Raw genomic sequence first — 143,470 nt, forward strand, 5'->3', positions numbered from 1 at the left:
AAGAAGAATCGATGTTGGGATTATAGCTCAATGGTAGAGGGCCTGTGTTAGATTATAGCTCAGTGGTTTAAGGTTCTGGGTGAGATTGCCAATATTGCTATAATAACTTAGAAACATAGTGTTCAAAATATGTACTTGCTCAATAGTCGCTTTGAGAAATTGGCAACACACATACAGAAAGTATGACAAGATCCTGTCCTCAAGAAGTTCTCAGCATTGGACTGAGGAGCTGATTCAGAAGGTTAAGAGCATCGACTACTACTCTTCCAGAGGATCCAGATTTGATTCCCAGCACCCACTTGGTGGCTCAAAACTGTATGTAACTCCAGTTCCAGGGGATCCAACACCTTCTGGCCTCCAGAGACACAGACACACACTTGCTACAGAAACACACAAGCCGGGGAAATCCATATACATAAAATAACTTAAAAAATTAAAAAAAGAAGTTCCTAGCATAAAAATAGAGGCAGATTAACTTTAGTACAACTAAACAAATATATATATATACATATATATGTGTATATATATATATTAAAAGTGGGCATGCAAGTCCTGAGTCCACAGGGGGCATGTTTGATAGTGAATATAGGAGGGTCAGTCCTTCAAGGATTTGAAGGTTTTAAAGCATGGATGGAGAATTCTCCACAAAAGGATTAGCATGTGTTGAATTTCATTACGGAAATAATTTCATTATTAAGGAAACAAATCAAATCAGGAAAATGAAAGTGAGGTAAACTCAAGACTTTGGTGTATTTGCTCTCGGAGTTGAGCTAATGAGAGCGAACATTATCTAGTGCCTACAATGTCTCGAATTATGTTAGGTACTCTGTACCTCATCTCATTTAATACTCCTTTAAAGCTCATTTTACAACTGAGATTAAATGTCGGCCAGGAGCCAGGTGATGGTCAAGGTTAGGATTCTGAATCAGGGTTACTTGCTTTCTCCAAAGCTGTCCATAATTTGCCATTTTCCTCAAATAACGAAGCATACCATTTCCTTCAGAGCTCTAAAAATGTATGGATTCTAAAGCCTCTTAATTGTGGCTCCCTTGTATTTCCAGTTGAGCAATAGTTAGCTATCCTTTGTTTTAAATGTATAATCTTTCCCAAGCTTGCTGCTGGACTTGGGAATTTGGGAGCATCCTAAAATGCATATTACTGAGCTTTGTCTCTGTAGATTGGAGATTGGATGGGCAAGTATAAAAAAGCATTTGATTCGTGAAAGTTGACCTGAGGGAACACTGGGCGAATGCCCTGGCCTGACTGATCTGATTTCTAGTCTCATCTTCCAACTCAATAAGCATCTCGGTTCCCATTTACCGACAATTCTTTTAAGATAAGAAGATGCTTGTAACATTTCAGTTTTACTTGCTGAGAGTAAGCATCATTCTACTGTTTATCCAGCGTTTATTCACTTACAGTTCATGCCAGTTCTACCCCCGCCTGGGAAACAAACTACAGTCCGTGGGAACACAGAAATACTAACGGAGTCATCAGGCGCTGAAGGCAGATACCATTATTCTCTCTCAGTATGAAAATACGGAGACTAAAAGAGACGCAGCTGCGATGGCGTGTAAACGTGGGCACCTCTCAGTTCACCACGGAAGCACTGGCTCCACGCACTCCAGGCCGCGGAGCTGCAGCAGCCCGGGAACAGAACAGCGAATTCCTAGAAGTGCCCAGAGCATCTAAGCAGGGTAGAGCAGCTAACCTCCGCGCCAATACGGCTGCGCAACATTACGTGGCCCAAGGGGAGGAGCCCAAATGCCGCCCTAAAGAAGCCACGGGTCACGTGGTCCACAGTGGGCGGGGCAGCGAGGGGACGAGAGGGCGTGGCTTCACCTCCCCATCCGCCCAGGCAGAGCCTGCTCGCGGGCCACGCCCCTTGAGCCCCGAGGGACTCGCGTGCGTTTAGCGAGGCGGAGTCTTCTTCGTGACCTTTCACCCCAGCATGGCTGCGCCCTTGGGACCAGTGAAGTTCTGGAAACCCGGTAAGGCACGGAAGGAAACCGGGGTAGATTCGGCGATGTGACTTTGGGCCTGGGGACCCGCCGTGGGCCTGACCGGGGAAGGGCTGGGCACCACCCCTCCGCGGGCGTGGATGCTGCAGCCCACGGTGGTCCCGAGGAAGCCAAGGCCTCCCCAACCTGGGCGGAAACTCCGGGTGACCTTGTTCGAGTCTCTCCGCTTCCTTGGCACTTCCTGATTCGGAGTCGCGAAGCGCCCACGCGTGTCTTGCTGCTGCCCTGGGGCTGCATTGGGGATCGACAGGCGGTGCAGCTCAAGGCCTTAGAAGCTTGGGTTGAGGAGTCAGTGTCCAGGTTCAAGTCTGCCGCTTTGCCTTGCAGCAGTAGATGGAGGACCTTGAGCGAAGCGTTCAGCTCCTCACCTGTGAAGTGGGCGGATACAAACACCTGTCCTGTGGGCGTGGAGTCAGGAGTACATGGTCAGACTTAATAGCTCATAAGAGGGAAAATGTGTTCCAGTGTTTTAGCTGAGGGCTTGTCTACTCTGAACGTTTACCATAAAGTGCACATCCTCTTTCCTAGTGGCTCTCACCTTTTTTTGTTTTGCAGGCTAATAAGTTACCTTCACAGGCTCCTTTGTTTTTTCATTTTCTCATGGACCAAGTTTTTATTGAGTTATATACATACCAGACCATGCTCATGTAGGGTACTTCCTTTTGTCCATGCCTCTTATAAAAACAAACAAAAAAACCCCACTTTCTTAATCGGTATCAGACCCTGCCCTTACTTTTTATTATATATTTTTCTTTTTCTCCTCCACATGCACCACAAAAGGTCTGAATGTATACATTATATTGTGACAAGAATGATATGAGACAGAAAAGGCACAGCAAACAGCTTTTAAAGGATGTCTTAGGTGGTCTCCAGAATTCTGACCATGTGCCAGAGTGTTAGAGAAATAAATCCAAGCAATTGACACACTTAATTCTTAAAACAAACAAAAAACAAAACAAAAACAAACAAAAAACAAAAACCACCTGAACTGGTCATAGTGGTCTATGACTAATTTAAGCACTTGGGAGGTAGAGGCTGGAGGATCTCTGAGTTTGAGGCCAGTCTGGTATACATTTCAGGACAGCTAGGGCTACAAAGAGAGACCTTGTCTCAACAAAACAACAACAAAACCCCCCTAAAACCCAAAAAAACCAGCCAACCAAATATCTATATATCTATATCTTGGTGACACTCAGATTTAGCATTTCTAGGCATCAGCTGATTGTCCATCCCATTAAGTAATGAGTTACCATTTACTTGTTCAAGAGTTTATCATGTGGTACCAGGGTACCATTTTGGTTAAAGAGCCTGGAATTACTCTTAAGAGTCTGTCCTGTTGTTTAGTTCATTGAGAGTACATTCCTGTAGTCAGGAGGTCAAGTACACGTGCCTGTGGCCCGGCTCTCAAGATGTAGTCTCACAATTGACTCTGAAGTTACATGTCCTTTGGAAGAGGTTCTAGGGAAGGCAGAAGAGGTGGTGAGGAAGAAGATGGGCTCCAGTGCTGGGTGGCAGTGTCTTCCCTGCCTGCCACTTACTGAGTCCCTTATCTGTCATTTGTCATACGAGTATTGCTGTGGGGATTAAATGAGAACGATGCACAAGAAAACCTCTTGGCACTAGATGCAAAGCTATTATAATTGTATAGAAGAATAGGAGAGGGAGGGAATGCTGAGCGTGAAGAATTGACCGCGTCATGGAGAGGGTGATGTTTTTGGAGTGAACTCTGAAGGGTGAAGAAGTTTGTTATGGTTTGTTTATGGTGAGGTAGAGAATGGCTCTCCGGGCCATTGGAAGTAGGATTTGTATCTTAAGGATGTCTCCAAGCCCCCATTAATGGAGTACTGTGATGGTATTAACAGGAGATGATGCTGGAAAGGTAGGAAGGTACCTCATCTTGAAATGCCTTTGGCAAGTTAAAGAATTTGGGCTTCTTGGCCAGTGAGATGGCTCAGCAGGCTTAATACCTATAACTCATTCAAGGGTGGATGGAGAGAATTGACTCTAAAGAGTTGTCCTTTGACCTCCATGCATGTACCCTGGCATACATGCCCATACATGTGTGTAGACACACGCACACACACTCATACACTCACACTAAATAGCAAATAAACAAATAAATAAATATTAGGCTCCTTGCTTTTAAGCAGGGAATTACCCAGATTTCCTTTGGAAAGTTTAACCTGGCAGTGATATAGTGAACATGACCACTCTTAAGAGAGGTTGCTGTTGAAATCCAGGATGGATGTTGAACCTTAATTCTAGCCTGGGAGCTGACAGGAGGGGCCATTAGTCACTTTAGAGGTAAAGAGAAGAGAAGGTGAAGACAGTAATAACCTCCTTGCGTTGTGACTGGGGTGGTGGCCTAGGGTAAGTGGGTCTGGGTGGGGTGACTGCCTAGGTAAGTGGGTCTCAAGTTTTGCTGTATAGTTGAATCACTTGGAAAACTAAAAAACAAAATAAAAAAACCCTGAAAACCAGAACCCTCTGGTGTCCTTTTACTGTTGTCAAGAAATCAGGAACCGGGCAGGAGTATGTTTTAAACATTTGGGGAGCTTCTAGCATGCATCAAAGTTGGGGACCCACTGGCTCAGGTAGACTGTTTTCATTCATAGAGATTTGAGTAGCTCGGTGGGTTCTGAGCCCTGGGCCAGTCACTTTCATTTACAACATCTTATCAACTAGTAACAACATCTCTCTGATGAGTTGATATTCTCACAGATGAACAAACTCAGGTTCAAGATACAAACTGGATTGTGGGAAAGGCAGGTCAGGGAGGTGGTTGGAGCTGAGTATAAGGCTAAATTGTGGAATCATGAGCATGTCCTGTATGCCCAAAGTCACAGGCTCAGGTAACTACAGGAGCTTTTTAGACAAACTGCGTAAGGAGAAGTGTGCAATGGAATAAGATGTGATGGGATCGACGGGTTTTGAATGTACAGTGGAGATGTGCCATGGAACTTGCATATGTGATATCATACTCCACCTGGTTGTTATCATATGGGCTCAGAGTTGCCAGATTTTTTTTTTTTTTTTTTTAAAAAAACAGGGTCTTCCTCAGTTGCCTAGGCTAACGTTGAATTTTCTCTTAGCCTGTGATTCTTGTGCTGTGCCTTCTGAGTAGGTGGGATTACAGACTCATGCCTAAATTTGGCTCCCAAATAGGAAAATAAAGGTTGATGTTTTATTTGTATTTTGTTACTTGTTTTTTCGAGACAGGGTTTCTCTGTGTAGCTTTGGAGCCTGTCCTGGGAACTCACTCTGTAGACCAGGCTGGCCTCGAACTCACAGAGATCTACCTGCCTCTGCCTCCCGAGTGCTGGGATTAAAGGTGTGCGCCACCACCGCCCGGCTTAAGGTCGATGTTTTAAATGAAATATTTTCTGCATGTAGTAGTACATGCCTGTAATTCCAACACTTGGGAGGCTGAGGCATGAGGATTGAGCACTCAAGGCTAGCCTGGGCTACATAGTGAGTTTCAGGCTATCCTGAGCTACACAGCAAGACTCCCATCTCATAAAACCAAACTGACAAGAAACATCTCTCAGATCAACAGTGACCATTTAAAACATTTCCTGGTGGTGTGGATGGAGACCTTAAACTACTATTTTTTGATCTCTAACTATCCTTGTGTGACCTGCCTGAGTTTTTTCCAGAAAAAAATGTTCACTTTATTTGCTGGCACACATGGATGGGTCGGAAGGACCCTTCCATTTTTGTTTATCTCTCAACAAGTACTTAATGGTGTCTGACCTTGTGCCTTGCAAAAGCTTTATTGAGCTGCTTGGAGGGTTTTCTTTTTCTTTTTTCTTTTTTTTTTTTTGACTTGATTCATGGTAAGAATTGTGGTGTAGGGCAGGAGAAGTGGCTGAGTGGTTCAGAGAGCATTTGCTGTTCTCACAGGGTACCCAAGTTTAGTTCCCAGCACCCATGCTGTGTGGCTCACAACTGCCTATGACTTTAGCTCCAGGGGAGCCAGCACCTTCTTCTGGCTTCCTAGGTTGAAGGGATTCCGAACTGGGTGCTGTTGTCAGCCTTGTTTTACAGATGGGGAAATGCAAGCGTTAATGGTTTGCAAAAATTGCAAAAAGGCTACTCCCTGAAGCATGGCACACACTCCCAATTGAAAAACAGCCATAAACAGAGTGGGCTGTGGGGTGTGTATAGATGGAAAGCAGCCTTGGGGTTCTTGTTTGCCTGAATGAAGCCTTTTATAAGAAGAAGAAAAGGCCCTACGATTGACAGCAGCTGTTCCTGTAAAAGTTCCTAACAGCTGTAGGTTAGAGGCGGAGGGACCAAGGCCTGGGGGCTGTGAGCCAGCGTGTGGGAGAGTGAACAGTGTTCAGATACTCCGGACATCATGGCGTGGTTTAAATGTTTCAAGAAGGGGGGTATTCTGAACAAAAACAGGGCGGAAGAGGGTACTCTAGTCTCTGCCGTAGTTTTCTTGTTTAAGAGTTCAGAAGTCGGGGCGTAGCAGTGGTAAGATGAGGACCAGAAACCTGCCTCTCCAGCCCAGGCTTTGGTCCAGGCCCCTCCACCCCCCTCTGTCTTTTTCCCCCGTTGAAAGGAAGGTCAGCCTTTTGGCAGAAGCAGGCATCGGTGCCCCATTTACCTGCTCTTTGGCAGCTGTGTTCCTGGAAGAACTGGGAACAGGGCTGGAGATGAAGCTGCTGGAGCTCTGAAGTTGGTTCTAGGAGTCTGCAGACCCAGGAGCTTCTGTTCCGATGGATTCTATTCTTACATGTTTTCTTCAGAAGGAGAGTTCATACCCTTCATCCGACTGTCAAGGAGATCTGGAGCCCTTCACAAATGTAAAGTTGAGCTGGGTGTGGTAGCACATGCCTGTTAATCCTAAAACTTGGTGCTGATGTAGGATTGGAAGTTCGAGGCCAGCCTGGGATATGTAAGGAGACCCTGTCTCAAAAAACCAAAATGTAAACATAACTCAGATGGAGTCGCTGGGCTTACCCTTACCGCAAAGCTCCCATCTTTCAGTGGCTCTGCAGGTTCTGAGATCAGCAGGCTCGAAAGTCGCTGGATCGGGTGGTTGTCTCCGAGATGCCCCCAGGAGGGGCTGTGCAGGCGGCCGAACTCGGGGTTTTCCTAATTCACAAGGCAGCACATTCTGTAGCTGAACAGCTCTGACATTTAGAACTGCTTTCCTTATGTTGAGCTGAATTTTGAACTCTGTCATTTAATTCATATCTTACTTACTTTAAAAAGATTTATTTTTATTTTATGTTTGAGTGTTTGCCCGTGTGTATTATGTGCACTATGCATGTGCCTAGTTCTCATGGAGCCAGAAGAGGGCGTTAGAGCTTCTGGAACTGGAGTTAATGGACAGTTGGTTGTGAGTCACCTTGTGTGTGCTGGGAACTGAACCCAGGTCCCTTGCAAGAGGAGCAGCTGCTTTTAACCACTGAGCCATTTCTCCAGCCCCTTCCTGTTGTTTTATTTAGTTTGTAGATTAGTTTTATTCTTGTGTGTGTGAGTTTTGACTGTATGTATCTGTGTACCATGTGCATGCCTGGTGTCAGATCCTGTGGAACTGGAGTTATGGATGGTCATGAGCCACTACGGGTGCTGGGAACTGAACCTGGATCCTCTGCAAGAGCAGCCAGTGCTCTTAACTGCTGAGCATCTCTCCAGCCTCACTTGTATCTTAACCTAGTTCTGTCCTTGGCTCACCCAGACAAGCTGGCATGAAAAGCAACAGAAGCTGACCGTATGGAACCCACACTTGTCCTGGGATCTGCCGTCTCGATTTGTCATTCTTCAGAGCTAGATGCTATGGCTGTCTCCTTTTCCGTCTGCCCTGCAGTGTTTCTGGGACGGTCATTTCCCATGTAACTGCCCTAGTTATGGTTCACATGCAGCTGCTATCACTGTACCCCTTTCTGTCAGCTCTGATAGTTGCATCATGTTAGGCCTTGCACCAAAGGGAAGCGAGTCCCCATGGTCTAGTATAAAGAACTCCCCTCGCTACCATGTACATCATACACCTGGCACTGGAAGTCCCTTTCATTTCACTCCATGGCACTTCCCTGCCATTCTTGTACCCAGTTACAGTTACATTCTACTGGGAGGCAGCATGTGAGGCATTGAATCCATCAGGGTCAGCCTGCACCCGTGTTGTCCAGGACTGGATTCTAGTGCTTAGAGCAGTGCCCACCAGGAAGCATTTGCACCGTCTGTCTTGTTCTTGGGTGCCTGGATAACTGCTGGTCAGCTGTGGGCTGAGCTCTGGGCCATCAGCAGCCTGTGGAGAAACCACCCCATGGCTGGAAGGTTCTGACCTTGTCAAGAGGTGCAGAGGTGAGGTGTGTGTGTGTGGGGGGAAGCCGTGGCAACCTGAGCCCCTGGTTCCTGGTGTCTCTGAGTTTTGCTGTCGGTCAGTACCAGGCCTTGGCCTTGGCAGAGTCCCACTGGGTTTCTTTCACTTCTGTTTAGAATTCTGGATAGCCCAGCAGGACTGCCGTCTTCCTTGATCTAGACTCTGCACTGAAGCTTTCGGGATGAGTTTTGAGTTCTGACAGTTCTTTTCTTTTTTTAAAACTCTGAACCGCCAAAGTTTAATACTTTTTAGTAGTTTGAAACCAAAAGCATTGTTTCTTTTGTTTATCTGTCTTTTATACACCCTTTTTGTTTACTACATCAGAATCTGAAAAAAGCGTTTCTGCCACAGGTACAGAAGGGCCTGGTGTCAGCATCTCCGAAGAGAGACAGAGTGTCACTGAGAACTCGGGGACAACCATCATTTACAACCCGTATGCTGCCCTTTCCATAGAGCAGCAGCGACAGAAGCTGCCTGTGTTCAAGGTACGGTGTGTCTGTGGCCACATCATGAGCTTGTCGCTGAAGGAAGGGGACTGCCATAGGATGGTTCTATAAGTCATAGGGAGCCGGAGGAGCCTCAGCCCATTCTAGTGTGTGTGTGGGCACGTGTGTGCATGTGTGCAGGTGTGTGTGTTTACGTTTGGGGGAGGGAGAGGGGGAGAGGACATTCACCCTTTAAGACTGGGAAGTCCGAGGCGGTGGTGGCGCACACCTTTAATCCCAGCACTCGGGAGGCAGAGGCAGGCGGATCTCCGTGAGTTTGAGGCCAGCCTGGTCTACAGATCGAATTCTAGGAAAGGCACAAAGCTACACAGAGAAACGCTGTCTCGAAAAACCACACACACACACACACACACACACACACACACACACACACACAAAAAAAAAAAAAAAATAGCTTGTCCCACCAGCCCTACTAAGACAGTGAGTTCTTAGACTTGGAGCTTCCTTTCACTTAGATACTGCTGGTAATTCCTTCCACTAATGCGTTCTTTCTCTACATAGACATAAAACAGAAGCCTTCTTAATCTAGCTAAGATTTGCTTTGGTTGCCATTTTAGGTGACCTTAACCATTTTAGTCTTTCTGATAGTGTCTGAGCTTTTTCCTCAGGTGACTGGCATTATCCATTGCATGTGACAGAGATATGGGTGGGACCCTCAGGACATGAGATGATAGGCTTACCATTGCTTCCTCGACACTGAAGGGCACCATTTTTGAGCCACGATGAAGTGTCCGGATCCTGGAGTAGACTTCAGGGTCCCACCCAGTTTCACCATGTGCTGGGTGACCTTGCTTCATTCACTATTGTAAGCTTCCATTTCCTTATCTGTGCTATGGGGTAATAGTACCTGCCTTGTAGGATTGCTATGAGGCCTGGACGAGGTCACTGGTGCAGTGTTTATAAGGTACCTGACACCAATACCCAAGAATAAGGAAGTGGCTGTTTACTGAGTATTTAAATGTTGACCTTTCTTGACTGCCCATCATTTTCTAACTGTCAAATAAATGAAATGAAACCTGAATAAAAACAAGTTGAGCCTACCGAGAGCTGAAGAGAAGAATGTGTTCCTGATAAAAGGTGAAGCAGAGCCCAAGTGCTGCTGCACTCCTGTGAGATGGTAGAGATAGGTCTAGAAGGTGAGAAGGACAGTGTTCCCTTTCACCTTTTCTCCCGTTCAGATCAAAGGAAAGGTGGCTTTATGAAGTGTGGTGGAGCCAGGCCGAGCGTGGTGAGATTCTGGCCTTGATCCCAGCATTGCCCCAGCCACGGTGAACAGTTGACCGGAGCAGCCACAGTCACTCTCCAGGCCATTTCCAAGGCCTCCCCCACTTGACTTCCCTCTGTAGCCATAGTTCTTTGAGGTGGGCACTGCTGTGAAAGACTGTCTTTTGTCTGCCAGCTCCCTTGTCCTCACTGGCGTTCCCAGTGTCGCTCAGCCTGGTGACAGTACTTCCCTGTCCCTTCCTGTCTCCACACTAGCCATCTTCTTGTCCTGTCTGTCCATGTTGGGCTAAAGCACAGGAAGCTGGAGTTACTGCCTTCGGTTCCTTCCTGTCCAGGACAGCCCTGTGCTGTGTCTGATCTTCTCCAAATGCAGCACCCTCCTTGCCTCCTAGGCCGTGTCCAGTCTCTAGCTTTATATCCAAGGCCACTCACACTGAAGAGCTAACTGTTCATCTTTGAACTCAATGCTTGGCCTCCCTCCCAAGTGTTGGGATTACACCTGGAAGCATGGGCTCTTCATAGGTCCTCTCCAGTAGAGTTCGTCCGTCCGTCCGTCCGTCCTCCCTCCCTCCCTCCCTCCCTCCCTCCCTCCCTCCCTCCCTCCCTCCCTCCTTCCTTTTGATTTTTTTCTTTTGAGATGTGGTTTCTCTGTAGCCTTGACTGTCGGTAGACCTGGCTGGTCTTGAACTCAGAAATCCACCAGCATCTGCTGCCTCCCTAGTGCTGGGATTAAAGGTGTGTGCCACCACATGAAGCTTTCTTTTCTTCCTTCCTTCCTTGCTTCCTTCCTTCCTTCCTTCCTTCCTTCCTTCCTTCCTTCCTTCCTTCCTTCCTTCCTTCTTTTTTTTTTTTTTTTTTGAGACAGGGTTTCTCTGTGTAGCTTTGGTGCCTGTCCTGGATCTTGCTCTGTAGACCAGGCTGGCCTTGAACTCACAGATCTGCCTGGCTCTGCCTCTCAAGTGCTGGGATTAAAGGCATGTGCTACTGCCACCCAGCTTTTTTTTTTTTTTTTTTTAAATCATTGCATTTTATTTATTTATTTATTTGTGTGTGGACATGCAGGTTCTTGGGTTCTACCTGGCTCTACTGTTTAGAAACCTGAATGGTAGAGCTAGGAATCTTCAGTTTTTTTTTTTTTTTTTTTTATGGTTTTTCGAGACAGGGTTTCTCTGTGTAGCTTTGCACCTTTCCTTGGTAGCCCAGGCTGGCCTCGAACTCACAGAGATCCGCCTGCCTCTGCCTCCCGAGTGCTGGGACTAAAGGCATGCGCCACCAACGCCCAGCTGAATCTTCAGTTTTAACAAATGTTCCGAAAAGACTTTCCCATTAAGGCCCAAGGACTGCATATGTATATGCAGGCATAACAAATTCAGAAGCCCCAAATAACCAGGACCTTGTTTGCTAGATGGAATCTGTCAGCATCTCACTTCTTAGCCCCACAAAACGCCTCAGTAGTGTGGCAACAGATGAGTTGAAGCCTGATCAGAGAGCGAGCCCCAGGCAGGTTTCCTTCCAAATGAGGCATGATGAAACCCCTGTAATCAGCCATGAGCTTTAAGATGCCTTCTGAAGCTCAGCAAATGGGACACTAGGGTTTCTGGGGCTTTTTTAGTGGTCAAGCCTGCTCCCACTGAGTGGTCACAGGAGGCTCAGTTACCTGTAGATGTTTTTTTGTGAACTTTGTTTTGATATATTCCCATGCTAATAAATAAAACCTAATTTTTAATTAGGTCATGCATAAGTGTTGTATGAAACCCAAAGTTCTTCACATCCCTTTCCTCACCATTTTACCCCCCTTGGATGTAGCACTGTTACCTCCTTTAAAGTACAAGTATGCAGTCCTGGGAGATGCTCAGTGGGAAAAAGCTCTTGCTGAGCAAGCATGAGGACTTGAGTTCAGATCCCAGCATCCACAGAACAAGTGTGCACAGCATTGCCTATGCTCAAGTGTCATGGGGGAGGGATAGAGACAGAGGGATGGCTGCCTTGTTATAGGATCAGTGAGAGACGCTGTCTCAAGGGAATAAGGTACAGAGTGATGGAGCAGGACACCTGCAGGACACCATTTGTTCTGCAAACCCCCCACATGTGCATACACTGTGCACACACATGCATGCCATTCATACTAGTCTGTTCCTTGCTTTCTTTTCTTAGTGTATCTTGTAGACATTTGTTCTTCTAAACAACCATTATTGAGTATTTCATAACTGATTTAACCACACACCTGTTGTGATGAACATTTAGGTTGTTGGAAGTTTTGGCTATAATAGACAATTCTGGAACAAATGTGGTTTATATACTTTTTTGTTGTGTTTTTGAGTCAGGGTCTCATGACATCTAGTTTGGCCTTGAACTTGTGATGTAGCTGTAAATGACCTTGAACTCCTGATCCTCTTATCTTGACTTTCTAAGTCCTGAGATTACAGGCGTGTACCACCATGGTTTTTTAATACATTTTCTTGTGTGTATGTGTGCGCGCGAATGTATTAATATGCCTACAGTATTACTTTTTTTTAAAAAAAATATGTAACAATGCTTTAATCCAATATTTCCAAAAGTATCAGTTACCATGTAATCAACATGTAAAAGGAATATTGAACTATCTTAATACTCTCTTCATGCTAGGATTCTGGAATCCAATGTTTATTTAATTTTTTTTTTAATTTTAGAACATCGCTGTCTTTAATTTCATACACACATATAATGTATAGTGATTACATTCCACCTTATTTTTTTAAATGAACATAATTGCAATTTTAACTATTTTTTAAGTTCACAATTCAGTGGCATGAATTACATTCAAGATATTAGTTATACTCATGATATTCATTAATTACACTCATGATATTAATTACATTTGTGGTATTCATAGGTTACATTCATGGTATTCATTCAATAACTATATTCATGATATGATTTATTATATTTATGATATTGTGTCCTGATACCATTGTCCATTTGTGGGACTTTTCCATCACACAAAACAGGAACTCTGTACTTAGGAAATCTTTGCTCCATATTCCTTTCTTCTCCACCTTGAGATAATGACTAATCTTTCTGTATCTGTGAATTTGTATATTCTATATATTTCATGTATATGCCTACAGTATTACTTCTTATATTTTGGTGTGTGTACATGTTGGTATGCCTGCAGCATTACTTCTTATAGGTGGTAGTCTTTAATTGGAGAGTTGAGAGTACTAACATACTCCACAATCGTTTTGTACACATATTGGCTCACGCTGACACCAGTAGCCCCTGAGAACTGGAGCCACATTTTATTTGTTCTTTTTAAAATTCACCTTCCTCTGGAAACAGTTTATTTCACAGAGTTTAAGTATGTTTGCTTGGGTTTTTTGAGACAAAGTACGGTTGCTTACAATGTCTTCTTAACTCCCAGCTTAGGAACCACATTTTGTACTTGGTAGAAAGCTATCAGACTGTGGTGATTGTTGGAGAAACTGGATGTGGGAAGAGCACCCAGATTCCACAGGTGAGTGCGCATTAATATACTTCCACGCAGATTTTAGTTGGAGGACTTTGTAACTTGGGAACACTCTTTCCTGTCATTCCACAGTCAGGGTCTCCTCTTAAGAAACACTTCCTGGGTATTTTTTGTTAAATTGAACTTAGGATTTTTTATTAATTGCAAAGTTAATAATTGTTTTCAATTTTTTATACTCCCCAAATTGTAAGAGCGGCCATTCTCTGAAAGAACAGTAGGGACTTATTCAGAGATGTGTACTACACAGCTCTGTCTCCGATGAACCACAGTTGAATGTTGCTAGAGCAGTAAGTAAAGTTGATTGTTACCACACATCACGGCGGATGGAACTTGTCTTATTGGAAGAAGGTCTGCTGTGACGCTCAGGTGGACAAGTGTGCTGTGAGGGCACAAAGGCCTTGCTTGACAGGTGAAGAATGACAGAAGAATGACAGTTAAGTGACCAGGATCAAGAGTCTGTGCAGGCTTTTCTTCCCCTGAAGTATAAAATGCACGCGGGAAAGTGTGTACATCCTGATAGTATATAGTGTACAGCATTTTTACAAGGGATACCATTTGTTACTAGCACTCAGTTGAAGACACACACAGCAGAACTCCAAGAGCCTTCTGTGGCCCCTGTAGTCTTCTTGCTGCTCACACACAGGCAGAGGTAACTCCATTCCAGCTTCTAACACCATTCATTAGTAATTGTGTTATTATAATGTATTTAGCATACTATATATATAGAACACATAAGTGAACACTATAAATATGTATATATTTTTGCTTTTTTGAGACAGGGTCTCTGTAGCCCTGGCTGTCCGGGAGCTTGCTATGTAGACTATGCTGGTCTTGTAGTCTATGTAGACTATGGTGGAACTCACAGAGATCCTTCCACCTCTGCCTCCATTGAAATCTAAATTTAAATTGCATGGTATATTGAGATGACTAGCTTCATGGACAGGTTATTTTCATGGAAACTTGTGTCATTCATGTAGCATGGCTGCTGAGAGACACCTTGTGTGTGTCTGTGTTTATTTGGATTGTAGAGTTTTAGACTGTGTTCAAGGCTTTGATTTGTTGGCCTTGAACTCCAGCTCTTGGGTTTTTGTCTGTTTGCTCAGACAAGTTCTGGACCTCTTTATTCCGTCATCTGAATGTTGTTGATGTTGCTGCTGTCTTCCTTGCAGATTAGTCACGTGGGAATGTGCTTAAGGCACTCAGTGGACTCTAGCTGTCTCCTTGTAATTCTGCCTGCATCTGTAGTTGGGGTGGTTGGCGGTGTTTGTGCTATGTGACCACTATAAGAGACACTACAGTTTTTATAGTGAAAAACTTACATTCTGTACAACACTTTGTTCCTCACTGTCACTTTTGGTTCTTAACTAGTTTTAGATTAGGAGTGAAGTCCTCAAAGCTAACGTAGTGCATTCTGCTCCCCATGTTACTCACAGCACGGTCACAGACCGCAGGCGTTAGCAGCGGGCAGTAGGTGCTAAACTGTAGGCTGTGTTTAAATCCCTACCAGGACCCCCAGTGGTTTCTTTTTCCGTCCCAGGTCCTACACTGCATTCTGTTGCTGTTCCTCTCTAGTCCTCTCAGCTAGTGGGAGGTCCTCACTTCCTTCACCTCTCGTGTCTGTCACACTGTCGTAGAGTATTTCTCATTTCTGTATTAGAATGACTTTCTTCTGTTAGAAGCATGTGTATTTTTATTTTTTATTTTTTATTTTTTTGCAAGAATGCAACAGAAATAGTGGAACACATCGTATCAAAGCTTCATGGTCCTATCTTGTCAGTGATGATTCCAACTTTGGTTAAGGTGCCAGCTGTCACCTGTAAAGCTATTTTCTGTCCCTTCTCAGTTGATAAATATCTTGGGAGGAGGAATATCAGGGTGCAATGCTTCTTCTGTTCAAACTTTGACCTTCTAATTTTAATGTCTCCTGTAGGCCCTGTCTGCAGCTGTGACATGTCCCTCTGTACCTCTACTAGAGGGAATCTTCTTTGAGAAGCACTGTTCATCTCTCTCCTATTTACATATTTGATTACTTACATGCAGTCTTATTATTCATGAATAGCTGTGTTTTCACGGTGCAATATGTTTATTTTCCTGCTTAAATTGTTCCATGTTTGTCTGTGAGAAGCTTTTTCTTTTGCTTCCACCCTCTATCTAAAAGTTTTCATCCATTTTTGACCAGTACTGAACCTCCTAGATCCACAAGACGTGTTTCATCTCCTGTGGTCTGTGTGAGCTTTGTTTCCTTGTATTAGAGGAGTCAGGATCCACTGCCTCGGTGCTTATTGCTGCTGAGGTGTCGTCACTGCATCTCAGCAGGATGCCTTTGGGTATGAACTCAGCAGGTATCACTCTGAGTCAAGATCAGTCACCATGGGCTTGTGTACGCGTTTGTTAGATTCCAGTCTCTACATAACAGTTGTAGAATTGCAGCTTCCTATTCCCATCTGGATTTTACCAACATTTACCCATGGGATCACAGCATTCCTGAGGGTAGTTTCTGTCTAGCCTTCTGGCATCAGTGAGGGTACCGCTTTGTAGTGTCACTCAGCTTGATCATTGAGGGTACCGCTCTCCATCATCACTCAGCCTGGTCATTGAGGGTACCACTCCATCATCACTTAGCCTGGTCATTGAGGGTACCACTCTCCACCTGTGTTTCTGGGTTTGCATTATCATCTGTGCAGAGAGTAATCTGTTAGTGTTTGTTTTTCTTTCTGTTTTCCCCCAGGTCTTGACTGGTTTAGGCTGTTGGGTTTTTGAAGAGTACATGGAACACAGTGGGTTCTGTGTCAGAGATGATCCACCCAGAGCTCTTGTACCCTCTTCATCTCTGTCTCCCCCTTTCAAGTGCTCTTCCCCATCCCTTTGCTACCTAACCCCTACAGACAGCCATTCTCTTTAATTTCTATTTTTTCTTTTAAACTTTTTGTTTTTCATTTCTTTTTTTTGAGACAGAGTTTCTCTGTGTAGCCCTGGCTGTCCTAGAACTTGCTCTATAGACCAGGCTGGCTTTGAGTCACAGATTTGCCTGCCTCTGGCTCCTGAGTGCTGGGATTAAAGGCATGCACCACCACACTGGCTATTATCTTTGTTTCTTTTGAACCAATGAATATTTATATGAAATTACAATTGTAATATTTTCTATTGTAGAAGTAATATATTCACTGTTTTATAAAAAGAAAATTAAGTCTGATAACCTGTTGTCCGTGTTGAGTTTTAATCGATTAAAATCAAATATATACACAGAAAACTTGTTTAATCAAGTTGTATCTACTAATATATTCTAATGGTATATATTTATGTATAGCTGTGAACAATTGTTATTATTTAACTTGACTAAGATGGTTTTTTATTTGTTTGTTTGTTTTGTTTTTTCAAGACAGGGTTTTTCTGTGTCGCTTTGCACCTTTCCTGGAACTCTGTAGCCCAGGCTGGCCTCAAACTCAGAGATCTGCCTGCCTCTGCCTCCCGAGTGCTGGGATTAAAGGCATGCGCCACCACCGCCCGGCACTTGACTAAGATGTGCTGAATGGTTGATTCTTCCTGTTTAGCCCTCTCTGTGTACTTTAGAATTCTCTGTTCTGTAGATTGAGTGCTGTTCTCATGACTGGATGGTTTCTTTTCCTTGGTGCAGGTATAACACATAGACATTTGTAGGACCGGGTCGTCCTCATGCTCAGTCTGCCTCTCGGTTCTTCCGTCAGCTTCGCTGTGAATGGGATTTCCTAACATTAACGAGCCTGAGCTCTGTCATCCATCACACTACAATGTGACCTTTCTTGGTGACTTAGCACAGTGCAGGGTCACCTGGAGGGAGGGTTGTCTGGGAGAGCGGTGTCAGATATGAATTCTTCTGTGGTTCTCCTTGCAGTACCTGGCAGAAGCTGGCTGGACAGCCGAAGGACGAGTGGTTGGAGTGACCCAGCCTCGAAGAGTGGCCGCTGTGACAGTGAGTTTCTCTTTTGTTTGTGACTTTGCCTGCCCCTTCTGTTTCCCTGATCACCTCCGTTCTTACTTCCTAAAAAATTTCAGATAATACTCCTTAAGAATTTAGCTTAAAGAGAGCTTTGATTGGAAATTTCTCAGAATTGATGCCTGTATGTTACAAACTGTTTAGTAATAAAGTATTTGGGAATAGAAAAAAAAAATATTTGTGTAAAGCACAAATCAGCCAGCAGAAGCCTTGTGAAAGCTTGTGAGTGTCACTCCATGCTTCTGTCCAAACTACGGAGTGGTTAGATAAGAACATTTCAGAGGGGGCGGGGGAAGGGTGTTGTGACCTTGTTTACGTGTATTTAATATAACAGAAGAGATAGTAAACGGGGCAGCTTCAAACTCTAGATAAACATTTTCTTATCACGAGAGAGTTTATTAAAGCTTGAAAACAGAAAACAAAAAACCGTTGTTTTCACAATCATTTTTCCCTCTTCTTTTGTTTTCTTTTTGAGATAGGGTCTCATGAAGCTGACGCTGGCCTCGAACTTTAAGCGATCCTTCTGCCTGAGCGTCCTGAGTACTAGTAGTGGTGGTGCACATCTTAAATCCCAGCACTCGGGAGGCAGAGGCAGGCAGATCTCTATGAGTTTGGGGCTAGCCTGGTCTACATTGCTAGTTCCAGACCAACTAAGGATACATAGTGACACCTTGTGTCAAATAAAACCAACCACCAACCAACCAGATGTGTGATGCTGTGCCTGGCCTGTTTTTCTAATGTATGTTATGGGAGAGTGCGGCGAGCTCCTCGGCCAGCGAGGAAGAACGACCACCATGCGAGGATCCTTCTCAGAACACACTTTATTGGAGCGCCTCTTGATTAAGGGAGAGCGGGAGGTGAGGGGCCCCAAGGACTAAACTGCAGCTGCTTATATAGGGAATCAGGCAAACGTGCCGTACTGTGATTGGGTCCCGCCAGAATGCAAGCACGGGGAGCCACGGGATAGGCTGAGGACATAAGGCCAATTACCATACTCGTGCATCATAGCCAAATATGGAGTTGTTTACAGCTAGGCTACCAGGAAGCCAGCGCCATCTTTGAATAGCGGCTCCCTACAGGAGAGGAGGAGAAGGACTCGCTCCCTCCCTTCCTTGATGCAGCACCGTGGTTTTCATTTTAAGAATCACACTTTAAAAATTCCTTTATTATCTTTTGTGTATGGGTGTTTTACATTTGAACCCAGGTCCTCTGGTTGAGTAGCCAGTCCTCTTGACCACCGAGCCATCTTTCCAGCCCCACATTTAGTAATTTTCTAATAAACAAGTATGAGAATATTTGAATGTGGTCTTAATATACAATTCTTTATTTTTTTCCTTACCTCCCCCCCCCCCCACGTTTCTGTGCTGGAGACAGAGCCCAGGACCTCCTAGGCAAAGCCCTCTACCATTAGCTACATGCCCAGTTCCAGCATTAAATTCTTGATTCATCTCTTGTTTGCTGGAAATTGCAGACTTTGCTCTTTCGTCTTTTGGTACTGAGGTCCAGTAGGGTGCCCCCACCTTCCTGGCTGCTTTGTCTACTGTAATGGGTTTCTTTTCAGAAACAATAGGGATTCTTTTCCCCCAGATGTGGATAAACTCTTAATCTCCAGGCTCAGCTCTCTGTGTTTTATTATGGTATACCGTTGTGTCCTAATTTTTCTATGTCTTTTCTGAACACACTTTCTAAGTGTGTCTTGGTCTGTCTGAGTATTGATCAGTGTCCCCAGAGTTGTGTGCTCTTCTCTTGGACTTCCTGTGACCCTGCACAGTGTTAGTAGTTTCTCTGGGTCTAGATCAGCTATGAAGTCTGGCTTCCGCCTGTGGACCTGAGACGCTTCTTCCTGACTTGCGTTTGGCTTTGTTCGACAGTAGCTCTCTGTGGCTGAGCATTGTGTCCCTGTCCTCTGGCCACCTTGCCGTTTAGACTTTATCTTCAGAGACAGGGTCTTTATGTAACTCAGGCTGGCCTTAGTGCTCTTGATCCTCTTGCTCATACTTCTGGAGTGCTGGGATTACAAGGTGGGGGAGAGAATGAGGATGGAGAGAGAGAATTTAAGAAAGAGAATATATTGTTTGGAATCTGCATTGAGTTAACTCTTTATGCCACTGAAAGAGGACTCAGCTAAAAATTGGAGCAATTTTCCCTGTGTGTGGTTTGAAATCCCAGCTCTTAACCAGTTTGCATTTTAGCTCTATGTTTGTAGCTATCTATCGGCAGCATCCTGTGCAACTGCAGGCTTTCTCTGGACAGAACAGAGAGTGATTAAATTAACCATGAGGGACAGTGAGCTGCCACGATTAAAATGGCACATTTCAGAGAGGTGCTGTGTGCACAGACTGAGCCGAGGACAGACTGCAGAAGTTGTGCTGGATCTCTGTGAGAGGCAGTTGGTAAGGAGGATCACTGGCCCTCCTCTACCTAGGATTGGAGCCATGGAACCCGTGTGTTTGCAGACATGAGAGAGAGTGCTGCTGTATCTTTCCTTCTTGCTGCATGAGAACTCAGGTCTAACTTGCCATGGAGCAGTCGTTCAGTGATTGGGATCTGTTGAATTGGATGGAGTTGTGGAGAACACAGTGTAAAAACAGTAGAGGTAAAAATCTGTTAAAAAGCCAATAGAGGGTCAGCAAGATTGCTTAGCAGTTTGGCGCTTGCTGCCAGGCCTGACGATCTGAGTTGGATTTCCACATGGTGGAAGGAGAGAACTGTTTCCCACAAGTTGTGGCACAGGCACCTACATATCTACACATACAATAAATAATAGATAAATAAGAAAACAAACAAACAAATAAAGCCAACAGACTGCAACCCTGTATAATTATAAATGGTGAAACAAGAGTTTGAGAATAAATCTCATGTACATAGCTAATATATCTATGTATTTATTTGAAGATGAGGACTTGTGCCCATAGCCCAGCCTGGCTGGAACTGGCAGATCTCCTGCTTCAGCCTCCTGGTTGTTGCTATTATAGATGTGTGCCATTATACTTAGTTAAAACATTACGAAAAAAATTAAAATTTTTATTGTGTGTATTTGTGTGTGTATATGTGTGGCTGCTGGTGCCCAAGAAGGTCAGAGGCCTTTGTCCCCTTGGAGCTAGAATTAGAGGCAGTTGTGAGTCACTGAACATGGGTGCTGGGAACTGACCTTTGATGTTCTGCAAGAACAGTACATGCTCTTAACCTCTGAGCCATCTCTCCAGCCCAAACGTCCAAACGTGTACACACACACACACACACACACACACACACACACACACACACACACTTTTAAAATGCGTACTTACACAAGTAGTGAACTAACAAGAACAGAAGAGTTTGGCTTTGCTTTATACCCACAAAATGAATGTTTTATAAAGAGCTTGGCTCATTTGTTCTCATTCTTCCAGCCTGTTTTCCCTGTAGGTTCCCAGCTTCTCTACACAGATTCTCTACACAGATTCTGTGTACCTTTTTCTGAGGTGTGATGTGGAGGATTAGCTCAGAACAACCATGATAACTAAGCCTCCTGGGAAATGCACCCTCCAGAGGCAGAGCCAAGCAGGGTGCATCTCTGGTTTCATAAGGTATTTTGAAAGACTTCGTGGTGTGGACTTACTGCTTGATGATTGATCTGAGTGGATCTTGTCAGATCTGTAATTTCAAGGCACTGGATGGAGCTACTTCTGATCTCTGTCTGCTTGTCAGTTTCTTTTGCACACTGATGGTGGGACGGCTGAATGCAGAGAGTCTGTGCTCCTGAGTCTGGGCTGCCTCAAGACCCTTCTTGGAGCAAGCGCTTTCCAAACTCACTAGTGACTATGGGGTCTGGGGCTGCCTGGCCTGGAAGGAGGGTGACACACCTGCTTTCTCGGACTGCCTGTGCGGAGCCGTGGAACCTCATGGCTTAGCTTTGTTCTTTTCAGTCAGGATGTTTAGTTAGCAGATGTGAAACTCTTTGAAAAAGCAACTAGTAAATGTACCTGCCCCTTTATGCTGGTTTTTTGAGGTGGTGGGAGAGACTTCTGAAGTTGTCCAGGCTGGCCTTGCCCTTGAATCCTCTCATCTCCGAGTAGCTGGTTTTACAGGCATGAGCCACTCCCTGGCTTTTAGTTCAGATATTTTCTATTAGTTAGTAAACTTTAAATGGTCTTTTTGAGATAGTTAGGGATCTGGCTAGATGGATTTTTAAAATTTTTTTTCCTATATTCGTGTGTGTGTGTGTGTTTGTGCGCGCGCGTGTGCGCGCGCGCGCACGCATTTGTGCACAGGTGTACATGTGGGTATAGAGGCTAGAAGACAACCCCAGGTGTCATTCCTCAGGTTCCATCTTGTCTTTTGGAGACAGGGTCTGTCCTTGGCCTGGAGCTCACTGGGAGGCCACTTGGCTGGCCACTGAGCCTTAGGAATCCACCCGCCTCCCATGCTGGGGTTATAATACTCTATTCCAGGCTCTGAATGTGGGTCCTTATGCTTGCAAGGAAAGCGCCAGGCCATCTCGTCAGCATCCCCCTTTTAGAGACAGAGTCTTGCTGTGTATCCCAGGCTGACTTTGAATTTTTTATTCCCCTGCCTCCGCTTCCCACGGACTGGGGTTACCAGCATATGCCGTAGTCCTTCCTGTACTGCCCCTCACTTTTTGGTGTGATAGGGTAGTCCTCTTACTGCAGCATTTTGTTTTCTCCTGTGCTTTGTTGTGGTCATGTGGATCCTTCATTAGTCTTTTCTGACACTGGCCTGTCTGTTTTCAAAGCCGAATTCTTGTTTTCATTGATTTCAGGAGTGTTGGAGCTGGAGTATGGTTGAAAATTGTGTTAGATGTCTGGCCTTTGGTACAGGCTTGCCTCCAAAGAGAAGATGAACTTGGCCCACTTCTGTGTTCAGTCATCCTGTCCCCCCCTCCCCCTGGGCCTTGTGCTACTGTGCCACCGCTGAGTGGTAGCTCTTTAGCTTTGAATCTGTGGTTTAGAATTTTACGTGTCGTTTCTTTGGTTTCCTTCTTTCTTTTCTTTTTTTTCCTTTGGTGCTGGTCGTTTAACTCAGGGGCCTTCCACACTGATAGGTAAATACTCTACCACTGAACTGCATACACAGCCCAGTTTCCTCAGTACCGATCTATAGAATCATTGTGTGATTTTTCTTTTATTTTGTATGCTTTCTGCTTTGTTTTGACTTTGAAACAGGGTCTCACTGTGTACCTCTAGCTGGCCTCAGACTGCTGTATGGATCGGGCTGGATTCAAACTCACAGAGATCCTCCTGCTTCCATCTCCCAGTGCTGGGATTCAAGACTTGCTCCACCATGCCCAGCCCTTGTATGCTGTTTTAAGTTGTCTCAAGACCATGAGAGAATGGAGAGCTCTATCAGTTGATCAGTCAGTATTCACTGCTCTCTAATGACCTGTCCTTTTCTTCTCATTGTTCACATGCTGTTTAATATGACCTATAAACTTTCTGTAGTGTGTGCTCTGTGCAGTAATTCCTGTGTCTCTATTTTCAGCATGATCTTTCTTCTCAAAGGTTGCAGGGAGAGTAGCTGATGAAAGGGGCGCAGTGCTGGGCCATGAGGTGGGCTACTGCATCCGCTTCGATGACTGCACCGACCCGCTGGCCACGAGAATTAAGGTAAAGTGCTTGTAGTGACTTCCAGTGTGAATGAGGGAGAGCATTGCTTGGAGAATTAAAGCATGTGCAGGCCAGGGCAGCAAGGTCCCTTGGGGACATTCATCTTCTGTGAAGACCAGAGCAGTTTGAAAGAGTCCTTGAATCTTTGCCCAGAAAAGAACACAGAAGTAAGATTTATCCCTGGTCTACAGCTGACAATGCTGAGGCTTGGGAGGTCAGCGGCTCATCCATTTTGTGTCCACTGGTGACAGTCTAAGGATGCAGAGTTCCCTTTCTTACACATGCTTGGCTTTTTCTACCGACTCCCATGCTGAGAAACAAAGCTGTACAGACAAACACGGGGTGAACTGGTGTGAACTGGTATAAACTGGTACAGTGTGGAATTCACAGTGGTTGGCTAGGTAGAACCATCTAATGTAATGGATTCTGTCTCAGTGGTAATTGACCTAGTGGCTAATAATAATTGGTGATGATCAGTTCAGCGGAGAACTGTTTCCCGCTGTGCTAGAACCAGTGTTGAACAGAGCTGTGAGCGAGGTGCTCTGATGAAAGGAAGCTAGGTCCTTAGACCAGGTGCTGCCTTGCAGATTGGAACACAGGAATTAAAACTGTTCAGATGAGCCAGGTGAACACTGTAGCCATTTGTAAGAAAATGGATCTTGATTAGTTAGGATTTCTATTGCCATAATAACATAACACCATGACCAGAAGCAACTTGGCGAGGAATGCATTTATTTATTTATAATACAATTTCAGTTTACAGCTTTTAGTCCATTATCCAGGGAAATCAGGGCAGTAGCTCAAGGCAGGAACTGAAGCAGGGGCCATGGAGGAGTGCTGCTTACTTGTAGTTGGAATTTTCTTTGGGCCTCCAACCAGCTCTCAAAGACACAGAGACTTACTACTAATTATGAATGCTCGGCTTTAGCTTAGCTTTGTCCCACCTGCTCTTACAACTTAATTTAACCTGTTTCTATTCATCTACTTTTTGCCTTCAGGCTTTTTACCTTTCTATCATTCTTTATGTCCTACTTTCCTGCCTCCTTCATGTCTGTCTTTCTGGCCCCTGATGTCTCCCTGTCTCTCTTTTTTTCTTTCCTGAACCTAAATTCCCCCTCCTACTTACTCTCCCTGCCAAGAAGTTCCACCTGTACCACGTCCCTCACTATTGGTCGTTTGGCTTATTAGACCATTCAGTTGCCTTAGGCAGGCAAGATAAAACCACAATACATTTTTATATAATTAAACAAATGCAACACATCTTTACATAAACAAATGTAGCACATCTTTGTGTAGTTAAACAAACATTCTGTAACACTTACTGGCTTACTCCTCCTGACTTGCTCAGCCTGCTTTCTTACCAGCCAGGACTACTGTCTAGGGGTGGCCATGCCCAAAGTGAGTTGGGCCTTCTTTATCAATCTTCAATCAAGAAAATACCCACAGACTTGCTCAGTGGCCAACCTGGTGAGGGAATTTTCTCAGTTGAGGTTCCTCTTCCTACATGACTCTAGCGTGTGCCAGGCTGACATAAAATTAGCCAACAGGCTTTGTTTTCCAAATTTTTGATACCCATGTTGTCAGGTAAAGAGAATATGTGTTTATGCCTTTAGTTATATGTAGACCAGTTAATGTTGGATGGGTGTTGTAGTCATGTGGCTGTTTTTGGGTCCATGAGAAGCTCTGTCTGCTGAGACTGTCATTGATAGAACTTTCCATTCTGTGGCGTGTGTGTGTGTGTGTGTGTGTGTGTGTGTGTGTGTGTGTAAAACAGCTGGAACCAAGGCCAAGCAATTTGTTAGAAACACATTCCACTCTTAAAGTCAAAGTGAGATAAGAGTGAAGGAGAGCTTGTTCATGCACCGGCTTGGTTTTGGGGTGAGAATAATGGCACCCACTTGCTGACTGCTAATTTCTGAAGCATTTTGTTAGTGTTCACTAATCCTACTTGGTTTGCACTGTAATTCATTGCAGTCGTTATATCATCTCATTTGACAAGTGAAGAATGAGGCTCAGAGATGGTAAGCTCTTGACCTGGGTATTTACAGCAGGTAAAAGTAGTGCTGGGCTCTGAACTCAAGCAGGGTGTCTCCGAAGCCCATGCTCTTAAAACTGTGGCTCTGTCAGTGGAGGCTGAGGTTGAGAACATGCTGAGGAGTCAGCCCTGACTCAATGCATTCACATAGTAAATAATGGTAAGTGGGAGATTCACTGTTGATTATACGCAGATTGCTGTTGATGCTAATTAACATTAGCAACTAGGCCAGGTAACACAGAGATGGAGTTGAAAGGTCTGCAGCCCTGTGTGGGATCTTCTTTCTTTTTTGCAAAGCGTTCTATTGCTGGATGAATAAAGCTGCTGGGGTGTTGTCCTTACTGTGCTGCCTGGGTTGTTCTTACACGGGAACAGAGATTATATTTGAACTTGAATCATCAATGTAAATAAATTTCTCTATCTTTGTATTTTTACTTTTTAGTTCCTTACAGATGGGATGCTGGTCAGAGAAATGATGGTTGATCCATTGTTAACAAAATATAGGTAAATGTGATTTCCTGTAGAACTTTCTAAGGTTTCCAAAGCTCACTTGTACACTGGGAAGCAGTTGGGTTAGCAGCTGAGATTTGGGTCTGCTCAGCTTCTCTCAACTGTCCTCTTTCCTGATGGTGGCTCTTTCTGCCCTTGGAAGTTTTTCAAGATTTTGATAGTGGTGCCTCTTACAGGCAGCAACAGTGAGTACATAAAGCAGACAAACAAAAACATGAACACAAGCGGGCCCATGGACATCTGTCACTAGTCTGCCTGCTGGCTTGTCTGTGTTTATCTTGCCTGTGAGATACTCCAGGAATTGGAGTAACTGCAGAACCACAACCCAGCCAGAGAAGTGACCAGCCAGGTGCTGGGGATGGGACTCGGGGCCTACACGTTAGGCGAGTGTTCGGCTTCTGCCCTCCGGCCAGTGTTCTGGTGAATGCAGTGTACAAAGTCCAGCTGAGGACTTATCTCTGTGTGTCTTTGGCCATCACTGGGAGCACTGGTGTTGCCCTGCAGCTTTGGTATTTGAGAGATGATGTCCCGTTTCACTCCCTGGCATATGTATTTCACAAATCTGTCATCCCTCTTTGGCTGTTCTCATGGCTTAACATCTTTGAGGTAGCTGGGTTTTGTTATTGAATGTGTTCTGTGGGGTTGGTTATAGGTCGTGCGTACCAGTTAGAACCAGCTATTCAATTCTTTTGGAATCCACGGTGGCTGGTGAAGGTCTTTGCAAATAGTGTGTTGTCATTCTCACAAAGGTTGTTGAAATCATGTTTCTAGAGATTAGGAATGACCTCATTGGCAAAGTATGACTTGGGTTTTCTCTTGATTCGGTATCATTACATGAGGGCTGAGTACCCAGAGGTTTCTTTGGTGGCTGGGGTGGGATTTTGTGGGGTGTTACTTCAATGCTCATTTAGAGTGTCTCTCTGATTCTTAGTGTCATCATGCTGGACGAAGCCCATGAGAGGACCTTATATACGGACATTGCCATTGGCTTGCTGAAGAAGGTATGACTCCACTGTCAGTATTTTGCTTTGTGTGTTTTCTTTTTATATTGTTGCCAGGTTAGGAAAGTAATTATAGCAATTTGGAAAATCCAAGAAATACAAAGGGAAAAAATTATCCATTGTCCTATCCATTCAGAGAAAAACATGAGGCAAATGTTGGTGTGTTTTCTTCTCTGTCTGTGTCTGCCTGCCTGTGTATATGTCCTGACACAGTGGGATTGGATAATGTGTGCAATTTTGTATCTTGCACGTGTTAGTATTACATCAAGATCATTTCTCTTTATTGTGAAATAGTTTTTGATGACATTATTATTGTTATTATTTTAAGTATTTTGTATTTATGTTATGAATATGTGTGTGCCTTTGTGTATGTCTGTGAACCACATGTGTGCAAGTGCCTGCAGAAGCCAGAAGAGGGAGTCAGATCCCCGAGAATGGAGTAACAGGTGGTTGTGAGCTGCCTGCTATGGGTGCTGGGAGCAGAATCTCTGTAAGAACAGCCAGGCTCTTAGCCACGAGCCACCTCCAAGCCCCCGAAGACAGTGTTTTCAGTGGCTACACAGTGGCTCCTGGTGTCTACCATATTCTTCCTGTGCTGTCAGGCATGTGTGTGTCTAAGTGTATGTCAGGCCTTGTGGCAGCGAGCACCCTGAAATTAGATGTATTGCATTTCTGTTTCTTTTCTCTTTTTAACACTTCAAAATATTTCAAACGTATGTCAGGATAGAGGTATTTATAATGATCTTTCTTGTTCATTGTTTAGTTTTAGCTGTTACCTCCACTCTCTGGTTCCTACCCTTATTATATTATTATAATATTATTGAATTTTTTTTTATTTGTTGTTTTCTCTATACAAATCCTCAGTGACAAGAGTTTAGAAAGAAGTGGTAGGTAGATTGGGATGACCAAGAACTCTGGCCTTGGGAAGACTGCCTGAGTGTAAATTTTGACTGCCAAACTTACCCATCTTTAAACCAGTATCTCTGTGTCTGTGTGGGTATGAGCCTATATTGTAACTATAACCATTATTAGCCACCTGTGGGTGTTTAGATTTGAATTATTGAAAGGGGAATACAATAACAATTTACTCTTTCCATCATGCTAGTGTATTTCAAAGGCTCTGCATAGCCACTTGTGGGTAGTGGCTGCTGCCTGGACAAGGGCAGACCAGGACCTGCGTCATGAGGAAGTCTGCTGGGCAGACTTGCAGGACGTCATAATTTGTTGTGAGGCTTAAATAAGGCGGCACAGATCTGAAGATGATGCTGTACGTTTACCTTTGTGCAGATGAGAAAAGGATGTTCTCTGGGACCGTGTCTGTCCACAGTGGGGTGAGGGAAGGTGGTTTAGGATCAGACACTCGCCACCCCCTCAGCCTTGTGTCTTTGTGTAGCCCTGAAGTGGCACATGACTGGGAATATCTAACTGCTTTTGTTGTTGTTGTTATTTTATCTGGGCTGATATGAATGAGGAATTTCCCACTAGGTTATCCCCACTTGGGACAGTGTGATCGAGGGCAGTTCTGTGCAGGCTTTGCCGGTGTTGAGGAGCCTCACACAGCCGCTCCTGAGTATGGCAGCTGAACTGTGCCCAGGGACCACATTTCTTTGAATAACCATTAATGCCCATATTGTTATCTTGGTGTCACAATTTGTCATTTCTTGATTTTAATGTACTTTTCATTCTTCTGACTTTGAATTTGTACATTTACACTACCCCAGAACTCACATGCGAGAGAAAGTGTTATTTTTAATAATTTCAAATTCAGTCCTTAAATTTAGGGTTAGAGTTAGACAGTGGGGTAGGGTTATGGTTGAAGTTTTAAATTCCCTTTACATTTTGTATAAACTTTTTATGAGGTCATAGTTTAGAAGATTTCGTATATTTTCCAAATCAGGAAGAGTGGTCTACTTCATAGTGATTTGGGACATCAGCAGCCAGTTGTTTGAGTGTTCTTGTCTCACTGATACGCCTCCTCTTTGTTTTGAGACAGGGTCTTGCTGTCTTAAACTTGTGAGTGACCCTCTTTCCCTGGTCTCCTGCTTGCTGGAATTTGCAGGCCTGAGTCACCGTGTCTGGCTAGGAATTGTACACAGTTCCACTGTCACCATGATTTCCTGATGCCTTCTTTTTCAGATTCAGAAAAAACGAGGGGATCTTCGCCTGATTGTGGCCTCCGCCACTCTGGATGCAGAGGTAAGGGCATCTCTCTTCTCCCTCTTCTGTGTAAACCGTGGAATTGTCAGACATCCTTAGGAACAAACCTCCAGCCAAAGCATGTCATTGGCAGAGTGACCTGCCTCATTTGGGGGCCGTCTGGTGCCCTGGATGCCACACGATGCTCCTTCTCACTGTGAGTAGAAATTAGCCTGTAATTAACTAAGAGAGCTGATGACTACCCACTTGTCTTGTCTCTGTCTCTGCTGTCCTCCTCCTGACACAGGCAGTTTTTTTTTTTAGTTACTTTTCAGTGTGAGGCTATATTTCTTGAATTTATTTATGAAAATTACACACTTGTTTTAATGTTTTTGGTGCAATTGAAGTTTTTCCTGTAATGTAGTAGTTTTCATGTTAAGTGGTTCTTTTTTCTTTTTTAATTAAAATTTTTTTTAAATTTTTTTGTATGTGTGGTGGGGGGCACACATGCCATGGTGGAGGTCGGAACAGCTTGGAGGAAACAGTTCTGACCTTCCACCATGTGGGTCCCAGGGATCGAGATTGTCAGGCTTGGCAGCAGGCATCTTTACCAACCAAGCCATCTCTCTGGTCCTGTGTTCTTATATGGCTGATTTACTCTCTTGACAACTAGTATTTTTTTTGAAAAACACAGTTCAATTCATCCCATTCTTTTGGCCACTTGCTGTTTATATAGTCTATATGCTAAGGCCCCTGCTAACTACTGGTGATCCATATCCCCCGAGTCCAGAGAAGGAGGCGCATAAATAGGTGTCAGTGTGTTAAGGTAACCTAGAAGGCTGCTTTTTAGTTTAGGAACTTGTCACTGAGGAGGTCACATTTTAGCAGGGTTTGAGATAACATGACACTTTTTTTCATGGGCAAAGGGGGAACAGGCTTCCCTGACCATGTGGGAGCCACAAGGAACTGTGAGTTCTGGAAGCTGCCAGAACTCAGCCTGCCAGCCCCCACAGGGGTGCCCCATTTCCAGGAGTACTCCATTCTCAGAGGTGCTCCATTTTTAGGGGTACTCTATCCTCAGGGGTGCTCCATCCTCAGGGTGTCCCATTCTCAGGGGTGCTCCATAATCAGGGGTGCCCCATCCTCAGGGGTGCTCCATTCTCAGGGGTGCTCCATTCTCAGGGGTGCCCCATTCTCAGGAGTGCTCCATTCTCAGGTGCTCCATTTTCAGGGGTACTCCATCCTCAGGTGTGCTCCATTCTCAGGTGCTCCATTTTCAGGGGTACTCCATCCTCAGGGTGCCCCATCCTCAGGGGTGCTCCATAATCAGGGGTGCTCCATTCTCAGGGGTGCTCCATTCTCAGGGGTGCCCCATTCTCACGGGTGCTCCATTCTCAGGTGTGCTCCATTCTCAGGTGCTCCATTTTCAGGGGTACTCCATCCTCAGGGTGCCCCATCCTCAGGGGTGCCCTATTCTCAAGGGTGCTCCATTTTCAGGGTACTCTATCCTCAGGCATGCTCCATTTTCAGGGTGACCCATCTGTGGGTACTCCATCCTCAGGGGTGCTCCATCCTCAGCTACTGTCCTGACTTCAACTCCTTTCTCCTCTGTCTAGTGTTCTTTGTGTACCAGCCGCACTGGCCCCTTCTGTTCTTCTGAGAGAACCAGGCTTCTCCTTGGGATGAGGGAGGGTTCTTCCAGTCAGTTTTTCTTCCAGACATCCCTATGGCTCCGCCAGTGTCTTACTCTGGTCCAGGAGAACCTCACCTCCTCAGAGAGGCTTTCCTCTGAGGCCCTGCCTCTGATGCTTCTGTCCTCTTGTACTGCTTTGTGTGTGTTACAGGTGCACTGATTTTAGATGCATGTTCAGGAATTGCTTGAATCCTTGAAGGGTGGGACTCTGTCTTACTCATGATTTTACCCTCTTGCCTTATAGTGTAGTAGGGTAGGATAGTGACTTGCTCATATTTGGGACTCAGGAAGATCATTCTTGTGTCGGGTAGAGACATAGGGAATAGTTATGGAAATGCCAGCCAGGAGCTCTGTATTACAGCTGAGATGTGAGGGGCTGGCCCCTAGCTTGTTCCTCTGTCTCCCTATGAGTGGAAGAATGCAGATTCACTTGGTGAAAGGTGTCTGCCTGTGTACACCTTGTTGACAAGCTGTTGGAGCTCTTGGCTGCCCGTGATCACCTCTGGGTTTGAACTGCTCCTTGTCATCTCTGTCACTGTGATGTCCGCTGGAATGTCCTCTGGAGGTGTTGCAATTGCATTTCTGATGCTGTGATAACATACCTTGACAAACAACAGCTAGGAATGAAAGTGTTTAATTTTAGTTCTCAGGGAGAAATAAATGCACACATGCTTACTTCAGCTCATCTTTTCCTTAGTCTTTTAAACACTTATTAATTAAAAAACATTTGCTTTTATGCGTATGGGTGTTTTGCCTGCATGTATGTCTGCATCATGTGTGTTCAGTGCCCATGGAAGCCAGGAGAGGGCATCGGATTCCTGGGAGTGGAGTAGCAGTTGGTTGTGAGCTGCCATATGGGTGCTGGGAATTGAACCCTGGTCCTCTTAACTCATGTAAGCCAGTGCTCTTAAGCTGTGAGCCATCTTGCTGGCCCTACCTTTTTCCCACTCATAGTACAGTTAGAATGGTGCTGCCCATGATGGGCTTGAGTCTTCTCATATCAATTAATATAACCAAGACATTCCCTCCCCTCGTGACAGACATGTCCACAGGCTGACCTGATCTAGACTGTCACTCATTGAGACTCTTTCTTCCCAGGTGACTGTAGACTGTGTCAGGGAACCATTACAGGAGGAGTCTGACCCTCCCTGGTTCTCTTCTTTGTGGGACACTTGCACAGATCTCTGTTATCTTTCCTTCCTTCTTTCTCTCTTAAAAATTATAAACTGAAAAATTGACCTAAACAGGCCTAGTTGTGGTGAAAAATATAATGTCCAAGTCATACTCCCCCACCCCCGTGGGCTCATTGCTAATTGGTAACTATGAACTACTTACTGCCACCTTGCATTATCTTTTTTCTTCTCTTTTTGATGCTATAATATACTTACACCATTTCCCCCTTCCCTTTTCTTTCTCTTAACCCTCCCATATATTCTCCTTGCTCTCTTCCAAATTCATGACCTTTGTTAATTGTTACATGCATCTGTGAATATGCACGTATATTTCTAAATATAACCTGCTTAGTCTGTATATTATTTCTTGTATGTATGTTTTCAGGACTGACCCTTCGGATTAGAAAATCAGTTGGTGTGCTTTTCCCTAGAGACTTATTTGTCCCTCTCGGTATTCTTCAGTTGCCTGTAGTTCATTGTGTAGAGTTGAGGTCTTTCCCTGTCCATGTTAGCATGTCTGCTGTTGTCCTTGTTAGGCATTCATGTTGGTGAGGCTGTAGGTGTAGCTTCTGTCTCGCAGAAAACTCCCTTATCCTCTCCCTCTTTCATAGTGTTCCCTGAGCCTTAGGTACAGATTGACTCTTAGTATGTCATAGAGACTGGAAAACATTGCCTCATTCAGTTCTGACTGTAGTAGGTGATGTAGATATAATTTCCTGAAATCTTTTTTTTCCCCCGACATAGCGTTTCTCTGTAGTTTTGGTGCCTGTCCTGGATCTCGCTCTGTAGACAAGGCTGGCCTTGAACTCACAGAGATCCGCCTGGCTCTGCCTCTTGAGTGCTGAGATTAAAAGTGTGTGCCACCACCACCCTCTCCTGAAATCTTTTGTGAGTTGGAAGGCGGAGCCTAGATTAGTCATTGCTTGGTGTGTTCTGATGTAGGGCATGGTGGAACTTAGCACTACTCACCTGGGCCCAGGGTCAGCTATAGGCTATTCATTCCTCTTTCTCTTCCTCCCCTGAACATCCCCAAGGGGAGCATTGAAGGGAGACAGCCAGGTATGGGGTCTCCTGGCTTAGGGTGTGGTGTGGGTAGATGTGGCCCCATGTGGGTGTGTATTCTTAAGTGAGAGGAAGAGGATGTTAGTGGGCTGAAGAGTCCTGGAGAGAGGACCACCTCGTGGAAGTGAGCAAGGGCAGGGTGTGGCTACCTAGCATTTGGATCTGGAGGCCCAAGGATGCCCTAGACTCATCTTCTGGCCCAAGTTGCTATGTCTGTAGGTGACAAACTTAATGTCAACTGCCTAGATGTGTAATACTGCTGACAGGCCACCTGCTGTGGTTTCGCTTGGGTGGGTGGCCCAGCCTGTAGATGGGACACCAATGTCTGCGGCAGGGAAGTGGTTGAGAGGCTGGAGGCTGATCGGATAGTTAGTTGCCTTGATTGGTTGAGCTGTCCTGTTTGTAGAAGCTTGATTAGGTGAGCAGTTACATACACAGCAGGTGTGACTGCAGAGTGTTCCTTTACCTTTGTATCGCATTCTGCTTGAATCTCTCTGCATGACAGACTCAAGACTTGCAGACATTTCCAGTTGTTTTGTCTTTGATGAGTCCTGGTGAAGGATCCTGAGTCCTCTGATGTCAGATTCCCACATTGGACTGGTTTGCACAGATCAGTCTTGTTGACTTGGGTGGGGACTAGGGAGGGCATGGACATGGCTGCTGGGAGCTCTCTGGTGTGGGCCAGGTGGGGGCAGCTCCCAGGACAGGAAGCTGGAGCGAGCTGGCCGATGGCCCAGCAGAGGTCCACATTATTTCCATTTTCTCTCATGGACTGTCCCCTTTCCTCTCCATCTTGTTCCATTTCTACTCTGTGCTCCTGTCATTGTGACCCCACCTCTTGAACTGTACTCAGATTTTTCCAGGTGAGGGGCTTGTGTGTGTGTGTGTGTGTGTGTGTGTGTGTGTGTGTGTGTGTGTGTGTGTGTGTGTGTGTATGCGTGTGTGTGTGTGTGTGTGTGTGTGTGTGTGTGTGTGTGTGTGTGTGTGTGTATAATCTGTGTACCCATGGAGGTTAGGAAAGGGCATCAAACTTCCTGTAACTGGAGTTTTAGATAGTTGGGGGCCACCATGTGGGTACTGGAAATTGAATCTGGTCCTCTGGAAGAAGTGCTCTTAACCACTGAGCCTTCTCTCTAGCCTGAGTTTTTGGGTTTTATCTGTACATTCCTTGTGAAGATACCTGATAAAACTCTTAAGGACATAGACTCTGTGTCTCTCAGTACGTGGGGAGTGTTCTTTAAAGAGTAGCTCTGGGTCAGCACTTCCAACATCTGGAGACCAGTCATCCACACCATCCAGTATGGCTGTCACGGCCTCACCTCTCTCACTGTTTTGCATGTCCTGATGGTATCTATGTCCAGCAAGCCCTTCTTAAAGTCCTCCTCCTGCAGCCCTGGGCCCTGCTGTCCCCGTTCTTCCTGCCTCCTCACTCACTTTGTGGGTGAGGGGTCTTGAATCTCTACTCTTTTTCCTCAAGGCTATCCAGTCCGTCCTTGGCCCCTGGCTCAGCTGACACTGGGTGTTGGTGACAGTCTTGACCGTGTTGCTTGTGTCCACCTTTGCTGTCTCTGAGCTGCCTGCAATGTTTAAACCTGGCCCTGGCTGGTTCTGTACAGTTCTGTCCCAGCCTCTTTCTCATAGTCATAGTGATTCAGGCCCAAGATCTCCACTGCGAGGAAGTTCCTTCATTGATTAAGAAGTGGTTCTGTTCTGTCCTGTCCTGTGTCAGCATTCATGTGCACACGATTGGAGAAGACACTGTTCATGCTCTCAGATGGCCTGACATTATAGTAAGATGGGAAGTTACAATAACTACATATCAGAGACACACCTGCCGTGCAATTTAGGAATTGACAACCTTGTGCCATCAGATGTGTGCTCTCCATATTAGAGCTGTCCACCAGCCTGGTTTAACCTGTACCAAACTGAGTCACACCTAATTGTCAGCTAAATAAAACATAGAGGGTGGCAGCTTAGAGTCATTGAATTTTAACCCTTAATTGTAATCAAACCTTTAGAATCTGTCATTGAAAATTTCCCTGCTTTGCTGTCCCCCATGGAAGAAGAGGATGAGGGGTGCGGGGAGCAGGAGGAGGGATGAGAGAGGGATCTGTGGTTGGTATGTAAAATGAATGAAATGTTTTTTTTTAAAATAAAAGAAATAATTAAAAGAAAAAAAAGAAAATTTCCCTGCAGTTTCAGTAAGAGAAAAGTAAATTTCACTGAATGTGCTGGCGCACGCCTGTAATCCCAGCATCCAGGAGGCAGAGGCAGGATGATCCTGAGTTTGAGTCTAGCCTGGGCTACATTTCAGGTCTGTCTGAGCTGAGTTTCAAGACCCTGTGTCAACAGAATGAAGCTGGTCCCTGGGGAGATGGCTTGGTGGATCTGTAAAAGAAAGAAAATTGTAAATTTAGAAAATCACTTTGTGTGGTGTGATAGCACATACATTATTCCAGCACTCAAGAAGTGGAGGCAGGAGGATCAGGAGTTCAAGGCCAGCCTCAGCTGTGTAGTGAGTTTGAGGTTAGTTAGGCTACACGGGATCCTGTCTCTAAAATAAAATAAGCTATTCCTCCGAGTGTAATCGTCATTGTATGTGTCTAATTCTACTGCCCCACATACCTCTGCCGGTTTTATATTTTCTTTCTGTGGGTTGCTATGAACCATCCTTCTTTTTTCTTTTCTTTTTTTTTTTTCAGATAAATGTGGATAATCTTTATGTATTTATTTATTTTCAGAAATTTCGAGATTTCTTTAACCAGAATGAAACTAGTGACCCAGCCAGGGATACCTGTGTGACCCTTACAGTGGAAGGGCGGACATTTCCAGTGGATATCTTTTACCTACAAAGGTTTGGTAATGCTTGATTCTTGATGGTGATGATATGGGACCTCGCCTATCATGCAGAATATTAGAGAATGCCATCTGCCTGCAGTGTGGAGAGGGGTATGGTGTAGCGCCTATTATCCATAGAATGTTCTGGAAGCTGGACCAGCATCACTGCTGAATTTAGTCTTGACTCGCCTGTGCAAATTTACATGCATCTGTGGCCATCAGCTCAGCTGGAGAGAGTAAAGTCATAGTAGGCTGATGGGAGGTAGTTTGGCAGTTTTCTGAACTGGGGGTTCCCAGGGTGCCGTCAGTAAGGAAGCACTGCTGAGTCCTGTCTTTTGTTGTCTACATCCTTAGCAAGAAGGCCTACACTTTTGGGAGATGTTCCTAGTAAGAAAGGGGCCAACCTAATTGCTGTACCTAGTTACTAGGCCTTGTCTGGTGCCTGATAAATCCAGAGAGTTGCAAACTTCATCTTTGAGTCCTTCAAGCTGGAGGGAGTGTTTGCCATTTCCATTCACTCAACCCATAGGTCCTGGCCAGGAGATGATGGCTTTGCTGTGCTGGCTGGTTTTTGTCAGTTTGACACAAGCTAGAGTTATTAGAGATGGGGGAGCCTCAGTAGAGACAATGCCTCCCTAAGCTCGGGCTGTACGGTGGTTTCTTAATTAGTGATTGATGGGAGGGGGCCCAGGCCATTGTGGGTGAGGCCACCCCTGGGCTGGTGGGCCTAGGTTCTGTAAGAAAATGGGCTGACAAGCCATGAGGAGAAGTTAGTGAGCAGCACTCCTCCATGGCCTCTGCATCAGCTCCTGCCTCCAGGTTCCTGCCCTGTTTTGAGTTCCTGTCCTGACCTCCTTCCATGATTCCTCCCCAACTTGCTTTTTGTCATGGTGTTTCATCACAGAATAGAATACCCTAACCAAGACAATGGAGTTCTGCAGGGGCTGAAGCCTGTGGCATCTTTGCAAGCTGAAGATAAATAATATGCATGTGCCTCCCACTAGCCTCTTACTGCGTTAATCTCTCCAGCTGAGCTGATGGCCACAGATGCATGTACATTTGTACAGGAGAGTCAAGACTGAATTCAGCAGTGATGCTTCCAGAACATTCTGTCTTCCAGAATAATCTTTATTTCTTAGCAAATAAAGCTGAAAACCATTGTTTACATGTAATTATGTACAGAAAGGCTACATTTAATGCCATTTTTTTTCTTTCTTGTGCTGGGAATTGAACCTAGGACCTTACAGATGTTAGACAAGTGCTGTACCATTGAGATACATCGTCAGTTCTTGATTACTGCATTTGAAAAAAAGGAGTGCACATTTATTTACTTATCCATATGCTAATTATGTTGGCTGCTAGGTTGGCCCAAACTAACTCTGATGAGGTTTCGCTGCCAGGTTATTAGTGTAATTGGATCTGTGATTAATGAACTTGTTCCAGTGATGATCTTTTTCCTCATGTATTTTTTCCAGTCCTGTTCCAGATTATATCAAGGCAACTGTGGATACTGTGGTGAAAATTCACCAGACAGAGGGAGATGGAGATATACTAGCCTTCCTTACTGGTCAGGTAACTCCACCCAGTCCCTCTGCATAGACATGTTAGAGCAATACCAGAATTAACATAGAGCTCTGTTCTTAGCCATTTGTTCTTTTCTTTTCTTCTCTTCTCTTCTCTTCTCTTTTCTTCTCTTCTCTTCTCTTCTCTCTTTTCTTTTCTTTTCTCTTTTCTTTTCTTCTCTTCTCTCTTTTCTTTTCCTTTCTTTTCTTTTCTTTTCTTTTCTTTTCTTTTCTTTTCTTTTCTTTTCTTTTCTTTCCTTCCTTCCTTCCTTCCTTCCTTCCTTCCTTCCTTCCTTCCTTCCTTCCTTCCTTCCTCTCTCTCTCTCTCTCTCTCTCTCTCTCTTTCTTTCTTTTTTTTCTTTTTTAAATGTGTGTGGCTGTTTTGCCTGCATGCTTGGTGCCTGAGGAGATCAGAAAACAGTGTCAGGTTGCCTGGAATTGGAGTTACAGTTGTTTGTGAGCTGCCACGTGGGTGCTGGGAATTAAGCGTAGGTCCTCTGGAAGAGCAGTCAGTGCTTTTAATTACTGAGCCATCTCTCCAGTCACTTGTGTCATGTTTAATTGTATTTTGAGGTTGCTAAATTGCATAAACAATGGTTGGTTTGATGTCATTGTCTACCATCTAGATTGTCAGAGGGTCATTAACTCCTCCCTATTCTGTCCATAGAGGGTTAGTGGCATTTTTTATTTTAATTTTACTTTTTGTGTATGTGTGTGAGCCTTTGTGTATCATCATGTGGGTGCATGTGCCCATGGAGGACACAGGAGGGTGTCAGATCGATTGGAACCGGAGTTACAGGTGGTTATGATCTGCCTGTGGTGGGAACTGAACCCAGATCCTGTAAAAGAACAGCGAGCACTCTTAACCTCTGAACCATCTCTTCTGTCCCCATATTTGAAATGTATTATAGTGATTTCAGAATAAATAAGGTTTTACATCAAGTGGGCTGTTTTGTTTGCCAGTGTTGGATGTTGTACTAGGTACATTGTGCTTTGTGCATGTTTCAATCTCAACCTGTGGCCAAAAAGTTGGGCACCCTTTCCTAAGTGGCCTGACGTTAGGAGTGGGTCCTTTAATTTGGATATCTTTCCAGCTCATTGTGCAGTGGCCAGTGGCCACATAGTGGAAAACATTTGAATGAGCCAGAATATTCTCTTATGGTTATAGCTCTTCTCAGAACTACCTCCAGCTGCAGCCTTTTTCACTGCCAAACTTTCCCATAGTTAGTAATCTTCTCTTAGGAAAGCTTACCATGATGTCATAGGCCGCAGCTTGTCCATATGCACAGAATGCTCAGCATGTCCGTCCACATGGAATTCTGTTTGCCTCGGTCCATAAAAGCTGTGTAAAAATAGTCATTTAAGAATTATGTGTTTGTGTAGATTTATGTGCAGTGAGTGCAGATGCCTGTGTGGAGGCCTGAAGAGGGTGTGGGATACCCTGGAGCTGGAGTCACAGGCAGAGTAAGCTGCCTGACGTGGGTGATGGGAACTGAACTCGGGTCCTCTGCAAGAGCAGTACATGCTTTACCACTGAGCCATCTCTCCAGTGAGTGATGGGAACTGAACTCGGGTCCTCCGCAAGAGCAGTACACGCTTTACCACTGAGCCATCTCTCCACTTCCTCATTGTTTGTTTATGGGAACTCGTCTCTTAACTCCAGAAGGTTTAGTTTTACTAATTAATTGTACAGTTACGGTTTCTTGCCTTTGATACTGTTATTCGGTAGCGTTTGATTGGCTGCCATCCTGAGTGGGACCCGGCAGCACTGCGGTTGCTGCAGTGACCAGAGTTAAAGCCCGTGTGCCAGCATTTGTTCTTGCAGTGTGAAGCCGTGACCAGCTTCTCTGGCTTCTGGTTCTGCGTTTAGGAAGAAGTGGAAATGGTTGTATCCATGCTGATCGAGCAGGCCCGGGCGCTGGCTCGCACGGGGATGAAGAAACACCTCCGGGTTCTCCCCATGTATGCAGGACTGCCTTCTTTTGAGCAGATGAAGGTGTTTGAAAGGGTGTCCCACAGCGTCAGAAAGGTGAGACTCCTGCTCATCAGTGGTGCTTGCAGCCATTTGTAATCACATTGGCTCCCCTTTGTCGTGTACCACAAAGGTGTTTTTGGTATGTGTTTGTATTAATGTGTGCTCTTGTATATGTGTGTGAGAGCATTCATGTGTGTAAGCGTGGGCATATGCCACAGTGCATATGTTGAGGTCAGAGGACAGCCTTGATGGAGACAGTCTCTGTTGCTTGCTGCTGTGTCTGCCAGGCTAGGTGGCCCACAGATGCTGGGTTGCTTCTCTCTCTGCCTCCTCTCACTGTATGAGTTCTGGGATTACAGACGCATGCTACCCTACCTGGCTTTGTGTGGGTTCTGGAGACTCAGGGCCCCACACTTGCCCAGCCAGCACTTTGCCCTCTGAACCGTCTCCCAGACCGTGTTTTATTTTTATAATGTATTTATTTTCACTTTATGTGCATTGGTGTTTTGCCTGCGTGTATGTCTGTGTGTGTGAGAGTGTCAGATTTTGGAGGTGCAGACAGTTGTGAGCTGCCACATGGGTGCTGGGAATTGAACCCAGGTCCTTTGGAAAAGTAGTTAGTTCTCTTAACTGCTGGGCCATCTCTCTAGCCCTCTACCTGTTTTATTTTTTTAATCAAAGTGAACTTTGCTAAGCAGGACTTTTCTTTCAAACCTGAGATCCGTGTTTCTATACAGCAGATCTAAAAATGCATAGTAGGTAGTGTGCTCTGAGGATTTCCAAACCTGCCCTGAGAAAGGCCCCTTTGACGGTAATTATCAGAGCAGCTTACTTCTTGTAGCTTTTCTGCCTGCCTAATGTTTTTCTCGACACGTTATTGCCTTAGCCTCAGAGACTGTCAGTGTGGATTGTGGTCAGTCAGAACTAGATAAAGTTACTAGCAGTGGTTCCTAATCCAGTTTGCTTGTAGAGTCAAGTTTAAGTCACTTAAATATCTAGCTTTGAAATTAGGTTGAGGATAGGTGTGGTGGCAAGAAGCATTGGATGGGAGGAATCAGGAGCTAGATTTCTGCCCCTCCTCCTCCTTTCTCCTTCCCAGATGTGGAGTATATGGCAGGTGAAGTAGGCGAGGGATGGTCTGGGTCTGAGGACCCACTCCCAGCTTCAGACCATTTGGCATGGAATAGTCTGAACCTGCCCAGTCACACACGAACTGTGGTCAGCCAATCTACAGGCCGGGTTTTAATCTTGAGTGGCTGCGTGCCTTGCCCTAAGTTACTTAGCTTCAGGTCTCAGAGTTCCTAGCTGTAGAACATGTAATTAAAATTTTTATTACATTTATTTATGTGGGGTGGGGCCAGGCATATATGTGCCATGGACATACGGAGGTCAGAGTGTACTTATGAGATGGGAGTCAGTTCTTTTCTTCCACCATGTGGGTCTCAGGGATTGAACTCAGGTTGTCAGGGTTGACAGCAGTCTCTGGCTACCATGCATCTGGATCCCTTACCCGCTGAGCCGTCTCACCTGCCTCAGCAACAGCTTTTAGATAGAAGGCTTTGTAGTAAGTGTAAAACTGTAACCCTCTATTATATCAAAGTAGGAAGATTTTCATAGAATGATTTTAAAACGGGAAGTGTTTGAAAAAACGTTGTGTGTGTTTTATATACCTGTCCCCATCTGCGTCAAACCTGGCAAAGGCAGCTGGCAGTATGCATGGTAGCCAGAGACTGCTGCACGCTAGCTTGGCCCCCTTTGTCCCCAAGCTCCTTGCACAGTGGCTGTGTTGGCAGTATCTCCTTCCTGTGGCTCTTCTCTCTGGTCTCTGTAGGGGTGGCCAGTTCCTGATGGTAGGCCTCAGCTCACATTCATGTTTCAGTGATGTTTTCTCTGGACAGCAATGTGAAGGGGAAACTTTATTATAATATATAATGTGTAACGTGTGCTATATAGCATATAGTGGCACAGCATATACTCTTACTGGGTTGTGCTTTCTCCCCGGTACCTGCTGCTCTCTGAAGTTATCAGCCTGTTAGAGGTGCTTCCACTGTAGACACACTAGTCTAGAACTTGAACTCTGGAGAGCAGGGCTTTCTCTCCTCCATTGAACATTCCTAGCACCTTCAACAGCGCTTGGTCAAATGCAGAGCCATAGAGATAGTGCGTAAATAGATGAACATGACTGTACGAGATGGCTGTTTGGTTGTGCAAAAGAGAAACTAGACATGAAGAACTCACCGTGTGCTCAGTGTTAGGTTCTGATCTCTTTATGTTTGGATCTTCTCCCCTCGACAACCCTCGGGAGACGGTGGTCACACTATGTAGATGAGGAAGGAGGGCTCAGGAGCTTGAGGGAGCTGTGTATGGTTATAGAACTGGAACATTTTCACCCGGTATCCTGGCTCTTTAACTCCTGCCTCACATCATGATGTTTGAAATACCAAAATATCGGTTGGATTTTTAAGCTTATTTAAAGTGGAAAGAACCAACTAGCTTTCTTTCTCTTCTTGGTAGGTGATTGTGGCCACCAATGTGGCAGAAACTTCCATCACAATCAGTGGCATTGTGTATGTGATTGACTGTGGCTTTATGAAGCTCCGAGCCTACAACCCCAGGACAGCTATTGAATGCTTGGTGGTGGTACCAGTGTCTCAGGCGTCAGCCAACCAGAGGGCAGGGCGTGGTGGGCGCAACCGCTCCGGAAAGTGTTACCGCCTTTATACAGGTATGTATGGTGTTTCTTAACAACTTTGCATTTTCTTATCGTAGCCTGGGCTTTGGATCACAGGGCATAAATTTGTCCCTTGTGGCAGAACTTACCATAAAATCCAGCTCTCCCTCCCAGGGTCCCCACCACTTCTTGTTTTCTTTGCTAGGAATCCCCATTGGCCAAGGCTAGCTCAGTGAACCACCGCCTGCCTGTCACATCTGTTTTAACCTGTGTTGGGCCCCATGTCAGACCCCCAGCTGACATCAAGTGCCGTCTTCCTCCCTCTGTTCTGTCTAATGTGCTGTGTTCTTTCCCTGAGACTCCGGAATCCAGTGGCCGCTCACATCACATCCCTGTTTGTCTTTTCTGAGTTGTTCTGAGACTCATTCAGAGACAACAGAGCACTCTGTATCCTGAGCCATGCTAGGTTCTGAGGGCACAGTCCTGGCCCTTACCGAGCTTTCCTCTCTCAGCCTGCTGATACTGGGAGGCACAGGTACTGTGATGCTCCAGAGCTGCTGTTTCTCTGTGTGTCTCTTTCACTGGGAGTGGTACTGAGACACTACCCCCCGCCCCTGCCTCTGCACACACCTTCCTGGTGTACAGATGGAATTTTCCAGTCATTAGTCCTTCCTCTGTCTAGTATCCACCTGCAGTTGCTTAAGAATCTGAGAGCTAAGCACTGCCAGGTATCTTTCTTTCGTTCCTGTTTCCATCATCCTTGTACAGTTATTGATGTATATCTCTGCCTGTCCTTCTCTCTCTTCCTCAGTGGGGTATGGAACTCAGAGCATCACTACACCTTGACCTTCACACCTAGCCCTCCTTTCCCCCCAGCATGTCATCAGGGCCTGGGCTCCTAGGGCTCAGTAAGCCATGTGCCGTGGCTACATTGTAGATGGTATGGTGGTAGAAGCAGATCCAGGAGAAGAGCAGCTTGCCCTGGTGTGATAAGTGGCTGTAGAGGAAAGGAGGCCATCGAAGCAGAGAGCGTGCATTTTCCCCTGCTGGGAGTTGCGGAGCAGGGAGTGCCTCACAGCCATGCAGTGTGTGAGCCTGTTCTTACTGCAGCCCGGGCTGTCCAAGTGCGGGGGTAGGGCACTGGAGACTGGTTTCAGAACAGTGGGGAGAGGGAATGGGATGACTGAGTAATCGTCCATTATGTACATGCATACAATCTGTCCATTCATCATTTTCACTGTTTCTCTTAGGCTCTAGGGGTTAGTGGTGCTGGGGATAAGTGTGTGTGTGGACTTGAGACATGCAGAAAAACCTTTATTCTATGAGGAACTGCAGAGTTGTGGATAAAGTAATTGTGTGTTTAACTTTTAAAGGAACTCAGGTTGTTTTATTTATTTATTTTTGAGGCAGAGTCTCTCTCTCTGTGTAGCCCAGGTTGGCCTCAGACTCAGAGATTTCCCTACCTTTCCCTCACAAGTGCTGGGATTTAAAGATGTGTGCCACCATTCCCAACAACTCAAGTTATTACTTTTAGTTTTGTGTAATTTTAGTTTGTGGGTTTTTTTTGCCTTAATGTATGTCTGTGCACCGTATGTATGCCTGGTACTTGAGGAGGTCAGAAGAGGGCGTTGCGTGTCCTAGACTTGGAATTACAGGTGATTCTGTCCCACCACATGGGTGCTAGGCAACTGAACCTGGGTCATCTGCAAATGCGGCCAGAGCTCTTAACCACTGAGCCATCTCTCCAATTCCAACTCATATTATTTTTAAAGTGGAAATGGGTACCAGCATCTCATGCGTCAAAGAAATCATGTGATAGGACATGGACCAAAGCTGGGCAGGTGCATTTGGGTGGAAGGTTACTGAGTCCTTAGCTGTAGCTGCTTTAGCAGGAGTGTGGTTGGGAAGGGCCAGGGGCCAGTGTGTTAGTGCCCAGCCTTCAGATCTTAGCTGAGTTTTCAGATGGTGCAGATCATTTCGTTTTCCAGAATCTTCGAGCTTTTCCTCAGCGCTTCTGTTCTCACTTATATTCTACTGGGTTCTCAGCTGTACTCTGTTCTTAGACACGCTCTCTGTTTCCCACTTCCTCCACTCCTGCCTTTGATGCCTCGTCTGTCTGGGCCCAGCAGATCCTCCTGATGCTCCCGGCAGCCCCTCTAGAGCCTTTCCCCCGTCTCTGCTGTCCTCTTTCCTGACCTCCAGGGGTTCATGGGAGGAGCATTTGCTCCTTGTAGGGCCTGTTTTCTGGTCTTGATCCAGGTCCTTCCTACCTCTGACACTCCCCGGGGCATTGCCTGTGCTCGGGGCCTTTGTAGCTTCTGAGTGCCATCACGTCTTCATCTCTGAGCATCAATACCTGCTTCCCTCAGCGTCTTCTCAGTAGGGCCAGCCTCTCAGCTAATGACTTGCTTCTGCCTTGGTCAGTGGTGTATTTGGGGAATGTGGTTACCCTGGTAACAGTATTGTATCCACAGTGTTCTTATAAATAAAGAGTTTCCTTTCCTTCTGTTGTCTGCCATCTAGAACCTTCCAGCTAGACCCGTGCATTTGGCAGTTTATGTTCACAGTCCGGAATATTGGCTGTCTTTTTTCTTAGAGACAACCTTTTGAAGTTCTGTTGATAGTAGTGTTTCTCCAGGAGACTCTGGTGTGCTTATTTCCTCTCTAGTTAGCTATAGCTTTCTGATCTAAATGGAGGCTGGGCGGGCGATGCTGGTGTTTAGGAAGGGTGTGCATCTGTAGAGTGTTGACTTAGATGGGAGGATTTGGCGTGTATAATCCATGGCTTTCTGATACACACAGAAATGATTTCATGCCCTCCTTCTACCCACCCTTTGGTCTGGTTTCATAAAGTCCTCCCCTGACTCCCTGTCCTCCCCCCTCCACCCCTACCTCTCTGCCTTGGGGTGCTTTCTCCTGTTTGAGGTTACCTTTTGTTCCTGTGGGACATGCAAGGACAGGATCCAGGGTGTGACGCTGCATTTGGCTCCTTGATTTAAAAGCTGTATTTGTACAATTTTTGCTCTTTGTAATTAGGTCCTTCGTCAGATTCTGGTGGCAGATTTAGTGATTTATTTTTACGTTGTTTTTTGCTTATTTGTGCTGTTCTTGCTTCCTTGATGTACCCTACCCTACACAGAGTTAACAGGAACTGGGCCTGATAGTGATGATGCAGATACCTGCTGCTTTGTATTTCACTGATGAAAAGACATTTGAAAAGTGTCATTCTGAAGTAAAGTAACATGTTTTTTATTGGGGTGTATTTTTATACATAAATATAAGTGTGTATTTATATATATATATGTGTGTGTATATATGTATGTATGTATGTATATATTCAAGTATATTTTTCAATATATTTTTTAAGTAGAATGTAAAAACAACTTTGTATCATAATGTTGTGTACCTGGTCCCAGAATCACAGAGCTCTGGCTCAAGGCAGACAAGGAAGACTCTGGCATATGGTGCATGTGAGTGTCCCATTTGATCCCTTTCTGATCCTATTCTTAGAGGAAGCCTTTGACCAGTTACCTCAGTCCACTGTCCCTGAGATGCAGCGCAGCAATTTGGCCCCCGTCATCCTGCAGCTGAAAGCCCTAGGGATCGACAATGTCCTCAGGTTCCACTTCATGTCTGTAAGTCTTGCTTCTGGCTGAGGAGCTTGTGGGGTTATGGTGTGAAGACATGCCATCTTCTTCTTTCCCCTCAGCTAAAACACCATATGCCACTTGGTCCTGTGCAGGGTGTGGGGCAAACTGGCGGCCCGGAGAGCCAGAGTTCTTCTTCCTCTGTAGCTTTGTTCTAGGGGAGAGATGAGTGCGTGAGTAGCCACAGGGCAGCTTGACCAGTGCTCAGAGAGACGAAGGAAGGGGCCTCCAGCCCGTTCGTTCCTCCTGTGGGAGCTATCATCAGGACCGAGAGGGTGTGAATGGGCCTAGCTGTAGAGTATTAAGGCTGAGGGAACTCAAGGCTTCGGGAGGGACCCTATGGCTCACGGTATCTATGATGATTTTCTAAGGTAGGTTATAGGACCTTAGACCTTCTGTAGACTCCTGATGCACGGCTGCCTGGCTCTGCTAGGGTCTCAGCGGCATGTGCAGCCTGGCCTGGATGCTCCCACTACACTCATCATTCTCTCTCGGGTGCACAGATGTAATGGTGGGCCAGTGGCAAAGATGTGATATCCATTCTTTTTGTTGTTTCTCATATGGTAGATTTTTTTAAAGTTTATCGGTCACTTTATATTTCATATAAATTTTTTTTTTTTTTTTTTTTTTTGGTTTCTCGAGACAGGGTTTCTCTGTGTAGCTTTGCGCCTTTCCTGGGACTCACTTGGTAGCCCAGGCTGGCCTCGAACTCACAGAGATCCTCCTGGCTCTGCCTCCCGAGTGCTGTGATTAAAGGCGTGCGCCACTACCGCCCGGCTTCATATAAATTTTTAAGCTTACTTATCTGTTAATGTCTGTTAGTAATTTCCGAGAGTATTTGTCATCTGCCGACTTATAGAAGAATTGACTTCTTTATAGAGTATGACACTAGTGGAGTATTGTGTAGTGATTTAAAGTAATTACCCTGGAGCTTCTGTGAGTGCAAAAGATGGAACAGGAGAACACAGACAGAACAAGACCGTGTGTGCCCACAGGAACCTGATGCACTAACATGGTGCTTGGCTGTTCTGTTACTTTCTCACAGTAGACCTCCAGATACATAAGCTCCCCGCTGAGCTGGTGTGTGCATTGCCTCTCTGAAGAAGGCAGTGATAGCTGAGGGAAGCTCGGTTCACAAGCCGCATGACTTTCACCCAGTGATTCCTTGGCTCTCCTGTGTGTAGCCAATCAGGTGTCAGTCCCACACTGTAAAGACTATTTAGTCAGTCACTAGATCTTTTAAAGGCTTGGCTTTGTTCTTTGCAAAACAACAACAAAAAGGCCTCAGTTTAGCTTCTGACCCTGCTGTCAAGGGCTGCAAGGCCTTGTTCAGATGACCTTTTCTTACCAGTACTTTCCTCATCTGTGAAATTGAGTTAAATTTCTCTGATGCTTAAAGTACATTTGTTGCTCTGTACATTCAGAGGAGAGGCAGAGCAGTCTGGAAAGGTACTGATCTTGTTAGCTGGTTTACTAGGAATTGAGTCCCTAGAAGGGACCACTGATGCCTGGCATGCAAAGATTCTCAGTGAGGATTTTAAGAGAGGGAAAGAGGTGTCAGAGCACCCATTGAAGGGCACAGTGTGAGCCTTGATGCACTTTGCAATATTAATGTTCTCTGTATTTTCAGCAATTTGAACATGTTACTAGCTTGTCTTTGGCAAGACCTGGGTAGTAGAAGTTAGTACTCTCCCTGTGCTGCAGGATTTGTAGCTCCCAGTACAGGAGACAGCTGAGGTGAGCTTAGGATAGTGAAGGGGTGGTTTAGAATAGGGGCTGTCTCCACTGATGGAGTGGGGGTGAGGGAGGGCGGCTTGAAAAGCAGTTAAGTCTTGGAGAAAGCACTGCCAAGGATGCTGCAGAGGTGGGAGGCGAAGTTTTAGGTACGAGCAGCGTGGAGACTGGGCACATAGGGCGTGATAGAGGGAGAGTGAGCCAGAGTGGTCACGTTTTCTCAGTTTCTTGTCAGAGAAACTAATCTAGGAGGACTTTTGTGTGTTTTTCAGCCCCCGCCAGCACAGTCGATGGTTCAAGCCTTGGAATTACTCTATGCTCTCGGAGGTATGCCCATTTTTCATGTGTTCTCTTGTATGATAATAGGTATGTTGTTGGTTCTTTTTACCCTTTTGGGGGCCCACCACCCAGCTCTTTAATAATACACGGAGGCTTATTCTTTCTTAGGAATGCCCGGCCTTAGCTTGGCTTGTTTCTAGCCAGCTTTTCTTAAATTATCCATCTACCTTTGCCTCTGGGGTTTAACTTTCTCTATTTCTGTATACCATTCTCCATGGCTTGCTCTGTAGCTGGGTGGCTGGCCCTTGGCGTCCTTCTGTCCTCCTCTTGTTTGCTCTTTCATCCTTTCTTACCAGATTTCTCCTCCTATTTATTCTCTCTGCCTGCCAGCCCCACCTATCCTTTGTCCCGCTTAGATATTGGCTGTTCAGCTCTTTACTAGACCATTCAGGTGTTTTAGACAGGCAAAGTAACACAGAGTTAAACAAATGTAACATAAAAGAATGCAGCACCTCTTTGCATCTTTAAATAAATGTTTCCAGCATAACCAAATACAACACATCTTCAACTAATAGTCCACAACATAGGTAGCTGGATTCACATTAGAATTTTTAGAGTCTTTAGGAATGGGATTGGCTCTCCCCTTGTGAATAATCTCTTTAGTGACATTTACCCTGTTGAAATAGAAATTAGACAAAAGTAACTCATGGCCAATATGATAATTTATAAAGTGTGGCAGAAACTGTGGATGGCTGTCAGAAGGATGGCTCAGGACCTCTAAGACCAAGTTCCCAGCACAAAGGAGATATATTTGCCCCAGAGGCAGGGAATAAGAGACAAAGACAGGAGATAGAGGATGACGAGGAAGGAAGGGGAACAAGGGAGAGGGGGAAGGGATATTTGTCCCCAGGGGACAAAGGACTGCCTCTGGATGGAGAGGAGACAGATGTGGCCCACAGGTAAATGGAGGTGTACAAAGGTACAAGGGGAAACCCTGTGTTAGGTTGAGGTGTTTCATTTGAATTGGGCATGTTAATTAGGTGAGCTGGGCTTCAGTACTTTGATAGCTAGACTTTGGTAGTCAGCCTCAAGAGGAGGAAGTGGCCAAATAAAGGAATGGACCTTGAGGGCTAGCTTCAGGAATGTAATCTAATGGTTTTTAGCAAGGCAGAGGGAATGGGGGAGAAGGGCAAGACTTGCCAGAGCCATGTTTGCCATGCTCGGGCTGGCTAGAGTGCCTTCAGCCATCACCAGGGCCCACTTCAAGAGACACCCAGAGACTGGCAGATCTCTGTGAACCCCAGTTCTCATTCTCAGGCCCCTATTTCTTTCCCAGCACCATCCTGAACCCCCTTCATTATAGCCCTGAGTTCCCTGTGGGAATAGGGCAGACAGCAGCCTGTGGTATTGTTAGTGCAAGAGCGCCTGTTTGTGGAGGACGCCCAGTATGTGCCTTAAGTTAGAGCAAATGGTGTCCTCTTGGGGGGTACCATCTCTTCTGTGCTCTGTGCCCTGTGAGTGGTGTCCTCTTGGGAGGTTCTGTGAGTGGGGGATTGAGTTTGTCAGGAAGTTTTAGTTCAGGCTTTTGCCCTGAGATTTGTCTTCAGTATTTTAAAAATCGCTTTATTAAGGCACACATCATATACTGTACAGTTCATTAATTTGTAACTTACTGTTCGAGAGCTTCTGGTGTCACAGTGTTGGCTTGTCTTCAGTACAATCCAGCTGTAGAACATTTTCATCATTCCAAAAGGAAATGTGTGTCTTCCTCGCTCTCTCTCCATTCCTGTCCTCCTCGGCTCCAGGCAGCCTCTAACCTGCTGTCTCTATGGATTTGCCTCGTTTAAACATTGCTTAGAATGGAATCTCAGGTTGTCTTTGGTGACTGGATTCTTTCACTTAGCTCTTTCCAGGATTATCCATGTATCATTTGTAGCAAGTATCCGTGTAACATTTATTTTTACTGCTAAATAATATTCCAGTGTATGGACATACATATAATGATTTTTTCAATTCTTTAGCTAGTGGGTGTTGTGAGTTGTTTCTTTTTGGTCAGTATAAATAAGGCTGCCATGAACATCAGCGTGTGAGTCTTTGATGGACATCCCCACCACTTTCTCTACACTGTTGCCAACACTTGTTATTGCCTGTCTTTTTGAGTCACAGCGACTAGTGGATATGAAATGGTTTCTGGTAGTTTTCATTTGCATGTCTCTGATGACTTATGGTATTGAGAACCTTCCTGCTTGTTAGTAAGTCAGTTTGCAAGACTAGTATCTCTAGTCCTTCTGTATCCATGGGGATTTCCTTCCAGGACTTACTGCAGATACCTGAAATCTAGGGGTACTCAAGTCTTGTGTAAAACGATGTAGTGTTTGGACATAACTCACACATCTTCCCATATACTTTCCACTGTCTCTGGGTGGCTTATACCTACCCCCGTGTGCATACCCTGTCAGTGTTTATACTACTGTATTGTTCTGGGAACCATGGCAGTAGAAGAGTCTGGGTGTGATTGTTCAGACGTTGTTTTCTCAGATATTTCCGGTGGGAATTGGTTGAATCTAAGGGTATGGAATTCGTAGACACGGAGATTCGCTGTATAGTGCTCAGCAGTTTGTCAGTTCAGCTGGCTTGCTGGTGTGTGTGCTCTCCTTAGTACTGAGTTGGAGTTCTTCACATGTTCTGATTCTAGATCCCTGTGTCATTGTAAGTGCTTGCCCCATTTTCTCGGAGGTGTCCTGTGTAATCCACAGTTTTGACTTGTCACCTGCTTTCCTCCACTTTTCTTTGTCACTTGTGCCTTTGTCCTTGTGTCAGGGACACACTGATGTGAGGCTGGGGTCCTTGCTCACTTGTGGAATATGTGTTTGGTGTGTTTGAGACCTTGAGTGCATCAGCTAGTATTCCAAGCACCAGCCAGACAACCGAATAGAAATGCCACTGCTGACGCTCCTTGTGTTTTACTTACAAGTGTTTTTGGAGTTTTAACCCTTGTACTTAAGTCTGTGGTCTGTTCTGGTTAGTGTGTGTGTCCATTTTCATTTATTATGTTTTCTTCTTTCTCTGTGAAGGAATAGTCAGTTGTGACTTCAAAAGCTCTCCACTGGCAAAAGGTGCTTGGGCCACAGACATTAGCTCAGAGTGTACGTGTATGTCTTGTTGGGTTTGTGTCCCCAGCTCTCAGTGTATGATAGGGGCTGTGGGTACTGAGGAGCAGGGAATGCTGGTTATGTGTCATTTATCCTCTGCAAGGGTTGTTCTGAAAGTAGAACAGTGGGCAGACTGTCCTCACCAGTATAAACACTCTGAGAGTGTTGGGGAGGCCCCGGTTTCAAAAAAGACATGTATTGGAACAGAAAGGACATAACTTTTCTGGCTCATTCTAAGCTTTGAGAGCAGTTATTTTGATGGGTGAAATGGTCATCTGTGTCTTGGAATCCTGGGCCTGGTACTGGGGATTGGTAGAGAGGTCCATGGGAAAGGTGGTGGTGGGGTAGTGGTGAAGTATGGAGGAGTCTGTCTAGTTCAAGTGGGAGAGAGCCAGGGCCAGAGTGCAGATTCTCAGTGCCAAACTTGCGATTGCTCGGATGGTGTGAGCAGAGCAGGATTTTGAGGCACTGTCTTAGAAGATTTGTGGCATGTCAGGTCTTAGCTAGGGAGTAAGATCCAGAAGGTGAGAAGGTGGAGCTCATGTCATGGGGACTGGGGGAGAGTAGTGAGGAGACAGTGGTCAGCAGTGACAGTTGCTGCTGCTGGAGGCGGACAGAGGCCTTGTTCGTGTTCCCAGTTGTCAGTTCCCACTGAGGCTGTCTCTGGAGCATCCTGTGGGGTGGAGAGAGGGAGCCGGAGGAAGTGCAGGCTGCCGCCTGTAATGAAGTCCTCCAGTAGAGTTTGTTAGAAGCAGCAGCTGTTAAAACCGGGCTTTGAGCTTAGTGTGACCCTTCTCTTTGAATGTAACGGCGCCTGTGTCAGGCTGGGTTTAATAGCAATGAGTCATCTTTTATTCTCACAGCTACCGTTCCTCTTCCAGCACAGTGGTACATGCCTTCTGATTCTTCCGTTCTAACAGGCCTGGACAAAGATTGCCGCCTAACTGAGCCGCTCGGCATGAGAATTGCAGAGTTCCCTCTGAACCCCATGTTTGCCAAGATGCTGTTGGAGTCAGGTGGGTGGCGCCTGACAGCTCCTTTTGACTTTATTTTCGTTTCCAAAGAACTCGTTCCCCTGAATTCTGTACACCAAAGGAAGAGGGGCCGGTTATGGTTTAAAAATGACAACAGCAGTAAAGTATTTATTTTTGACTAAAGATGGAACGCGTGTTTATAAGACAGTGTAATATTGATGCCTATACTGGAAAGCCTCTGTCCAGGTAATTAGCCAGCCCATCATTACATTTTGCACTTCCCCTTAGCAGTTTGAGCTGAACATCACAGCATGGTGATCACTACAATTCACTCCTCCAGCCTGAAACTGCATCCCTTAAGCAAGCAACCTCTCCAGTCTTGATCACTGCTTCCCCGCCCCCAGCCTCTAGCAGCTGCTTTCCACTCTGTTCCCATGTGTAACTGAAGTGTGCATTTGTGCCCTGGGCCTGGCAGACTTCCCTGCACCCAACGTGCTCCTCTGCCATCCACATTGTCTTGAATGACTGTTGACTTTTTCTTGAAGAGTGTGTAAGAAGTATCCCATTGTGTGTATCATGTTGTCTTTCCCCGTTCCTCCTCGACTTGTGCATTTTTGTTTTCTTCAGTGGGTACCAGAGTGTGGTTTTCCTTCCACATACCAATTTCAGTTCTTTGGAGCGTGTGCAGAAGCAGGGTTGCTGTATCATGTGGCCATTCTGTTTTAGGTTTCTGAGGAACATCCATGTATTTTCCAGAATGGCTGTGCTAACTTCAACTGTCTGAGAAATGGTCACACTGTGTGCCACAGTGGCTGTGTGACTTTATATTCTGAAGCAGCATACAGAGTTAGTTCTAGGTTCTCTGTCGATTTTTGTGAGGATGTGAACTAGGGCAAGGTCTGTTTTGCTAGTTACAAACATCTTGGTGGTACAGGAGCTGTGGTCTCCCCCCCCCCAACGGTGCTGTTAATATTTTATGCCTTTGTCTGTTATAACAAGTGGCAGTTTATGGAGGCATGTTTCAAAGGTAGCATGGTGAAAGTTAGCTCTAAGAGGCCCCCTTCCCCGAGAAACAGATTCTAAATGCAGCAAGAGCAGAATCGGTTACGCTTCAGGCAGGCAGCAGTGGGGAGCCAGGCAGGAGTACTTTGTCTAGTGTCCTGGTTGATGAGCTCCTGCAGAATCTGTTCTCGGGGCAGCAGCAGCTCACGATGCTGCCCGGTTGCCTGTGCTGCAGGCTTGTGCCCAGAGCAGAGGGGTACTTGGGAGAGGTGGCCACCCCACAGATGGGCCAGGAGTGGAAGGACAGTAGGAAGAGCACAGCCTTACACACCCTCCCTTTTCCTCTGTGCTTTTACCTGGACTCGAGCTGTCCACATAGAGGGCAGGGAGCAGGCGTGCCACTGACCTGCCCTTGGTGACAGGCCAATATAGCCTCGCCCTGGCTGGCATCGAGAGCCCTCAGCCTTAGTGCTGCAGGGAATAATCCTCAGTTGGGACACATGGGGCCATTCATGGCATGGTAAGTACTTATATGCCAGAGACTTGAAAAAAGAACTCTAGAATATGATCTTATTTTACATTTTACAACACGGTGCAAGGAAGGCATTGGGAAGTGCCCTTCACTTCTTGTTGCTACACTGTCTATTTGCAGACACGCCGCCTTTCATGTTCTAGGGAACTTGGGCTGTTCTCAGGAGGTCCTGAGCATCGCCACGGTGTTTGCAGACACGCCGCCTTTTATGTTCTAGGGAACTTCGGCTGTTCTCAGGAGGTCCTGAGCATCGCTGCCATGATGCAGATCCAGAATGTCTTTGTGTTCCCATCAAACCAGAAATCTCAGGCAGTAAGTCCAACTTCTCCCAAGCTCTTCACGCTGTTCTCTTGCACATTTTTTGTCAAAACTCACCTAGAAACTGCTGAAGACAGCTGTATAAAAGATTCGAGATTGTAGTTGAGTGAGGATGCTGTGTATTGTGGGAAGAGTTCACAAGCATCGTCATGTATCTTCCTGGACACTGTGGAGGTAGATTCTGTCACCCACACCCGAGTGGCTTGTCTGTCTCTTTAGTTAACCTTTCAAGACCCACCTCATGCAGGTGACTCAGTGGAAGTGTGAAACCCTTTGTCTAACATGGCAGTGTCTCCTCTCGCACCCCTCCCCTGCCTTCGCCATGCTTCTTACCTCTAGGACATTATGAGTTCTGCTTTTTATGTAGTTTAATGTCTCTCTTCCGCCATTTGTTCATGATTGCATCCATGTGCTCAGAGCCGTGCTTCATCGACAGAGGCACTTGATTAAAGTTTGTTGTGGGGAAGGAAGGAAGCAGGGAGACAGTTTGATTATGTGGCATTTGGTTCAAGGACAAAGTTCTGAAGTAAATGATTTGTGTCTTTGTTGTATATATTGTATCTGAAGCTCCTTAGCCCCAGGGAACAAGTGGCATTATTCAAGATCTTTGCCCCAGAAAGAAGAATTCAAGGATGGGGTCTAAAGGGTGCCTAAGAAGAGGGAGGAGGCAGTGAGCGGTGTATGGTTGTAGGACATGGGAGCGTCAGGCTGTCAGCCCTTCTCGAGGGTACCATGTCCCTCAGCACAAGAGGCTCATGGGAGTCAACTTCTAAATGGAACTTTATCTTTTATAGACTCGAGTGCACCGGAAATTTGCTGTGGAGGAGGGTGATCATCTCACCATGCTCAATGTATATGAAGCATTTATCAAAGTAAGCATGGCCACACTGAGAGGACCCTACACACATACACACACACACACACACACACACACACACACACACACGACCTGGAAGCAAAGTCAGAAGTTAGTTCATAAATACCTGGTCAGGAGACCCCTCTGTTTTCCAGTTAGGTAGACTGCTAGCCTCCCACTGAAGAGACCAGTATTACTGGAAAGGCTAAGGGATGTTGCTTTTCTTTGTCTGGCTGTGTGCTACACTTGAGGCTGGCTGACAGCTTGACCTCTGTGTCCCACGTGTACTGAACAAGGAAAGAAGGGCAACATTTGAATGGGAATTCTTCCAGACGGGGCTGAGAACCACAACTGGGTGGGTTGAGTCTTGAAAGGCATCCCAGCTTCCACAAGAACATGTTCAATGAGGCTTGCATGTATCCACATAGTCTCCTTTTGGTTAGCCATGGGCAGTGTTAATTTCCATTCTGAGTACTCTATGGGACTAAAAGCAATTAATAGAACTTAAAATTCTCACTTAAAAGCTAAACAGTGATACAAAGCTTTAAAAAGTAATATAAATGAAAGGGAATAATAGTTCATATTTTCAGTAATTTAACATATTTTAAAAAGAGAAATACCAAAGTTATTTTACCAGAGATTTAAGGATGATTACTCAATAAATGAGATGCAGATTAAGTTAGTTAAAATTGAAGATGTAGGTACAGTGTGCCATCACAAGATGAATTTGACTACAGAAAGATGCATCTATATCTGCATTGGATATTCTCTGGGTGCCTTCTGGAACAATCCTGTGTGAATTACATTTAAAAATGTTATTATGTTAAAAGTTTATTTGAAAAACTTTCCTTCCTGGCTTAAAATGTAATCTTAGAGGTATATTTCCTTAGCAAAAACTTAACACATGATGTAATGATTGGACTCAAGAATATAGAAAATTAGGCACTATTGGTAGAATAAGTCCCACTTTGAGGGTAGATAGGGATTTGAAAATGATTTCTGCACGGGTTGTGTTGCTCCCTATAGTTAATAAAGAGGTAAATCCACCGGAGGGGAAGTTAACAGACTTACCGAGAGCCATGGGGAGGGGGGCTGACTCCTGTAGTGTATTTAGATGGACCTCTGCTTGTCCTTCAGTTCTCCTGAGCTGGCTGGTATGAAGAGTGGGGCTGTGGGGCAGCAGGCAGGTTGCTTGAGAGATAGAGTTGGGCAGGTCTCATCAGACCAACAAGTGGGGGGAGAGAAAGGAGCCCTGATGACGGTATTGCTTCCACGGGGCCGTCTCTGACTTGGCAATGTCTCCTCTGGGTGGCCCTTCCGCAGCACAACAAGAGCTCCCAGTGGTGTCAGGAGCATTTCCTGAATTACAAGGGTCTTGTCAGAGCTGCCACCGTGAGAGAACAGTTGAAAAAGCTCCTCGTCAAGTTCCAGGTGCCCAAGATGTCCAGCGAAGGTGAGTGTGGCTTGTCCCTGCTTGTGGCTTCCCTCTGCTCCACACAGTTGCGTTCTTCAAGTTCTTATGCTGGGCTGATAGGAGGCCGTGTACCTGCAGCCAGCTTCACATTCTGAGCTGCCTACACCCTTTCAGTAGTGAAGTCTTTGTGGATAGATCCATTCTTATTTCTCTGGGCCATCACCCCTCCCCCAGACTTCTACAGCTTATGGAAATGCTTAAGGATTGTTAACTTCCACATCATTGCACATATAATTAATATAATGATGATTGTTGCAAAAATTTACATTTTTTTGAGATAGTGTCTCGTGTAGCACATGCTGACCTTAGACTTAACTGTAGGTGAGGGTGACCTTGAACTTCTGATCCTCCTGCCTCCAAAAGTGCTAGGATTGTGTTCGTGTGTGTGTGTGTGTGTGGGGTGGGGTGGGGGGGTGGGGGTGGGCACAGAGAGTTGGATCTTTTCTTCTACCGTGTACTGAACTCAGGTGTTGTCTGTAAGGGCCTTTACCTGCTGAGCCATCTTGACAGCCCCAAAATATTACTTTTAAATGGATGAAATTTATAGGTATTACATGAAAATTGCATTTTCTTCTCAGATGCAAGTGTTATTAAAGTAGATGCCATGTGTTTAGTGTAGGCATTCACCAAGGGTAAGGCAGAACATGGCTGTACCAGACGTCCTGGCTTGTAGCAGTGACTGAGGTGCCCATTTGTGGAGTCCACATTACTTTGCACCATGTCGGGTCTCTGCATTCTCTCTTTGTCTCCCACTGTATGATGGTGTTCTTAGTTTACAGCCAAACCAGGAGGTCCTGGGAGGAATCACATGACTCTCAGGATGACATAGCTTGTAGCCCGCAGAGCCAAAGAGCCAGGATCCATCTTGTAGGAAGTGACACACAGTTCATTTAGCAGTCTTGCAGCCTGCTGTGCCACAAGCACCTGTTGACACTTCTAACAGTGGCTGCGGGCCGGGCAGCAGTCTGAGTATGTTGTGTGTGAATGCACACCATGCACTCAGCACTCTGGAAGATGTGTGCTGCTTTTATCTCATGTATGGAAGGAAAATAATGAGGCCCCTAGGCTAAAGGAAACTTTAACAAGTCAGGACCTGGGAAGTTCTGTTTGCTTTTATACCAATAACAGGTGATAGAAAAATGACGGAAACTTGGTTCATGGAGAGCCCAGTGTGGTGAAGAGAGGTGTCATGGAGACAGACAGACTGTAGTGTTAGGCTGTAGGGCCTTGTAGAAGTGACAGTGTAGATACTCTAGTAACCATGGGTGACAGTGACAAGTAGCAGAAATAAATGTAGGGAAGGAGAAATCCACCAGAGCTTGCCCAGGGTTCCATGTTGATGTCATGGGCTGAAACAGGACACTTACAAGGGCTGCCAGCTGGAGAGCATCTGCCCACTGGGGTCCTGTCGCCTGGCAGATAAATGACAGCTTCACCTCTGCATCTTTGTCTTCACCTGCCATTATCACCCACTGTCCATAAGAGGGACGGAGTGCTGAGGAATGATTTTATGGAGCTGAGTTTTGAGGGTCACAACTATTATTACAGGAGTTTCTACCCTTTTTGAAATAAGCCCTGAGAACAAAGCCTGCTGTACATGGGGATTCTGGCCAGCTGGAGAGAGGGGCTGCATCTGGATGGGTGGTGGGCAGAATGCAGGCTTGAGGCTTAGCATCTCTGGAACAGCAACAGCAGGCAGACAGAACAAACAGTTGCACGTAAATTACAGTGTATCTAGGAGTTTAGAGAGTAGTGAAATGTGTTCTCACTTTTTAACAGTTACGCAGTTAAAAACGATGTTTATTATAGAATGACTTTATTAAGCCTGTTTGGTGGGTTAAACAAAGGATTAGAATATAAAATTCACCACGAAGAAATAAAAACACACAAGTAGTAATTTAATTTATAAAAAATAAAAGGATGTAGCATAGCCCCTTCCCCTTGCCAAAACCTGCTGTAAAGAATTCAGTAAAATGATGTGGAGAGCCCTGTAAGGTTACCACCTATAGGGACCTATTTGCCCACGTACTGTTCTTCATCAGAGCTAAGATATGTATCCATCGTTATTTTATGTATCCCTAAGAAAAGAATGGCTGCCTCTGTAATTGTGTCTTGACTTGAGTGAGTTAAAATGGCTTAGAACTGATGAAGTAGGGGCTATCTTCAGCCATTAAAACATGATGGTTCCCTGCATGGTAATTTAGAATTCATCTCATAGCTATGAGCTAGTGAATGGAGATGCTTTATTCACGAAAGATGTGTTTGCTGTAGCAATGGAAATGTCAGTTAAGAAGGAACAGAATGTGTGGAAGGTGGAGAACTGCAAACTGCAGACGGCCAGAGACTGGACGGTGTGCTTTCACAGTTTGTGTCTTAGGGAAGAAAGCATTTCCACAGTGCTCCGAGCTCACTGGTCAGTCTGTGGAGCAGCCGTCTCAGGTCCAGTCCTTTGTGGCCTTCGGCTGGTTGGAGAGATCCTAGTTATGGGAGCAGTTCTCCCTTGTTCTTAGAGCTGCTGGGCAGCTGTCAGACCTGGGAGCACAGGGTTGAGTGTGCTCAGAGATGGTTTCAGGTGGCCAGAGCATCGGGGAGGGGCTGGGCCTGGATTCTGTGCATCATAACCCTGGCCTCAGCATGTGGAACATGGGGCCAGGGTGCTGACTCTCACCAGTCTTCTGTTGCTGCCTTGTGTAGGTGATCCAGACCCTGTCCTGAGGTGCATCGTGTCAGGGTTCTTTGCAAATGCAGCACGGTTCCACTCCTCTGGGGCATACAGGTAACGAGACTCGGAAGCTCCTTGCAGAAGGAGAGCAGAAAGCTGTGCAGAGATAAAAATCAGGCAGCTTTTGACTGCCATCAGGGATCCTTCCAAAACTGAGGTTGGCTCTCCAGCTTTCAGCAGATTTTCTTTGCTCCCTGGGAGAGTCCAGTACCCAGTGCATCTGTACACAGTGGCACAGGTACCTGGATTTCAGTATGACAGGAACCGTTCACTAGAGAAGCCACTTTCCCCAGTGGGCTGCTGTTCATTGTGTCCTCCAGGGCTGTAAGACATGGGCTGGCACATGGGGCTGCATTTTGTGTCTTTGGCGCCCTCAGTTGTTTCTTCATTGGTTACAGTGCCTCCTGCCACAGCATGTCGTCAGTGTTTAACTGCAGTAGGAAGTCTGTGGAACCCCAGCTTCTGTTGAGAAGGGATCGTTTGAAAGGGAATCTGTGGGCAATAGACACAAACATAAATGTGGATAGAACATTGTCTTCCTGTGATTTGTTCTCAGTGTCCACAGTTGCACCACGCCCCCCCTTCCCCCTCCCTCCGTACTGGGATTAAGTCCAGGGCCTTGTGCATGATACACAAGCACTGTGCTGCTGAGCTAACCTCGCACCTTTGCATTGAGAAAGAGAAGGGTCTTGCTAAGTTGCACACGTTGCCCCCGACCCACATCCTTCCTTCTCAGTATCCCAGATAGCTGGGATTACAGCCGTGCTTGCCATGCCCAACCCTCTGCCTTTTCTTGCTTGATTTATTCGTGGTTCCCAGGGTGGTAGTGATGGTGGAGGTGTGCTGAGAGAGTAGTGTCTTGTCCATGTGAAATCCAATCTACATGCACCTGGGGGGTTAATATAAACACATTTGTGGAAAGGTACTTAAATATGTAAAGGATTACAAAGTCTTACAGTAAGTGCATGCAGTGTGCTTCACGCCGAATTCTTGTGTCTCATAGGACTATCCGTGATGATCATGAGCTGCACATCCACCCTGCCTCAGTCCTCTATGCAGAGAAGCCACCCCGTTGGTAAGCCCCTCCCATCTGCATGGTCTTGCTCATCTATGGGTCCCCAGGCTTGGCCTAGGTTTGCAATATAGGTGTGTTGCCTTTGGTGTGCTGGGTTGCCAGGATTCTGCTCTATCAGGGATCCCCTAAAGGTAGACAGTACTCCAGTGACTACCCAGCTCCCTTGCACTGTACACAATAAAATATTCTTTAAAAAAAAAAGAATACCGCCTTAAGCAAACTGCAGTCTGTCTCCTCACTCATCCTGCCAACAGATGCTCACTTTGACCCACTGACTAAAGGCTTACTGTCCGGACACAGCGTGCAGAGAGGACTTGGATCCCAACCATACTCTTTAAGAGGCAAACAGATGGACTTCCTGTAGGAGGTGGCTTTTCCAAAGGGCTGGGTGCAGTGCTGGGGTTGGCACTGAAGGTGCCAGACAGCCAGGCTGGCTTCGTGAAGAAGCTAACTTTTGCTGTGGACCTAGTGACTGGCATTTTTAGGCGGGGAAGGACTCAAAGGACAGTTACACCTAGGAGACCAGGTGGCAAAGCTGTGGCAACATGGAGGAAGCACGTGTCTGTGGGGATTAGCAGTGAGCTTGTCAAGGGTGACCAGAGGGAAGTTCCAGCCCACAGCACCCGCTGGGAAGCCAGAGGCAGGTGCAGCAGTGGGAGACAGCAGATGTTTTTATGGTGTCCTCACAAGTCACACTGTATCTCCCCAGGTCAATGCAAGTGGGCTTGTATTTTCTGTTTATTTCCTATTTCTACTTTATTTATATTGTATTCTACAAGAATATGGATTGACAAAGGGTTAGAAATCTTAAAGACACTGACACTTGGCCTTTTACCAATTGAAAGAACTAGGCTCTGGGGCAGACAGGAGCACGTGGTGATAAGTTGGAAAGTACCGTGATAGGGTTGGAGGCTGGGAGCCCTGGTGTCAGGCACCAGTACCCTGCGCTGCCGGCAGCAGCAGCACCTGGAACCATGTTGGAAATGCAGGTTCTTGGCCCCACCCAGCCCTCCTGAATCGGAACCTGGGGCAGGGCCCGCTGTTTAAACGAGGTCTGGTGGTGTTTCTGATGAGCATTTAAATTCACCAAGGAATTAGACCATGCTGTAACCAGTGAAGATCTAGAAGCTTCCTAGGTGGAGTGTGACTCTAGTGCTTGATTACAGCTATTTCCCTACCACCCTGAGTATATAGATGTCCAAGAGGGAGCCCAGACTTAGATGTGTGCCCCCTTTCCTCTCCATTCATTTCCCCCTTTCCCTCCTGTCCCCTCCCATCTTCTCTTCTCTCCCTGCTCTCCCCTCTCTCTTCTTCCGTTTTCCCTCTCTTCTTTCCTCTCTCCCTGTGTTGGGATGGATGTCTGAGCTTTGAGTATGGTGAGCAGCTGTTACATTCCCAGCCCCTCCTCTTCCCTTCAGCTGAGATTCATTTATTGGTGTTTGAGAGACAATCTCCATGTGGCTTTTGTATTTATAGGTGTGTAGTTGTTAAGGATGCCCTGAGTTAATTCTTTCCATAGTTCAGAAACTTGTGTTTACTCTGTGAATTCCTGAAGTCCAGGGCTTAGAGAACGCGTTCCTTGCTCTTGGCTGTGTTTCCTCAATCCTAGATAAGTCTTTTTCCTCTTAAGACATAATTTGTGACAGTAAAAGATGGGTTTTGACAGAGGTGTAACTTGCATGCAAAGTTACATTTAAAATGTTTTTGTCACTCTAGAAGGCTCTTTTGTATGTCTTTATAGTCATTTTCCAGTCCCTTTAGAATAATCAAGACTGAGTCCATTTCTGTACTTTCTAATTAAGTTTTTAAGTTCTATTCAGAGCTCTGCAAATGCAGGGCACGGTCTGGAAGGGTCCTTTGTGGATAGCTGGAGAGCCTGGAAATCATGTAGGATGTAGAGTTGCATCTGTGAAACACGATGACTTACCACGTGGGTCAGGAGGCTGCGTGAGCCGCCCCAGGGCCTGTGTGTAGAGCCATACACATCAGTATACACCTGCTCTGGCGAGAGCAGAGACGACTTGCCAGCATGTGTTTCTGTCTGTTCTCTGTTTCAGGGTTATCTACAACGAAGTTATCCAGACCTCCAAGTATTACATGCGAGACGTGACTGCCATAGAATCTGCTTGGCTGCTGGAGCTGGCTCCGCATTTTTATCAACAAGGAACGGTAGGATTGGATGGAACCTGGTCCCAGGCAAACAGCAGCCTCTTCATAGTGTTGTCTGTGTGCTCCATCTCAGTACCCTAGATCATTCCTACCCCCCCCAAACACACACACACACAGTACACAGCTAAGACCATACCGCATGCCCAGAACCTCCTAGTGAAACCACTTTCATTACCTTCATAGAGATGTACAGTTAAAAGCACATCCTGCAACTCCATAAGAAAAGGCCTAAGGTGGTTAAAACCCTCTGAGCAGTCAACTACATGCCCTTGCCGCCATAGCAGGCCACTTACACTCTGGAAAACAGATTTATTCTTCATTTTTGCAAAAATGGTCCGTTCATTGCCCCCAAGTCCATGCATCCTTCTAACATGACTTGATTGAAAGATGGTTGATCATGTTTGGAAGACAGGGAGGGTCAACTGGGTCCACAGGCCTCCTGGCTGGATGAGGCCTACATACTGTTCGGTCTGTAGTGTGCTTTAATTGTGTGGTAAGTTAGTTAGTGGAATTGTGTGTGTGTGTGTGTGTGTGTGTGTGTGTGTGTGTGTGTGTTGGTGAAAATCGAACCTAGTGATTACTGGTGATTGTTTTAAGCATGCTGCCTTGAAATTATTTCCGGTTAGTCAATTTTCATCTTTGTTCCTTTCTTAAAACTTATTTTACTGCTTTTCAGCTAGTGATTTTTTTTTTAGTAGTGTGTTTTATTTTTTTGTGGCCTTTTACACCCTGGACTCCATGGTTGATCTTACCATCACATTGCTTAGCTGTAATGTAAGAAGCCTACACCAGGGTCTTGTTTGTTAACAAGCATCCTTGGTGCTGTTGCTGGTCAGTATTTTATTTCTGCACGTGTTTATACTCGGTACTATGTTGTTATTATTTTTAAACAGTTAGTTGCATCTTCAACAGATTGAAAAGCAGAGTGTTTCTGTTCCCCACTGTGGATCACTGTGGATGCCTGCCTGAAGAACTTCTTTTAGTGTGTATTTGGTGCTGTCTGGCGGTGGGACCCCCCCTCCCTTGCTCATTTGCAAGCATATTGTTTGGTTTTTATTTCTGAAGGGTAGTTTTCCTCTGTGTAATTCTTCTGCCTTGAATGAATTCTGTTGTTGTTTTTCATCTTAACACTGTTAACAACTTACAGGGTCCTGTTGCCATCCGGGGTGCGATGTCTCTGAGAGGCCAGTGGCCATCCTTAGGCTGTCCTGTGTGTGGAGTTTGCCTTATTTCACCCTTTTGTGGTTGCGGTCAGCAGGGGTTGAGCAGTGGCTGCCTGCTCTTGGTGACACTTTTGAGGTGCCACAGACCCATTCTGTGTGTTTGTTCACTTGCTTCCCTCTTGGAGAACAATCCCTTTCTTTGTGAAGCTAAGGAAGTTGCCCTCTGAACCCTTGCGGTATTCAGTTCTTATGCCAAAGTGTCGAAAGTGGTTGAAACCATTACAGTTCTTCACCTGTCCTGACACAGGTATTTCAACTAGAAACTAGACGGACTGCTGGGTGCACAGTGTGTCCCGGTTCTTTTGGGTTGAACAGAAGTTAGCTGGAGTGGAAGAAAGTCTCTTCCATCTAAATCTCATCTGGAAACAGCAGCCTTCAGGAGGCCAAAGACCTGGTTAGAGAGGCCGGCTGTGAGTGGAGAGCGGGGTGCTGCAGAGGGCCTGTTAGAGTAGTGGGGTGCTGCACTGAGGGAGGTGGCCCTGCGCTGCCCTGGCTGCGAGGCTCCTGGAGAGAAGAACTGGCCGATGAGCTGAGTTAGTTTCCTTCTCAGCTCAAAGTTAGTTTATGTCAGACCCACAAAGTTAAGGGGCACATTGCTTCAGCAGGTTGAAGAAAATGACAATTCTTCTCTCAGAATTTCTGCCTTTCAGCCCGTCACCTGCAACACGGTGAGAGTGTTGGGGAGAGCCGGGCCTTTAGAAACCACCCAGGACATCCTTGCTGTATGACAGGGGTCCCCAAAGCTCCTTCATGGCAGCTTGGTGTCTCTTCTGATTGAGGTCCAACGTTGGAGCCATTTCTTCAGGGACACTCCAGGTCCCCCGGGGCTGCCCATGCAGGGCAGGTGTGCTGTCTTGGACGGGTGCAGAGCCTCCGGGCCATGCACAGCCCACAGGCTGTCAGCATGCTCTTCCTGGCGCCTCTGGTGACTTTCCATCGCTTGTTTTTCAGAGTTGCTTTCTCTCTGCAGAGCCTGAAATGGCTCAAAGTCGACTCTGTTTATATTTGGCAATCTTTCCAGTAAAGCACACTAGTAATGGCTTACAGGCAGGTGGCGTCATTGGCTAACCCTGGATAAGGCCACAGGATGTCCAGGATTAGTTTAGGGTCATGGCTGGTGAAGAACAGAGAGGAAAGAATTCAGAGAAGCAGCAAACCCACAAGCATGCCCACAGAGATTTGCCTCAGAGAGACCCTTGTGATCTAGGAAGAGTGTCTCGCCTCACTGTTCGAGGACCCGCGCTCTGCTCTCTCAGGCACAAGTGTGTAGAAAGCCTGGCATCTGGCCATTTTCTTAGGCCTGGGGCCTGCTGGTCTGTCAGCTCATGTTGTCGTTGGTAGTGTGCTGCTTTCTTTCAGGGCTGGCAGTTCTCTGGGGTGTTGTGAGGTCATGTTGGATTTGCTAGGACATGGGGTTTGGGCACTAGCAGTTGGGAGGGCAGCATCCTCTTGGGAAGAGCTTCTGGGTACTAGCTTGGCTCAGCTGAGGGGTCTGTGCCTCATTAGCTTTTGTTATTGATAGGATGTCAGGTACCCCTCATTTGGTGAGGAGAGGTCCCTGATTAGAAGCTTATGTTCATACATTCTGCTTCAAATACATATTTGAGAATTTATAGTAATTTGGCTTTACCGTAAGGTATGTTTTTACCCCTCAGTCCTGTCAACTGATGCCCATGGCGATGTAAGGAAGCTTCTTGTGTTACTTATACCTGGTCTTTTTTCCTGCAGACAGCTTTCCAAGGGGCACAGCATTCCTGGGGATGGTGCGGGCCAGGTTGAGGATTTGACTGGAGCCTGCTGGAGTCTGCTTTCTCAATCTCACCGTCCCCATTGATGTCTCTTCTCTTGCAGCACCTGTCCCTGAAAGCCAAGAGGGCCAAGGTCCAGGACCCGTGATTGGAGCTCAGCAAGTGGCTGCAGGGACGGCTTGGCAGCCTTCCTTCGTGTGGTTTCCAGCACCAGCTCAGGTGGAACAGGCAGTCGATCTAGTGTGGGCTGCATCCTGCGCATTAGCTCCCTCTTCCTGCTCCCCTCAGCATTTACCATCCTTACTGGGACCCAAGAGGAGTCTGAGCATGGCCGGTGTTCTGTTGCACCGCACCTAGGCCAAGCAAGAGTTGGCTCAGCTGTGCTCTGGACTCAGTGCTCACTCTCAGTAGCCAGCACACTACTCCAGCAGGCACAGTCCTGGTCCTGCTCTGCGGTGAGGAGAGTGAAGCGCTGAAGGCTGAAGGCCTGCGTAGACAGGGCTTTCTGGGTGCCTGTGTTTGCCTGCTGCGCCCCTGGTGGTTGTCTGCTGCGGTCCACTGCTGCTGTGTGCAGTAAGTACAAAAGGAAATGCTGGGCTTTTCCGCCAAGATCACCAAAGGTCTGGTCTGTCAGGCACGGGGCCCCCAAACCAAGCAGCTTCTTCCTTTCCTCTGCTCACGCCCATGCTCATCTGAGCAGAAGACTTAGGGCCACTGTGGTGGGCCGTGCGGGACCCACAGCCCCCGTCTTTGGTAGCCACTGCCTTTGCAAGTGGGCTTAGCTTTCTCCAGAGCACGATGCCATGTTCTGGTGCCAGTGTCTGGGCACCAGGGAAAGTTCATCAACCTCGACCCCACAGGGCTCCTCTTTAGTAGGAATTCACTACAGTTTAGACACCCTAAACTTGTGTAGCTCAGGAATATAACTCTCGTATATTTATCTTTGTTCGTTTGCTTGCATTCTTGCAAGGACATAGGCAGCTCCCCTGGGCACTGTTCACACTGCCCCGCCAGGGCTGCTTTGCTGTGACGGTGATGGCACTTCAGCACACGGCAAGACAGACGTCTCCAACCCTTACTGTTTCAATGATGCTTATTTCAAAAGCGTAGCTTAAAAGTTTATTTTTGTACTGGTCTTAGTTTGGATGCGCCACTTTTGGCACCAAACCTATGTCATTTTTATTTCCATTTTATAAATGTGTAAATAGCAGTGGTAACTTGTTAATCATAGTAAACCTTTGTACCTGAGGGGACGTGTTTCTCCTGTCTGTGGATCTTGCGGTTTGTATTTTAAGATGGGCCAGTTCATTATTCTAGGTGAGGCCTGAAAGTGGCTAAGATACCTGATGCTGCCACGTAAAGCATCTGGGGGCCGGGTGGGGTGCACATCGACCCAGAGCCCCATAGTCCACGCTGTGTTGTGTGCCCGGCTCCTCTCAGACCTTTTTAGAGCAAAGTGTGAGGCATTGTTTAAAGGATGATCTGAAGAGATTCTCATTCTTGTCAGCTGGGGTCTGCATGCTGCTTTAGGATTATATTTTGTTGGTGTGTGCGGGCAAACCATAGTGTGCATGTGGGCACATCCAGCAGCCAGATACAGACCACCTTATTTTTTGAGACAGAGTCTCTCAATGGGGTCTGGGGTTCACCCATTCAGTTAGACCGGCTGCCAGTGAGCTCCAGGGTTCCCCCTCTCTGCCTCTTTAGGGTTAGGATTACAAGTGTGCACCACCACACCTAGCTTTTTACATGACTTTGTGGACTGAAACTCAGGTCCTTGTGCTGTGTGGCAAGTACTTGACCAACAGAGCCATCTTGCCAGCTCCTTTTTGTTATTTTTTTATTTTAAAGACTTTTTAATTTTATTTGTATGTCATGTGTTTTGCCTGCATGTGTATTTGCATATGAGCATGCCTGGTGACCACAGAGTTCAGAAGAGGTTGCCAGATCCATTGGAACTGATGGCTGTGAGCTGCCTTGTGAGTGCTGGGAACTGGACTTGGGTCCTCTGCAAGAGCAGCAGGTTACAGCCTGATAGTTTTTTAAAGGTTATGTTGTAGTGGGAGGGGAAAAGGCTAGAGGAGTCATACGCTCAAATTCCAGGCCACAGATCTCAAATGGGAGGCTGTGCGCTCCAGAGAGGAGTAGATGGAAGCACACCACCTTCTTTTGCTGCATCTATCTTTGCATGTGTGGTCCCAAGTGCATCGTCATCTCTGTACCTCCCCATCCAGACAACCGAGAGCTGCCTTCCGGCTTTGTGTCCTACGCAACCCTGCATTATAGCCTTTCTCACCATCAGGAGATGTGCAAGTACGGAATCTGGAGACTGTGGCCCAGAGAGTCCTTCATGCTTTTCCATGTGTGACCTGCATGGGCCTGTGGTCCTGTTCTGTGGATGATTTTGCTGTGGACTGGAACCCTTGCTTTGGCCTGCTTTGTGGGTCAGTCAACACATGTTGCTTGAGCCCTTGGACTGTGTGCATGGTATGAGTTTGAGAGTGGAGATGCTTGTCAGCAAAAGGCTGTGGAGTGGACCAGGAGGGAGGGAGGATGATGGTGACACTGGATGGTGATTATTTATATATTTATTTTGTTATTATTTTAGAATGTTCTTGGGGAAAAACAAATACCAACAGTCTTACATCAGCCAACCAATTAAAACCCAATACAAAATGCAAACAAAACCACAGTGAAATCCCAGAGCCTGGAAACTGCTGGGTGTGGGCTGTGTGGACTGTGGGCCAGCTGGCATGGACACCGAGCACCACCACTCCTGGAACGTAGTCCCAGCGCTGAGCAAATGGGTTTCCAGCAGTGTGGGACGGTCTGTTCCTCCTAGAGGAGTCCATGTTACCTGGTCCTGGGCCTGATCCTTCAGATCAAACGTTTCTCACTTTTCAGTGCCATAACTGGATTTCCTCAGTTTCCAACTCAGGATGAAGCAGATAATGGAACTCTGATTAGCTTTCTGTTAGAGTTTCTTAAGTCATGGGAACTGGAAGGAAGCCAGTCATATTTGACGGGGTAGCTGGGGTTTGCCTGACAGATGGCCTGGAGAGGACTTGCCCTCAGGTCCTCAGTCATTGTTTTCTCCAGGGAGTGGGGCTAAGGTGGGGTGAATCGTGGAGATATACCTGGTGCTCTTGGATGCTTGGAACGTGTTCAGGCAGCTTTCTCCTTGCCTGCTTACGTGGCCCCCAGTACAACAGGCCCCCTAGGCATTCTGCTTCTGCATATGCACTCTACTGCTGGCAGTCTCACTGGAGGGAGTTAGGGATGTGAGAGACTAGATTAACTAGTGGTTAATCCCAAGAGTCTCCACAGCCAAGTGAAGACCTAGTTCTGGCTACTACTTCAGGCTTCTGAGGCCTTGTCTGTTGATGATGCCACAGTCACTGGCTTTGAATACAAAGGTCACTGCTCTTTGCTGGTCTCAGCTTGGTGACCCTGACATGGCCCCTGCATCGGGACACGAGGGGCCCTAGGAGCAGTATTGGCTGATAGGAACTTAACAGGCTGCCGTCTGCATACTTTACCCGTGTTCTTGATTGCTCTCTCACCCCATTTTCATCTGATTCTTTGTTTTTACTTTGTGTGTGCATGCGTGCGTGCTTGTGTGTGTGTGTGTGTGTGTGTGTGTGTACACACGTGCGCACACACACATGGAGGTCAGAGGGTAACTTTAGGTGTTGGCCTTTCCCTTACTCTCTGATGTGTTTGCCAGGCTAGGTGGCCCGCAAAGCTCTGGGGATTCTCTTGTCCCCAGCTCATCTCCCTGTAGGAGTGCTTGGGATTACACATGCGTGCTACCCTGTCCAGCTCTCTGTGGGCTCAGGGGATCTGGACTCAAGTCCACACACTTCCAGGGCGAATTGTTTTAGCTGCTGAGCCATCTCCCCAGCCCCCAGCACTCTGTTTTCAGGCACAGTCTTAGGGACATGGAGTGTTGGATCTGCCCCTTGGCTGCCGTTAGGGATGCTCTGGGCTGTGCTCTTTACTCTCTACCCGATGTGTCCCGTCCCCAGAGCATGAAGTTCTTAATAAAAGAACACGGGTTATTTCTTTTATACTGTTTTAACAAATATTTTTCCTTAACAGTTATTTTAGTTTGTTGATCTTTTCTATATTTATTTGTTTCTTTTGTTGAGAACACTAAAGTTCAAAAAGGGCTTATATAGTGTTTTTCATGGCTCTGTAAATATTTTGTTCCATTTAATATGTTGGATTTGAACAAGCAGTTCCCCTTCCATTTTTCTTTATTCTCTTGTCCTGTCTTAGCTGACTTTGCTCTGGGAGTTGGCAGGGGCCTGAATGTATGTGTGGGAGCTGGAAGATGGCGTCTGCAGTGGGGTGACACCAGCTGAGGGTTAGGTGTCAGGGCACAAAGCACCCTTCAAGTCAGCGATGGAAGACTACCTCAGTAGGAAACCGGGTAAAGGGGTGAACAAGAGCTTCAGGCCACCGTCAGAGGAACGCACTGAAACAGCAATTACAAGTCCCGCTGCGTGGTCCATGAGCAGACTGTGGGTAGTAGGAGGGTGGCTGAGTGGAGGCCACCGCACTGGAGTCGAGGACCAATCAGCTCATCACAACAAGGGCATGCCCCGTGGCCCAGATTTCTGCTTCTGATGCATTCCTGCCATATCCTCCCCAAGTCCAGCACAGGTATGTGGCAGCCCCCCCTCTCCAGGGCATTGGGTGGAGGGTGTGCAGGGGCTCTATGGAGGATGACACGGAGGTGTGCTGTAAAGTACAGCACGCCACATACAGCAACAGACGTTGGAAACAGCTGAGCAGAAAAGTGAGAAACAGATGTGACTATTGTTTACTGAGACTTGAGAACACAGGCTTAACAAGGGTGGTGCCGAGACTGTAGAAGATGGACAAAGCAGGGGGAACCAAGTCCGTGATAGAAATGCTGAGTCCAAAAAATGTGGGAAAGAAGAAGCCTCTTGGGGCTGGAGAGTTGGCTCACTGACGAGGCGCCTGAGTTTAGATCCCAGCACCACATAAAAAGCTAGGCATGGCTGTACATGGTCCTGCAACCCCTGTGCTGTGTGGGGTGCAGACAGGATTGCTAGTGTTTACTGGCTGCCTGGAGCTACCTTCTCTGGCCTGTGTGCATACAGCGATACATGTGGGCACACACCCATACACACACTTGTCCACAAACAAGAGTACAGACAAAAGGTCCCCCAATCCCTGGAAGTCGATCGGCATTTGGGGATGCAATCCATCTGACCCAAGCTTTCAGAGGTAAGTTTACTGGTGGCTCCTGTGGATCATGGAACTGGCCTCGGTGGTGTACTCCCGAATCCCAGTTTAACTTGGCAGGAATTGCATCGCCCATGGATGGAAGAGCTGGCAAGTGTTTACAGGCACAGGGAGACCTCGTTTCCTTGCTCTGCACCACCAGGGTGGGGTTAGTTTCCACCTGCACTTGGAAAGCCAGTAACAGCAGCGGGGCTGGCACTACCCCGTGGGTAGCAGTGAGCTCACAGGAAACAGATCGCTGGCATTGATGGGAGCTTGTGCCGTTTCTGTGGGTCCAGCTTCTCCGTATGTATTTCCAAAACAGGAGGCAGTAAAATGGATGGCAGCTTCAAGATGGAAGTGATGCTTTCATCCTGGGTAGACACCCAGCCTTCTGTCTTGCTGGCTCCAAGCCCCGACCTTTAATGAGGGAGAAGTACGTATAATAAACGCCCGTTTCGTTGGGTGGCCACTGGGTTGTTTTGACATAGTGCTTGCCACTGGTTGTAAGAATCAGGTGACAGTATCGGCACCTAAAACATTTCCTGGGGGTCTTCTGTAGTCAGAGCGCCCTATTTCTGGTGCCACGGTTCTGGTTTTAGTCCTGTGGATTCATTTTTTCTTTCCCCTAGGATTTCCTAATAAGTGGAATATTACCTCTCCCATGCCTGGGTTGGTTTTCTCCATGGTCAGCTTGACAAGATTGAGAGTCACTTAGACCGGCCTTATGGCTTCAAGAGCATTTCCAGAAGGGTTTAGCTGAGGAAGGGAGACACCCTGAATGAGGGTAGCACCGTCCCATGGACTGGGGTTCCAGACTGAATAAAAAGGAGAAAGGGTGCTAAGTGCTAAGTTCATCTCTCCACGTCAGGACAGGATTCGTCTTGCTCCTGCTGACATGCTGTCACCCATGGGCTGTGAGTCCTGCTTTGGCCTGTGTTGCTTTCATGTGGTGTTTTATCACAGCAAGGAGAGTTGCAGTGAGAAGTCCATGGTTTAAGGCTACCTGGACAGGTACTGTGTGAGTTGTGGTTCCACACAATTATCTTTGGACCAGGTTTCTTCTCTGTCAAGTGAGGATGACAACTTGAAATAACCCCCCCCCCCCGCCCCGCCCCGACTGGTGCTAGCTTGAGTTTCGGAAGCCCTCGTCTTGAGGTTGTTCAGTGGGTAAGACTCCCTGCTAGCTCTAAAGCTCTGAGTCCAACTGTGTCCTAGAAGACTGCCCCTGCCTCTCTTCCATTACCCAACCCATACTCCCCGGTCCAAGATGGACATTAGCTATGGAGATAGGACATCCAGGAAAGAATCAGAGGCAGTGATGGGCCATCTAAATGGGCAGAAGCTAGAGCTAGCCAGGTCCGAGTAGAGAGAGGGGTATGTCTGGGAGGGATTCTCAGGGGTCCAGAGTGGGCCCCCTGGTCCTGGTGATTAGGACACCAGGTCTTCTGTGGGGAGCACATCCAAATGGGGCAGCTGGCCACCTCAGCCAAGCGGTAGTTTCAGGACAAATTCTCTCACAGACACACAATACTGTAAGCCCCCAGGAACAAGCCTGACATATAGACACCATCAAACCCTATCTGGTCAGACACGGATATTTAGAACACCAAGTGCCTTGTATATGGGATATAACTACACACTCATCCCAACATTCAGATAAAATGGCCTGAGAAATATAACAGTCAATATGATACAGCCCCTGCCCCCATGGCACTCACGTGCTGAGTCAGGCTTACCTGAAATGTGAAGGTTCTGATTCACCCCAACTCCAGTCCAATCCTGTCCGCTGGCTCAGCTTCTAATGCTGCAGAGTGGCACTGTGCTGCCCTCTGCTGGCCAGTAGGAGTCAACTGTGTCTTGGCTGACATGTTTTGGTCACTTTTCTGAGCAGTTACTGGGGGACAGAGGCAGCTGAAGAACTATTTCTCCTTTATTCCACTCATGCCCTTGACGCCCCTCCCTTGTCTGTAAGTACTTGGATTTAGAAGTGGGAGGTTCGTCAGTGTGAGGATCTGAGTCCATCCCCAAAACCTGTGTGAGGATGCTAGGTGTGGTGGCACATGGCTTGTAATTCAGATGTAGGAAACACCCAGGCTCACCGGCCAGCCAATCTAGCCTGATTGGTTAGCTCCAGGTTCCAGAGAGGCTGTCTCAAAGGAGGGGGGCAGCGTTCTGAGGCTAACACCCGAGGTTGCCCTCTGTCCTCCATGTGTACCTACTCACATGTGGACATACATGCAAGAACCTGGGGCCGAGTCAAATCACGTTGACTCTTCAAGCATCTCCCTTGCTGCCGCCCCTCCTTCACAGCCCTCCACTGTTGTATCTGGTCCAGGGCGTTTCTCAGTCACCTTTCCCCCCCACAGGCCCAGAGAAACCGATTTCTGAGCTCAGAAGGGAGCACCAGGACTCGGAGGTGGGAACTGGGCACAAGTTCCAGGAGCCATCTTGTTCAGGCCACATGACCAGAATGAAGAGCTGGGCTGGTGCCTAAGCATGCTGTTTGGTTTTTCCAGACAGGGTTTCTCTGTGCAACCCTGGCTGTCTTGGAACTCACTCTGTAGACCTGTAGGCTGGCTTCTAACTCAGAGATCTACCTGCCTCCTGAGTGCTGGGATTAAAGATGTCTCCACCACCGCCCGGCCACATGCTGTGTTCTGAAGAACAGCTGCAGACTCCCCAGTGCTCTTCCCATGAAAAGGTAGAGTCAGTCCATCACCCTTCTTTGGGTCTTTCAGGCTTGTGCCTGTCTTAATTCATGGAGGAATGTGAAGTGATGCTGTCATTCGGCTGGGCCACAAAAGGCCATTGCTGGGACACTGAGCTTACTCTGAGCAGGCCAGTAGTATAATACCAGAATGTTGGCAAGACCATGGACTGGTCTGGACAAAAGTCCCAGAAGATCCCAACCTTAACCATCCTTCCTGCCTAGGAGCTAGAATGCCACTGTGGAAGTGGAAGTCCTTCCCCACTCCAGTCCTTCCAAATCCAGCCTGATTGACCCTCAGCAGGCAGGGGCAGAGGCAAAGCCATCCTGTTGCCCATTCCTGCCCATCTGTGACTATGATAAAACGTTGTGTGTCTCCTGTGAGAGTGCCGTCAGGCTGGTGTAGGATACTGGACCAGAACTCAGAAGCCTCCTGGGTGATTTGTAGGCACCTTCTGAGATGTCAGTCTTCACAAGCCAAGTTCACGATGATGTAAAAGCCTGAGATTCTGTGACCTCTGAAGGCTCTTCCAGGTCAGAGTGACACCCTGGCATCTGGAGTTGCAGGAAATGTCCACATGTGCGGGACTGGGGGGTGTTAAAGTGTGTGGCATGGACGAGGACAAGGGTGCAGGTGTACTGAGGATGGTGAGGGAGAGTCCCCCTACATGGCTTGGTCTCTGTTAGGGGTACTGAGACTAGACAACTCAGGACAGGTGCAGCTCCAGTCAAGGCTGTCTACATCGATGGGTAAGCCTGCACAACTGCATTCCCCATGTGGGGCAGGGTCAGACCCTTATTAGAGTCCAGGGCTTCTGGAGATAGGCATCCTCAAAGTCTGGCCTGTCTGCAACATAGAAGAGGCGGTTGAAGCTCGGGGCATGCGCTGCACCCACAGTCCAGCAGGGGTCGCTGGCGCTCCATGTTTGTGTATCTCAAACAGCACACTGTAGAAACCAGACTTGGATTGCTGCCCGAGAATTAAGGCTTGCTCCTCTAGTGAGGAGTCCTAGCATATTACATTGCCCATGAACTTAATCTTCAGCACCTCCAAGAGGAATGCATACATCCCCTCATTTTACACCCCATTTTGTGATAATCACGACAGAAATCTAAGAATGCCAGCAAGCATTTCCAGAGTTAGTGGCTGGGCCTGCCACAGCACAAGGAGAAGCAGGTAGGATGTGGAAATCGGAGGGTCAGTGGGATGTTGAGACCATTCCAGGTCTAGCAAGGTTTCTGTCCTCCACAGACATTCCTCCTGTAGCCTTGAGTAGGGAATTCGGGGAGGCAGGGGAACCTGCCCAGGAGTCCTGCTTAATGTGATTGGAGGCTGGAGAGATAGGTCAGTGGTTAGGAGCATGTATTGCTCTTCCAGAGGACCCAACTTAAATTCCCAGCATCCACGTCAAGTGGGTCACGGCTGCCTGTAACTCTAGCTCTAGCTCGTGGCTATCTGCACATACTTAACACATAATTAAGAATGTTTTTTTTTTTTAAAATCTTGAAAAAAAAAAAAGCTGTAAGATAGAGCTCCAGCCTGATCCCAGGCTTCCCTCTGTGCAGAGGCCATGAGGTGACTGATTGAGAAAATGCTGCCACCAGATTGGCCTGTAGGCAAGCCTGTGGTACATTTTCTTGACTGAGGATTGAAGTGGAAGGGCCCAGTTCACGGTGGGAAGTACCACCCCTGGGATGGTGGTCCTGGGTGCTGTATGAGAGCAGGTTGAGCAAGTCGGGGAGCAATACAGTAAGCGCTCCTCCTGCCTGGCCTCTGCATCAGCCCCTCCCTCCAAGTTCCTGCTCAGACCTCCCTCAGCGATGGACTATGATGTGGAACTGGAAGCTAAAATGAGCCTTTTCCTCATCAAGTTGCTTTTGGTTATGATATTTTTCATAGCAATAGAAACCCTGTCTGAGACCAGCACATGACCTGAGTTTGGGTCCCACCCCTAGTACAAAAGGCTGGCAGTGATGGGGCACGCTTGTAATTCCAGCCCTGAGGAGACAGAAACAGATCCCTAGAACTCACTGACGAGACAGCCTAGCTCAGTTGACAAGTCCTAGGTCCCAAGAAGAGACTCCATCTAGAAAAGCAGGGTGGATGGCTCTTGTGGGATGACAGCCGAATTTGACCCCTGCCATCCAGAGTGGAATGCATACATGAGCTCAGGTGTCTGCATGTGCCTGCACCCCCCCCACCCCCACCCCCGCCCCCGCCCCGCTACTGAGGACCTCAGTGAGCTTCTGTTGAGTGCAGTTTGTATCTCTCACTATTTACTGGTTTAGGAATTAAGATAGAAGGTTTAATGATCCTCGTTTGTAATTTATTTAAAAGAGCAATAATAAATGCATATGAGCACAAATAACATTTTTACGATGCACCTATATTTTCCCACACGAAATGCAGGAGGAAGTGTGGCTGCGCCACACTGCTGCAGAAGACAGCTAGGCTTTCATATCTGCTTCTGCAGCCGAAGTTAGGTGCTTTCACATGCTCCTGGGACAGCCCCAGAATCACCCAGAGCAGGCTTTGGGAGCTTCTGCCTTATGTACAAGCTGGGTAGATCCTTTTATTTAATATTTTTTCAGTACCTTTTTGTTTCGTTTACTCACCATGTAGCCCTGACTGGCCTGGAACTCACCGATCCCCTTTCCTCTGCCTTCCGAGTGCTGGAACTACAGGTGTGTGATACCATGCCTGGCTTTTACAGTGTTTTTATTTATTTTGGGTGGGAGTGGAGGAGTGATGTGCACAATGTTGTGCATGTGGAGGTCTAAGGATAACTTGTGGGAATCAGTTCTCAATTTCCAGTATGGGGGTCCTGGGGATTGAACTTGGGTCATTAGGCTTGGAAAAGGGTACCTTTATCCAGTGAGTCATTTTACTGACCCAAGATGGGTGGATTCTTACATTGTCCCAGGTTTGCATGTGAGGAACTAAAGTAGTGGTTAAGGTAACTTGTCCAAGGTCATGAAGTTGGGTATCCAAGGCAGAGTGGGAACAGTCACTGGGAAAGGCATTGATTGGTACCCACAGCCCAATAGAGAGCCCTGGAGAGAGGGCAGGATTGTACTCAGCTAGAAGCCTAAGCCTGGGCAATGCTGTGGAATCTGGGCCTTCAGTGAGGGGCGGGGGACTTAGGAGGGACCCAGGGATCAGTTAGTCACCAAGTGGTCCCTGTGACAGGGCTGGAGATGGCAGCTGGCGGCGGAGGCAGCCTCGGGCTGGAAAATCAATAGGTGATCAGCGGTCCAGGGGCACGCTGTTCATCAGGTGCGGAGGGGAGGCAGGGCAGGGCAGGGGGGCCTGGGAGGAAATATCACTGACCCCCAGCAGGATTGATCAAACAGCCAGACACCCAAGGCCAAACTCACTAATAAAGTGAGACATTCAGCTCAGCCCGGCGGCTGCTGGCTGAAGGTCTTAAAAAAAAACCGCTTAGCTGGGGAGTTCCTTGCTAAACTGTCTTTGTTTCTAGAGGCAATTGGGAGGGAGGGCTGATGCGGGGGGGACTGGCTCGGCCACTGCTTGCCTTCCCGCTCTCAGTGTGTCACAGATGTGGAGAGCAAGGCATGGAGCACAAATGGTATAGGTGTGTGAGAAGTTCTGCCTAAAATAAAGCTTCTGAACTTACACGCGGCATGTGTGCTTTCATATACAAACGCATGATACTGTGTGTGTTTGTGTGAAGATGGCATTTGCACATGGCACAGGTGCACAGCCGTACCTGTGCTGCAGCACACTCGTGTGCAAACGTGCCCGGTATGTGTGCATTTGTTCACGTGCCACCACACGACATTTGCATTTGAGGAAGGAGCATTGGTTTCGGGGTGGGGTTCTTCATGATTTCTAACTGATCTCCCTACTTCTTCTGCTCTTGGTCCCAGGGATGCAACATGTATTTGAAACTCTAGATAATTATACCTTGGGAGGATGGACAGACAGGTGGGGACCTAAAAACTATATCTGAAAGGCCAAGCTCTTCCTTACAAAAAATAATGTGAACTTGGGAAGGAGGGAGGAGAGGAAGTGAAGGGCCTTTGCGGTGGGGTGAAAGAATGCCTTTGTGCACATGTGCACACCACACTTACACACACACACATACACACACACAACACACACACACACACACACACACACACACACACACGGCGGGGGGGAGAAATAGAGAGCACACTTTGGGCAAGGAGCAAAGAGAGAGGAAATAGAGACGTGGGGAGAGGCATGGGTAGTTGTGGGGTACTGAGATATTAAGAGGTGTGATGGGTAATGATCTTGGCATCCTTGGAAGGATCCAGTAAAGGACAGAATCATTTCTGGGAATTCCCTGCTTGTTGGACTGGGTTTTGTCCAGTGTTCCATTATACTTTGGTGCTGGTGTAGGCACACTGAATTTGTTTAGATTGAATCATAGAATTATTTATATCAAGAGCTAAATTTCTTATGTAAAATGGCATGATGGTACCTCCTGGAGATAGAGATGAGAGGGTCAGAAGTTTGCTACATAGTGAATTTGAAGCCAGCCTGGGCTACGTGAAACCCTGTCTCAACTTTTTTCTTTTGGTTTTTCTGAGACAGGGTTTCTCTGTATAGCCCCAGCTGTCCTGGAACTCAGTTCTGTAGACCAGGCTGGCCTCTAACTCCGATCCACCTGCCTCTGCCTCCCAAGTGTTGGCATTAAAAGCATGCACTGTTACTTCCAGACATTTTTTTCTGATGGAATGCATTTGTGGATGAAAGATTCTATAAAGCGTTTCCCATGTGTCATCTTCTCTAACCATAAATACCACTGTCGTTTATATCCATTTTTGATAATTTTATTGGAACTCAGAGCTTTAATCATTGGCAAAGTCAGGTGACCAATGAGAAGCAGAAGCAGGCCCTGTGCCAGTCTTCTGGCCTCCAGATCCCAGGACTGTCCTGTCATTTCAAAGCCATGTGGGTATGCAGAGCAGGTGTGTAGGCCCCACCTGCATCCGGGAGGCCTGTCTCATCAACGTACCTCTCCTGAGTACGTTGCCCTCAGGAGAGTCGAGCCCTGGTGTCAGGGCAGAGTGCTCAGCTTGCCCCCAATTCCAGACTGGCTTGTTACCTCCTTATCTCAGGGGCCTAACTGAGCTCCGTCTGCTTTTCTGATTGCTGAGGATCTCATGGATACATGGGAAAGAGCTGGGAGGACCTGACGTGCTCTAGTAGCTGACTTTAGGATGTTTAGATCTTAAATCCATGGGTTTTATAAAAGCATGGAGACTCATTGAGAACACTTAAGGATCTGAACCATACAAGAAACGTAAAACTGTGTTTTCTTCACATGTGGTCGTTAGACCACCAGAGGCCCAGGGATAGGCAGAACTCTGGCCTAGTCTCATAGCTACTGAACCAGATTCTTTGAGGCTGGGCCCAAGGACTCTGCATCTAATAAGGCCTTGAGTAATTCTTCCTGACATTTTTTTTTTTTTTTTGAGACAGGGTTTCTCTATGTAGCTTGGAGCCTTTCCTGGGACTCACTCTGTAGCCTAGGCTGGCCTCGAACTCACAGAGATCTACCTGCCTCTGCCTCCTGAGTGCTGGGATTAAAGGCGTGCGCCACCACCGCCTCCTGGCTTTCTTCCCCACATTCTTTTTGGTGCCTTGGCAGCTGCTGTTTTATAGGTCTGATGTGCTGTCTCTGTAGAGCTTTATCTAGCTCACATTTCTTTTCCTTTAGGTCTGTGTTCTGATGTCACTTCCTGCCACCTTGCCTAAAACAGCACCTCTTGCTCGTCCAACCCCCTTGCTCTGCTTTATGTCTTATTTTTGCTGTGTGGATACTAACTAGATGCGTGCAAATATATATATATATATATATATATATATATATATATATATATATATATATATATAATATATAATATTGGATACTGTATCATATTTGATAAATGGAGTACATATGACATAACCCATGCCACAGCCCACATAATCCATACATGTCACTGTGTTTTTGTTTGCTCCTTTTGGCCCTTAGCAGAGCATAATCTATGGGTGCTTGTCTGTCTTGTTCACTACTATTCCAGTGGCCAGAACCTGGCCTGGAAGAGGCTGATGTGGAGGAGGAGATAGTGCTTACAAAGTGCCTAGTGACTTCTACACGTGTGCCGAGGGTTGTCACCAGAGCCCAGTGTAGCATATAATGTGAAAACAGAAAGTCACATACCCACACATGTGGCAGATCCTCCCTACCTCTCTATCTGTGAAACTACCATGGGGTGTCCAGCCGGGCCCCTGAGATACAGCACGTGGACCAGCAGCTCTGCAGAGTGCACATGTTGGGGCTGCTTAGATGCCAGGCACCAATGAGGACCAGAAGACTCACACTGAAGCCAGCTTCTCCTGGTCCATTCTCACTCTCAATCAGTTCTGAGAACGTCCATTTGGGAGGGACTCAATCAGATCTGGGCACTTGGAATGGCTCAGAATCTCACTCCATTCGAAGGTAGAGCTAAGAGGGCTTCCCTCTACTCCGAGTGTGTTTCCTTCACAGGACTGCTCCAGGGAGCTCAGGAAGATTCAGTGAAGAGTGCTTTACATCTTCAGCTGGCATTTGGCAAGTGTCCAAATACCATTAGCAGTGCTCACTGGCGTGGGAGCAACCAGGCAGACCATGCCAGCACTGTGGGGACAGGATGGACTTGACATTCTGGGAGGAATGGAGGCAGGCCTGAGGCCGTTCTGTTATCAGAACATAAAACATGGGGTAGTATTTTGACTGGAATGACAGTGCCCCCAAAGACGTGTCCACATAGAGCATGTGGTTGTGGGACTTCACTGGGGCGATCAGAGTGGTTCTGAATCCAGTGCAATATCTGTTGGAAGAGAGACAAAGACGCGGGTGGGAGGCACAGAGGAGCAGGTGACAAAGATGAACACAGAGCAGTGATGTGGTGACGAGTCTTGGCACCATGAGGAGCAGAGAGGACAGAGAGCTGATCCCTCCTTAGGTGCTCCAGAAGAACCCCCTCCTGCTGGCACCTCAGTTTGGGACAGGGCTGTGTGGGGAGATGTACCCCTTACTTTAAGCCACCAACTTTATGGCCATTCATTATAGCAGCCCTGGAAAACGGAACTGGGTGGGTGGGTAGGGACCAGTCCCCGAAACAACGAGAGTCATTATGCAAGGGGAGTTCACCCCTCCCAGCTTTCCTGGGGGAGTGTAGGGCATAGAAAAGACAGTCCACAGCGGGACACCAGGAGTGGCCTGGGCTGTATGGGAAGGAGCAAGCAACCTTCACTGATAGGGCCGTAGGGGAGTTTATATACGAATGACCTCTGACTCACAATGATCCAACTTCAACGGTGCAAACCTGTACACAGTCCCCAGAAACTGTACATTAAAGTTTGAACTTGGTTATTCCCTTGGAGTACCTCAGCTCCCAGGCAGCCCTGTGAGCACGAGGGGAGCACCTGAGGCCTTACAGTGTGCTGTGGCTAAGCCCTGGTGTTCAGTAGCTTAGACATATACCAGGCATGTTTGAGGCAAGACATTTTCCGGTTAGGCTGGGTTTATTGGGATGTAACACCGCTGTAAGAAGGGCATCTGTACTTGAACTTTAGAACTTTGTGAACCTTCCTTCAGCTCTGAGAAATCTGGGATGCAAAGAAGAGCTGGGGGGTGGGGTGGCTAGAGAGATGGCTCAGCAGTGGAAAACCCTTGCTGTACCCCCAGAGCACTCACATTAGATGACCCACAGGTACCTGTAGTTCCAGCTTCAGAGGGTTTGATTCCCTCTTCTGAGGACACTCTTACACATGCGCGCGCGCGCGCGCGCGCACACACACACACACACACACACACACACACAATAAAAATTTAAAAGGAGCAAAAATTTAGAAAGACAAAGGACCTAGGGTTATTACCTAGGGTGCTGTCTAGAGCCTGATAGAAAGTGAAAGTCATTGGGAGGAGGTGACTCTGGAGGAGAGAAATGATCTGCTGACAGAGGCAGAGGCATCTCCTGGGCTCTGGGGACCAGGCATTACGAGTTCTGTCTGGATGAGCCTTGAAGACCACCCCACAGCACCCTCCTCCTGCATTCTTCTCATACTCTTTTCCATTGTGCTGCCTTGGACGTGCTGCTCACCACCCACCAAGGCACAGCATCCCTCAGTAAGCCAGTGTTCTCCTCCCAGCCAAGAGCCCACTGTTCTGAATTTGTTAAAATCAGTTTCATATTCTCTTCCAGTTTCGGTGCCAAGAGCTGGTGTGGACAGAATCCATCACATAACAGTGTGGCGACCGTAACTGGTGATCCACTCGGAACAAAGTGAACTTAGTTTTTGTTTTCTTTTTCAAGTCTATCTTTCTTATTGGCAATGAATCTTGGTGTGGGTATGGGGAATGGCACACTTAGGTGTTTATTAAGGAAGCACAAATTGGTACAACCCTCGAGGAGAGCAATTTGGAAGCGGCAGAAGATACACAGTGTATGTGGTCATTTAGGACGTTTTACAACTCAGGTGGACAAGGCATTGAAGTTTTTGTTTTTCCATAATTGAGTTTGATGTATGTCTCAGTATCTTTCCCCGCTTAAAGACACAGAGCCTCTACCAGAAGATGGAAAAAATGTACTTAACCCGAGATCTAGTTGGCCCACGAGTAGAATCAGTGGAGTACGAGCTCTCTCTCCTTTATCTTCTTGATGTGGCTGCTGTAGCTGAGAGTGCTGTGGTGTCTCAGTGGGAAGTCTTTGCTGGTTCGTGACCCCTCAATTGCATGGTGGTGCTGAAGAAGGGGTCAGCGGGTCAGCACTGAGTTTGCCCGGGTGCTTGCTCAGGGAGACTCCTTCTGATGCACAGATCCATGCAGCTCCTGCTCAGTGTTCCTCCGGGGCTGCCCCAGGCTGTCCCTCTCCCCCTGCCATCCCCATCAGGATTGCAGCTAGGGAAGGAGGCCCCAGCCATGCTTATCTGAGATACCGCGTCTCCACCTCAAATTTAGTGCTCTATCTGTGCAAGCTGGCACATGTGGGAGACTCTGGTCAGTTTATCACCTTCCTCTAACCCCTTCTCTCCCCTCTGCTTTAGAGTGTTTTCTGCGTTTTAATTCTGGTTATGGTTTGAAGATTTTGGTAGGTTGTTTTTGTTAACTTGACAGTGACTAGAGCCATCTGGGAAGAGAGAACCTCAAGTGAAGAACTGCCTCTGTGAGGGATTGTTTTGATTGACGGCTGATGTGAGAGGGCCAGGCCCACTGTGGGCGACGCCATTCCTCAGCCAGTGGGCTGACAAGCTAGGGAGAATAGGCCAGTAAATAGCATTTCTCCGTGGTTCTTATTTCAGTTCTCACCTCTAGGTTCCTGCCTTGAGCTCCTGCCTTGGTTTCCCTAGATGACAGACCTATAAGCTAAAGTAAACTCTGCCTCTTCAAGTGGCTTTTAGTCACAGTGACCACAGCAACTAGGCCAACAGGCATGCTCCGCATGACCCAAAGACATCCCATTAGGCCCTACCTTCTAAGGTCTTACCACCCCACAACAGTGCCCCATTGGGGGCTTTAACACAGGAACTTTTGGTGGGACATTCACTAAAATTCCGGCAGATAGTACCTAGCCTGTAATGTATTAATTAGCTGTTCGTTTCTGTGACAAAATGCAGCATAGAAATAATGTAGAGGTGCGTGGTTGATGGGTCCTGTGAGCTTAGGCAGAACACCATGTCTGTGGGATTGTGTGTAGAAGGTAGTTCCCACCCTGTGGCAGACAGGAAAAGGAGAGACGGAAACAGAAAGGGGCCAGGACTTGCCCCCAATGACTTACTTCTGCCAGCAGATCTCCACCTCCATTTTTAACCACCTCCCAATGCTATCACATTAAGAATCCATCAAGGTGTTAATCCATTGATAGAGCCAAAGACCTTAGGTTGTGATCACTTTCCTAAAGCCCATCAACTGAAAGCCAAGGCCACAATAGACTAAGTGATGGGGACATTTTGTATTCAAACCATCACAAGTTTAAATGAAGCAATGGACATGTGTTTAGAGCAGTGCCTGACACAGAGTTCTAGGTGAGAGTCAGGAATACCCTTACCTTGCAGTGTGCCAATATTTGCATGTGTTATAGAAAGTTCTAGAAATAGTTAGCAGTACTGCCTTAATGGAGTAAATTTAGGTGTACAGAAAAGACTTGCACATTTCATTTTATATATTCTTTGCATTATTGAAGAAGGTACAAACAAGCACTTGTATTTAGAAATTAAACTCCCCAAGTGTCTGAGAAATGCCATCCCTTTAGAAGAAAATCATAAATTTATGTTAAGCTTTGCAACACTTAATGTAGAATATAAGATATGATAGGTGCTCACCCATCACCCATTCATTGCACATGTGTCTGAGGCACAGGTAATGAGTAAGCCTGGGGCTGGGGCTGGATGTCCCCAGTCCCTTAAACTCCTGCTGGACTTAGTAGAGGGACAAGTCCCTGTTGTGGTCTTTCAAGTCCCCCAGCCCCTGCCCTGGTTGCCTGGGAAACAGCCCTTTATTGAGTGGAGCCATCCCTAACCCAGCCCAGCAATTTGTCCTTGTCTAATTATTATTACTCTTTGCATTTCCTTTCAGATGAGTAATGGGGGAGGGTTGGGGGTGGGAGGGTGCAGGGCTGAGGAGTGGTGATTTGTGGGGTGGGCAGCTCATCTTTGAAAGGATGACATTCATCTTTATAGAAGACCAAAACACTCCAATGAAGACAAATTTGGCAGTTGCCACGTGGATCGGTTTGCATGCTCACACTGATCTGAAGTGCGCTGACCTGGAATGTGTGTTCATGTGGGACTCAGCGAGCAAGAGTGTATGCACAGTACACGCAGAGTGAGCAGGACTCTGAGAGTCTGTGTCCAGAGCCACGAGCCCGTGGGCACCTGTGGTTACGTGTGCTCATTGTGTGTGGCTCCTAACACTGCACACATTTCTGTATGACTGAGATTTCTAATTTCTAGCCTAGGTATGTCTGCTTGCATGCCTTTTGACCTGGTATATGTGAAGGAAGCCTGGGTGTGTGTTTAAGATGGCTACCTAGTGATGACAGTGTGTCTGTCTGTGTGAGGCAACATGTCTCTGCACAGTAAGCCCTGGTACTTGGCTTGTCCTTGTAAGCCTGGGAGCCTGTGCATTGGAGGAGCTGACCTCTGAGTACATTGGCATGTTAGTACAGCATGGAAATAAAAATAAAATAGATCCTAAAATTGGGGTGCTGCCCTAAGCTAGAGACCACTGGGTTGAAGACACAGAGGACAGATAACGTCTTGAATTGTACACCACATGACTTGGTAGCTGGGTAGCCTGCGAAGATATTCTCCCCTCTTTGCTCCTGCCGAATCCATGCCCTTGAACATGGCTTTGTCTTATCCTGATGGAAGGTGGATCCACTTCTGCCTCGTCACAAGAGTGCAGCTGAGGCCAGTGAGCAGCCCCACCTGACCAGCAGCTCGCCAGACGCAGGAAGGAGCCAGTGCCCCATAGACTGTGAAGAAAGACTCTCTGAGTACTGGCTTGACGTGTGTGTGTGTGTGTGTGTGTGTGTGTGTGTGTGTGTGTCTGTGTCTGTGTCTGTGTCTGTGTGTCTGTGTGTCTATGTGTGTGTGTCTGTGTGTATGTATGTGTGCACATGTATGTGTGTGTAGCTAGAGTTTTTCTGGTCCTGCCTGGCCCACGGTCAGGACAAATTTCTCTCACCCGCCAGTCCCGCAGCTGCTCAAACCCAACCAAGTAAACACATAGAGACTTACATTGCTTACAGATTGTATGTATGGCTGCAGCAGGCTTCTTCTTATCTAGTTCTTCTATCTTAAATTAACCCATTTCTATTAGTCTATAAGTTGCCATGTGGCTTGTGGCTTACCGGTACCTTACATCTCGCTTGTCATGGCGGCAGCTGGCAGCATCTCTCTTGACTCAGGCTTCTACTTCCCAGAATTCTCCTCTCCTTGTCCTGCCTATACTTCCTGCCTGGCTACTGGCCAATCAGAGCAACATATTTAACATACAGAACATCCCACAGCATGTGTGTATGTGTGTTTCTATGTGTGTGTGAGTATGTATGTCTGTGTGTGTGCTATGTATGTGTAGTAAGTGCTGTGTGTGTGTCTGTGTTTAGTGTGTGTGTATGTGTGTGTGTGCTGTATGTGTGTGCATGATGTGTATGTATGTGTGTGGTGTGTGTGCTATGTGTGTGCTGTGTATGTGATGTGTGTGTACGTGTGTGTGTGTGTGTGTGTGTGTGTGTGTGTGTGTGTGTGTGTGTGTGTTGTTCCTCAGGTTGTTTCTCAGGAGCTATCCACCTTGTTTTTTAAGACAGGGTCTCTCACTGGGATCTGTGACTTGCTGATTCAGTCAGGCCTGATGGTTCTGCCTTTCTCTGCCTCCCCAGCTCTGGGATTTCAAGCACATGCTGCCATGTCCATCTTGTTTGTTTGTTTATTGAGAGACAGTGTCTTACTATGTACCTCTGCCTAACGAAGAAATCACCATGTAGACCAGGCTGGCCTCAAACTCACAGAGATCCACCTGCTTCTGCCTCCCAAGTGCTGGGATTAAAGGTGTGTGCCACCACATCTGCCCAGCTTTTTATGTGTGTGCTGGGACCAGACTTAGGTCCTTTTGCTTGTGTGGGCAGCACTTCCTGGTGGAGCCGAGTTCCAGCCACTAGACTGATTTTCATGTGGGCGTCATCATGATAACTGGTGGAGAACAATAGGGAAACCTAGAAGTTAACATTTGATTAGGTTTACACACACACACACACACACACACACACACACACACACACACACTCACCCTCAGAAGGGCTGACTGTGTAAGATCAGCTTTATTCATGGTTGTGATTACCAGTCTTGATCATCAACTTGACCACATCTGGAACAAACTAAAATTTAGGCAGTTGGCCACACCTGTGAGGGATTGTCTTTCTTTGTTGGATCATTTGAGGTGTGAAGAACCACCCTAAGTCTGAGCCACACCTCCTGGTGGCAGCCCACATAAAGTCATGGAAGAAGAAAGCTTTTGCTTTTTGCCTGCTTGTCCTCACCCTCACTGGCAAATTCAACTGTACTATTGCTTACGTATTCCTTTGCTGGTATTAGAACCCATTGCTTTGAGATTCCGACATAGGCTGAAGACTAGCCCTTCTCTAGGAATCCTTCTGGAATCCAGCACCAGATTGGGACAGCTGAGACATCCAGCTTCATGAACTGAACAATTACCAAACTCTAGGCCTTTCTGTCAGGACACAGCCATTGTTGGGCTACCTGGACCATAGCCTGTAAGCCACTCTAATAAATCCCACATGAATGAATATATTCATTTATAATATGTTTATATATATTCATTGTATCAGTTCTGTTCCTTTGGAGCAGCAGTTCTCAACCTGTGGGTCATGACCCTTTGTGGGGGGGTCAAAGCTCCTTTCACAGGGGCTGCCACTGAGCATCTGCATATCAGATATTTACATCACTGTTTACAATGTATTACTATTCTCATAACAGTAGCAAAATTACGGTCATGAAGTAGCAATGAAAATAATTTTCTGGTTGAGGTCACCACAATATGAGGAACTGTACTAAAGGGTCACAGCATTAGGAAGGCTGAGAACCACTGCTTTAGAGATCCCTGGCTTGAGGAAACTGGGGTGAGAGAACAGGTTCTCAAAGGCTCTGAAGACCCCAGGGGCTCTGTTCTCCGGGTCCTGATGCTGGAGCCAAGGTTGTTTTGCCTACGCAGGAGGTTCTTTCTGCTGCTGCATGCAGAGCCCTTCATCCTGGCCTCTCTACTGAGGTCCTGAAGCTCGAGGAGGAAGAGGAGAACTCTTGGTGTCCTAGGGTACTCTCTATTGCTGTGATATCACATTCACCGAAGGCGACTTGGGGACGGAAGGGTAGACCGGGCTTCCATATTACAGCCCATCACTGAGGGAAGTCAGGGCAGGAACCTGGAGGCAGGGCAGAAGGAGGGGCCACAGGCAAATGCTGCTCACTGGCTTGCTGCCTCTGCCCATGACCAGCTGCCTAGGAGTGGCACTGCCCACAGTGGGCTGGGCCTGCTCACATCAACTGAAGTTCCCTCTTCCCAGGCATGTCGAGTCCACAACCAGGATTGCCCGTCACATCGGGCTTTCCAGAGAGACACTTCCACTTAGTGTGGACTGGATACTGAGCCCTCTGAGACCTAAGGAGAGTTGGTCCCAAGAGCCTTTTCTGGGTACTAGAGCTGGGGAGATGTGCCCTCCTTTGGGGTTCTGATTCTCTCGAGAATGGGTCCTTCCCTCATTGGAAAAGATCTAGCTATCTCCTCTCTTCTCCCTGACCAAAATTTCAGGTCTTTTTTGTCCTTCATCCATGCCCAGAGCCCTGTGACAGTGACCTGGAGCTCTGTGCACTGTAGAAGAGATAAGAAACCTACAGAGGGGTGCGTGCATGTGTGAGTGTGTGTGTGTGTGTGTGTGTGTGTGTGTGTTGGGCAGACAGGCTGGGGTAGGGTTGAATTTCAGTGTCCACGTGACATCTTCCGCAGACCAGCCTCATGTTGACACACACCTGTTAGGAGATGGAGACCGTGGACCCTCCCAGGTGTTGCGGGGGCTCCAGTCTTTGCAGTGAGACCTGCTGTCCGTGGGAACTTGCCCAGCTGCCTTGCTGGGATCTGCTCTCAGAACTGCAACCTCAGGCCAAGGATGGAGTCAGGTTTTGTAGTCCAGAGAAAGAGAACTGGTGGTACACACACATGTGTATCCAGACACACACACACACACACACACACACACACACACACACACACACATGAACTAAAAAATACATTTTTTTTTGAGACAAAGTTTCACACTATGTAGCCCTGGTTGGCCTGGAACTTACTATTGTAGACCAGGCTGGCCTCAAACTTACAGAGATCTATTGTCTTAGAGTTTCTATTGCTGTGATGAAACACCATGACCAAGAGAGCTTGGGGAGGAAAGGGTTTATTTGGCTTCCATATCCCAAGTCACAGTCCATAGAGGGAAGCTAAGGCATCAGCTCCAACAGGGCAGGAACCTGGAGGCAGGAGCTGATGCAGAGGCTGTGGAGGGATGCAGGGGTGCTGCTTGCTCAGCCAGTTTTCTTACGGAACCCAGGACCACCAGCCCAGGGTTAGCACCACCCGCAATGGGCTGCCCCCTCCTCACCAATCTCTAAGAAAATTCTGTACAGGCTTGCCTGCAGCCTAATCTTATGGAGGTGTTTTCTGAATTGTGGTTCCCACCTCTCAGATGACTTTAGTTTGTGTCAAGTTGACATAAGACTATCTAGCATATCTACCTACCTCTGCCTCCCGGGTGCTAGCAATAAAGGCCTGTGCCACTGTGCTGGGCCAAATAAATACACTTAAAGTGATTATCACGGGTCCCAGATAGGTCATCTGTGACCTTCTGGAAGGCCAGGTCAGAGGACTGGGCTGAGCAGAGCATTGATGGGACACCTAGTAGAACCACCCCTGACCCCAGTGTCATGCCCCTTCCTCACCACCCCTCTGCAGGCTATCCCTGTCCCTGGCTTCCAGTCTCAGACTCCAGTGGTGTGCCCCTTCCTTGCCAAACCCCTCAAGCCAGGACACATGGCTCTTCCTGGTGCAAATCCCAGGGTGCCTCTCATTCTGCTGGTGTCCTCGGTCCTGCCACATCCCGGTCCCTCAGATCTGGCTCTTCAGAATCAACAGTGGGCCAGACTGAGAGCAACTTCCTGCAGGATCCAAGATCCAAGTTACGGTTTTCGGAGCAGAGTCAGAGGGTCTGTATGGAGTGCCGCCTGCGGTCCTACAGGAATGCTGCACAGCCTGTGTGCTAGGGACCTCACTCAGCCCAGGCTGTTGACCCTGTACCAATCTACCCTTCACTAGAAGAGTTTGGGCATTAGCTGAGGGTGTGAGGCAAGGTGAAGTTTTTCTGCCTCCCCTGAGAGGTGGGTCTAAGGATGTCTTCTCTGAGGCTACTGTATGCAGTTTTCTTCTACCTCACAATGTGCTTCATCTCAGGGGAGAAAGAAGATTCACTCACTTGCTTACTCCCTCATTCATTCATTCATTCATTCATTCATTCAGGACATGCCCTCTGGCTGCACATTGTTTTAGACTCTGGATCTGACCACTCATATTCAGGTCAGGAGCATGCTCTGTTCTTCCTCCTACCTTCAGCCTAAGGATTTTAGGAAAAAAACCCAAAACTTTACTGAGATATACTTTACTCTAAATAAAGCTCATACATGTTAGGTTGATGGGATAATGACTTTGGACAAATGTATGCTCTTATGTCACAGCCCCCCAGTGAGATACAGAATGTGTCCATGGTCCAGGAACATTTCCTAGGCCACCCAGCCACACAATTAGCGACCCCTGACTCAGTTTATCTGTTTAAGTTGCATTTTTAAAAATTGTGTTTCTGTCAATACCCAAATAAGACATTAATTTTTCTGCCATCTAGATCCTTTAAGCATTGCTGACAGTGGCCAGATACAACACACACATGCACATACAGACACACATACACATAAACATGACACACATGCAATATACTTACACATACATATACAGATACACGCATGCATGTACAAACAAACATACACACACACACACACACACACACACACACACACACACACACACGCCATATGCACTCCTACATCATTTTGCTCCTCTGTTCTCCTGTCAGAGTGAGAGCGAGAAGACAAAAATCAGAATTCTTGCCCTGTCTCAAAAGTAAAAGGGACAGATTAGCTTCTTGCCAGTGCACTGCAATAAATACATTGTCGTTTTTATCCCCCGGTGAATCATGGTCTCCATTTCTCCCGTAACTATTATGCAGTCTGCTGGCATTAGATCATTTTTTGGTAATTTTATTTTCACCAATTGTTTTATGAAATTTTTGAGTTTTATGGACACTAAAACAAATCTAGCCTGCGAGTGTTATAGCCCCTTAAATCATCCGCAGGAAATCTCAAGGTTCCTTCAGACTCGGGTGGAAGGAAGCGTTAGGGAAGAAAGATTGCCATGAGCTTATAAACTGAGCAAAACCCAGAGATAAGTTTGTAAAAGGGACATAGATCACCATGGGTGAAGACCCCCGTGTAAAACATCTCCCTGCTCAGTTCCTCTGAGAATAAAAGTGGACTTTTACTTAGCAGAAACACTGCGGCAGCTGCGGGCAGGATGCAGTTCTTGCTCGCTGCCTTGGCCATCGGCCTGCTTTCCCCAAGTATTCTATAGCACCAGCCACCTGGCCGACAGAGTCAGGGATGTCTCATGGAAGCCCAGCATCCCCAGCATGTCCTCACAAAACTCACACTTGTGCTAACAAGTGTAAAAAGATACCACAGAGACTCTAAAACACATGTTAAAAAAAGTGCCCAAATCAACAACAAAACCAGCCGAAGATGAGAATAGCTAAGTGGATTCAGAGAAAGGCTTGCCTTCCCAAGCCTTTCTTTAAACGCTTGATGAAGCTACAATAATAAAACCAGTATGTTTGAGGCAGAAGGCTGGATGGACAAATCAATGGAGCAAGATAGATGGTCCTGAATGAGAACTCAGTCCATGGAAAACGAAGGCTCACATATCAGTGGAAGAGGGATGGATTATTCAGTAAACGCCGTCTGTAAATCTGGTTATTTGGAAAACAGTTAATTCAGATCTCTATTTTATTCTAGAGTCTAAAAAATAAAAACTACATGGGTGGAAGTAAAAGATAAACCAATAAAAGGCTAGAAGAAAGGATAAAAAGAGAAGTATTTGCTCTCTGGACAAAGAGGGTTTTCTCTACAGCCTTGCAGAGAACTGCTGAGTTACAAGACAGACAGATTGGGTCTCTAAGACCTATGGACACTTCAGGACACTTCAGTGGAGAAAGGTGCTTGCTGATAAGCTTGTCCCATGTGGAATCTCTAGGTTCTGCACAGCGGCGGAAGGAGAGATTCCACAGGTTGTCTTCTCACCTTCCTGTGGGCATCATGACATGCACATGCTCATACACACATAGACACAGAATAAATAAATTAAGAAATACTGAGATACTACTTGATCTCAGTTCCCCCAAGGAAAGACCTCAAATCAAAGGGACAGTTCTTTTAGACACATAATGACAGCAAAAAGTATGTCTAATAGCTGATTAGAATGTCATTAGTGCTGTTAGAATTGGCAAAGGGCAAACCTTTATTTAACAAAATTTAGAGTATTTTTTTGTTTATTTGTTTTTTGTTTTTCTGTGTAGCTTTGCGCCTTTCCTGGAACTCACTCTGTATCCCAGGCTGGCCTCGAACTCACAGAGATCCACCTGGCTCTGCCTCCTGAGTGCTGGGATTAAAGGCATGCACCACCACCGCCCAGCAGAGTATTTTGTTTTACGTTTATGAATGTTTTGCTTGTATGTATGTGCATCCCTGGTGCCTGCAGAAACAAGAAAAGGGTGTTGGATTTCCTGAAACTGGAGTTATGGATGGTTGTGAGCCACCATGTGGGTGCTGAGAATTGAACCTGGGTCTTCTGGGAGAGCAGCCAGTGCTCTAAACTGTTGCGCCATCTCTCAAGGCCTAGAAAAAAACTATAATTCACATGTTATCTGCAAACATCCCCATCTCCAACCACCCTTGTAGTGATGGTTAACTTTCCGTGTCTGTGTGAAGTGGTACACAGCCTGTGCTGTGACCAACACTCTTGGTGTGTGAGGGCTTTTCTGGGAGAGATTAACATTTAATTGTGTGGCCTGAGCAGAGCAGATGGCCTCAGGGTGGGTGGGCCTCACCCAGTCGGTAGATGACTAGACCAAATGTGCCGGAGCCTCTTGTGAGTAAGGGACACTCCTCTGCCTGGGATGTCACTTGTTTTTGTCCTACTTTTTTAGACTTGAACTAAACAGAACCAGTGGCTTCCTGAGTCTTGAGCCTACTGGCATTGGAGTGGATCTGACGCAGGTCTTAGGGCTTGGTAACCTCCATATAATGTAGTCAGAGAGGTCCTCATGGCAAATCTCTCTCTCTCTCTCTCTCTCTCTCTCTCTCTCTCTCTCTCTCTCTCTCTCTCTCTCTCTCTCTCTCTGTCTCTGTCTCTGTCTCTCCAGGAACCCTAACCAATACAATACTCACCAAAGAAAGACAAACTCCTATCCTGTGGTATGCTACTGTTTCCAACACCTCTTGAGACTTGGGCCCGCCCCTCAACATCCTGGCAGGCCTTCCTAACTCGAACAACCTCTGTTTCCACAGCTCCCTCAGACATCATCCTCTCTCGTCCCTCTCACAGCAGTGCCTTGAAAATGCCTTCAAGATGTGCCTTTCCCTCCCTGGCTACTGTCTGGCTTTCCCGCCGCCGGCGGCCTCTGCCCACCGACTCCCCCCCCCCCCCCCCCCGCCCGGGGTGGCCATTTTAGCTGCCTTTTTCATTGCTGTGACACAATACTCCACGGAAGCATTTTAAAGAAGGGAGGGTTTACTTTGACTCACAGCTGAGGAGACCGGATGGAGAGGCAGCAGTCAGGAAGCTGAGAGAGGTGAGTGATGGAGGGCTTCCCCCTTTCCAGTTTTTATTCAGTCCAGAGCCCTTACTCTGACCACACTCCAGGTGGGTCTCCGAGCCTCTTCAAGATCCCCGGAAACTCCTTCACAGACATACACCTACAAGTGTGGCTCCTAAGTGATTCCATATCCAGTCAAGTGATTCTGTTCCTGTCCACCCTCCAGGGGGCGCCATTCACAAAGCTTTGCATAAATGTGGTCCTAGGTGGACAATACTGCCCCCTGATGGAAGTCCATGGGGCCTGCAGCCCCGTCGGTAGTAACTTCAAGTGCACTTGTCTGGAAATGGTGCAGATGACACCCCAGAGAGAGAAGGGGAGAGGGCCTGAGACAAAGACCCCCTGGCAGGGGTTTCATCCTGCATTCCCACCCCACAGTTGGAACGTAAAAGGACGCAGGTTCAGCCAGATCCTGGCTGGCTGCCTCAGGCGGGGAAATCCAGCGCTAGAGACTCAGGCTTTCTGCTTTTGATTTAGTGTCGTGAGTGAAGCGGGTGGTGCTATCCAGATAGGTCACATCTTGCAGACCTGAGCCACACACAGCTTGCTCTCTTCCTCCAGCTCACCTTACTGTTGATATGCAAGGCACAACATCTGCTACATACGGAAGGGACAGGACCTACCACCTGAGCCCGGGTCACCTGGTGTCAAAATCTGACATTTGTGCCACAGACATGGCTTGTTTCTAGCTTGTTCCCTACGTAGCAGCCAGAAGGAACGTTCTGAGGTTAAAGTCCCATCACTGCCCTGGCTTAGAACCCTTCACGTGCTCTTGTGTGTACACAGAAAGCGAGCTTCTGATGCCTTGCCAGGCCTGGCCTGGCCCCGTCTGTCTCTCCATTCTCCCTGCTCCGCTCTGGCTCATCCGCACTGGCCTCATCTGTATTTCCAGAATAGTCAGCCTTTGGCTCCATGCTGGGAATTTTGCTTCAGCCACATGCCTTAGTTTGTTTCCTGTCACTGTAACAAAGTGCTAGAAGCTGGGGAGTTTTAAAAAGGAAATAGGTTTATTTTGGATTCCAGTTTTGAAGGCTGGCCAGTCCAAACTCAGGGCAGTCACGTTTGTACCATGATGTCCTGGCATCATGTGGCAGGACCATGTGCAATTGCAGGGGGCAGTGAGCGTCAAAGAGGACCCTCTTGACAAAGACTGAGAGAACATGAGCATCCCAGGTCTCATGATCTGATTACCTCCCCCTAGGGGCCACCTCTCACACTCATTACAACAGGGACTCAGCTTTTAGTGCGTGAGCCTTTGGGACAAAGCATACATCATAGCAACACGGCTTCTGTCATGGTGGCTCATCCCCGTGAAGCTGGCTTCTTCCATGGGTAGGACCTCTGCCTTAAGGAGCCTGTGTGTGTCCCTTTCATTTCCTAATCCTGCCTTTCGTTGGTGTCATTTTTATTATCTACCCCGGTTTACAGTTTCTAAAATGCTGGCCTGATTGCTTACTGTGTCTTGTCCATTAGCATCTAAGCTCTGGGAGGGCATACCTGCCCTGTGCATGGTGTTTGCTCAGCCCCTAGCATATTGCTGAGAACATAGCCAACACCTTGTAAGACTGAGAACTGGCTGAGAAGGCATTGGAGGGATAAAATCATTGCAAACTGCTGTGGTATATGAAAAGTTTCCACTCCTGTTCCTCTGACAGACTGTTCCTAGCAGAGGCCACGGTGCAGTTCAGGACAGCAGGTAGGAAGCTCAGACCAGCAGGGATCGGCAGTAGCTGGGTGTCTGGGGAGGGGGGGCGGTCTGCGGAGACTATTTTGGTTCTTAGGTGATACTTTTGAGTGCCAGCATCTACTGGGGTCACCTGGGGATCTTGCTAAGATGCAGATTCGGAAGCTGCTGCCAAGTCAGGGCCCCCTGGGAATAGGAGTTCTCAGTTCTCAGGGATGCTGACGCTGCTGGAAATCCTCAGGGCAGACTTCGCTGGATGTTGGTATCACGGGGGTTTGAGAATGCTTCCCTATACATTCTGTTGTAATTGACGTGGGACATGGGCCAACACACACACACACACACACACACACACACACACACACACACACCCCACTGAGGACCCTTGATGGCACAACATTTGACTTTATACATAATTGGGACAAAGCAGGTGCTTGACTGTTCCTTGTCATGTTTCTCATAGGAAGGACACTGCATTTTTACTGCAGAAGAAAGTTGTGCCACATACTTGCCTGGGTCATGGTGGTCTACAAGAGGGTCAAACTCTTCTTTGAGGACAAAGCAGATGAGTGGCCTCCTGCCCGCCTCAAGGAGAAGAGGGGTATGGGAACAGTGATGAGCTCATGGGTCCCTAGCATGAAGGCAGGCCGGCCCCAACCTTCCCTTTGTATGGTGAAATGCATGGAAAAGATGAAATTTATTTTAAAAGACACCAAGTTCATCTTCCTTTACACCAGTTGGGGCCCTACAAAAAGTTCCAAATTTAGCTGGGTGTGGTGGTTCGAGCCCATAGTCCCAACAGCTTCGAGGCTAAGGTGGGGTTGTTGTGAGTCTGAGGCCAGCCTGGGTTACAGAGTGAGTTTCAGGCCAGTCTGAGTTACAGAGTGAGAGCCTGTCTAAAACAAACCAAACCAAATGCAAAGGACCCAAACCACATAGATCTGTGTTCGACATCGCCCAAGGCACTGTTGTCAGTACAAGGAGACCAGGCTGGCCTCAAACTCACAGAGATCTGCTTGTCTCTGCCTCCCAAGTGCTAGAGTTAAAGGCGTGTGCCCTGCCATGCCCAGCTGTTCTCTACAGCTTAGAAGCCAGAGTCTAAATAAATGGGTCTCATGGGCTGAGTCTAAAGTGTGGGTGGGACTTTATTCCTGCGAGGGGCGCTAAGAAAGAATCGGTGCCTTGTCTTTTCTAGTGTCTAGAGCGTTCCTCATCACCTGTTATAAAAACTCCACCTGTCAGACTGTGTCTCCGTGGTGTCACATCTGCTTCGGCCCACGTGGTGGTCTGAATGAGGAGAATGTCCCCCACAGGCTCAGTCATTTGAATGCCTGGTTCCTGTTGATGGTGCTGTGTGGGAAGCTGGTGCAGCCTTGCTAGGGAAGAATATGGGGAGGGGGACTTTGAGGGTCCTGAGCCTCATTCTGCTCCCAGTTTTTTCTCTTGGCTTTGTGTTTGTCGTTGAAGATGTGATTTCTCAGCTTCCTGCGCCTGCTGCCAGGTCTGTGGCTCGCTTCCATGTCTTCCTGCCATGACGGACCCTATCCATCTGGAGCCATAAGTCTCCATAAACTCCTTGCTCCTTAAGTTGCTTTTAGTCATGGTATTTTAGCACAGCAACCAAAGAGTAGCTAATACAGTCCACAGGGGCTACTGTCTGAGGGAGTCAGGCCCTTCTAGGGGATCCCTGGAGAGCTTGGCTAAGAATAATGAGAGGGTTTTGTGAGGTTGGTTGGATGTTAGCTGATATCTGGAAGGGATGGCTGAGAAGCATTCCTGGCTGGACTAGGTAGGGGTATGGCCATGGGAGGGAGTAGGGGTCATTGGGATTAGAGGTGGGACCCTTGGCAGCAGGGTGACGGGTCTCATGGAAGGGGCTTCCCTCAGGCTAATGATAGCTTCTAGGGAGCTAGCGATCAAACTGAAGACAGAGGGCCATGCAGAGCTGCTTCGTGACAGTTACTGGTCCTGTCTCGTAGGCCATTTGCTCGAAAGTGCCCTGAGATCTTTGTCTTGGAATTCCCAATAATTTTAGTGTTTGAATCTGTGTTAAGCAAGGTTCGAAGGGACAGTGGTGGAAGAACTGGGGACCTGGGGCCTCTGTCCATGTAGTTTTGCCTCCACCCTGGGACCCAGGTCCTAGTCTCAGGCACACTTTCAAATGGGGCAGTTGAGGGCACTTTAATGAAAGTACCATTGGCACATGTGAATGCAGGGTGAGGGGGCCGTGGGATGGCCCGGTGGCTGCTCTGGCTACTAAGGGTAACTCCACCTATAAGGTAAAGTGGCCGCGGGGAGGGAGCAGCTGACCTACCATTCCCCTTAGTACCTAAGGCAGAACACTGGACGCCCTCCAGCCTCCTCCTCCCTCTTTCCGGATCACCTGTGCCTCCCACAGGCTGCATCTAGATCGAATGCATGTGCTGTAGTCCTTATCAACAACCTCCTTGGTCACTTATCTGGGCAGAAGGATGGTGAGGCGATCTGGAGGGGGTCACTGGCTACCGTGAGAACCTGGACCAGTCAGGTTGGGGAAGCCCTGCAAGAGCCCGTGCGGGGCTTGGTGATGTGAGGCCAGCAGATTCTGGTGGGTCTTCTACAGTTTGGTGGGGTTCTCTTCCTTCCTCCTGCAACCCTTTCCTGCCCAGATTGGGCTGGTTGGTGTAGAGGGCCCTTGGAAACTTTTGTGGATCTGACCTGTGGGACCCGGAAGAATCCCAGCCCACTCTGTCTCTCAGACTGCTTTGGCTAGCCTTGAAGAGTCGGTGGAGGAAGCTTCCTCTCTCACTTGGCCTGGGCCAGCAACAGCTCTGTCTCCTGCTGACAGGGCCGCCAGGATGTGACAAGCGGCAGATGGGCCTCTGATCAATGGACCCCGTCCCTCGGCAAGGACGTGGGGCCAGGGCAGGACGGGGGAGCGTTGGCTAATGGATGGGCCTGGGAGCTGTGATGGATGGGCAGGAAGGAGCTGCCATTTGTCTTGGGAAGTGAGTGACTTCGGGAGTGGGAGAAGGGAGGGCGTGGATAGCTGGGAGGATGGAGGGGGAGCAGCAAAGTGCTGCAGGGCTGGGGAGGTGAGGGTGAGGGCTGCCCAGCTGGGGAGGGGCAGGAGGAAGTCTTCCTGACTGAGTTGGAGCTCCTAGGCCTGGACCAGAGGGTGCTGATGGTCAGGTGGGTTCTCAGCAGTGTGCCCAGAGGAAATGAAACCCACATCCTACCTCGTTCTCATTCAGAGTGGCGCCAAGTCTTGGCGTGTTCTTCCTAAACTCTTCTTCCATCAGCCTCACCTCTTCCTTAGCGTCTCTGACCTCACCTCTGCTCCATGCTGTTCAGCAGCTCTAGCTTGGTGGCTTATTTGCTCTCCAGCCTCCAGGCCTTTGCTGCAATAGTGTGGTCCACTGGAGTGCCGGGTCATCGGCATGGGCCTGCTCCCCAGGGTCACATGCCCACCTGCTCCTCCCTGTCTCTGTCTCCTATGGTCTGTCTTCGCCTGCTCTGATAGTTCCGTGTTATAGAAGCTGCCGTCTTGTGTGTCATTTGTTTACTGGCTAAACAAGATTAAGGATGAAGTGAGGACACTGGGCATTGACTCTTCTATCTGTGACTCATCCCCAGGTGAGACTAGCTGTGGGACCTCAATATTTGCTGTGTGTGTAGATGAAAAGATTCAAGTTCCATCTCCGAATGTCTTGGATCACAGCATCAGACTACACCCACAGTCTAAGAGTCTGCATTCACAGGAAGAAGGGACAATTCTTCCCAGAGCTCCTGTATACCAGCCCAGGGCCCCAGCAGCTGAGTTCTGGGGAGACAGAGAAGGCCTGGGACTTGTGGTCGGGAGATAAAACTGGCTTTTATTGACATCATCTATCAAGGAAGTCGAGTTTCGATTAAAGAAGGTGTTGCCTTAAAGCTCCGAAAGGCGAGCCACAAAGCCCTAGGACCTGAGTTTGATTCCTGGGGCTGCATGGTGGATGGACAGAAAAGTCTTTGGCAAGTTGTCCTGTGACCTCCATATACATAACACAACACACACACACACACACACACACACACACACACACACACACACTCACACATGGTAATTAAATGTAATTAAATTAAAAATAAAATAACTCTGAGAAATTCAGGTTGGAGATTTCAACCTTCCAAGATAATAACAATGGTTTTGAAGAATCACAAGTCTGAGAGAGAGAGAGAGAGAGAGAGAGAGAGAGAGAGAGAGAACCTTCAATTGGAATGCTTGTCCCTCACTCATATGCATAGGAAACCCATGGAATTTTGAAAAGCATGATGTCTATGAAAAGCCTATAAGCTTGTACCCAGACTGCCTATAACTGTTTAACTTGAAGACAGGCTTCTGAGTCCCTCACGGAGAAACAACAGAGCCCTGGACACCATCCAGAAAAGGAACAAGATTAGGAGATGAGAATCAAGGTCTGAGGAGGGAAGCCGCTGTGAGGAACTCTGGGGAGTCACTCTGGGTACCCATCCCACATGGTGGGAGGGATGTACTATGCCTGGCTGTGTTTCAGAGATGCTGAGAAGCAGGGATGGCTTCCCATGTCTCCTCTCTGGATAGGGAGTGTCCTCCTGAGGGTGTACCGCCCCTTTTCCAGCCCTACATGTTGGGTGAGTGGGTAGGAGGTGCTGTTCCCTATGAACTCATTTGTATCCGGCTCCAACTCGGATGTACCCAAGTTCCTAATCCCAATGTGGCTCTTTAGAGATGGGGCTTTTAGGAAGTGATAAAGGTTAAGTGAGGTCGTGAGGGTGGGACCCTGGCAGCCTTGTAAGAAGAGGGCCCGAGGAAAAGCTTCTTGTGTACTCCTGGGTGGAGTATTGCCGTGTCTAGGGAATACAGTGAGAAGGAGCCATCTACAGGCCAGGAGGGCTGCCTCAGTGAGCCCCAACACGTGGGCTTCACATGGTTGCTTGAACCCCTGTTCCAGGCTTCATATGGTTTCCCGAGTCCCTAGTCGGAGCTTTTTTGCTATTTAGTCCTAGTTGACTAGTTACTTTTATGTTACTCTGACAAAGTACTCAACACAAACAACTCCAAGGATGAAAGGTTTACTTCAGCTTACGGCCTCAGGGGCTCAGGCAATTGCGTGGATCCACGTGCTTGGCAGAACACTATGGCTATGGAAATGTGGTGGAGGAGAGCTGTTCCCATCATGACTGACAGGACAGAGAGGACACCAGGAGCCGGGGCTGTGTCCTAGTTTAATTACTGTTTAATACCTTGACAAAAAGCAACACAGGGGAGAAAGTGTTTGTTTAGCTCACAGTTCCAGGTCATCGTCCATTATTTCCAGGAAGTGAAGGCAGCCCGGGCTTGTAGTAGCCGATCACATCCCGTCCACAGTCAAGAGCAGAGAGAAATGAGTGCATGCATGCTTAGTGCCCAGCCAGCTTTCTCTACTCTCACACAATTCAGGGCATTGTGCCTAGGGATTGGTGCTACCTACAATGGGCTGAGTCTTCCCACATCAATAAAATGCCCCATAGACATACCCACAGGCCAACCCAATGCAGATAAGCCTTCACTGAGACTCTCTTTCCAAGTTGATGAAAGCAGCCATCATAGGCCAGATCATCTTCAAAGGCTTCCCTCTGGTGACTCACTTCTTCCAGCCAGGCTCGTCACATTGAGGTTCCACAGTCTCCCTCTGGCTAAGGAACAAGCTGTAAGAGGGCATTTCAGGTTCAAACTAGAATACTGACTAAGTTAAGAACCTGAACAAGCCTTAGTGTGACACTCACCTTGCTTAGATAATCCCCCCTACCCGCCCCTTATACGTGTGTGAGTATGCATGCCACAGTGTACGTGTAGCTATTAGAAGACAATTTTAGGTGTCTGGCCCTGCTTCTCTTTTGGTTGAGCTGGGCTCCCCTTGTTGGTCACTGCATCAGATCACACCCACACCCAGGCTAGCTGGCCCACGACCTTACAGGCATTCTCTTGTGTCCACCTTCTGTTTCACCAGATGAATGCTGGGATTGCCTGCTACTACATCTGGATTTTTACATGGATTTCGGGAATCAGAAACTCCGCCCCTCAGTTTGTGCAGCAAACGCTTTACCCTCTGAGCCATCTATCTCCTCTACCCTTATTACGCTTCATCTTTTTATAATGGGATAAGATGTCTTGGGAGGCGGGGGAGAAAATGCACTTTGAATGTGGCAGGAATGGAGGAAATTGTAGCCCCAAAGGAGACTCTGGTTAACTAGAAACCAGGGCTGTGATAGCTGCAGTCTGTCCTATGAAGACATAGTTTTGTTTTCCCTTGCTTTCTATCTGAGCTGGTCTCCTGACTTGGGATGCTGGCAAGTTCTACAGAGGACCTAGAGTTTAGAACCACATGGCCAGCGGAGGATTGACCACTAAGTGCAGGTGATTCACTCTATAGGTTGAGCCGAGTGTTGTGAACACGAGCTGGGCCTGGCTCATCTGACAGAAGCAGGTGGGAACAGCATCAAGACGAACAAGTTAACGATGGAAACTTCCAGTAAGATGCCGTGAAAATGTAAGCTCATGAAACAACACTATACATTTCCCTGTGGATTTACAGGCCTGGGCGTTTGTGCTCACACGTGTTGCATGCATGTACATGTGTGAGAAAATGAGAATAACAGAAGCGAAAGAGCTGGTGAGAAGCACACACACTTGGAAATAGGGTTGATCTCTTAGGCAGTGCAGAGGAATCGGGGGTGGGGGGGGAGTAAATCTACCCCCCTTTTTTTCTCTTTGAGACAGGATCTCATGCAGCCCAGGCTGGTCTTGAACTCACAATCCTCTTGCCCCCACCTCCTGAATGCTAGAATTACTGGCATGTGCAGCTGTGCCTGGCTTATGTATCTCCGTTTACTTAATGGTGAGACTATATTCATACATCATGTGTTTTAAAAAGTGATAAACAAGCCGCTGCCGCGTGCTGAGCGGTGAGAAAGGAAGGTTCACAGCAGGCCCTTGCCTCTCCTGGGCACATCTCTGCACCTTGCCTTTGAGGCCCCGCGCGGCCCGGCCCCCCCCCCCCCCCAAGCCTTCCCGGCTCTCTTTTTCTGTGGTGCTTGCTTGGAATCCTCGTGGTCTTACCCTGTTCTTGTGACCTGCGTGTGGGCGAGAGGGCACTTTGCCGAACCCTGGAAAGGATTCTGGTTGCCAGGCCTAGACTGACAGCTCAGGATATGAGTAACCTCTTAAGTCAGATTTGCCAACTGGTTGTTAGGCCCCCTCACATCTTCTGGGGCCATCTTGGTGACCTAGTTTGCCTCCTTCCCGGGAATCCTTCTTGCTGCCTCTGTCTGAGTCAGGGAGGGGCAGATACATTAGTCTGGCATTTGTGATTTGCCTCCAAGAGGTCTCAGGTTTAAAATGCAGGAGCGTCTGGGCTGGGCAGAGGAGGACCCAGCGCCCTCCCTGGTCTGTGGTTCCCCTCTCCCTCCCCCTGCTTGTCACTGGGACCCATTTCTACCCACAGTGGTGATGGTTTATTACAGCTTACTTCCTGCTGTGAGTAAATAAGTTTGTCTCCTTTAAATTCCCCGGGCAATTAGGGGGAGGAGGACCATTTCTGGATTAACATTTATTTCCTCAGACCGTTTATATGAGGCCATTTTCCCGCTGACAAATCGCGGGCCAAATTGTTCTCCAGAAAGTCTGTCTGAGGCAAAGGCGCCGTGATTAAGCGGCCCCGTGTAAATTTGGGGTCGTAAATCCTTTTCCCGGGTGGCTAGGATTTATTCCCAGCACCTGCCATCAGAGGCTCAAAGAGATACTAATAAAACGGGCCTGATATGTGCACCTGTTCCTGGGCCGTTAATGCGCAGCTACAGAGGAAAGAGAGAAGGGAGGTGGCTTTTACAAACTGCCTGGCCCCCGGTCTTGGAGTCACTCTGCGGTGTGAGGCCATTGGCCAGCCAGTGTCAGGACCCAGAGGTGGGGGCTGGTTGGAAGGGTCCAGAGTGGGAGCGGGGGCCTAGAGCCTGGCCTGGGGCTCAGCATTTGCAGGAAGGAGGATCCCCTTTGAACAGTGATGAGCTTGGGTAAGGGCCAGGGGTGAGCAGGACACTCATGAATCTCAGGTGTGGCCTGCTGGACAGATGTCACTGGTGACAAGTGAAATCTGTGAGACCGTAGCCAGAGAGCTGTGAGTACTGAGGAGAGTGTGGCCAGAGCCCTCACTCAGGGCAGGAGCACCCGGCCACTGCCACCGTCCTTCCTCTCCTTCATCCTCCTCACTGTCCTCCCCCTCCCTCTCCATCTCCTCCTCACCATCCTTTCCACTCTCCATAGGAAGCTGAAGTTCTCCCAAATGGGAGGTCAGAGGATAAACTCACTCACTCTTGTCTTCAGACTCCTCCAGCAAGAGATAGAGGTGGTGCCAATTCTCCTGAGACATCCTGGAGGCGGGGCTCGGCCTTTTTAGACACATGCTCAAGCTCGTCCTAGGTAGAAGAGGTCTGCAAGCATTCAGGAAATGGTCCACCCCTTCCTGCCTTGGTATCCCTGACAACCATTTTGCCCCTATGTATGGAGGACGTGCCCCTTGCCCCTTTCCCTAACCCCAGCATAGCAGCATGGGGCATTGGCTTAGTCCTCAGAGAGCTCATCCTGGGGGGGCTCACCCTATGCGGCTCACCCTATGCCTCCAGTGTCACGAATATCCCCAGGGGACACGCCCTAGAGCCTCTGCTCTAGGCAATACTCAGGTGGAAGCCTCCTGGAAGGGATTTGGAGTGACATGAGCCGCCCTTTGGTCCTGCCTGGTCCCCCTCTCTCATTCCTTCTCCTCTCCCTTCAGGCAGGCCCTGGGCAACTGAGGTCTGTAGCCCCCATCCCCGCCCTGTATTATAGGAAAGCACTCTGACCCCACAAGAGCCTCTCATCACACCTTGAGAAGCAGTGGTCATGTGATCAGGAGCTTGGACCCTGGGCCAGAATGCCTGGCTTAGATCCCAGCTTGCTTTGTCCCAGCCATGCGGGCCTGGCCAAATCCTCTGCCTCCCTTGCTCTTGGTTTCCTGTTCTGTCACAGGAAGGAGACAGTGGTACCCGCCACCTGTTTTCTTTCTACCTCATTCCAGTGGGGATGAGATGGGCTTTATGTATTTGCCTGGGGAGAGGAAGAAAGCAGAGTAGGGGTGTCTCTGACCTTTGACACCTACTGGTGGTATCAAATGTGAGTTAAAGGGAAAGCCAGGAAAGGTCCCAAGAGAGCCATTTTGGTCTTGGAGAGTCTGCTCCTTGGGATAAGACAAAGCAAGGTGTTTGGGTCAAAGCTTTAACTCCTTGTAAGGCAGCCCCAGGGCCACTGCCAGGCTGGTGACAGGGTAGCAGAGAATGCTGTTCTAGTATCTGCCTGGCATGTCCCTCGGTCTCGGGCTCCTGTTGGCCAGGGTTGACAGCAGCAGCAGGAATTCAGTCTCTCAGTTCAGCTGTCATTTGGGTTAGCTCCTTCTGAGGAAGCAGGGATGGTGGGCAGCCATGTTCTCTCTTTCCTATGATGTCTTCCCTAGCTGTGTGTATCTGTGTCCACATGTCCTCTCGTAAAGGTTCCTTTAAGAGTAGCACCCTTTTTAAAGATTCTGTCAATGATTATGGCCAGGGTTAGGGATTCAACACATGAATTTTGGGATATGATGTCAGCCTCTAACCCCTCCTGAGAAGCCTACAGAAGAAGAAAGGGACTGTCATCCTTATAGGCAAAGAGTGCCAGGCTGAGAGAGGTTAACCTGGGGTTAGCAGCGCCAGCTAGGAACAGATAGCCTTGGCCTCGAGTGTACTGGGCCAGGCTCCAGCTGGATCCCTGGTCACCGCAAAGGCAAAGACCTGACTCTTGCAGAGGTCTTACCCTGTGTGGCCTCTCCCTTGAATTTGCTTAAGGTCCGGCTACCTTCTGTGGCAGGGTGGAAGGCTGACAGGGAACAGGAGACATTCTGAAGCTTCACTTTCTAGGGCCTTTGTCTCTCTGTACATTGGCGCCACGAGTCTCCATCTTATTACTCAGTCTAGGTAGATTTTTGCTTGGCTGAGCTGAGATCAAAAAGTAATTTTTCTTTTTGAAACAGCCAATTAGAAATTCATTTATTTTCACATTATGGACATTTGGCAAAAATTTCTTTGGCAATTTAGATCCATTTATATAGTCTGCATAAAGGGAAATAGTAAGGCTGAGGAAAAAAACCCGTAAGGGCCCCAGGCAAAAATTAAATGCAGAATCATGTATTAGAAATGAGATGTATTTACTATTGTTTTTGAAAATTAATGGTGCATTTTTAGCTTTTATAATGTAATTTAATGATGCAATTCATCTAATAATAAAGAAAAAACGAACACATTTGCACTCAGTCACAGAGACCTTCTGGGGCACAGCGCGGAACACCTTGTCTGTGGATTGGGGTTGGAATGGAGTGCTTGGGGCCTTTCTCTGTTAGACAAAACAGAAAAATAGTCAGTGTGTGTGTGGATGTGTGTGGTGTACACTGTTTGTGGGTTCTCTTCAGGCGTATCAGCAGGAATCTAATAAAAAGGACATTTCTGTTTTCCATATTGTTGTCATACAGGAGCAGCCGTTACTTCTGGAATATTCCAGAATGTTGATGGTCCCAGTCTGCTAAGCTGGGTTCTAAGACCCTGGAGGTGGGAATCAGAATTGGGCTTAGAGCTGTATGTGGATGGACCCCTTCTGGGCTCTGGTGGCAGATGGGGGTGGGGTGAGAAGGTTGGGGTGGTAGTGTCTGGCAGGGCATGTCTAGTTTTGATTTGAAGGAGGCAGCCATACTTGCTGGGTTCAGGGCCCCAGGCCTCCAGACTCCATGTGCTTTTCATATTCATGTCAAAGTGCCTAATTTCTACATGCTGTTGGTCTCATTGGTAGGTTCTGGCTGGGCAGGGTCCCGGGAGAAAAGCAGGGAAGGGGGACACTGAGAGGCAGGGGCAGGTAGACAGACCCTAACCCAATCCCTGGGGTGGGGCAGACTCTGGGGGGGGGGATGCTTGTTTGTGCTATCAGTCACCAGAGCCTAAGCTCCTGAGGTGTGGTGTATTCTGTCTTCATGGTGTGTTTCCAGCTGTACAATGTGTCATGTCCAGATAATTAAAAAAATATGTCTTTGCAGTGCTGGGCATAGAGTCCCAGGCCGCACATACCAGCAAGTCTCTTCCTGAGTTGCATCCCAGCCACATTTTGGACTGGTGGACTGACTGATCTGCTCTGGACTAACACGTTGCTTGAGTGTTGATCTCAGCCTTGCTCCGATCAGTGGGGAGCTGGGTTCTGTTCCCGTCACTTTGCCACACAGGAGGGCTTGCTGGTTCCAGTTCATTAATGCAGAGGTGAACAGGCACCGGTCTCACCTGTGAATACTCACTCTGAGCCGCACCAGTATTTCCATGAGTGAACGGTGGAAATACATTGACGCGTGAGTGGAAGAGTGAATGGACAGAAGAAGAGATGGATGGATTAGTGAGAAAATGAATAGATTATGGAGGAATGAATGGGTGGATGGAAACAACTGACAGGAGGGATGACCCTTTTGTGGTTACCCAACAAAGAGTCAAGACCTGAAACCAGATTTTCTGATTTCAAATTGGGAATTTATTTACCTCCTCCCCCCACTCTCCTCAATAGGAAGTTGTGGACAGAAGGTTCAGCTGTGATTGTGGGAAGGGGGTAGATGAGGGTCATCAGGGTAGAGGAGGTCAATCAACACACAGACCCAGTTATCCTCTGGGTGCTAGGGTTCTAGGGGAGGTGGAGAGGGCTGGGTGCTGAGTTATCCCAGGGACTTAGCCTTACCTGTGCTCTTTCATTTAAACATCTGCCATGTGTTCCATGGAGCCTATTTCCTCGCCTGTGAAATGGGACTGTTTCCCCCAGTTGTGTCTCAACAGGGGCGCCGCTGGTGGTGTGAGTGGAACAATCCATTCCTCAGCCTGGCAGGGACGCTCCCACTCCTGCTCCTTGGTGTTTTCCAATTACAGTGAGGTCCCCATATACTCCGACACACCCTTCATCAGCTGGAGACAGCAGGTGTGTCAGGATGCTGGAAAGATGAAATAGGATGCTCCTTGAAAAGCACCTTCCACAGAGTCTGGTTAGTTTCCTCCTTCCTAGAGGAAATGCCATCCTTTAGATGTCTGTCCCTGCATGGTTCCCAAACTCGGACATTCAGATTCAGGATTTTGGTGCCACCTAGAAAAAAGGCCTCTCTCCTGTACACTAGACACCAGCTTCCCATGGCTGCTGGGCATCTGAAATATGAATTTCACCTGAGTCCACCCTTCTCCAAGTCACAGAAGGGACATTGAGGAGTCAGACGTCCCCTTTCTCCTCCTGGGTCCAAGGATCTGGCTGGAGCCCTTTTCTGTCCCTGATGTCCAGCTGGGGATCTAGAGTTGGGATAAAAGGTGAAGAGCATGTGATATCACCTGTGTTTCCTTCCTTGGCTTTTACTCCTGAGTACTGCTTGGCCAGCTGTGTCCCTGCGCCATACTCTGGGTGGGAGTCCAGCACCCATCGCCATGTCTCAGAGTGGATAGAGGACATTAGTTCCACAGAGAAAGTTTAGCAGAGGCCTTGCAAGGAGGTGCCAGGCACAGTTTAAACCACACCTGTGGCTCACACTGGCACTAACTCTAAGCTGAAGTTTTCTTCTTTTCAGGGATGGGCCGCAACCTCAGGCACACGCACCAGGGACTCCTACAGTGGGCAGCAGGCTGTAGGTTTGCATGACTGATCCCACTGTATCCATCCAGCACCTCTGTCCAGCAAGGCTACACCTATCCTCACTCTGCAGAGGCCACACAGGTCACATAAATCATTCAGGGTCACACCCCAGACAGGGGGCAAAACTAACAGGGCTTTCTTAGGCTAGAGCTCAGTTGTTCAGTGCCATGACCCTTGTGCCTCTATGAACACATATGTAGAGTCCCACGTCATGAAGATACAAAGATAATTGGATACACATAGGAGCATGCACCTAAAATCAGAGGTCCATGCAGAGAAGTTGAAATGTGTCATACACACAACATTTACCAGGCTCCTCTGACATAGATACATCTACATATGTTCACATGCTTTTATACCCATACATACACTTGATTTACATATACAGGTGTATGTGTAGGTACATACACACGTACCTCCACACTCCTTACGCACTTCCACACCCATCTTCACACTCACCTCCACACCCCCACTCACTTCCATACCCCAACTCACTCCCGCACCCCACTCATCTCTACATACCTCACCATTCATTTCCATACTCCTCCCACTCCCCTCCCTATACCTCCACACCCCTCTATACCCCTTCCACTCACCTCCACACATGCCAGACTAACCACACAGATACCATAACACATGGCTGCTTGGACATAACGGTATGCACAGATAAACACATGCACATGTTTGCATGCATACCTGCACACAAGGAAGGAGAGTTGACCATTCCCTCCCCCTCCCCCCAATTAAACATGGAGATTGACTGCATACTTAGGTGGATACTTATACCATCACAACAGAGGACACACACCTAAGACACCCCCAGGAATATAGAACCCCCCCCCCCCCCCAGCTCCACACTCCCAGACATTCGCTCAAGCACCATGATCCAATTTAAACAGAAAAGGAAAAACCAAGTTGAAAATTGGAGGGGAAGAAAGGCTTCAGAACGTCTGCAGCTAATAAGCTGGCAGTGGCGCCCGTGCTTTGCGATATCAATAACTCAGTATTGGGTTTCCAAAAAGACATCACATAATTTTTCAATGAGAAATCCATGAGCCCAAAGATGCTGTTATGGTGTGAATTACAATGTGCACGGCTTGTCAGCCGTCCCTGTCAGCATTTTCTGGACGCCTTTGAGGGTGGGAAATGCTGCTGCGGCAGCGGGGATGGTTATTGTTATTATTTCTTCCCTTTGGAGCCTCAAATTAAGAGCACAGAAACGGGTGGGTCCTGGCCTCTTCCTGCCCTCCCCAGGTGTATGTACCCAAATCCAGACCTGTTCAGCCTGATATATTCCCAGCGCGGCTTCCTCCCTGCAGTCTTGAGGCCTGTTCTGAGACGCACTGCCTTTTGGGAACCAGGACAGGGTGTGTGGGTGGGGCTGCTGTCTCTGGCACAGCTGGGTTGTGTTTGAGAAGTCTCTTTGCACATCTGTCACCTGAGGGGTCACAGAGCAGAGCCTCTGACTGTGTCTTCCCAGGCCACCTGAGATCAGGCTTCAGTTCAGGAATAGGGGATGGAGCCGTCTGGGCATAGAGTCCTTTACTGAACCCACTTAGGAGGAATTTGGGAGGCCAAGGGGAGGGAGGGGCCTTGGTGACCAGACATGGTGCTGGGATGAATTGTGGGATATATATATATGTATATGTATATATCAACTCTCTGGTGCATCTTCCATTTGCTATGGAAGCAGGATTCTCCAAGTAGTCACTGGTGCCAGAGTGTGAGCCATAGGGAACAGAAGAAAGTAGCCTATATTCCATGGCAGAGGAAGCTCTGTTGACTGAACACTGATGAGCTATTGGGGATGCTTGCTGCACAGTATTGCTGAAGCAGAAATCTGACAAATGTAGGATCTTGTTTTCTATATTTCTACAACTCCCTGGGCTCAGCCTGTAACTGAATGTGTGGAGGTGAGTGTGGACACACTTAGCTCCAGGTATGGAACTTCCTTGGCTAGTATGGGATATGCAGGCTTATAGTGAGGCTCTCAGGGTCTGGGTTCAAATCCTGGCTCTTCCTCTTGTTGAGTATAGTTTTAGGTAGCTTATCTAATCCCCCTTTGCCTCAGTTCTCTGTCATAGGGTGAGTCCCTTGTTCTTCTACATAGTGACTGGGTTCTAGAGCTTTGGACATGGGCATATCTGTTTGGCATCACTCAACTCATTCTATTTGGATGTCTCAGAGAATCATAAGACTCATTTGATGTTGTACAATGAGTAAATGGCAAAGCAAGAATTCAAAATTACCTCCAGACAATAGGGACTTCATTCCTATGCAGACAGGGCAGGGAAGATACAGTGTGTGGACCTCCCATGCTCCCATCTGTGTGTGGAGGGTGGGCTATACTTCAAGGTCACACAATGTTCTCTGGGGCAAAGTTTGTGTTTGGAAGCAGGTACCTCTGCTTGGTGATGCTGGGTCACAGGAAGAGTAAGCAGGGTTCTGGAAACCTGTGGATGAGAAAAGACAGACCCATGCTTGGAAGACTCAGAGAGTTAGATAGTCTATGACCGTATGAGGAATGGCCTGAAGGAAAAGCATATTGTGGAAGTGATGAGAGCCAGGAAGACAGGCTGAAAAAAGTCACCTCGCTCTGGAAACTATTGACAAAGGAGGATCCATGATATGTGAAGAAGTACACAGACGCTTGGCTTCCATGTCAGTTGTCCTTTTAATAACCTTACCTCCTCAAATCACAGGGCAGGGTGCTGAAATAGAGGCAAGGAGGGAGGGAGTTTGAATAACCCATACTGGATTTACTATTCTGTGACCCTGTGGGACATCACCCTTTCATTCATGGTAGCTTCTGGTGATTTCTCACCTGTTTCTTCAAGGGCCCATGGGGGAAAGGTGTGCAGAATGGACTTGGATTTGCTGATGGTATCCAGGCATTTGCCCTGTGGAACTGGGGACACAGGCTTAGGAGGGAAAGAGGGGTTGGGTGCAGGTTTAGGTCTAGGTTCCCGTCTTGTGCCCAGGGCAGGTGAGGTCACCTCTTGATGTCTGAACCATCTAACTCTGCACAGAACCATCTCAGACTGTGAGGATGTGTGGCGTTGCCAGCACCGTGGTGCACAGGTGTCCATGCCATGCTTCATAGTCACTCTGGCCATGGGTGTGGTTGTCCTTTCTTTCTCATTCTTAGAGACTCTGAAGTCCCTGGAGCAGGTTTCGCCGAGTCCTGCTTTGGTGGACACATCACTCACTACCTTTGTGTATTGGCATTCGTGAAAGTTTTGTCTTGGGAAAAGGCTGGACAGTCTCCAGTTTACACCATGGTGATTTGTCTGGTCCAGGAAGACTTTAGTCCTGTTCAGGGTGGCCAAATATAGTAGTTACATAGGCTGTGCCCTACATGGTCTCCTGAGGCACCCTTTCAAGGGTAGGTGATCTGAATTGCATCAAGAGATGTGGACCATAATGATTCTGGGTTCTGAAGGAGTGGTAAGTGCAAAGACCCTGAGGCAGGAAAGAATTGTGAGTTCAAGGAACTACAGGAATGTTACTATGATTGGAGGGTCGGAAAGATTCAGAAAGCACCTGGAGGAACCTCTTTTCACGTGGCTGCAGGTTTCTAGATGAGTCCTTACCATTGGAACAGAGTGGTAGGAACTTGGGGTCAGCAGAGCTGGGGGAAACCTCATAGAGTATTAAGGCTCTCAACACTTCTATGGAATTACAAGAATGCTTCCATAGAATTACCTACTATTCTTCCACCAAGCTGGAGAGGTTCTAGTCCAGTATTTCAAGGCCATATTCCAGAAAGGGAGTCCCGGGAAACAGTGTGAGAGAATGCGGGTGTACCATGTTGAAGAAGAGAGAGTAGAAAGAAGATATAAGGGGTAGGAGGGCTGAAGGAGGGAGGGAGAGATTGAGGAAAAGAGGGGGAGGAGGGAGAGACAGAGATGAGTGAGAGGTAGAGAGGGTAAGAGGAAAAGAGGGAGTGAGGGAGAGAGAGAGAGAGAGGGAGAGAGAGAGGGAGAGAGAGAGGGAGAGACATGGAGGGAGGGAGAGAGGAAAAAAGAGATGGAGAGAGGAGGAGATGGGGAGAGGAGAGGAGAGGAGAGGAGAGGAGAGGAGAGAGAGAGAGAGAGAGAGAGAGAGAGAGAGAGAGAGAGAGAGAGAGAGAGAGAGAGAGAGAACACTAAGAAGTCATGGCCCACAGAGGTGTGAATAATGAGAAATTTCCCAGGATAAGACATGGCCAATGCATTCTCAGGCAACATGTCCAGCCTGACATGAGAGGTTGTTCTCCATGCTATAATTGTTCTCCTTCCCATAAAGCTCTAAGAAGACTCTTAAATACGACAGCTTGGTACTAATGGTTACTTGAAGGCATGGAGAAAGAAGAAATGTGTAGGTTAGCATTCTTAGAGTTTTTATTTAGCTTTTGACTGGAAAAAATGAATTCTGACTGGTTTAAGCAGTCAAGGGACTTATGAAGGGACTATTGGGTAAGGTAGTGAGTGACATGAAGATGCAGGCTGGGAAGGCACTCTCCAGCCACTCTGGTAGACTGCCTCATGCTCTTCCTCTTCAGGACAGCATTGCTGTGGGTCCCTCTGGTTAGATGATGAATGGAGCTCCTGGACCCCCTCTTTGGCAAGCATCACTAACACACCCTTGGAAAAGTTATTGTGAGCCCCAGAAGTAGCTCCTTGGGCCCTTTATGGCCCCTGTTCCAAGCAGTCACCACAGATAGCTCAGAGGTGACATGTGAAATCCTCTTCTGTTATCAGGTCAATGGGAATGCAACCTAAATGGAATTATTGATGTCTTTACCCAAAGCACTTGGGAATTTTGTGCCCTAGGGATGAAGGATTGTCCATCCTGGGGCTGCTGCTACTTGCTGACACTTAGAGGCTTCTCTGTAGGATACCGAAGTCTTGGGAGAAGAGCTGTGGTCATTGACTCTTGGGAGGGCCACCAAAGGGTGGCTAAGATGGTTCCACTGAATGTTGCTTTCCCCCCAATGCCACGAGGATCGACCCCACCCAAGTCTCAGGGCTCTTCTTTGTCTTTGAGGGTCTGTTCTCCCAGGTGCTGGAGGCAAATGAACCCACCCTTTGTTTCCAATCAGGGTAGAGTGGCAGAGAATCTTGGGGACTGCCAGACTCAGCCAGGCTGCAAGGAGAGAGATCACCTACAGGTAAAGCAGATCCCAGTGGGCCATTGCCTTGATCATCCTCCTATGGAATTAGCTGGGTTCCTTTTCCAGATGTGTCTGCCATGGTCTTTGTAATTACTGCTAAGCACCTTTCCCTGAGGTTTCTCCTTGACAGTTCCCATCGAATGCCTTTTCCCCTAGAGCAAGGGGGGTGGGAAGGAAAGAATCATTCAGAACTAGGGCAAGGCCTGGGTTTCTGTCTTGAGTCATCCCTTCCTCATAGTGTGAGCTTGAGCAGGTCACAGACTTCCTTGAATTATCCTTTATACAGGGAGGGTACCACACCCTGCTGGGATTTGGGGAGATTAGCATTTGGAGCCTGTGCTGGTTTGTTTCTCCTCCTCCTCCTCCTCCTCCTCCTCCTCCTCCTCCTCCTCCTCTTCTTCTTCTTCTTCTCAACTTGACAAAAACTGGAGTCAGGGAAGAGGGAAACTCAACTGAGAAAAGAAATGCCTACATCCGATTGGCCTTCTAGAAAGTCTGTGAGGCATTTTCTTAATTAATGATTGATGTGGGAAGGCCTAGTCCACTGTGGGTGGTGCCATCTTTGGGCTGGTGGTCTGTAATTGAATATGAAAACAGGCTGAGGAAGTCATGGGAAGCAAGTCAATAAGCTAGGTACTTCCCCATGGTTCCTGCCTTGAGTTCCTGTCCTGACTCCCCTTCGTGATGGACCACAAGCTGTAAACTGATAATCCTTTTCTCCCCTAGTTGCTTTGGCCATGGTGTTTATCACAGCAACCAGAAACGGACTAATGCAGAGCCCTGTTCTGAGCAGGGCTAGGATGTGCCAGTCACTCCCCGAGGGAGGGTGCTTTACTGGGTACTCTCATTGCTGATGGCTTCTGAGTTGTGTCAAGGTGTGGGGAGTTAGGCTTCCCATGTGCTGAAGGGAGATTCCTTTCCAGGTTGCAATTCAGCTCTCCCTCAACTGTTCCAGGCGAGTAGGAGACCAACTTTCTTTCAGCAGAATCAAACCCCATATAAATCACAAGCTGAGCAGCCAGCAGGCTAAAGGAATGCTGTTCAGAGGGCAGTTTTATTTGCCAGAGTGCTGGGGTGGGGTGGGGTGGGGTAGGGGCTGGGGATTGGCTTGTAGTTTTGTTAGTAGTGTTTCAGGAGGGTTCTTGGCAGCTGAGGGGAGGCAGGGTTGCTCTGACCTTCCTGCTTGACATGGGGTCAAGGGCTCCTCTCCTGGGCACCTTTGCCCAGCCGGTACCCCCGTCCACGGGGAGGCATTCCATCTTATTCCGTGTGCAGAGAGCAGCTGCAGGTGGTGGGTGGGTGGGTGAGGGGCAGTGGGCAATAGCTCTCCTGTCTTCTGTGGAGCCCTCTGAAATCACCATCCCCACCCGGGGGACTGCATCCCTTCTTCCTCCCTCCACCTCCGCCCCCAGCATCATTTAGGCTCCTTTTCCTGTCTTGTCTCTATCTGTTTCTGTGCGTCAGCACTGAGTGGCAGGTGTGTTAACAGCATCGGCCTGCTGTAGCTCTGGGGAGTGTCTACACGGAGGGAGAGAGTCAGGAGTTAGGTAAGTGCGCAGAGAGTCGATGGGAAGGATGTGCTGGGAGAGGGCAGGTGGGAGGCATGAGGGTGTCATGAAGCTGTGCTTGCTGTATCCAGGAGGGCTGCCTCCATGCTATGATGAGCTAGAGGGGGAAGGCCCCTAAAGTCACCGAGAGGCAGGGCCTTGCTTCCCTCCTTCCGTTGCTCCCACCGACATCCCTAATTCTCCTTTGCTCCTCTCCATCTCTCCCCCTCTTTCCTCTTATTTACCCCCTTCTCACCATCACAAAGGACTTGCAGGCTCTGCAGTCTCCCCTGCCGGAGGCAGCTGCAGGAACACAGACATGGCCCTGGTTTCTGACAGCTCTACATCTAGTGGGAGCCAGGTGGATGGACAGTGACGACTCTGCCAGGGTTATCATTCCTCTGTCTGAGTGGGGTCTCATTGGGAGCCTGGCTATGCCTACAGTGGGCAGAAAGCCCTGGGAGAACAGAGGAAATCTGCCTGGGCCAAGGTGGAGAGGGCATCCTGGGCAAGGGACCAGCTAGTACAGAGGGAAAAAGACAAGAAAGTACTTGGTGGTCTTAAGGAAGCTTTGAGGGTCAGAGGGAGAGAGCAGCTTTGGGATTCGCTCACTCAGCCCTTGCCCTGCAGGCATGGTGTACTTGGGGACTCCACACTGACCTGATTTATCAATCAACAGACACTCATTAAGCCCTAGTGTGGTGCAGCTATTTCCTCTGAATTCAGCCCTTCCGGAGTGGGGGAGGAGTTCCTAAGACTCCAAGGGGTGATATTTCCAAGACTTAGGCAGCTCAGGAAATCACGAGATTCTCAGGGCTCCTCTCAGGGGTAGAAGAAGCACTAGACACTTGCTGCTAGAGGAGACTGGGGTGAGGCTGTAGGCAAGTTGTGCAAGGAGCCCACGGGATGCTGAGCTGTCACTCATGTGGGGTGGGCGTTTCCAGGAGGCTGCTGCCTGAGAGTCACTTGTGTTCCTCCTGTGAGCAGCATACATCCAGTGGTTCCCTGAGCTAGACCAGAACCATTCCTATGGTCTGTTATGGGTACCCCATCCAGAGTAAACAGATGTTCGTTCAGGTCTCCCTAGGAAAAGTCATACAACATCCTGCGACATGCCTGTCACTGGGAGTTTGGTGAAGGCTGAGATGCTGGCCTTCTGTGGGCTCTTGGTCCTATGGAGAAGGGACAAACCTGGGGTCATGTCTCTGTCCCTTGCTGAGTCAGATGACTTGCAACTGTCCAGCACTTCTGGCCCTCAGAGATGATGGTGCTTGGGGTACCTGTTTTGGGAACAGAAATGAAGTATCTAGCCCTGAGATTCGATCTGGGAAGGGCAGTGTGGAGACACTGAGTAACTATTCAAGCTCACAGCCACTGAGTGTAGACTGAGTCCACAGGTCTCAGGCAGTCTGAGTGTCCCATAGCAGCCACTCACAAGTCCTCATACGACCTTGGGGTAAGAGAAGTACAGGCAGTTCTCCCTAAAAAACGGGGCTGTGCAAATTTGGACACTCACTCATGAGGTTCAATGCAGGGGAGAAGTCTTCAGAGAGGTGGGAGCCATGTGGGAACTCCCCTAGACTGTCTGGTTAAGGGAGGCACAGGATTGAAGAAGGGGAGGAGAGGCAGAGAGGGGGTGGTTGGAAGAGGAGGGAGGAGGAGAAGGGAAGGGAAGAAAGAGTGAGAGACATGGGTGGGAAGGAGGAAGGATGAAGAGGAAGAAGAAAAGAAGGAAGGAGAAGAGGGAAGGAGATGGAGAAAGCAGAGCAGCAGGAGGAGGGGGAGGGGTGGAACTGAGGAGGTGGGGGAATTCTCTAAGTGCACCCCCCCAATCTGGACTCTGACTCCTCTCCCCCTGGATCCCCAGCACCAAGGCACTGGGACTCCACTCTACGGGAGCCCACCTGGCCTTCCATCTGTGTTTCTTTTTCTCTGCACTGGGGACTGACTTCTTAAAGTACTTTGTTCCAGGAACTCTTGGTGTTTCAGGCCAGAGTCTGCGAGAGTCTGCAGGCTACTCCCCTCTGTTTTCTTTCATCCCGCTTTGCCTCAATTCCTGTTTCTTTAAGATGGCGAACTGTGCTCTTCCCAGGTAGATGGCACCTGGGCACAACCTTCTTCCCTGAATAAGGATCAAGTACCCTAGGAGCCAAGAACAGTATATTAGTGGAGATGGCACCATTGGTTATCACATAGGCTGGCCACACGATGGCGCAATGGGACCATCAAGCACATGGACAGCCGCTCCAAGGCACCTCTGCTTACCCTGGTGGCATTTCTGTCCTGTAAATGGTCCATTGGCACCAAAAGTTCTCTGCTTTGTTTGGTCACTGTCACCCTCCTCATTGCCATCCACAAGTGCACACCACACATACATAACTGCATGTATACACATATACTCACCACACACAGAAAACCAGAGGCAACCACATATTCATACACCACACACTTCAAACAGACTATACACACAGCTACACATATACATAGACCACACACATATAGCTACAAAATATGCACCGCACACATCAAACAGATTGCACACATACAGCCACATGTGTAATACACCATACAGACCACATATATACAATCACACATATACACATGTCACACAGCATGCTACACATACCACCCCCACACCCCACACCCCAGAGGGACTTGAGGGAGGGAGTTAGAGCGCTCTTCTGTTTTCCCCCTCTCCTCCTTCTTTCCTACCTCCCTCACTGCCTCCACCTCCTTCTCCTCCCACCTCCACATCTCTGCTCTCCCTCTCCTTAATGTACCTGGGCATCTGACTTGTGTCTCTTGGTTTGTCTGAGCAGATGGACCCCAATTGTTCACATGAGGTCCCGTATAGATTTTTCCTTTTGGAAGCTCAAGGGCCAGAGGTGACACAGGAAGAAGTTGCCTCAGCCTCAGCCTCCAGGCACCTAAAAAGGAACAAGTGCTCAGAGCTCTAGCCAGACATGTGCAGACCACTGACCAGCGTGGCCGGTGGCGCCGCCTTCATGGACGTGGTTTGGAAGCTCATGGGACCACCAGCCAGGCCAGGAGAGAATGGATCAATGCGGCACTGACTGGGCAAGGTCACCAGAGTGAATTTCAGGAGTTCTCAGAGAACAGTGTCCAGTTAGGATTGTAACAACTGTGGTGGACGGCAAGGGAAAGCACCAAGTACTTACGCATCTAGTCACTGCGTTGGGCACTTTCAGGTTCTGTCTCTTTCTTTGATTACCTCATAGAGAAGATGTGTGTAGGGAGCGTTACAGTGTAAACCAAGCCAGGATTGGAGGCAGACTGTATTTTAAGGCAGCAAAGCCCGGCACACAGGCTTGCTAGGCACATTCGACTTTGGGGCTGGAGAGAAAACCTGCGGGCTACTCTGGGGTGGTTGTTGGAACCTATTCCATTTCCCACCATTGTTTTCCTGTTGGAAGGACTGTCCCGCAGCTGACGTCGGATCCTGATTTAATGAAGCAATAACCAGGGAAATGACTTCCAATTGATTATTAAGCATTTGTTTATTAGAGCGCGGTATCTCTGACCCCAATAGCTGCTAAGTAGTCATTAAATATCAAGGAAGATGTTTCTGTTTATATATTTTGTTTATTTACCGTCATGAAAACATCATTGCGTCAATTAAATGTCGATTAGGGGGCCTGTGATTTGAACTAAATTATACACACAGTGTCAAATCATTTTCATGTTTCTGAGATATAATCTATTTTTGTTTTAATATTCAGTAAGATTCCATCTAAGTGTTAGGGGCTGAGACTGGCTGGGGTGATGCCTGGCTTCCTGTCCTTCCCAGTTGATTGTTCCTTCTTGACTACAGCCTGGGACAGCAGGAAGGTAGATTTGTTCAACAGTGGTTACTCGTGGAGGGGTTCGCTATGGCCACTGTCATTTTTTGTTTACAATGTTTTTTGCTCCTTCCTGCTTACCTTCCTCCCCTCCATCCCCCTCTTTCTTCCTGTGTAGTGTGCGTGCATATTTGACTGCATGCTTGCCTGTGTGTGCAGGCCGGAAGTTGATAAGAGGTGTCTTCCTTGATTGCTCCAACTTTATTTATTGGGACAGGGTCTCTCGATGAGCCTGGTGCTAGCTGAACTATGCAGCTTGCCCCAGGGATCCTGTCTCTGCCTTCTGAGGGCTGGGACTACAAGAGGCCACCACCCCTTGTGGGTGATAGGGATCCAAACTCATGTCCTCACACTTGCAGGACAAACACTTTATCCATGGAATCATTTCTCCAGCCCTAAGCTAACTTCTTAAAAACAAAACAACAATAACTCCAGCACTCATCACAGAGCCCTTAGATGTTATCTCCAAGGTTGTCAAACTGAGTTGCAGAAATGAAACTAAACTCTAAAACCAGTAGCATTGAAATTGGGAATGGTGGCTTTTCCTATCACAATTGAAAATGGTAATGATGTACAGATTCTTGTATCTTTTTTTTTTTTTTTGAGACAGGGTTTCTCTGTATAGCTTTGCGCCTTTTCTTGGAACTCACTTGGTAGTCTAGGCTGGCCTCGAACTCACAGAGATCCGCCTGGCTCTGCCTCCCGAGTGCTGGGATTAAAGGCGTGCGCCACCACCGCCCGGCTAGATTCTTGTATCTTTAAACAATGACTTGAAATAAAGCTTAGAGAATACTAATTTTGAGAAAATAAAGGTTTTTTATGATAATTTATGAAATTATTATAAAATTATGAGAAAACCCTATAAATATATTTTGGCTTTTAAAAATTAGTTTTGAAGTGATGAATACAAATTGCACATTGTTTATCATGCATATGATTTTTACAATATGTACATATGGCAAAGTGTTTAATGAACTTCCTGGCTTTTTGTGTCTTTCATTTGAAGCACAGGAGGGTCAAACCCAATGCCTTGTTCATACAAGGCAAGCTTATATCTCTGAGTCACATGTCCAATCCTTCCTCCTTGCCTTTAATGGCGGAGGAGAAGTGACCTGCAGGATGATACTGTCTGAGCGGGGTCCATCAGACTGAGAAGAGAGCATCTGTCTCCAGATTCCTCCTCCTCCTGCATACACCAGGGTGGTGGGAGAAAGACCTCTCCTGGGAATGGGGAGGTCAGATATTTTGGGGGGCATGGGAAGCAGAGGTGAAACAAATTACTCCTTCTCCCTCCTCCTATCCCAGGCCAGCCCAGGGAGAGGCAGAGGAGGCCAGCTGCGGGATGCTGGATTGGACCAGCCCTCCAAGGATCACACATAGGATGGATGGCACTGAAGACTCAGCCGAGGGGCAAGCTAGGATCCTTCCGCTCAACAGTCAGTGCAGTGGGGGCAGCCCTCTGATCCAGGCCAGACCTTACTCAGGGGTAGGGAACAAAAAGAAAGGTGTGAGTGGAGAAAAGGGTTGTGATGTGAGGGGTGAGTTCAGGTCTGTCATTTGCTGGCTGAAACATTCCCTGACACCAACCTCTTCTCATGTGGCTGTTTTTTATTGGATGAGTAACCAGACCTTTCTGTGGAGTGGTATCTTCATGCATGAACCCAACACGGACAGATTTTAAACAATTGAAATGTTTGGTGGCAAAGGCACCGTGCATCTCATCTGTCCCTTGTCCACCCACGTGGAGGCACCTGGAGTTATCTCTGCGGGAATCGAAGTGCTTCATGAACACATGCTCACACTCTGAAATCTACCACGTTAGGGTCCAGCCAACCCCATCCTCAAAAGCCAGTCCCTAGCTGGCCCAGAGCAGGCACTGGGAATAGAACTGTCTCAAAATCCCAAGCTCACCTGTGGATATTCAGGTTCCTCAAGTCTGAATTTCACCCGAGGATGCACCTTAGGCAAGACCCCTAGGAATTCTGTTCAGTCCACAAGATAGGATTAGGTTAAGTTTTTGAGAGGCTCAGGGCCTGACAGGTAAGAAAATGCTCTGTATTGGTGACTTTGGGGTCACACAGACAGCTAAAAGGATGAAAGGTTTCTCTTGGCTCGTGTTTTCAGAAGGGTGTACCCCATGGCTGCTTGGCCCCATGTGCTTGGGCAGAGCATCATGGTGGCAGGAGTGTGCTGTAGAGAAGGCTGCTTACCTCATGATGGACACGAAACAGAAAAGAGGAAAGTGATCCAACCACGGGTCACATGCTTCTTTCAAATAGGTCTCGTGTCCTAAGAGACAAGAACAGCCCCATCAGCTGGGGACCAAGTGTTCAACACATGAGCCTGTGTGGGTATTTTTTTACTGAAACCCTATCAGTTTGCTCTCAGAGCTGGTCCAGTACCTGTGGGAGCTGGAGAGGGATGTTTTCTGGGCTCTCATTGGACTCACCCTATCCTGTCCTCAGCAGCGACCATTGGCCATGCTTTGGGTATAAGAGCATCTTTTCAAGGGATTCATTGATGCCCATTCACACTGTTCTGTATTCACACCACCCTTCTTCAGAACCTTTCATCTTATAGCAACTGTTGTTCTATCTCCTATCTCTGTGGACTTGACCTCTGTAAGCATCTCCTATAAGAGGAATCACATGGTGTTTATACTGCAGTGTCTCACTTAGCACAATGTTCTGAAGGCTCATTGTCTTAGTCAGGGTTTACTCTTGCTATGAAGAGACACCATGACCATGGCAATGCTTACAAAGAAAAGATTTAATTGAGGTGGCTCGCTTACAGTTCAGAGGTTCAGTCCATTGTGATCATGGTGGGGAGCACGGCAGTGTGCAGGCAGATGTGGTGCTGGAGCTGAGAGTGCTATGTCTTACAGGCAACAGGAAGTCAACTGATGGTCACACTGAGTGAAGCTTGAGACAAGAGACCTCAAAGCCCAACCCCACAGTGACACACTTCCTCCAACAAGATCACACCTACTCCAACATGGCCACACCTCCTAATAGTGCCAGTCCCTTTGAGGGCCATTTTCTTTCAAGTCACCATACTCATCCATCTTGTAGTCTGTGTCAGAGTTTCCTTTAAAGGCGGTGTAATATTCCATGGCATGTATGTGTATATACTGTGGGTTGCCCATTCATTTGTCTGTTGATGGGCATTTAGATTGCTTCTATAGTTTGTCTATTGGGAATAATGATGTATTGAATGTGGGTGAATCTTTGAGACCTGCTTTTCGTTCTTTTGGGCATATGCCTAGAAGTAGAGTTTGCTGGGTCACATGATGATTCTATTTTTAATTTTTTGAGGAGCTTGTTTTCCACAGGCTGTACCAGTGTTCCTGCCAACACTTACTTAGTTTTTGATAGTGCCCATGAATGTGAGGTGATCCTGATGCATTTTAAATGATGACACTATCAGTTTTGCTGCATAAAAGCTATTCTAAAAGCTCTGGGTCAAAACAATTACCATCTGCTTAGCTTATCATCCACTGGGGTGGTAATGTGGGCTGAGCTCAGCTGGGTGGTCCTGGCCTTGGCTGGACTCCGGGTGTCTCAGGCTGCCTGTGGGGTGGCTTATCTGGGATTCCTCCAGCTAGGATGGCTCATTGGTGTTTTCTGTCATCGCTCATCCCGCAGGCTATCCCAGTTTGTTCACTGGAAGACTGGGCAGGGCTCCTAAAGAATGAGCTAAAGCTTGCTCAGACATGGAACATTGTAACTTCCTCCAGATTTTGTTGGTCAAAGTGTGTACTAGGAGAACAACTTGGACTCAGAGCAAGTGGGGAAATATCTCACCACGTCATGGGGAGATCTGTAAAGGATTGTGAATATGGGGTAGTAAATAACAATTACAACAACCACTATTACAACTTATCACCATCATCGTTATCACCATCATCATCACTACCACCACCACCACCACCATCATCATCACCATCACCATCATTACTTTGCAAGCAATCTAGAATAATGTTTCAACAAGTTTTCAAAGAAGACAGCCCTAGGACCTTCATCTGCAGTTTGAGCTGATAGGCTCACCTGATTCATGAGTTTCAGAGGTGCTGGTTCACACCTGCAAAATGAGACTATTCTGAGAATTATAGAATCAAGGCCATCAGCACGACTTCACATTGGAAAATCTGCCCCCTGAAATTCATGAATATTTTCAAAGAAATAGTTCTTTCATGCATGAGCAGTAGCGGTCCAGACTTCAAGTCCCCATTCATTTGCCATACACAGTGGACTTCAGGCTGACTCTGTTCACAGAACTCTGTATTGTTATTAGGAGTCATTGTGCATTTGGTTTTTCTGTCACTTTAAAAAGAGTCCAGTCTTGACCTGGCCTGACCCCCTTCAAAGCCACAGTGGCCAAGGAGCCTCCATAGGGCTCCACAGTCTGCACAACTACTCAGAAAGTTAAAGCAAACTGGAAAAGAAAGACTTCCACAGCTCAGAGATCTTCTATCTGGTCAGACACAGTGTTTGGCTAGATCCAAACAGACAGGGCTGCTGTTGGAGGAGCATGGGAGGTAGGTAAGCAAGCAGTCTTCTGAGATGGTAAGTCAGCTCCCGGCCACCCAGCTTGGAGGCTTGGAGAAAGCTTACTACCGTATTATTTTGATTATAGTTAAAATAATACTATATAACAAAGCACCCCAAAGCCATGGTCAATGGCTAGAAGCATTGTGTTTCTTTCTCTCTGTGTCTAGGGGTGGCTGGGGGCTCAGCTGACCTTGGCTGGGCCATGCCTAACCCCAGAAAATGGACTAGGTCCATGCCTTCATCAGTTTTAACTGTCAACTTGACACAGCCTAGAGTCACCTGAGAAGGGAGTCTCAAGTGATGGTTTGCCAGATCAGATTGGCCTGTCAACATGTCCATTGCGGGGGGTGGGGGGTGGGGTGGGGGTGTCTTGACTGTTAATTGATGTAGGAGGACCCAGCCCACTTTGGGCATCACCATCTCTAGGCAAGTGGGCTCTACAGGAAACCAAGCTGAGCATAATCCAGAGAGTGAACCCGCAAGCAGCATCCTCCATAGTTCCTGCTTCAATTCCTGACCTCAATGATGGATGTGACCTGTGAGCTGAAGTAAACTCTTTCCTCCCCTATGTTGACTTTGGTTAGAGTGTTTCTATCACAGTAACTGAGAAAACTACAACAGCTCAGCTCTGTGCCACAAAACCTGTGATGCCTAAACTATTTACCATTGCTTCTTTACTGAAAAGGGTCGCTGGTCTGTTGGAGATGAGCATGCTCTTAGGACAGAACTAAGGGTAGGGTTAGGAGACACAGGTTTCACAAGCATGCTTTTGGGGTGGGGTGGAGGAGGTGGTCTCTCACCTGAGAGCTAAAGGATGAACTTGATGGCTGAGGCTAAGGCACAGGGAAAGATGATTGACAGAAAAGCATGAACAGAGATGGCATGGGGCTTCTGGCCTGGAACCTAGGGTGAGGTGGAGGCTAAGAGAAGGGGCCGTGGGATAGTGTTGGCTGCGTGCTGGGGTTGCTGGCTCTCAGGATAGTGATATTTATAGTAGCAGGGTATGCTCTGTTGGCTGCTCAGGGCTTGCATGCATTTCCTTCTCCATTCCTCTTAGGCCTAAGTTGCATTTGTATTTTACAGATTTAAAAATGTATGCAAACACAAGGAAATGGCATCAACAGAGGTGGAGATGTTCTAGAAAGGGATTCAAGTGTATTTGCCACCCATTCTGGGTGCTGGGAGTGAGTTCTGGTTAGAACATTGGAGTGCACCTGGCCTAACCTCAGGAACATTGCTTCCTGTGGTATGTGTTTTGGGCATGCCTCAGTCCTCGATGGTCCTGTGGCCACACTCAGCTTTCCCCTGGAGTCATCTGCTACGACAGCTCCAGGTCCAGCCTTTCTTCCTGTCACTGCTTGTGAAACCTGTGCCCTCACTGCCCTTTTCTCATAAAGCCAGTGTGCTCTGAAAAGCAGCTCCCTTAACAATTTCCACAACACAGGGCAGCTACACTTTCACGGTTAGTGTGAGGCAAGAATGCCATCCATTCCCTTAGCACTCAGCATAGACTTGCTAGGAACCACCAGGCCTAGACATAGCCTCAGAATCCTGCTCAACACAGGCTCAGGCATTGGGGAAGAGAGTTCAGCTGGTGCAGTACTTCCCACACAAACCTAACCGTGGCCCTCTGTCAGTCTGAGTTTTCCCAACTCTGCTTTTGACTTGGGATTCAATGCAATTCGACAAATGTCCACTGAGAATCCACCAAGTTTCAAGGAGTGGAGATCAATCCACAGTCTGTATGCCCGGAGGAGCTCACACTGTGATGACTGAAGTTACTGACGTCAGCACCCCCTGAACAGTGAGTGCTGCTGCTCAGGGATGAGTGGGCAGGCTCCAGGCAGGCTGGGCTCAGCCTTTCCCACTGGAGATGGGACCATCCCTGGGTGTGGCTGTGCAGCTAAGACCTTAGCGTTGCAGGCTAGTGGAATAGCAGCAGTTCAAGGCAAGAAATGAAGTCAGGCTTTTGTCAAGCTGCGATCAGAGAGCTTTGGTTTGAGAAATGGGTACAGTGTCAGGTCTCTGGAATCTTCTAATAGAGTGGTGCATTTTGGGACTCGGGCCACCCATGGTCTCTAGACACAGTTGAGAAAAAAAAAAATCTGTCTGGCAAAGAGTTAAACTCTCAGAGCCTCAGTCCTCAAAGCAAGAACAGAAGAAGGAGACTGAGGCAGGAGTGCCTGACTCTGGCAAGGTGGTCTGGACATATTGGGACTTCTGGGATTCACCAGGTTTTGAAAAGACTTTAGGAAACTCGTGGCTGAGTTTTCTGACCTACCTCACACCAACTGGTGCTAGCCGGGTCCCAGGTCAAGACTAGGCACGGGAGTCAGTGTGGCAGGTTTGTTCTCTTGGAAAAGAGCCTAGCCCTGCAGCCCAGCCACATAGCTGTCTCCATGCAAGAGCTGGTAGTCACATTATTCCCAAAAGGGACACCTCATGCCTGAGAGAGCTTGTCCTTCCATGGAGATTTCTAAAACGTACTAAATAGATGCCATAAATAGTGTGTGTGTGTGTGTGTGTGTGTGTGTGTGTGTCCGTGTACACGTGAGTGTGCATGCTCCAGTCAGTCTACAAACAGCACACACATACACTGCTTCATTGGGATCAGTTTGCAAACTTCATTTCTTTAGGATGAAGAGAAAAGAAAATTATTATTAACATATCAATGGCTCCTCCATGCTGAGAACAAGATTAGTCTGAGCACACACAGGCACCCAGGGAGGGACAGACTGTATTTTAAATGTGCCCCATCCTTGCGTCTCTTTCTTCCCCACCCCACCCCCACTCCCCTTTTATTTTACTTTATTTTCTTTTTTCATTCCTCTAAGCTTATTTCTCTTGAAATTTCCACCTTGTGGTTGTGTACTGCTGACTTCACATTTGCTGCAGTGTGAACTCCACATCTGTGAACGGATGACAGGAAAGATTAATGGCCCTGCTCCCTTCTCCTTGACTGTGGGCCCAGCTAATGAATAAATAAATAAATAAACAAACAGAGCTCCAATCCCCTAAATAGAGACCCAGAGCCGGGGAGAAAACAGCGTTTTGCTGAATCCATTCTTTGAGGAAAAACCCAACCTCTAATGATCCCTGATTTACATAGTCGGCAGTTTTTCACTAAACATTTTACAAAGACACAAAAGTTTGGGGTGGAGGGATTACCCCCATGCTCATGCCAGACAGAGGCAGGGGGCTGAGAAGTCCCCAGCCTGACGGGGCTGGTACAGAGCAGAGCTGGACATGAGTGAGCGGATTTCCCGCCCACAGTGTCTTAGGTCAGGGACCCTCGTGCAGGTGGATGGTAAAAGGGACTCCTCCACTGTTGGAAGGAGCATTGGCTTCTTGGGAGGAGGGGTTGCTTATCAACTGTCAGCTTTAAAGGTCTATGGCTACGAGCCGAGGGAGCTAATTCCTTCCTGTCACCCCTCTCGTCCTCAATTCCTGTGAAAGAGAACTTCACATTTGAGCATCTTAAACTTGAGGGCATGCACAGGTGACCTGGGGGTCTTGGTAGGATGCGGAATTCTCTGTCAGTAGGTTCTGGAAGGGCTGTGTCCATCAGCGGCAACAAGTTCCCAGGTGAATCGAGTGGTCCAGGGACCATGCTTGGGACAGTAGGAGCTGGGGCAGCCGCGGCAGCTTCAGCTGTGAACCTTCCTCTGGGGCTCTTGTGTGGAGCTCCCTGCCAGTAATGTTTTCCTTGGAGAGTTCGTGCCTTTACTGACTGCTTTGAAAGTCAACTTTCACCTGGTTGCTGCTTTTTTTTTTTTTTTTTTTTAAAACGAAGCCCACTTTTGGGTAGGAAGAAGCTTTAGTGGCATGACCCAGTTGAGGAACGGCAAGTTCAGGGTCAGCAAAGTATCTGCAGGCCCCAGGTAGGCTGCCAAAGTCTGGGGTGCAAGAAGTGTTTTCTGGAGGCACCCCATGACTTGGGTTTCTCTGCAGAGCCAGGACTTTGAAGGCCAGATGTCACTTGTCAATCTGAGCGTTTCTGTGTCTGGTACCCCAGTGGTCTACTTCACTCCCATTGCAGAGGTTAGACCAGTCCAGCAGAAACCAGGGCAGAGAGTTCCCCAGTGCTGGACATCACCCCCCCCCCATAACTGTGGACCCACTGACTCAGGAAGATTTGGCCCGAGGAAGCCAAGCGATGTTCAGTTGGGCAGACTTGGATTTGGCCATTTGGTGATGAAGGAGCATGTGCTCCAGGGGACCAAGCCCTGGCTGTCCGCCCTTGTTCACCACGCATGTCAGACTCCTTCTTGTGTTTGACGTCTAGGCGTGAGTCAGTCTTCGGAAGCCCAGAGCCAGACTGGCTGGCTGAGCGCAGCTCACCTTCCTCCCTGGGTATCCTCAAATGCTCCTCAATGACCTATTTTCTAGAGTCCCTGCCCAGTCTGCACTCACTAGCCAGAGCCTCTGCTTACTCACCTATAAAACAGGCACTAACTCTAACACCTTCTTTATGGGATGGGGATGATGAGCTAACAGCACCCAGGCCAGGGTCACCACCATCATAAACCCCTCCTACCCTGGCCTGTGGCCTTTGGATAGCCTCTCCTTTCATGGGGCCCTGCTGTGTCCCCTCTGATTATCTCTAACAGGCATGTTTTTGAGAACCAAATCCCAAGAGGTGAGGAGAAAAAGCCTACAATGAAAGGATCAAGAGGTAAATCAGTTTAAATTTGTCTTCCTTCTCTTTACCTAAATTTACCCGAGCAAGGCATATGTTGGCCCAGCACTTATTAATAACCGGGGAATCAGGACAGAGAAGTAGCTTGGAGTTTGCTTCAAAGCCTGAGTTCGAGGGTACGGCTTGTGGTACCTGGATGCTTGCCTGGCAAGCTAGGGAGGCTATTTCTTGGGCACAGATCTCTCCCTCCTCTGTCACCTCCTGGTGACACCCCTACCTCCAGACAAAGCACTGGGCTCCCTGGTGCGTTGGTTTCTACTCTCTGTGAACCTTATGCTGTTCCTTTGTGAAGAAAAGTGAGGCTTGACCTTGGAGCCACCCAGACGAGCACCCAGAGGCCCCTGCTATGTGTGGCCCCAGGGGTTGGTGAAGTGACAGAACCTGAGCCAGACCACACCCACTGAGACTGATGCTGCTCCTGACATGCCGCGACCCGTGACCCGCAGAGAGTCATCATCACGCAAGGAGTTAACAGACGTCCCACTGCAAGCCTGTGAGATCCTGCCACAGCGAATTTCCGCTGCTTTTTTCCGATTTACACCTGACGGAGAGGTCCCCTGCAGTCCTTGATGACTAGATCAGCATCCAGTGGCTGCTGTAACAAAATGTCACAGGTGGTTCTGGAGGATGGAAGTCCAAAGTCAATGTCCCTGGGGCTCCACCCAGAGGCCCCATGGGGCGACCTGTGGGTTGCCTCTTTCAGTTCCCTGTCGCTGCCTGTGTTGCTTGCCTTGAAGCTGCGTCTTCCCCATCCCTGCCTCCGTGGTCATAATGGCTTCTTCCTTCTATGTGTGTCGGAATTTCTTCTCGCAAAGACACTTGTGAGTGAGAACGTTAGGGCCTATCTGAATAACTCAGGAGGATCATCATGTAGAAAAATCATTTGTGTATGGATTAATTGTGGCTGCAACATCCTTCTCATACAGGATGAGGCTCTGATGTCCTTTTCTGGAGGGAAGCTTTGTCCAGCTCAGTTCAAAAGTAACTAGAGGGTAATCCAGAAATTGGCTGCAGAAGAAGCATTCCTGTTTTCCTTGCCCCACCGGGTAAAGAAGCGAATGCTCATTCCTGATGTGTGACTCTTCCTGGGGAGTCATCACCCTAGGTAGAGAGGGTACTGACACCCAAAGAAAGGATTCTGTCCATGTCCAGCTTGGTAACCAATGGTTCTTCATGATTTTTTCACTCGATCATGGGTGATTCACAAGCAGCTGCATCACTGATTCCCAGCCAACTGTTTACCTCTTTTATATCACTGGTGGAGGAGAGACTGTGAGCCCCTTGATGTTAATAGGTTCTCAGAGGGCCTCATGTGGGCCATCAGCTCTGTTCTGTTTCAAGATGGTGATGGCCATGTCCACACTGCCAGGAGCCAGCATCATTTGTCGATAGCAGCGAACTGATTAGCAGCTCATTCAACAATTCCACACCAGCACCTTCCCTTTCCTGCCTCCCTTCCCATTCTAACTGCCGCTTCCTGAGATCCTCTCCCAAGTCAACCACATGGATTCTAATTCTTCTCTCAGAACTCACTCCTGGGCTCAGTGTGAGAAACCCACCAAGCACCAACTGTCTTCAGCATTTCCCTGTCCTTCAGATTTGGAACTCTAGGTGTGTGCTTTTAGACACATCTGGGGAGCTGTGGATGAAGAAGTGTGTTGTGTCAGTGTTAGAGGGCTCTAGAGTCACAGAACTTATGGGATAAATCTCTCTCTCTCTCTAAATATATGTGAAATGACTTACAGGTTGCAGTCCAACTAATCCAACAATGGCTAGGTGTAAATGAAAAGCCCAGGTGTCTAGTACTTGTTCAGTTCCACAAGACTGGGTGTCTCAGATGCTCTTCTGTAGATGCTGGAATCTCCAAGGGGTAGGCTCCAGTGCCAGTGAAGGGATGGATGTGCTGACAAGGCGAGGGTTAGCAGATGAAGAGGGAACCCTTCCTTCTTCCATTGTCCTTACATAGGCTTCCAGCAGAAGGTGTGGCCAGATTAAAGGTGTGCCTTCCCACTTCAAGATCTGGATCAAAGGCATGTTGTCTTCCTGCCTCAAGATCCAGATCACAGGTGTGCCCTCCATTTCTGGATTGTAGTTCATTCCAGATATAGTCAAGTTGACAACCAAGAATAGCCATCATGGTCAGCAGCCAGACCTCCAGGACATACACCGTCCCCAGAACCAGTGAGTACCACAGCCCTTCAAAGCAGATACATACATATAAATATAGAAATACAGCCAGCTTAGTCTATTTAGTGTTGTTCCCATGTGTTCAAGGCTGGGACTGGGTAACCAGTCGGGGAGCTCATTCCTGAGGAAGCCCGATCCTTCTTCTCTCAGCAGCCGTCAATTGCCTGTAGCTTTTCATCTAGCAGTGGGGCCTTGTGAGATTCCCCCTGTGCACACTGACGTGTCCCCTGGCGGTGTCATTGTGCAGGTCTCGTTTCTGTGCACACTGACGTGTCCCCTGGCGGTGTCATTGTGCAGGTCTCGTTTGGGCGGCCGTATTGTTGAGATTTCCCAGGGGTAGCCCTCTTGTCACACGTAGAACAGACACTCTTGCAGCAGTGTCCTGGTCCTCTGGCTCCCATTATGTGATATCCCCCGAGCCTTAGGTACAGACGCTGTGCTGTAGCTGCATCACTTGGGGCAGGGCACCCCACAACAAGTTTTCTCTAGATTGTTGTGGGAGTCTCTTGAACTCCTATGACCAACAACTTGGAGGGAGGTTTTGCATGTCTAACACTTGGGTCTTCATTACAGTCTACGCCTCTTGGGGGAAGCATTGTTACTGCATGTGGTATAACATTCATTTAAAACATATATATATATATATATATATATATATATATATATACACACACACACATATATGTGTGTATACATATGATTTTATATTGTTTTAGGTAAACATAAAATAGTATAATTCCCTATGGCTTTCACAAACATCCTTAGTGTTATTTATTCCTCTTCCCTCTGTATTGCCTCCCCTTCCTCAGTGAATGTCTTTCCACCCTTTTTTCCCTCTTCTTCCTTCATAACACCCAGGTCCTACCATTCCCCTCTTCAGAGCTCCTGTATTTCATTTATTTTTAGTTACACGCTTGTGTGTCTGTCTCTGTGTGTGCAGATGTGTGCCGGTGAGTGGACTAAGAGGGTGTGAGATCCCCTGGAGCTGGAGTTATGAGCAGTTGTGTGTGTGGGCTGCCTGAGGTGAGTGTTGGGAACTGAACTCAGGTCCTCTATAAGAGCAGAACATGCCCTTAAAGTGCTGGACCATTTCTCCTGTCCCTCTTCCTGGATTTTGTATTAGAGAGATCTGCCCATGCTAGACCACCAAGAAAGCCCTTTAGTTAGCTCCCCACTAACTCCTCAGTGAGCAGCAAGTAGTTTTTCCTGGCCTTTCCTCCCTCCTCTGCCATTCCAGACAACTTCCCACCTGCCTATCTACCTTCCTACCCAACCTTCCAGAACCTCAGCACCAACTACCTTTCTGTAACATGTCTGCCCGTGACTTTGTGAGAGGCCATTTTCTTTGCTTGGAATAAACAGATTTATGTACTGACAAGTTTTCTTTTCTTTTCTTTGTTTTTCGAGACAGGGTTTCTCTGTGTAGCTCTGCGCCTTTTCCTGGAACTCACTTGGTAGCCCAGGCTCGCCTCGAACTCACAGAGATCCTCCTGCCTCTGCCTCCTGAGTGCTGGGATTAAAGGCGTGCGCCACCATCGCCCGGCGACAAATCTTCATCCATCTGTGGAGGCCCGTGAGCACAGTTGTTGGCTCTTCCCTGTGGCTCCCATTGAACCTTCTGTCTATTACAGGATGATTCTGCAAAGTGTACATTATCTGTGGACCTCAGATATTAGTTGACATCTCCTATCTTTTGGCTTCTATAAGATCTACTTAGAACTCCTGTTTTAAATCTAAATTTTATCCTAGCCCCTCCAGCCCCCATGCCCCCACTTTTTATGGCATATATTTAGTGTCACTTCTGCTTGGGCTGTTCAGACTTCAGCCTTTGATGAACGTTTGGGGACCAACAGAAAATTCAGCTGCTTCTCTAAGCCTCCTGATCAGTCATTCTTCCCATCACTTGTAAACATGTTGAGAGTGGCAGAATCAAGTGAGGAATGTTTCGGGAGAAGGGCTGACACCGCAGGGAAATAGCTTCTTCAGTTGCCTCCAAGTCCTTCTATCCCAAGGGCTTCATTCAGTATCATTCACACACCACTTTTTTTTCTAGCTTTTTCTTTCATTTCTTTTCAGCTTTCTCTTCCTTCTCTTTCCCTCCTTAGCCTCCCACTCTCCTTTCTGCCAGCACTAAGGATTATCTTCCAGGTCATGTGCAGAGAATTCCTGTTATTTCTCCTTTCTGAGCAAGCGGCTTAGGGTGGTATTTCTACGAAGACAGTTGCTGAGAACTGCTTACCTGGCTGCTTGTCTATCATCACCAAGGCCCTGGGAGCCACCAGAAGACAGGACAGATGAAAAAAACCTCCTTTCTGTGTTGTGGGGACAGCAGCTATAAGGAAAGCGTCCAGTTTCTTAGTACATGTGGCTCTTGTTGCTTCTTTTCTCAGCATTGACCAGTCATTCTCACCACTGTGTAGAGCCAGCTGCTGAGGAGTGGGGATTGTCTCTGGAATTGGTGGCCCTTTCTCAGTGAGAACTGGCTGTCAACAAGAGAGATCAGAAAGCTAAGAGGAAAGGGTGTTTGGGAGTACAAAGCTGGCCATGGCTCATTGCAGCATGGGCTTGGGGAAGTCCTGCCAGATGAAGCCACCTAGTAGCCATCAGCCCATAATGCATGGCAGCCCATCTTCTCACCTCCTGTCCTAGTTTGCATTCCTCTCAGTTAACATGATGGGTGGTGAGTTGTACCCACAATGTGTGTTAGCTATGTGGCAGGGAAGTTGTGCAGATCTAACATTGGGACCTGTGGTGGACATAGATGGTGGACATGGGGCTGGCTCTGTCAACTCACTGTCTACTTGTTCTTTGCTCCATCTTAAAAATATGTTATCACGTGATAGGCCAGGGAATTGTATTTGGTAAGACCCAGGGAATAATTTTGCTTCTGTATTTGGAAGTTTTCATGTGTCCTGACTGGCCGTCCGTCAGTGTGACCTCTGATAAGGAGCTGGGGAAGACATACAGACCCCTTCATCTTGACTGTGAGGTGGATTTGCCCCCAGTCAGATCAAAGGATGACTTCTACTGTCTACTTCGTTCTTTAATTGTGAGTGTATTTCCTCAGTTTATATCTTAATAAATTGTTACCCATTTAATAGATTCATGTGGATTGATTATAATAAGTGGTGCCCAATGTGGGGCTTGAACCTATGACCCTGAGATTAAGAGTCTCATGCTCTACCCACTGAGCTAGCCAGGCATGAATCCACCTTACAGCCAGGAGCTGGGAGAAGGGGCCTGTGTGCCTTTCCCAGCTCCTTATCAGAAGTCACATACCACAGCAGCAAGCACTGCCTCCTTTGGGCCATATAGCCCAGGGTCATGGGCAGAGCAAATACCACTACATATTTCTTTTTCTACCTTAACAGATATGCACACACCCACACCCTCACACCTATACACTCATAGTCATCTCTAGGTATCAAATGCATGTAGGCTTTGGGGGCATATCTACCCTTTAGTTCTAGGTCTCTATGCAGGATCTGGAGTTTTGGGGGTGGGTGGTAGGGAGTGGGAGTCTGAGCTGTCACTTTGAATTGCAAAGCCTCTATCCATAATGCATAAAGGGGCCTCCACGAGTGGCCACAGCCTCCTGTCGTCCCGAGGCTCAGGGAAATTAGACAGCTTCAGAGCCCCTTATGAAAATGCAATGTATTACCGCTGCTTTTTGACTAGTGAATTATGCATTTGAGAGTGACAAATTCCTAGATGCGGCCTTTATTAGGCGCCCAGAGTCAGGTGGGTGGACAGTGCAGCCTGCCAAGCTCTGACAGAATGTTTGATAACTTTTTCTGACTGTACTTCCCGGAGGTGGTGTTGATATTATGTATTTTCCCCCTCTTTCATTTTATCAAAACATTGATGCTGGAAATATTGCTCTATTTATGCATTTGGAATCCCTTCCTAGGTCAAAGGGCAACATCATTTGAAATGACAGAGGCAACCATAGAGGTCTTTTTAAAAGCCTGTCTGTCTCATGTGTCTGCAGCTCTGGCATTCTGTTGTTTAAAGGCCCATCTGTTTGGAGGAGCCTGCCCCTTCCTGAACTTCGGGACTTGAGGCTCGAGGCAGCTCCTGCCACTCTGTCTGCAAGGAGGGGCCTGTGACAAAAACAGGATACAATACTTATTATCCCTGGGCTGGGGTTTGGGGACTCATGTAAAACTCTTTCCTGAGAGACCAAGCACCTCACTTCTTATGCAGGCAAAGAGAGCTTTGGTCCAATTCTGGTAGGGCTGGATGAGCTTGCTTAGACCATCTCTAAGGCTTGGCAACCCCCATCCCTGCAGGGGGTGCCATGTCCTAGGGCTTGGACTTTCTTTCCCAAGACATTGCTTGCCCAGCTACTCAAGAGGTCTTTCTAATGAGACATCTGACCATAACTGCCCTGCCCCCACTGGCTTTAAAACCTTCCATTGCTTACAGGCAGAACTTACGCTTCTGAACCTGACCCGGAAGGCACTTGAGGATCTTGACCTACAGCCCTTTTCCACGTCCCCACCAGATGTCCCTGACTGCACTCCCACTGATCTGCTCAGGCTGTGGAGGAGTAATTTTGTGACTCCGGACCGTGGTGGGCTTCTCTGACTTTGCACGTGCCATTCCCTCTGCCCGCAAGCCTTCTGCTTGTCTCCCTCACAAGCTCCTGTCTGACTTTCAATGGCTCAGTTTCACTGTGCACCTTAGTAAGATCTTCCTTGAACCCCCAGGCAGAATGATGCCTGCGTGCGTTCGATAGCTTCCTGGGATACTAGGACAAAACAGCAGAGAGAAATACATCAGAAGGAAAGGTGGGCTTTGACTCATGGTTTTACTTCATGCTTGCTTGGCCCATGGCTCTAGGTTTGAGTGGAGGCCAAGCATTATAACAGAGAGCATGTGGTACAACAAGGCTGCTCACCTATGGGAGCCAGGAAACAGAGAGTGAGAGACAGGAAGGGGCCAGGGACAAGATACACCCGTTGAAGTGACTTAACTTCCTCCAACTCGACTCCAGCTCCTAGGAGTTGATTCTGCTAGGAATTCATTAACCCATAGATGGAGTCATCACCTGACGATCCAGTCATCTCCCAACAGCACCACCAGCTAGGGACCAAGGCTTTGATGTGTGTGCCATTGTGCATAGGGACATTTCACACTCAAACCGATGCCCCTATCCACCGTGCGTGTGGATTTTAAAGGCTAAAGTTGTATTTTATTTATTATTTATTTATCCTGCATGCAGATGTATGTGTGCTACCATTAGCACGTGAAGGTCAGAGGACAACAGAACACTGTCTGGGACACTGTCAGAGTTCCTGTTACTTTGTGGAACCCAGGGATTAAACCCAAGCACCTCTTCCCACTGAACCATATTGATGGCCCTCATATTGCATTTCAATACTGGCTCATTTTCCTCACCTCCTTGTTTTTCACGTACTAGACCATTGACGATTGCTGGCGATAAGTGAGTGAGTGTTGGTTGTGTACGGTGCTTATGTTGAATTATCAAATAGCGATGTCTGTTCTAGCCAGCCACTGATGGAGCCTGGCACTTGTTAACAGTGTCACTTTGAACAAGCTACTTAACCTCATGGCTCTCATTTGTAAAATGGGCATAATGGCCACACTTACCTTATGGAAAGTTAATGACAACTCAATGGGATGACATGTGTCCAGTGCGTCAGGGACTGCTCCTGTGATCAGAGGGCATCAAACTTAAAGCATGTAGCAAGTGATAGCTACAATGATGATGATGATGATGATGATGATGATAATGATAATATAGTCTTGGTTACATTGCATTATCATATGCTAATATTGTGTAAATATACTTATATAAATATTTCTAGGATTATTCATGTTACTTGCTCTCCTTGAACTGCCAGGGCCTCCAACTTTCCCTGGCTGCTCTGCCCTACACTTGGCAGATGGGATGTGGATCATTTTAATTAGGTTTTATTGGGCTGTTATACGGGTCATAATTGTGGCCATTATTCATTTTCATGGGGCTGCTGACACAGCCTCGATTTAGACATGCTGATATCTTGATGAGACAAGTCCCCATGTCAAAGAGGTTCCTGTTTGAGAGGCTGGAGGCATGGCAGTAGGGTCCTTATGAGCCCCCAACACATTTTAGAGAGATGATGCCAGGGTATCCACAGAGAAAGGGTAGGTCAGTGGTTCTTCTGTGGGGACAACCCCTGTTAGGGTAGAAACATCTATTCAAGTTGGCCATGTGCTCTGTGCTTGCCATGGAATCTTCAGTGTCCCAGACAGTGTCCTTCACAGAGCAGGCACTGGAAAAATACTGTCTGGATGAATCCACCCTTCCATGTACTCAGTAAGCCCTTGAAGTAAGTGTGGTTAGGCTGGGTACTAGCTCATGGGTCCAGCTAATAATTCAGAAGGTCAGGTCTTTAGGAGTGATTAATGTCTTCTCTGAGGGATTGGTTTACTTCTCTAGGAAATACAATAGTTACTAAGACAGTGGGTGGTGGGAGCTGGGGAGAAGCTTCACTTGATAGAGTGTTACATAAGCATTAGACTGGAGTTCCGATCCCCAGCACCCACATTAAAGCCAGGCATGGTTTCATGCATCTGTAACCATAGTGCCTTGGGGACGAGGCAGGTGGATTCTTGGAGTTTGTTGGACAGCCAGTCTAGACAGTCAGTAAGCTCCAGGTTTAATGAGAGATCCTGTCTCAAAAGATAAGGTAGGACAGGGAGATGGTTCCGTGGGTAGAGCTGCACAAAGTGCAAGGACTTGAGTTTGGATCCCCAGGACCCATGTGAGGCTGAGCATAGTTGTATGTATCATCCCAACTTGCCTACAAGGTGGCAAGAACAGAAGCAGAGATGGAAGACCCCATGGAAACTCGGGTCATCTAGCCTGGCATCCACAACTGTGAACCAGAGACTCTGCCTCAAACAAAGTAGCTGGCAAAGACTGACAGCTGAGCTTGACCTCTGACCTCCACACATACTCTGTGGCATGAGCATACTCAAATGTTCAAACATTGGCGCGCGCGCGCGCGCGCGCGCACACACACACACACACACACACACACACACACACACACCCCTTTGGCAGGGAGGGGTATTTCCCCAATCTTTTGCTTTTAGACATGCTCTTTTGACTCTTCCTGGACAATGAGACATCAAACAACTTCCACTGAGACACCTGTAAAGAAGTGTTTAGTGTGATCAGTCTCACACTCTCCTTCATGCACACTGGTGACTCACTGTCAGGCTGAGCTGGTCCACACTAGGTGAGTGTGCATGGAGAAGACCTGGACCCAGCTTGTTGCCTGAAGTCACATCCATCATCCTTTCAGTTTGAAGCAGACCAACCCCCACCCCCCAGTCCCCCTGCTGGAGCCCTCACTGAGCTGAGCCTGGGCCACCTGCAGACCAGGAGCCTGAGACCAAGGCCTTGTTACTGGGAGTCTTCAAGCCCTGGCAGGTGTGTTGTGCTGTATCCATGTCGCACGGCTAACAGACAGAGCCGGGGGCAACTCCTCTGTTGGAGGTTTCACACATGGAAGCTGCTGTATCAAACGGTTGAAATAGGAATGTAATTGCTGCAAACAGGTGAAAAACCTCCAGATTGGTGGCTCTCAATCAGAGGCAATTTTGATTCCCTTGGGAGGGGATGGGCATTGAAGACATTGTTTTGGTTGTCCTAACTAGAGGAAAGGGTGCTGGCATCTATTGAGTAGAGGCTAAGAATTCTGCTGAACACCTTAGCCAGGACTGGACAGTCCCCCACAAAGAATGATGTAGCTCCGAATGTCAATTTCGCTGAGGTTAGAAAACCCTGTCCTGCACCACATGCATCTCTGTCATCCCTCCTCTTCCTTCTCTTCTTCCCTCTTCCTTTTCTTCTGGTTTTCCCCCTTCCTCCTCTTTCTCCCTCTCTTCCTTCCTTCTAAACAAGATAGATATATGGCCAGCCCTCAAGGAATTTATATTGAGTAGTGGAATCTCAGACAACATAGGTGTAAACCAGTGAGATAATGATGATAAATGCTTTGCAGGCGGCTGCGGGGGAGAGTAACAGAGGGACCACCCTTAGGTGGATGATGGGAAAGGGCTCTTTGAGCAGTTGGCAAAAGTGAAAGCCTGAGGCAGCGGAGGATCCAGTTAGCCAAAGAAAGGGAACGAGTCCCTGACTTCAGGAATCACAGGTGTGGAGGCACCAGGGTGGGAAACAGACTGATGTGTTCTAGGAAGCAGAGGGGCTCCTGTCTGATGCAGGAAAGATGAGGCAGAAGGTGATGGAAGATTTCTCTCATCCCCAGTTGGTTGGGGGGAGTCTTGGCAATGCTTGTGAGCACAAGTGTTAGGGTCACAAGACTCTGAACTTAAAGCCAAGAAGTCACTTTCAAAGGGATGGGATTTGGGAAGCTGTTAAGAGCATGAATCCATGGAAGATTTCTGTTAGAATGTATCCCGGGGAAAAATGGAGAGTGACCTCATATCACATGCCCCTGCTCAGGTGGCTACAGTGAAGCTAGGTGGTCTCCCTTCCCCCTTCATCACCATTATTTCTACACTGCCACCCTGTACAAGTCCTTAGTAGCACAGAACCTACCCTGGGACTGTTCTTATATGGTCACCTGCCTATTACTGTGTTTGCTTGACTGCGGGTGGGGTGGGGTGGTGGTCTTCTGCATAGAAGGTGCTTAGTTGAGCCAAGCTCAGTGAGCAATGGAGTGAAGGAGTGGAGAACAGTAACTAATGTCCCATAATGCCTTGGTGAGCAATGCGTTAGCTCTTGCTCGAAGCAGTTCATGTGACTCAACTTGACAATATCATGGGATGGGCTCCAATGGTAATGGTAATCTTATTTTTGGAGAATAGTCTTTATAAATTCAAAGGGGACCTTTGGGGGTAGGTCCTAATCCAAATGGCTTGTGTTCTCATAGAAAATGTTAAATTTAATCCCGCATACATGTGTGCAAACATACACACACACTATGAGAACACTATGTGACCATCAGGGTGGGGATTGGGGTGATCTCTCTATGACAAGGCACAACACCCATTGCTGGAAACACCTGAACCCAGGATTGATGCTCCTACCATCCTTACAGGAAACTGTGCTGGATAGTTTTGTGTCAACTTGACGCAAGCTAGAGTCACTCGAAAGGAAGGAGCCTCGATTGAGAAAAATGCCTCCATAGATCTAGCTGTAAGGCACTTTCTTAATTAGTGATTGACGTGGGAGGGTCCAGACCATTGTGGGTGGTGCCATCCCTGGGCTGGTGGTCTTGCGTCCTATAAGAAAGCAGGCTGAGCAAGCCATAAGTAACTAGCCAGTAAATAGCACTCCTCCGTGGCTTCTGTATCAGCTCCTGCTTCAAGGTTCCTGCCCTGTTTGAGTTCTGTCCTAATTTCCTTCAATGCTGGACTAAGATATGGAAGTGTAAGACAAATAAACCCTTTCCTCCCCAACTGCTTTTTGACCATGGTGTTTTGTTGCAGCAATAGAAACCCTAACAAGACAGAAACCAACCTTGCAGATTCCTTGATTATGAACTCCTGGGTTGTAGGGAAGTGAGTTTCTATTGAATCATGTTGTCTGTCAACATTAGGAAACAAATCTAGACAGGTGGAGACAATGAGCCTGTTGTAGGGACTTGTGAAGGGAGTTGTTGGGCACGGGCTGCATATGATAGGTAGTGGACTGAGCTGGGCTAGGCTGGGCCATAGGAGGTGGAGAAGGGTTGGGTTGAAGCCCATATGCTAATTCTCATTGCCCTCCCCACTTCAGCAAGGCTGTGGTGGAAGCTGCCAACCAGGGCTGTGTTGGCCTGGGGCCCTCATCTCCATCCTTTCATGTGTGTGTGTGTGTGTGTGTGTGTGTGTGTGTGTGTGTGTGTGTGTGTGTGTGTGTTTGTGTGATTAGACTATGAAGCAGCAGTCTGGGAGCCAGCAAGACCTTCTCCCTTGGAAGAGACAGGAAAGTAGCAGATTGGCTACCGTCCTTCAGCTGAGTCTCCATCCCTAATTACTACCCAGACCAAGCCCTTGAGCAGCTCTGGCCCAGCCCATCTGCAGCTTCTGAGAGGGCCAGGATCCAAGCCAAGTGTTGGCGTGTAGGTCCTGTGGCCAGTGAGCAGAAAGAGGACGTTAATTAAAGCACTAATTATGCCGCCTCTCTACTGGAACATTCATAGCCCAGCCGGTATGGAGCAGGATTCCCTCTTCGTGTGAATATTTAGAGCATGCTGTGTCCCCAGGATGTGTACTGTGTGTCCATGGGCTTGTAGGTACACCTTGCATATATGTGTGTGTAGCTCTGTGCACACAAGTGGGTGAGTTTCCAAATGTATGCCTTGCCTTTCTGTCTGTGTGTGCAGGTGGGTTATGGGAGGATGCACACACATGGGCCGTCACAGACATGATTATATGAGGAAAAGGGGTTCAATAAAGTCTTTACCTCCATGGCACATGTGTGTGCAAGCTTTCTCTCTGTGCCTGAAGCTCTGGTGGTTATGTGGTGTGCAAGTTGTGAGTGTCCTGGCCATTGTGCAGGTGTGTGTGAGCAGCATGTATCAACAGCACTGGACTTCTGGAAGACCTTATCAAAAGAAGTGGGGAATGTGGAGACTTTTGGGGGAGGGTAGAGAGAGGCTGGTCTATGGAAAGGGTGGCAGTGAGGAGCTTTGCCTTGCTCCAATGTCTTACTTCATTATGTTGGATCAATGAAGAAGGCTCTGGCAGCAAGGTGGTTCAGCGATCGAGCAGGACATTCAGCCTGGAGCAGAAGGAGATGGTCCTACAGGGACAGAATGAGTCTCCTAAGGATAAGCACTATGCTTTCCACTGTGCACTTTGGGCTTCTTGAGGATGCAGGGTTAGAACTGGCTGCTGGGTGGGGAGGAATGTGTATCTTCTTGTCCATGCAGAGAGAGGGACTCCCAGCACCTAGGGGGAGTTGAGCAAGATTGTATTGGGGTCGGGGCAGACAGGACAATAAAATAAAGTCTCTTTTAGCTGCAAAACAGAGTTCTTATGTTGTAAATTCCAGCTGTGTCCAGGGCTGTGGGCCAGCAAACTGGGACTTGTGATGTTTGTTCTCAGAGGCAGTGTAGTCTGTTGGGATGCTGTGGGAGTGTGGGTGTGGACAGACTGAAGGGGCTGGCATGTGTCCCTGGGCTGTAGAGGGAGGATTGTGAGCTCTTCATGCAGAAGGCGAGGAAAGAGACTGCTGGGTGAGCGGTCCTTGGAAAGGGAATATGGAAAGACAGCCCTCGGAGTGGTCAGCTGGAGTGGGGATGGGGCGGCACAGGGAAACATCAACGAGCTGTGTCATCAATCAGAACACCCAACAGAAGCGACTTAAAGAGGAAGGGTTTGTTTTGGATTATGCTTTTTGTGTGTGTGAATATATCATGACAGACACTGTGGTTTGGTCTGTGAGGGCAGAAGTTTGTGGCTTGTTCACATAATGGTCGACCAGAAAGCTCAGGTCAGAGCTGGAAGTAGAGTGGTTATAACCTTCAAGGCTTTCTCTCAGTGACTCACTCCTGCTAGTTGGGGCACAGGCTCAAAGGTTCCACAGTTGTCCCAAACAGCTGGTGAGAGGCACTTTAGATCCAGATCATAATATCTATGTCTTAGTCACTGTCCTATTGTTGAGACACCAAGGCCACTCTTATAAAAGAAAGCATTTAATTGAGAGCTTGCTTACAGCTTCAGATGGTTAGCTCATTATAGTGATGGGGAGTGTGGTGGCAGGGAGGCATGGTGCTGGAGAAGTAGCAGAGAGCTTTAAATCCTGATGGGGGCGCTGGGCCTTGTGTGGGCTTTTTTTTTTTTTTTTTTGGTTTTTCGAGACAGGGTTTCTCTGTGTAGCTTTGTGCCTTTCCTGGAACTCACTCTGTAGCCTAGGCTGGCCTTGAACTCACAGAGATCCACCTGCCTCTGCCTCCCGAGTGCTGGGATTAAAGGCGTGCCCCCCCCCCAGCTTGTGTGGGCTTTTGAAACCTTCAAAATCCACCCCCAGTGACACACTTCCTCCAAAAGGCCACACCCTCAATCCCCTCCCCATCCTTCCCAAACAGTTCCACTAATTGGGGACCAAGCATTCAAACATATGGCCCTATGGGGGTCATTCTCATTTAAATCACCATAGTTAGCTTAATCTTGCATTGTCCTATCTCTGTATAAGTACTGTGTGCTAACCGATTGTGCGACTGGAGCATCTGCATTGTCTTATCTCTAAGGACAATTTAGATAAATTAAGGCACAGGGGCCAGAAGAGGCAGTGTTTCCTTAGCAGTCTTGGATAGGGTCCTTTCTTAGGAGTTTGTGAAAAAGCTTTTTTTTTTTTTTTTTTTTTTTTTTTTTGTGATTGTCCAACAGGTGGTGGTAGGAATTGTGGCTGGTAAACAGCTCACATCCCCAAGTGCTCCTGGAGATACCATCCCCCAACTGCTTTGATTATGAAGCAGGTTAGATGTTCCAGGATTTGGCCACATAGAGGATTAGAGGTCTTTGGCCCAAATGGCTTCTTGAGTTACCTTGACCTACTAGAGACACTTCTGGTCAGGAGCTTGACGTGTAGCCTGACACTTTCCCCTCTTTAAAGAACACCTTCCATGAATTCATTAGTTTATAAGAAATGCCAAGCATTCTAATGACAGTAGTAATATTCTGGGATAGCAGTATCCCAGATGGCAACATATGGAAACTAGAACCAGTGAGCATCTCAAGGTGAACAGGTGATAAAAGGTGATCCTGTTGGTGGCCAAAGAGCACAAGGCATACTTTCCTCAGAGTTCTTGTAGTTCCCGTGTGGTGCGTGGCCAAGGGTGGGGTGTGCATCCCGAGGAGGGGGAAGCTCAAGTAGCTGTGGATTGGTAGCCGCCACTTTCAGATGCTCACTGTACCCAGTGCTAAGGGTGGCATGCCCACAGTTCTCAGTTGACTTCTGTGGCTAGAATAAAACACTGACCAAAAGCAGCTTTGGGAAGAAGAGCTAAATTGGCTTACATTTCCAGGTAACAGTCGATCACTGAGGGAAGTAAAAACAGGAACTCAAGGCAGGAACCTGGGGCAGAAACCATGGAGCAAGGCTCCTTACTGGCTTGCTGGTTCACCCCCTAGCTTCCCTCAGGTACCTTTCTTTTCTCCCTCCCTCCCTCCCTCCCTCCCTCCCTCCTTCCTCTTCCCTCTTTCTCTTTCATCCTTCCTTCCTTCCTTCCTTCCTTCCTTCCTTCCTTCCTTCCTTCCTTCCTTTCTTTCTTTCTTTCTTTCTTTCTTTCTTTCTTCCTTTCACGGTTTCTCTTTGTAACAGCTCTGGCTGTCCTGGAACTAGCTCTGTACACTAGGCTGGCCTTGAACTCAGAGATCCACCAGCCTCTGCCTCCTGAATCCTGGGATCAAAGGCATGCACCACCACCACTGGCTCAGCTACCTTTCATATACAGCTCAGGGCTTCTAACCATAGCAGGTAACTGCCCGCAGTGGGCTGGACATCTCCCATCAATTAATAACCAAGACAATTCAATAGGCCTATCTGATTGTGACAACCCCTCAGCTGAGACACCCTCCTTCCCAGGTAACACTTGGTTGTGTCAGGGTGGCAATAGAAACTAACCAGAGTGCCTGTTACCCACCTCTTGTAACAAGTGTGTGGCCCCATGTTGCAGAGAAGATAATCATGACTTCAGGAATCCCGCAGGCTGCAGGAGGCCACACAGCTTTTAAATGCTGCATTAGCACCTAAACAGCCCAGGCTGCAGGTTTGAGGGCTCAGCCATGAAATCAAATGGAGGATGCTGGGTAGATGAGAAGATGGGTAGGGGGATCTTCCAGGGCAGTCTGGGTCAGGGGGAAGGGAGGGAGACAGGAGCCCAGCTAGTGCTCTTAACGTCCCACCCACACGCCCCCCTTCACCCTGGTTCTTGCTGATGGAGTCTCACTTAGTCCAGCCAAGGCTCTCTCTCAGGCTGTGCAGGGCAGACTGGAAGTGCCTCAGGTTAGTTAGTGCTCTGGGAGATGATTACCCTGGAGTTGGTGCTAAGTACCCTAGACCCTTAACTTGCTTGCTCCTCCTGTGGGATAGATAATCCAAGGTTTGTTAAACTCTGTCTCCTAGAGGTTATCAGTGGAGCGAACTCCTGTTGCCTACAGGGGTCAATGGCTCACGAAGACCTTCTTGCATTGGCAGTTTCCCTTGTCCCACTACCCAGCCTTTTCTGGGAGCACCTCCCAGATAAGCTACTTGCTCTGAGATCTTGGTCTTGGGGTTTGTCTGGCGAGGGTTCTGGCCCAAGATAGGCATCTCATGACCACCTCCCCCCCCCCCCCATAGAGCTTAAAAAAGGAAGCAGTTATGGGAAGCCCATGCCTGGAACAGTATGGTGATGCTCAGAGTGGATCATTTCAGTGGAGGTTCCAGGGGGTACAGCTCTGGGAGTATGTACACACACACACCCACACACACACACACACACACACACACACACACACACACCATTGAGAGAGCTGGTGGAGAAATAAGGAATATGTAGATAGAAATATAGGGGAGAGAGAAACACAGGATAACCTTAGGAGGGCCTGGGTCAAAATCCACCAGCCCCTCCTGTCTCTACTAAAGGGCTTTTAAAGGAATGCCAAGGGGGAGAGCAAAAGACTTCCCCCCAGCACAGCCAAGTGCAGACCATCCCAGACACCTGGTGACCACACACATGGTCAAGCCATCCCCTAATGCAGCCCTGCTGTGTAAAGCAAGCTCAGATTTCACTAGGAAGCTTTTGTAGGCTTCCACACCCCATGCACACATACATGTATATACCTGCACATA

General features: G+C 47.7%; 1 protein-coding gene across 2 annotated transcripts; it reads left to right on the forward strand.

The window, feature by feature from the left end:
• The first annotated feature begins 1,848 nt into the window (after positions 1-1,848).
• On the forward strand, positions 1,849-65,981 carry Dhx35 (DEAH-box helicase 35). Of its 2 annotated transcripts, XM_028889224.2 has the most exons (22): positions 1,849-1,991; positions 8,710-8,843; positions 13,489-13,581; positions 17,465-17,542; positions 23,068-23,172; positions 25,650-25,711; positions 26,649-26,718; positions 28,855-28,914; positions 35,523-35,635; positions 37,095-37,191; positions 39,052-39,210; positions 41,671-41,881; positions 45,338-45,462; positions 47,481-47,535; positions 51,560-51,655; positions 53,365-53,459; positions 54,260-54,337; positions 55,645-55,774; positions 58,490-58,571; positions 59,521-59,592; positions 61,650-61,761; positions 64,836-65,981. In XM_028889224.2, exons 1-22 carry the CDS (start codon positions 1,952-1,954, stop codon positions 64,878-64,880), a joined length of 2,112 nt encoding a protein of 703 aa, XP_028745057.1. In that variant the 5' UTR covers positions 1,849-1,951; the 3' UTR covers positions 64,881-65,981. The 2 variants fall into 2 exon arrangements, with proteins under 2 accessions (XP_028745057.1, XP_037061304.1); XM_037205409.1 differs by lacking the exons at positions 1,849-1,991; positions 8,710-8,843; positions 13,489-13,581 and having other exon boundaries at positions 17,473-17,542; positions 23,048-23,172.
• Positions 65,982-143,470: the final 77,489 nt, after the last annotated feature.

Source organism: Peromyscus leucopus, chromosome 4 (genome assembly GCF_004664715.2).
Source record: "Peromyscus leucopus breed LL Stock chromosome 4, UCI_PerLeu_2.1, whole genome shotgun sequence".
Taxonomy (NCBI): domain Eukaryota; kingdom Metazoa; phylum Chordata; class Mammalia; order Rodentia; family Cricetidae; genus Peromyscus; species Peromyscus leucopus.

Excerpts from the sequence above, each read along its gene's own strand:
- Dhx35 (XM_028889224.2), top strand. The coding sequence starts at position 1,952 with ATGGCTGCGCCCTTGGGACCAGTGAAGTTCTGGAAACCCG. Across the intron at positions 28,915-35,522 it reads CCGCCACTCTGGATGCAGAG|AAATTTCGAGATTTCTTTAA; the intron begins GTAAGGGCATCT and ends ATTTATTTTCAG. Across the intron at positions 55,775-58,489 it reads GCCCAAGATGTCCAGCGAAG|GTGATCCAGACCCTGTCCTG; the intron begins GTGAGTGTGGCT and ends TGCCTTGTGTAG.